Source organism: Schistocerca cancellata, chromosome 2, assembly GCF_023864275.1.
Source record: "Schistocerca cancellata isolate TAMUIC-IGC-003103 chromosome 2, iqSchCanc2.1, whole genome shotgun sequence".
In the NCBI taxonomy this organism is placed as follows: Eukaryota; Metazoa; Arthropoda; class Insecta; order Orthoptera; family Acrididae; genus Schistocerca; species Schistocerca cancellata.
Window position 1 is genome coordinate 209,928,087 of NC_064627.1, and position 103,747 is coordinate 210,031,833.

General features: G+C 42.1%; 1 protein-coding gene across 1 annotated transcript; it reads right to left on the reverse strand.

Annotated features, from left to right (window-relative positions):
- Positions 1–21,845: 21,845 nt before the first annotated feature.
- On the reverse strand, positions 21,846–99,267 carry LOC126152490 (dehydrogenase/reductase SDR family member 11-like). The gene is made up of 6 exons (XM_049916009.1): positions 99,136–99,267; positions 79,186–79,348; positions 67,218–67,347; positions 47,260–47,389; positions 36,283–36,435; positions 21,846–21,890 (listed from the first exon to the last, which is right to left on the reverse strand). Exons 1-6 carry the CDS (start codon positions 99,265–99,267, stop codon positions 21,846–21,848), a joined length of 753 nt encoding a protein of 250 aa, XP_049771966.1.
- Between the last annotated feature and the right edge of the window lie 4,480 nt (positions 99,268–103,747).

Genomic DNA, 103,747 nt, shown 5'->3' on the forward strand with positions numbered 1-103,747 from the left:
TCCGCACATCAGTAGCAGACAAATTGGGCGAGAATCGGAAATCTCAAAAACGTCGGTCTTGAGAATGCTACATCAACATCGATTGCACCCGTACCATATTTCTGTGCACCAGAAGTTGCATGGCGACGACTTTGAACGTCGTGTACAGTTCTGCCAATGGGCACAAGAGAAATCACGCGACGATGACATATTCTTTGCACGCCTTCTATTTAGCGACGAAGCGTCATTCACCAACAGCGGTAACGTAAACCGGCATAATATACACTATCGGACAACGGAAAATCCACGATGGCTGCGAGAAGTGGAACATCAGCGACCTTGGCGGGTTAATGTATGGTGCGGCACTATGGGAGGAAGGATAATTGGCCCCCATTTTATCGATGGCAATCTAAATGGTGCAATGTATGCTGATTTCCTACGTAATGTTCTACCGATGTTATTACAAGCTGTTTCACTGCATGACAGAATGGCGATGTTCTTCCAACATGATGGATGTCCGGCACATAGGTCGAGTGCGGTTGAAGTGATACTGAATAGCATATTTCTTGACAGGTGGATTGGTAGTCGAAGCACCATACCATGGCCCGCACGTTCACCGGATCTGACGTCCCCGGATTTCTTACTGTGGGGAAATTTGAAGGATATTTGCTATCGTGATCCACCGACAACGCCCTACATCATGCGTCAGCGCATTGTCAATGCATGTGCGAACATTACGGAAGGCGAACTACTCGCTGTTGAGAGGAATGTCGTTACACCTATTGCCAAATACATTGAGGTTGACGGACATAATTTTGAGCATTTATTCCATTAATGTGGTATTTACGAGTAATCACGCTGTAACAACATGCGTTCTCAGAAATGATAGGTTTTCAAAGGTACATGTATCACATTGGAACAACCGAAATAAAATGTTCAAACGTACCTACGTTCTGTATTTTAATTTAGAAAGCTACCTGTTACACAACTGTTCGTCTAAAATTGTGAGCCAGATGTTTGTGACTATTACAGCGCCATCTATCACAAAGCGAAAAAAATGGTCCAACTAAAACATTCATATTTCTTTACGTACTACACGAATATGTAATAAAAATGGGGGTTCCTATTTAAAAAAACGCAGTTGATACCCGCTTGACCTATGGCAGCGCCATCTAGCGGGGCAACCATAGCGCTGCCTGCTTTCCCCCTTCAAGCTGGAGAAGTTTCGTTCTTTTCAGTTTTCTCGTTGACGCTTATTTCGTGAGATATTTGACCCGGTCACGATCAATGGACCACCCTGTATAATACAGATACCCTCTAGAAACATTCTTCGATGATGACGTCAAGTGTGTGTTGGAACATAAAGTTCGTCTTCCCGGCTTCTGGTGATCAGTACAGCTCCGAGATGTAACCACAGGAGCAAAATAAGAAATATTATGTCGTATTTATGACTGGATTGAAGAATTCCTAGCAAGCAGCACTTCGTCCTTAACAGAGAGTATCAGTTCAATTGACTTCGGTATCATATATTGTTCGCTGTGAAAGGAAAAGACTACACCTGGAGAGGTGCTTATTCTTCTGTTGGCTCCTGTCTCAGTGCTCTGGAAGTTCTTCAACATACTGTGAAACTTCAAAATCGATGCATTTTTAAGACATAAATCCTCTGTTTGATTGCCTCCTAAGTGACGCGCTCTGTTGGAATATACTGCAGGGCCCAACATGTAAGAAATAAATACGACGAGACGGTACTGTTACTTGTGAATACGGAAAGAGACGAGAGCACAAAGAACTAAAGGCAGTCACAATCGTAGCGTGTGGCTCTTAATGGCCGTGAAGCACAAGAGAACGTCGAACAATTCTTAAGTAAGAAATAATGATGAAGACTGTGTTGATGTATGCAGCCCGTATCGAACAGTTGGACTCGGGCAAATAGCGGCGCGCACTCCGAAATATTGTGGCACCGGCCAGTACAGACTCACACAAGGCAGGCGAAAGCAGCTGGTTGCACCAGACCAAACGGCCCGCTGGAGCGCCTGGTAGGTCAGTTGCGAGTACTGGGTGTGTAGTGTAACTGTAAAAGGCTTACGGCAAGAGGCGTGACGCGGCAGTGGCAATGTGGCTGTGGCAGCAGTGTTGTTGCGGCCAGCGTCGGCGATCACGCGGCACGATGCTGCACGGTGTGGGGGCTGCCGGATTTGAATAAAGACGCTACACAGGACGGTGGCATGTGGCTGACAACCATACAGGCTGCATGAGTGAGTTATACATAGTTCTGACATCCAGTAGCGTTCTCCTCAAGTGCTGCTGTGTAACAATCAGTGGGCTTCCTATCTGTTTGAACTTATGGGGCGAAGACTTTGAATTTCTCTCCTTTTTAACCTTAGGAAAAGAGAATTTTGTGAACTTCTCCGTCATTTTAATCTTAGGAGATCTGAGATCTTGATTTTGTAACTTACTATAGGTGATCTGTGGGGGGTTAAATTGTTTAAACCGTAATATGAGAGTGATGAACCGGGGTTGTTGGTTGTTTACATCTACATCTACATCCATACTCCGCAAGCCACCTGACGGTGTGTGGCGGAGGGTACCTTGAGTACTTCTATCGGTTCTCCATTCTATTTCAGTCTCGTATTGTTCGTGGAAAGAACGATTGTCGGCATGCCTCTGTGTGGGCTCTAATCTCTCTTATTTAATCCTCATGGTCTCTTCGCCAGATATACGTAGGAGGGAGCAATAGACTGCTTGACTCTTCGGTGAGGGTATGTTCTCGAAACTTCAACAAAAGCCCGTACCGAGCTACTGAGCGTCTCTCCTGCAGAGTCTTCCACTGGAGTTTATCTAAAATCTCCTAACGCTTTCGCGATTACTAAATGAAAGTTTAGTGTCAGACGGATACTGTTTAAGCATAGGCCACTGGTATGCTCGAACAGCCTAGCATTTTCCGTAATCCAATGTGGCTGAGCGGGACGGTGGAATTTACGATTTTTTCCGTACGTGACCCTACACACAACGGTTTCCTAGGCATTCCTGGGTTGTAGAACTGTTAATGTCAAAATCAGATTTGCTTTTGTAGGCTGCGAATAGTGAATATGTAGCATGGTCAAATCCATATACAATGATTACCGACATAATGATAAACCAGGCTACAGAGATAATTTTTTAATATGGTACCGGCTATTTTCTGTACGTACCGTGTTAATGATCCCTCATTACATCAATGCAGTAATTTTACCAACACCTTGTTACAACGTGATGTTTCGGGGATCTTGCTATTATCAGCTTCTAATAATTTACTATAAGTGTACGTGTTGTTTCTTAAACCTCTCGACCTTCGGCGTTGTATCTTCGGAAGCTTCGCTACATAGTGAGCTGGCGGTAAGCAGGTGGCGAACAGAGTATATCCATGGGTGAGCTGTGCTGGGCTTCAAATAATCGTAGCGCAAATGTGCCTGAACCTTTTCTACGTCTGTACATTCATGAGCTTTAGTTGCGGCTATGAATGTTGTGTAAGGGTCACATGCATTTTTGCAAATACGGTTTAGTATTTGCTACTAAGATTTCGACAATCGCTGGGTCTTGGAAACAGATAAGACTAGAGAGAAGAAAGTAAGTGTTCACAGACATCGATAACGGAACGAAAGTTGTAGACGCGGCGAGGAAGTTTGGACTTGCACAATCAACGTTAGCTATGTCTGTTGGAAAATGAAAGGAAATTAAAGATAGATTTTAGGTCAAATATTTTGACCTGTCAATGTGGACAGTGCTTCACGTGGTGGTTTAATGAGGTGCATGCAGAGAACACAAATTAGTGGCCCGTTGATATGTCTAAAAGACTTAGATATCATTAAGTTGCGTGTGGATTCTAATTTTAAGGCAAGTAACGCATCGTTCCAAACATCTAAGGTGAGACATGAGATCACATTTAAAATGATGTCGTGAATAAGAATCGGTACCAGTATGTGATTCCAGAATGTTGGTAATACAAAGGCATATGCAAACATGTGGAAAAATACAGTAAAGGAGAAATGTACAGTGCAGATGAGACGGGGTTGTTTTACCAGCAACGCGTCACGGACACGTAAGTTGATACCACTGGCGATCGGACGGTCAACAGATATCTGATCTTAAAAAACGTATGAAGCGCAACAGTTATGTGTACATGCATTTTAATTTCCCTTCCTTCAGTTTATAAGTTGATACAGTACCGGCAGCTGTAATGTTATGCGTGTGGATGAGGACTACAAACAATACAGTACTCTACGAGACAAATTTTATATTTTTCCGTTATTGTAAACGTTATTTATCTTATTGCAGTCAACTGCAAGGCAAATCGAGAAACATGGATGACGACTGCTTTCATTAGTGACTGGCTGCTTTCGCCTGATAACGAGATGAGAGGAAAAATAAGAAAATTGGATTTCTGGTGGATAATATAGTACGCATATCCAAATGACAGCTTTTAAGAATGTAGAAACGGGCTACTTCCCTTCCCCCCCCCCCCCCCCCCTGTAGTTCGATCCTTGAGACACCAGACATGGGGATGGTTAAGATCTTCAAAATGAAATAACGTTCATTTCTAGTCCAAGGCGTGATCGCAGACATTGTAAGGAAAGTGTAAATCCCTAAAAGAATTAAAAATAAATACAAAAATAAATAATGAACATAATTTCCCAATATGAAGATGAAGAGATCTTGAGACGTATTCAGCAGTAACTGGTAAAACTACAGGTCTATCAGTAGTTTGAATACGTGACATGCATGATGAGGCGTTGGTGTTTGAAGCACTCAGTGATGAATCTATCATCGAAGAGGTAAACGGTAATTGTCCTGTTGACGATTCTGAAAATGACAGTGATGTGGTAAGTGAGAATCCTTATCCTGCGATGGAGCCAACACGTCCATGGGAAAGTATTTAGCAAGTATCATTTTCAACCCTTAGTGTTTCAGCGGGCAGATGATTGCCTTAGAGGAAATAAAGACAATATTTTCAAGAGAATTGTTAAGAAAAAGAAACTCAGGGTGTAAGTTAATTCTTCAGAACACAAAAGTAAGATACTGTACCAATAAATGGAGTGATCAGATTGTATTTCATTATTTTTTTTCATGTTATTTCTCATCAGAAAATTGTTACAGTTACTGTACATAACGACTCTTAAAGTGCAGTACTGTAGTTGTCTTTATTAACAATACTTCATAAAAACAAGAACCCTGTTATAACAGTATCTTTTATATGGTCTCATGAATACTGTTCTATCGAAGTTTGACTGCATACGATTTGCAGGATTCATTACGTTTGAAGACTGTTCAACGACGTTATGCAATAGAGGAAGTATATCACTTTGAAAATATTATTTTAGTCTTTGCATTCGTTCTACAGTTGTCTGTTTGCTGATACTGTTGAATATTTGCGCTAAAACTACGTTGATAACACGTTTCTGCGGTATATAATTGACTGAAATATACTCATTATTCGTTACAGATGCCTTACTGTTGTGTGTCGTTCTGTAAGAATGACAATGGAGAAAATAGTGCCACGGGTTACCACGGATTACTAATTGTTAATGACGTAAGAAACACGTGGTTACGAGTGATTTCTCGACAAAATTTCGCGCCAAATACACTATCAATTTAATCTGTCGTTTGTACCGAGGCAGACTATAAATCTGGTTCGACAAGAAATAATCTGAAAACAGGTAGCATTCCGAACTAAATTATCCTCTCCATTAAAAACCAGTAGCAGCAGTATCCAGGCGACAAACTGAAAATAATCTAGTGTGTTTTAAATACCTTCATGTATCAGTACAGACACGGACAAAACAGCAACTTCAGTACAGAAAAATTAGGATACTGAACCATCAACACCTCACAGTGATGGGGAAAACGACAAACTACTACTCAAAGAAGATATTATTGCACGTGGCCGTTATCGAAAACACGTGGTGATGTTACAGTACACAAGGGCAACATTGACTGAGGAAAACGCATCGCATGGTCAGTGGTATCAGGCCAGTTGTGTACACACTATCAACGCTCATAACGCGATGACTGACAATGAGCCGACCGAAGCGTCCTGACCAAAATGTACAATAACAATGTGGTTGACTAATACACCTAGATGCTTATATTGTCGACATACTACATGCAACGCGCGAAATACATGTCAGAATGTTAATAGTAATTGTTGACTAAAGTTTCTACCGGTATTAATATGGTCTAATACTTCGTTGTCGCCCGTAATTAGCCGAGCGGTCTGAGGCGCTGCAGTCATGGACTGTGCGGCTGGTCCCGGCGAAGATTCGAGTCCTCCCTCGCGCATGGGTGTGTGTGTGTGTGTGTGTGTGTGTGTGTGTTTGTCCTTAGGGTAATTTAGGTTAAGTAGCGTGTAAGCTTATGGACTGATGACCTTAGCAGATGAGTCCCATAGGAATTCACACACACACACACACACACACACAAACACACTTCGTTCTTATAAAGGTAAGATTTACATTTTCCCTAAACAAATCGCTTTTGAAATTGTAAATTTTTTTCCCAATACGCATCTTACTGTCAATCTTTAATCAGTGATCTACGTCGGAGGATGTGTCGTAATCGAAGAACTAAAGAAAATGTTCAATTCAACTTGCCAACTCATTATTTCAACATTTCGCATTAACATTCATTAATGGAACTGATATATTGTCCCGTGACATCACAGGAAGTAGGGAGTGTTATCTGCCAGTGGACTTCGTGGATTTGTTAAATACAGTATCGGATTTTGTGGGAAGCGCTCTTTCGTACTTATAAGCCTTTGGTGTAAGGAAGCTGTTGGAATTGTGTATTGCCTAAGGAGTACAAAAAGCGTCATGTTCTTGTTCGAACGGTGGGGAAAACCATTCAACACTTATTAGCGATCTTATGTGTAAATATCTCTTACCAGTTGTGCTTAAGCAGTCACCTGCCTCTGCTTCAAAAGCTTAAGAAAAACCGCAGTTTTTCATGTGCAAACTGCTGAATCGGAAGGTGCTGCGTTTTTAACATCTTAGAATCACCACTCAGTAGCATTTTGAGACAGCCGGGACTCAGCACTTTGCGGCAATATGCTGAACTACACATCCTGAGGAGCTCCAGTAACAACTGTCAAGGCTGGTAGAGCATACTAGGGGCAGTATGGAAATCTTCCCTTAGAAAAAAGTGACCAGTCATGTTACTTCAATTTGTCCTATCATCTGCATTCTGACGTCACAGAGATTGCTCCAATATCCCAGAGGGTTCTACACACAGGACAAAAGACCTTCGTCCACAGTGACATCAGCGGAAAATCCAGTGGCTATCTTGCAGTCTATATTTAATACAAGTGACCTACGTCCACCAATATGACAATGTACCAGTTTGGATTTTTGTATTTCCTGCCAATTTATACTTGGACAACGGCACTGCTTCCAACGTGACGTGACAGGATTGGTGGAAAACATCCACATTTTTTTTTAAATTTCCTCCTAATTTTGTAGCCTTTCCGTAAAAATTCATCTGTAAATGAAAATACTGAATATTCTTTTTTCGAAAATTTTCTCCTGGTGTAACGTGTGAGTTAGACATCGCATTCAACTGCTGAGCAACACTGACAGTTGGTTAGCCCTGCGTTGCACGTTTAATCAATATTGTGAAGCAAAACTTTAAACTTAGTGGAATCATGAATTTGAAATAGTGAAAACTAATCTAATTAAATGTCAAAATTAGCTAAATGTGTATTCAGCGCTAACTATTTAACTGAAACTCAATACTGAACTGCATTATGAAAGCTACTGAAACGAGGTGCAATTTCTGACTCTAAATGCCCACAAAATGATACCCTACTCAGAAGAAAATTAACTTTTTGAAATTACCTACGCAGTGCGATGTAAATTATCGTGTTGCTTAGCACAGAATCTGATAATTCTGACCATAAACTGTTTCCTGATAGGAACGTGAAGTGAAATCTTCCCGGAAAGAAAAGTAAATTACATCTTGCTCAGCAATCTATTTTACGTCTGAAGTACTGTTATTCTGGCAATCAAATTGAAATCAACAGATGGAAGAACAAAGGAACTACTCACCACAAAATTTGTTTTTGCTTGTGAGAAACAATCTATGGCGTCATGTACGGTAAGATGCAATGAACACACTACACAATATTCTAATGAATTTTATCCATAGTGGATGCTGTCGAACTCCGTGACTGTTCCTTTATAGGGTGTAGGAAAATATGCGCTACCAATCACCATAAAAGGTTATTTATTTGTCACACGACCGGTTTCGGGCTTGCGCCCATCCTCAGGTGTTTATACACTCATTTACATGTTTATACTGTTGGAGATCACTGTATAAATACAAAAAAAATTATTTGGTGGTGACTACACAGATACAAGTGGGACAATTGTAAGTGGTAAGGCAGCATTTGACGAAAATATATCTGTACTTACATAAAGATGAAGCACCATTATTACAGGTATGCTGTGGTGACAGTTTTGCCACTTAGTTACACGCTTATTGTCATTTTCAAGTCCATATTTCACTTTTACCAAGTATAGCTTCACGGTTCACTATTATGATGTGCACTCGTGAAATACACTGTGTTTGAATACAAACATGTGGGCTGTGCTCAAATAACTTAGATGTAGCAGACGTAAAGATGTTGCTTATACAGAAACTAGTAGGTTATGGTCAGAGAACTTATCCGCAGGAAGTGCAAGAATGTGGCTTAATGCCAAAACAGTGTGAGTGACAACGTAGGTTTACCACTTTGACACGCTGTACGAATTAAAGCAGCTGTCGCTGACAACGTCCACAGTCAGTGTCTGCAAACACTGCCCACTAACGCAGTTCACTAAAAGAGTGTCACTGTTGTGTAATGTAACTTCATATCATTTAGTTTTACACAACAGATTTCCTTCAAGGCAACTTGTTAGTAGAGGATAATTTTAATATCAAATTTACATGCAAATTTGTTAATTATATTGATCGATTAATTACCAAACCCACCACACCATACCCAACGCACCTCTACCCCCAGATAACACCATCGGTTTTCTGCGGCCAGCATATGGGTCCCAACACCCTCCCCCTTCCCCCTCTGCCATCATCACTATTGGTGGCAATTTCGAATTTCGAATTTTGACAGGACATTTAAAAAGTGGGGGAATTTAAAAACCCGTGGGAATTTCTTTGACCCAGGGCTGTGCTGACTTCCACCCTACCCCTCACTCGGGGAATGGCCAGAAATTCAAAATGCCGGTGCCTTCTGTGGGACTCGAACCCTGGTCCTGCTGGGTGGAAAGCCCAAGTGCACCCCCCATCACAGGGGAACTGTCTAGATGCAGGTGAGGAATGGCAGGTTGGTGTACTTTATTTACTTTGTGCGGAAAACTGAAGTAAATATCGGTCCTAATTACATAATTTATCACAAAGATTGGGACTAATTACGCATCTGTATACATAGTACTACACAAGGAGTGCCTAAAATCAAAATACAGATCAATAATTGATAATGTCATATAACTGGTGTTACCGCACCAGGGAAAAAAATTCACAATACCACTCAAAAGTAGTGGCGGACATATTCAGATTCCACATAGGATGACCCCTTTACCTACATAGTGGCAGGAAAAAGGCTGGAGTGGAAGCACTTTCCTTATTTTTGGTGAGTAATGTGCTCAACTGAGGAGATGTTGATGTTGAACAGAGAGGAGTTTAATAAGTGTATTACCTGAATGCATACCGCTGAGGACTGTCTATCACTGTTTGACGTTGGATTTCGCTACAGACGCCTCACGCTGCATTGCTCGACAGTCACCCTGCAGCCTTGGTGCTCGAAATTCAGGAAGGCTAATATACACTACCAAAACTGATGGAAAATGCTTCAATGTTCTATTTACACATCGAAATTGTTGTGAATAAAGCAGCACTCGTAAACATTCGGTCATATTGCAACACATGTGCTTTGAATTGAGAGGACTAGGAATGGTTTATGAAAGCAATCCGCGACACTCGGACAGACACAGAAATATAGAAAATAGACCATATGCACTGAATGTGTGGAATATGTGGTTGCATGCGGCTGGGTTCATTAAAGTACAGTGCTATACTATACTGTCCGACTAATGCACTGTTCTGTCTCATACATAAGAAAAATACTCGCGAAGGACTGTCTCCCTTCATTCAACAAGCATCTAGCACACAAGGTATCGGAACTGGGATGACATGTGCCATCATCGCGGACCTTTAAGAATGTAAAAGAGGTTTGATAGGCACATGTCGATGCTTTGTCGTTATTACTAGAGAATTCAGACAAATTTGTTACAAAATGTTAGTAATATATCTTGCATGGAAAATGTTACACTGTTTAGCAGTGCTTACCTGCCCTCAGAACCGTTTTGCAACGAGTACTTCGCTATTTGCACAGCTGTAGCATTGTCGAAAATAAAATACAAGTAATTGAAATCGAGACTTCGCGATTGGTAATATGCAAGCAGAGTCTCGAAGTGTATGTGCGTGAGGGTGTCAGCGGCGGACGGGGGCGGTTCGAATGCATAACTTGCTAACTGTTCGTCCAAAAGTAATGCTGCCGGGGAGACGAAATCTGCACATAGAGAGCAGGAAACTCTTATGGTCCAGGATGCTAAGTGTGATGGACACAATGTCAACGAACGAATAACTTATTACTAAGTTAAAAAAACTGAAATCTACAGTTTGTAGAGGTCCTGACAGGGTAGTGGGAAAGTATGAGAGCTGGAAGCTATAAATATAAACAAAAGTCGCGAAGCTCATCTGATAATCAATTGACCAGATACTTCTGAGAAAAACATTAGGGAAACAACAAAAATCAACTCTGTACAGATTTCAGGTTCCTGTTGCAGATAGAGTGGAAGTCAACTGAACATGTAGGACTGTTTCCAGCCTTTGAGTTTCCATCAAGTGAATCCCTACATGAGCCTGCAGACAAACTGATGTGTCTCAGCGGAACGTGGAATTGTTCCAAACTTCTAGCTTCCATTGTATGAACCTCATCTAGATACGAAGCAAGCTTTTCTATTCTTTCCATGGTCGTCCTAGGACGACCTATCCAAAACGCATGCATGTATATCATCGGGAAGAGGAGAATTCTTCGGACTTTTTAGAATAAGACCCCCAAATATCCTCGTATTAAACCAAACAACGCATGGGTATGTCAGCAATATGACCATATACGTATAAAAAACTATCGAAAAAATATGAAAAACGACATAAAATCGGTAAAAACCAAGGAAAACCTTATATAATTATGACAAACTGATGGGATAGGGGAAATACGTCAAAATGTGAAAAACTGCAGAAACCTTACAAAATTACGTAAATTGACTGTATACTTAACATCAAAGAAAAAATACCCTGAAATGGGGGAATTGATTTGGATTATGGGTACGCGATACATCAAGACCGACAAAAGTTTAAAAATTGTGCTCTGTTTGCATTCAGCTTTAATCTTCCCCCTCATGTAAACTACGTAGGTTTTCGTAACACATACTCCAAGAAAGGCAATATAAGCATTACACAGAAGCGCTATATTAAAGCAGGCGAAATATATGCGTCCCAATCTGGGACAGCAAGATGGCGTAATATTCTGGATCAGAAACAAAGTGCGAATGTTTGGTTTTTCTGTGTATAAAAGCAGCCGCATACCATCCAAGGAACGTGAGTACACGAATAGCTAAGTAACAGCTCAATACATACCAAATACCTGCTTTCCACAACACTACCACAGCCCCAAGTTCGCTAAGTAAAAAAGCAGCAACAGAAAAAATACCACAGAAAACACGTCGCAGACAGCGCCAATAATTGCTTAAAATATGCTGTAACATACAATTAAATAAGGTAGTATGAATGTATCAATAGAAAACTACATTTCAAAAGACGAACACCAAAAATGTAATAATGTTTTACTGTGTTTGTATAACCATGCTATTTTCTGCATGTTTTAAGTTAAAAAAACACTGATGATGGTATTATTTGTCGCCGAAACTAGTTTGGAATAACAAAGAAATAAAAGAATAACAAGGTGTTTTGCATCAAGGCGGACTCAATTTCTGATATTACTGTTAATCTGGGACAGTATTCTCACACGTGCAGTCGAATATAGATATTACCAAATTACGGTTGACTCTCTCAAGATATGTTATTCCATAAATATTAAGTAGATGAATCAGTATGTTCAATAGACTTAAACGATTACCTAGCGTGTTCTGCAGGAGAGTGGACTGATGCTTCATATACCTGTATTAATAGTGTGAGGAGGAAGCACTCTAGCGATGTGGTATTAGGACGAAATTGATATATTGTACATGAGAAAAAGTACATAACATCTGACCATGACTTCTGTGTGGAAGAGGAAGGCTACCAAGGCCATGGTGATGTTGCATCTCCTTTGGCTACTGATCGTGGTGTTACCTCCCTCGTAAGCAGTCGCTGTTTCTTGGTGTGCATCTTTGTGCAACAGGGCGTGAGTAGTAACTCTATGTATCAACTATCGAAAATATTCATGTAGTTTCTCCTGGCTCTATTTCCTAGTGAGGCGTGGCCACATTCGTCAAAATCGCTACCAGTACTAGTAAACACGGCTGTCATGGGAAATGTGATTGACAATACGTTTCCGACATGAAAAGACGTATAAAATCCTTCTGTTTCCTAAGAGACACAACAGCAGTTTCCCGTCTTCGTTCTACTTCGTTTTCAAGCAGTTCGGGTGGCGGGTGTTCACCGGCAATACCTTCGTAGTGAAGAACAGCTCTGTCAGTTCCTAGGACACCAAAATAGTGTAGAAGGAAGTAGTTTTGCGATCTTCAAGTTTTCGCATGAGTGTTTAGGGTAGAAACCTTGCAGCACGGTTGTATGTCAGACGTTGGACATGTATGTCCTGCGTTAGTGTGTTAAGAGCGTTGCATTCTACACGACGAATACTTTAGAAACCATATGGCTTTAACAATACAGCGTTTTTAGTTGCAGAACCGTGTAGCCTTTGGAGTGTGTGTATTTATGCTCTATGATCATTTTTCTGTTGCCGATACTTTCTTGGTACTGACTCCACACAGTGAAATACTATTATAAAATTGATGGCATAGTTCATTTACGTAAAATGTTTCAAACTCCATGTGTTTGGAGCTCCACCATGCATAAACCAAACGTTTTTTCCTAACCGCTTGTTATATCGCCACAAAACTTTCATATTTGTAATATCACAATTAAATATGAACAATTTTATTAGTGAAATAACTGTCGACACTGTCCGATGTATGCAGGAATCAAAGAGGCTACAATCTTGCACAAAAATATGAAAAATACTATCATATCTGATTTCTATATAATTTTGGTTGTTACCTAGAATTTTAATTATTCTGACTATTGTTCTTTGGACTACTGTTCTCTTTAATATTATCTTCAAACTACTAAAGTTCTATAGATATATTTTACTGTATCAGAAGACATAAAATATCTTATCTCGGCTGATTAATAGGTGAGACAGGAAACTGATTACTCTTATGCAGTTACATTCTTATAAATATTTAGAGAGTTCACGATATCTACGTTGACGTGCGTTTGGAGAGACGCTGGAAACATGGCGAACCACGCAATTCCTTGCAGATTCAATAACTCGCAGTTCAATAGCGTGAACTCTGCTTTACCAACATTTCGTAATTCAACATATTACGCAAACAACTAATTAGTTAACAGTACGTCACTTGAAAGCCAACAGTACAAACCAAAATCTCGTCCAAATAATATTTCAACTCAACATAAAACAATATAAAACTCCACAACAAATAAACTAGTATAATAGTGATCGCCAACAGACAGGACACGACGTGATTTTCATAGAAACACGATCATTATAACGTAATTAATTTTACAAATATTGTTTATACTGCTGTTATAAGGAACTAATATTGTATATCTTTCTCATGTATGATTGCTCTAGTGCTATTGACAGAGATTCGTACTTAACAGAAGGCCGGAAAGCAAAGAATTGTAACACCGCTCCACTACGCAGCAGTCTACTAAAAACAGGTGTACATTTACATGTCTATGCCTGCTGGCTTTTCTACTGGTTTTGTATTGAAGAAATAGGGGCGGGCAGGCACTTTCCGTATTGTAGAGTAGACTTAGTTAATACCAAAGTTTATTTGTGTTATCTACCTGTGCGACATTATCGCTAAGTAAGCGATGTTGAATTCTTTCTGGCATGCTGTTGCCTAACAGCCAAACACGTTATTGCAGCATAGTATTGTGGACGAACCAACTGCCATTAATTTAAGCAATATAAACTGTTTCACATACTCTGTGTAAGATATTCATAATTCTATGGTCGGAACAAGGCAGCAAGCTAAAATGGCAGAACAGAACGAACAAAATGTCCTGTAGGAGAATGTGCAAGAGATTGCTGATCCTATCACGTTTCTGTTAGCGAGTAATGAAGAAATGTCAGCAAAATTAGAAACAGGATTGAGGACAGAATTGTAGAACAGGCAAACAGTGCTACAAATAGAAATGCAGAATAGTCAAACAGCTGCAACGGCACCACCGTTTAGGATAGGGAAAGTTAGTTTTGTGCGATATTCTGAGCACAAGTTACAGCCAGGTGCAGGCCGCATTGCAGTATGTTACGCTGACCAGCAGTTAAGAAGTGGAATGGAGGCTACAGGGCCATAGAATTGCTGAGAAGAGTAAACGCAGTGGGTCGCATGGCTCAAGCTGTAGGCAGAAGGGGCCCACTGGAGCAACCGGGACGTGGTGCGTACGTGATGCGAAGTGACACGTTAGTGAAACAGGGGTGTGCAGCCGAGTATAAATATGTGTTGTTTTCCAATGAGATTGATTAAACTGTGGCAGCTCTCCTGGATGGTGGCGTGTGTCACACTGCCGAGCTACACGCAGCAACAGATGGGGCGACAGCATCCCAGTCCATGGTGGGTCGTTGGTTCGACCCTCTGAGGCATACGCGGGGTCCGCAGCTTGACAGCGGTGGGTCACTCTTCGGATCGTTACCACGGGCAGTCGTCTCAGCTCCCAACATTCGCTGGAGACTCTCGAGACGAGGACCACAGATTCGGACGCCGGGTCGCTGGCTGTCGTTACTGCCACGTTGCCAGCTACACTAGCTGAGGAAGAAGCAGCAGTGGGGCCAGCCTACGGCTCCCAGCAGAGCGGTGCAGAGACAACAAGGACAGTGGTCGCTGAGTCGGCTGCTGGCACAGCCATCCTGATGTAAGCGAAACTCTGCAGCCAGCGAACAAGGCCGGAACGACATGACGCTGCATTGCACAGGCAGCTGAGGTGCTACCCCAGCAATGCGGGGCTTGTGACACAGGCTGAAGTGAACAGGCAAATAAATCATTTGGAAAGTTATCGCTGAGTTTTAATACGGCACCTCCTGGCACCCATCCACCACATTTGGTGTCAATATGCCAGATTTGGCGTCCAATACCATAACACAGCGCTAAGAACTGAATTGCACAATAGTCATACAACGTTAAGATCTGAATTTCAAACGCAATTCAGAACAGTCAGGCTGAAATAAAAACCGAATTGCAGGCCACTAAAACTGCACTGCAGAATCACGTAGTATAGTCGCATACTGTATTTAACAGTTCTACTCGACAGATTCCTAATGCACAAACGTGTTTATCCAATGAATTTGGCCACTTCTGAGATCAAGGTAAGCATTTGCCAGGCGCATGTAATTCTTTAAAATTGAAATTTGGAATATTAGGTAACAGGCCAAGATGAGCTGTTGAATACCATTGCTGAGCTGTCACAAGCAGTAGATAATGTGACTTTGGGTCAGTGTGACATCATAAAGGCACAACTTACTCAATAAATGGAACAGTTTACAGACTTTTTTCCAGCAATGGTTAGGTGAGCAAGACACACAGCTGGCTAATATTGTTGAACCAAAGGTTGAGTCTGTGGTAAAAGACGTCATATCAGACAGAGATTTAGCCTATCAGGTATTTGTGATCAGAGGCTTTCCCGGCATATGTGTTGTCTCCATGGCTCTCAGGTGTTCAGTTAGATGCGATCGTTGAAGTACCACGATATTTCAGCGAATAACCTTACCGCCATCGTCAGGTGGTTCCATCACAAGCATCTGATGATGGAAGAAAGATTATTCGCCGAAATATCGTGGGACTTCAACTATCGCATCCGACTGGACATCTGAGAGTCCTCGAATCACTCAGGAATTTGCTGGAAATTTTCAAGAAGTTTTCAAGCAGGCCGGAGATGTAAGCAAGCAAGTAAATGATTTATGCATCACGTTTGCCAGGATAATTATTCAACTGGCTAGAGCAATGACTCTGTGAACGAAAGATCTAGTCCACACGTACCGCAGCAAGCTCTTAGATCCAAAGAACAGTTCCATACACAAACGTTACCACTGGCTGCTGTTGACTACCACACACTGACTGACTGATACCACTTGTCTGAGAAGGAGAGTGCCTTGGCGAAACACTGGATATCATATACTTGTCGCTTTGCAACATGGGTTTAGATGTGGAGGTAATTACCTTCAGACAGTTGTTTGGAGAAGTTCCTCATTGTTGCTGATTCATCCTATTTCAATATAGTGCGCGTTCCTCCACAATTTTTAACCAGTAAGATAACAGCACTTCTGTTTTTTATTTCTACAATCCTATGCATGTTGTAAACAGCACCTTCAAGGGATGGTCAACAACGGAACAGTGATCATGTACAAGACTTCACAATGAGGAAACAATGTTATTGGTCGCTTGAAAATAGAACACCGAGACCTCTGCTACCATGTCACAGTGGAAGATGAGATTAAATGTATAGGTCATCACCAGACAGCTATTTAGAAACGCTCCACAATTCCGCAAACTCTTCCAGTGTCCACATGTTGCGATGTCTCCCACATTTTTGTCAATAAGACTCGTCACCGCTATGTTTTATTTCAGCCATCCTGTGTGTTATGAGAGCAGCATAGTTTTCACCATGCTATGTCCAGCTTTCAGTGAGAGCCAGTGGACTCAAACGTGTTAATGTCGTTTTAGCATTGGACACATACCGTGCAGTCATGGTTGGAAAACAAAATGTATATTTGTATACAAAGCTTTAGTCACACACTGCTTAGATGTGTTATAGCTGAAAATCAATTTATAAAGTGCTTATGAAAAAATAACACAGGGACCCTCTCTTGGGACTGATAGTCTGTGAGATATGGTCTTTGTTCAGTACAGGCGACAGAACTATATACACATTTATGTGTGCAGGCGACTTCGGTCACTGGTCACCTGCTGTTATGGACTAGTACATGTATATGTAATATGCTAGATGTCAACACACAGACAATATTTGTTTACCGATATATTGATATATTGGCAGAGCGAGATGTGGTAAAACCTTATAGGGTGATAGTAGGTGGTTCTATTACAAGGAGTGGTATGACTGGTTAGAGTTTGAATGCATATAGGTCGTATTTTTTTTAACCTGCTCTGGATGTTAGAAAATAAGGATGAGGAGTGCTCCTTTATGGAATAAATGAAGTATAGATGCTGATCTGTATCTGTACTTCATACCTCTAACATGAATGTAATACGCTTGAACTTGACAATTTGTAATTTAAACACTCGGAATGCTCACAAACTACTTCGATTTCGCTCACAAAACTGACAGAAATCGACTGTCTAAATTCTTGCGTAATCATGACTTTTTATTGTTACCTTCAACGGTTTTGTGTTTCAAAATATATGTTACTGCCGGCCTGTGTTATTTCATACTTCATAACATCTGATTTTAAAGTACACACAACATGAATTATACCTCATTGTATAACCTAGTAGTGATGGTGTTTTTCCGACATGTGAGTGCATCTGTTGCAATTCCGAATGTTGATCTGTTGGGTGACAGTGGCTTTACAAAGGTCGCTACAGGCTACAATGTCAGATGACAGCACGTATATGGAATCTGTTTTCGATGTATCAGTGGAATGTTATATGTTTCTCTAATAGGTAATAGGTGGTTCTGTTACAAGGCATGTTCTCACGATTTGTTTCTACATTTCGTAAACGCCAGCATGAAACACCTTTGCACTGGTAAACAAGACCTGCTGTAGTAAACAAACCAGCAACATCTTCTTTAATTACATATTCTTGTTTCTGAACAAAAAATGATTGTGACATTTGAGCAGATAGCGTGAAGGAATCTATTCTGTAGTGTTATTTCACATGTCTTAAATGCTTGCAATACACATGTGCATGACAGTTTACTTACTGAGACTGATTTGAAGCCCACGGATGCTCCCAAATCATGTACTGTGAAGTTCAAATTCTGGATTTTTCTTCACTCCAATGAAAGTTTCGAAGTAATGAAGACATTTTGTAGTGATCAGTACTTTTTGCAGTAAATAGTTCAAATTTATTCCGATTTTACGCAAGATGGACATGTACAGGAGATGTGAGAACTAAAATCACATGTCAGATGTATCACTATAGAGCTTCGATCTGTGCAGTTTGATCATTTGTAACTGGAGACAGTACTATAGTCTTTTCTTCACTTCGTCAGACATCACAATATAATGGGTGGCAGGGAGAGAGATTGAATTGTATCCTGCATTCGAATGTAGGAGAATGACTATAATGATAGTCCAGTCATTATAAATGAATGTAAAGCCATCATCCACGACAGTTTATAATTTGAATGAAAGCTCTCAAACTACATCGATTTTGCTGATTAAACTAAAAGAATAGGGAAGGCACCATTTCCGTGGAAAGAATACTGTTTTTTATGGTCATCGCTATTGTGTTTTTTAATAAAAGCTTGCTTATAATAGCTAGATACAATTCTTACTATGAAGTGTTTCCTCTCTCATAACAGTGAGTGCTTGTGGGGGCAGCTGTAGTGAACTAAAATGTCAAACAGTGGTAGACACAGTCCTCAGCTGTACGCTTACAGGTAAAGCACTTATTAAACTCCTCTCTGTCCAATATCAACATCTCGTCAGTCGAACACATTTCACCTCCAATATAAAGATAGTACCTTCCACCCCAGCCTTTTTCCCGCCACCTTGTACATGAAGGGATTATCCTATGCAGAGTTCTAGTACGTCTGCCGCTAGTTGCGAGTGGTATTGTGAATTTTTTTCCAAGTAGGAAACATTGACATTGTCAACTATTGATCTGTATTGCTATTTTAGGCACTCCATGTGTAGCATTCTCGATATAGATATGTAATTAGGCCCTATATACACGATTAAATATGTAATTAGGACCGATATTTACTTCAGTCTCCCACCCAAAACAAATAAAGTACACTAACCTAATCTTCATCTCCTGCAAGTGGTTAGTTTTCCTGTGCTACATGCGCATTCAGGCTTTCTGCCCAGATAGACCAGGGTTTGACTCCCAGAAAAGGGCACTGATGTTTTGAATTTACCGCCAGTTCCCAGTTTTGGGGTGGAGTGTGCTGTCAGCACAGCCCTGGGACAAAGAAACTCCCACCATTTTTAAATTCCTATCATTTTTTGAATTCCCTGCCATAATTGGATATTCTCTCTGATAGGGCAGGTGGGGAGGGGGTCAGGTGGTGAGCAGTGGCGAAGGAGAGGGTGGGTGCCTATATACCGGCTGGGGAAATATATGATAGCATCAGGGATGGTGATGGGATGGGGTGGGCTGGGTGGTGTTATTAATTTGATCAATTTAATTAATTAGCAAATCAAGTTGATATCAAAATTGGGGCAGTGCCACCATTACCCCACTACTCATGTTTCCAGTCAAAAACTAGCTGTGTTTAGTTGTAAGGATTTATATTTTATGATTGGACTGCATCTAAAACGCCCTCATGTTGGACTCGACTAATCCATACTAGTGATAACTTCATATGAAATATATTTTGAACTATTATATTTATATATATGTTTGGTTTTTACGTTCTCTCTGCAGTGCATGGAAGTCGTTCAAGAGTTATAGATAATTAGTGGAACAGCGTGGATAAGTATCCAAATTATAACTGGTTTGGATTGTAATGATCTTGGTTAGGAAATATAAAGAAAGTCTTGAGAGTTTTTCTCTATGAAGCTTGCAACATGGCTGTTAAGTGGGACAGTCAATGTGTGTTACGTGATTTGTAACTACGTTCAGGCGAAGAAGAGCTGCATTGAGGCAACTCGCTGCAGATATTGCTTTAGGAAGAGCACAGATCTGTTTGTAAAGTGGGTCATTTAAAAGTGGAGGTGTTTCCCCCAATAAGGTCGACAAGCTGAAGAACTATATTTTCGGCCATGCTACTCCTGGTTTGAGGAATAAAAACTTTAAATGAATGTTAAGAGTGTGTAAATTGTTTATTCGGCAACTGACCTCTTAAAAAGCTTCTAATACATATTTGTCAATACATTAATTATTTCTTAATGTTTTACTTATATTCGACATAATGTTTCTGTCGAGTACACAGGACAATTTATGCATCTATAGATTTGTTAGACATCACCAAATTACATTTCGTTTGAACATGAAGTACCACATGAAAGGAGAAGTGGGAAACATTGTAAGAGCCTAATAACTCATTTTTCAGGAGGATAAAAAAAGAATCACTTTTTTGTACATAACTTATTTCTATTCTCTCTCTCCCTCCTTTTGTTGGAAGGAAATAACAACATTAAGTTCATTATAAAGTCCCTCGGTGCTGACTTCTGTTGCTTCAGTTATTGCGATCTTTCATAAGCAAACTCCCTGTGCTGTTGAGGTAGAAATGGCAACTTAGTCAGCCGCAACTGATAAACTTGACTGGTCTTTCACGTGAAGTACGGCATGGAATGGATCTGCCATGGTCTTTCTTCCTTTGAAATCAATGACATTTTTCTATTCCTCTATGTCAGAGTAAGAATTTTTAATATTGTTTCAGATTTATAAGTATGAAACACCTCGATGAGAGTGCATTTGGACATCCTACCGCCTGCAATGACAACAAAGTTTCAGCAACGTCATTATATTTAAAGAAGTCTGTTGTGTGCGTTTGAATCGAATGGAACGGCTTTTTAGCTTTAGCTGACGGAACTGCTGACGTAAGCACTGCTTCGCAAAAAGAGCAGGTACATTTCAGTAATGAATGTTTCCAAGATTTTTCCTTGATTTTTCACTTGGAACAAGTCTAGGGTCATGCAACAGAGTAGTAAGGAAACAACTGCATTGAAAACGCGTTTTTGAAGAACAAAGTGGACTTAGAACGTTGACCATTTCCACTCTACATATATTTTTTCTGTTAGATGATTTCTCTGACCTTGAATAGGCAAAAACTTTTCAATCCCATTCATTTACCTGAATTGTTTCGTAAGTGACCTCTCACAGACGTTTCATTTCGCCGATATTTCATTCCCTTCTTACTTTTTCATCTTGTATTGTGATACAGGAACCTTATGACGATCCGCTTCATAAAGGAGACTGGTGTTAATAAAGTTTTTTGATATACATCTGAGTAATTAACCCATGAGCTTCTGAAAATTCACAGGCCTGTTTTACTCAGACAGACTGCTTCTATTTTCCGTGATAAAGTGTGTGCGAAGTTTAGTTTGCACTGTGTACTTTTTTACTGTGTTACTGATGATACCATAGATGTAGTTTCTCGCTCGGGAGCTCTCCGAGGTTTTCTGACCATTGTTCTTGATGAAAGCTGAACGTTTAACAACAAGCTACGATCTTTAGGATTCCATTACCAAATACGACCCCGATAAACTATTTTCTTGGCTCTTTGCACAGGTGTTACGCACTTGGATTTTCTATTACGTTTTGTCTCTTATACTCGAGTATGGCGCCTGTAAGAGAACTCCTAGTTTCCTCCGTATATTTTATGAAGCACTTAAATTTTCATCAGCAAAATAAATCTCCTGTTGGACGAAGGATAATATCGTAGACCTGCAACAGAAAAAAGGTTAATTATTATTATTCGCAAATGTACAAGCAGACAGACAAGAAGACACACACGCAAACCATTGAGAAATGAAAGTGCACCAAAGGAATGATATAACACGACATTGTATTAGAATAATTTTGGGGTGCAATGTTAATCAAGTGCAACAGTTTGTCATTGAGTCCAGTCCCAAATAAATACTTTCTAAACTCTAGTAGGTATTTATTGCAGTGCATTTCGGATATTGTGATCCATCATCAGTAGCTTCCTGTTGCCTCAGCTTTAGCGCTCGGTTCAGTATTTCGTCAATCTACCCTGTGGCCTATCAGTAACGGTAAAAGTTAAAAACGTTGTATAAGTTTGCTTCTAATTTGGCAATGACCTAAGACTATTACAGCGTGGCAGGACGTGTGATGTCATGCCCGATGTCAAAAAGTTAGTATCGTTGCAGCAATATAGTACGCAATAATTCGTTCAATATAAGAGAGTAAAAAATACGCTCCTACCTTGGTTGCTACAACTGTACAGTGAACGAAAAATCTGCAGGCAGTATCAGTAAGTTTACGGTCATTTATAAAGTTTAATTTAGTTTCAATTTGTGGAGTTTACATCATCTTATGCAGGTGAGTAACTACATAAATATAGCAAACACAGCAACTATCAAATATGTCCGCCATAGGCAGTAAATAGTAAACAAACATATTTAAAATTCTTCATTACAAGAAAATACGTATTACTGTATGAGCACAGGTACCAAGGGGAAGGTCGTTGTAACCTTGGCCGAGAAGTCGCTTTTATCCTCTCGCGACAGTTCATTTAAAACACACTGGACAAAGAAGTTAGCCTCGCCCAGAAGACGCGGTGACGCCCATACCGAGTAACGCTTCCTACGGCCTTAATATCAGCCTCATTTACCCTGACATGGATGCGTTCACAGATTCATTTAGGAAGTGTATGACGAAAATGTATCCTACCCTGAGGCAAGCAGGCCCACAACCGTTGTAACGGGTACTCGATACCATAGGAACTCGCACTGAGACGAAGTTTACGACTGAGCTGGCCCCACACGTGTTCTATCCAGGACAGATCTAGCGATCTTGCTGGCCACAAGACTAACTCAGTATCCCCTAGACACTTCAAGGACACATGCCATGTGTGGAAGTGCAGTGTCGCATTAAAAATGTCATTACGATTCTGTTGCGTCAGAGGAAACCCTTCAGGGCGCGCGACGTCTCTTACGTATCGATCTGTTGTCATAGTTTCCTCGGTGTCTTGACTTCAATTCAAATCCAATGGCCTGTCACACCAAGAGGTCAGATGTAAAACTATTATGCCTCTCTGAATCGCTGAAAAAATGGGACCTCTCCCCAGGTGGCCGCCATATCAGCCGACGATGGTCGTCAGGGGTCGTCCAGAACTACGTTTTATCGCTCAGCACAGTGTGACGCCGTTCATCAGTAGCCCACCCTCTCTAGTCACGTTATCACTCCAGACACACCCTTCTGTGTCGTGTTGGTGACGTCATGCTACGCGGGGGATGGTGATTCCCTAGTCTACCTGCTGGTAGTCTCTGACCAGTGGCACTGGAATGGACAGAGTGTCCAGTACATTTCTTGAATGGTAGGCGCGGAAGTTATGAGGTAGTATGCACATAAGTTCATAGTTCAATGATCTTCCCTTTTCGCGGTCAGAAGTAGAGGACCGGAATCTTGATAATAAGTATGCTTGATCACACGTTCCCGCGCAGTCCAGCATAACGCCGAGTCGCATATCTGAATATTGCACAATTCGACCTAGCGGCCAAAAGGAGAAATTTCACACGGTGTCAAGTGCTGATAACGCTGTCTCAGTCGAGTACGTCGTATCTCTTTGTCCTTCATAGTGATCACTGAACATCTGAAGCTGCTCTAGCCCTTTGAAGCGCATGAGGACTGGTGATAACACTGATCATGGACTACACTAGTGCAATCCAGTGCCCATTCTACCGCTTAAAAAATTTGCAAGTCTGGTGATTTACTTACCTACAGATGAAGCGTACATGTACTAAGTTAAATTGAAATCCGTCCGTATATTCTTGGTGCTTCACATATTTTGTCAGGCATTATAAATGATTATGAAACAAAGGAAGAAAATGATAATGCCAGCGCAAAAGCGATCGACAAACTTGTGTGGTTTGGTCGTGAAAGTGATTCCTGATTATGTGCCACAAACATGTGAACATTGCGGGCATGTGAAAAACAGCTTTCAGAATAGGTTGGATATTACCACAACTGCGTTACTATAATTGACATAGTAGTACCCAGTCTCTCTATGTCGATTGTTTATATTGTGGTAAACCAATTCAGCATTTCTGCAAACGACAAAGCCACGCAGGGAGGAATAGATCTTACTATTACTTCAGGTTGGCGATTTAGGCTGCGGTCGTCAAACGAACTTTTCTGAGGTCTACCTAAGCGGTAGGGAACAGAATATAAAACAATGGCAGTAGCAGAGATGCTTCCTTTCATTATTCCAGCCCTGGCCGCTTGCAAAGTTAGCTTTACCTCCTTTGTATTAAAAGTGAGAAGATTTCGTAGAAAGAACTGCTATGAGACAATAAACTCTGGTGTGAAATGTCTTCATTCTTGAAGACTTATGACGGCTTATTACGGCATATGTGTATAACGTTCTACAAGAAAGGTTGCTAGGAGAAGCTAGTAAAACTCTCTCTTTAGACTGTTAATATCAACCTCCCAGTACTCTTACTGTGTGCCCAGCCACACACGATAGATTGTCAGTATCGTGGATATATAGAGTATCCCGACTAGATTTCTGAAAAGAAGAGTGAGTCTGGCTTCGGTACGTCAACCAAACGAAAGGTTGTACCGAGTGGAATACATAACCAGCTTTCGCTTTGATCGGACAGACAATTCTATATCGAGAATGAACACACCGAAGAGGACAACATATTCTGCTTTAAATAATGAGTTGGCGATTTATTGGGATATAAATATTCAACGAGTTGCTTTTTAGAATTTTTGATATGGCTTACTGTACCATTAATCAGTTATCGAGCAATTGGAGGCTCATTATCAGATGTAGGTGTTAACAGAAACATTATATCGTGGACCATGTGTATCTAGACGCTGTGGTGATGGTGCTGGCAAATATAGCGGAGATTCTGTAATCGGTAACGACACGTTGCTATGTTTGCTATGTTAGGGTACTTACAGTGCACTGCATGGTGATATCACTAGTAATTCCGTTCCCATAATGCACATAATCTTATATACACAGTACTTACTTATCTACACTTGGTTTTACACTTATTCACAGGAGGAAAACACTGGATGTAATTATAAAGAATTCGAAAATGACAAATGTCAGATTTTGCTACATCATGATCTTTCTCGCAGAATGCACTGCATTACCGAATAAATTTTAGCAAGTGCGGATAAAATATTTAAGCCAATCTTCCTAGCCGCAGGTGTGTTTCTAAACTGGCAATGTACATCTACTGTGTATTAAAGAGCTACACAAGAAGTACACAATGTGAAATACTTAGTACGTAATTAAAGTGCAAATAGGTTTCAGAATGCCATATTTATTATCTGACTAGGAGAATATAATCCATGCAAGAGGGTGAACTGTTTTGGTGCCGAGATATCACAGCTAATTCTGCATTGACTGACTTCGTTGGTTAAGGATTTTTTTGAGTTGCTTTTAGATTATGAATGCAAATCTCTCATTGTTCAAGGAGATCCACCTGTAATCCTTTGTGTGCAATGTGCAGAACACAAATTGTCATTGATATCACTAATAGAGTAATCATGATGGGCAATAGGTGACTTAAATCTGGACATATTTAAGTTTTCGAGTCGAATGGCATCCATATGTTCTTTGTAGTATGTTGTAAAAATTTTCCCCATTTGTCCTATAAAGTAACAAGAACAGGTTCATGTCAGTTTATATCTGCCAGGCTTTAGATCCCACTCTCCAGTGGATTATTATGAACAGTTTCATTATTTAGTTTACTGTCTGTTGAAGCGGTATTTTTTATTATGTGGTCTGAAAGGATTTGTATGCTTGTATGACACATTGCCAAGGAATTGAAGACTCGCCAATTTTGTCATTTATTTCTTGGCTTTTAGTTGTGATGGTAGTTGTTTCAGTTTACTTTGGATTTCTTAACTAGAGTGTTTATAAGGGAATTATCATATATTTGGGCCTATAATTTAAGTATGGCATTTATTGACATTCATGTGCTTTGCTGACGGTAATGCATATCACCCACTTAAAAGATAACGTGAATAAAGAAACTTTATGTTGGTTTAGGTGGCATGATGTACTGTTAATTGCAGTATTAGTGGTAGTGGATTTTCTATATATTTCGAAAGTAAGCTTGTTCTTGTGACTATGAATACTGCATACAGGCATATTAAGGAAATAAATTCCATCATTTAGCTGATGTTCAACTGTGACACTGATATATACGTGCATTTCATTTATGTGATCAACTAAGTTACTTAGTTCTTCTTTTGGACCATTCAAAAGCATTATTGTGTAATTCATATATCTATTATAATATACGATTTTGTCGTTAAATTGTGGATGAGTTAATAACTATTGTTCTACGTTATGCACAAATACGAGAGCAAACAAGTCTACGATGTTACTGTCTATTGCCAGACCAGTGTTTTCTGCATCATACTTACACTGAATAAAAAATTGTTATGTATTAATATTAATTCAAGCAACATCTTGAGTTCACAAATTTCTGTGCTGATTGACTTTTCTGTATTTGCTTAAATTCTCTCGTATTTCTGAGAGACTGTCTTTGAAAGGCATATTTTTGTAAGGGTTTATCATGTCATGGGAGGAAAATATGGCTGTCTCTAGAATTATTAGACCTTTAATGCTGCTGATTAACAAAAACATTGTTAACAGAAAAGCAATTCGCAAAGGTGTAATGTTTCTTCATTATATTATTAAGGTTTCTGGCCATTTTATGTTCTGGGTTGTATATGACATCTACATTTGGACATATAGGATAACCACTTTTGTGAATCTTAGGTTGAGACCTTAGCCTGGAAGTCTGTGGTTTCATAACAATGCAGTACTAGGCTTCATTAATGGATAGTAGAAAATTTCTATTTTAAGAAGTTTTTTCAGCTTATCTTAATTGAGCCATGGATTATGCTGTTATCCTCTCTCTCCGCGAGTGGCAGCAGTGGTGTGTATCGATATTCGCACCTTGTACTATCTTTGGCCTGGCGCTTATAGTTTCCAGTTGTGTTGTGTGCGACCGAATGGCCGGTTGGCGTGGAGCAGCGAGGAAATCTCCACAGTGCGTAGTTTGGCCGGGGCCACTGGCGGCGTCTAGGCACGGTCACAGTGAGTGGTCCTGTTCCCATTGCTAAGAGGTCTGTGGCCAACCGATCCTCGACACGAAAGTTGACTTCTGACTTAATCTACCAACAAGTCACGACTGTTCACATTGTGTCGTCTGCATTTCGTTATCGGCTGCTGGGACATTCCTGAGAGCAACAACGTTTGTTTCAAGTTGGCAAATTTTAGCTAACCTCCAGTGGAGTTTAACCGTAGTTGGTTAATTTGAATTAAAGTGCACCAGGAGAATCTTCTGCCTTGTGGCCGTTAAGGTTCCAGTTACCTGCCCTGGCTATTGACGTAAAACAGACAGTGTATTTTTCTCATTGTATTGTCACTGTCCATCATGATGTGTAGTTTGACAGCTCAATGTGCAATTGGTTGTGGGCGCCAATACTTTCTACATTGTTCCATTGAACTCACTGTTGTGTGCTGGTCAGTTGGAGTGAAAGTTGCCTTGCTGGTAGGTCCGTTGACTGTCTGTTGGTTGGGTTGTCGTCAGATCGAGAATGGTTGGGTCAACTGCCTGTCTCACCTAAGTGAACATTAGTGTTTGAATTACAGGCTGACCCTCGGAAACTTCTGATCGCTGTTGGGTATACTGCCTTTTCTTATTTGTTCTTGCTGTTTGTATTTGTATGGCTTCTAGCCGATTTTGAAATTAACGTTGTTTCGCCCTTAAGGCATAAGAATGTTTGGGCCTTCAGCCTAATTTAAAGAATTGTGTTAAGTTGGCCTTTTGCGTTTTAAAAATTTAATTTTGGTTTGAGTCTTAAGAGGTGGGCCTTCAGCTGATTTTGTTTTAAATTAAAGTTGTTTTGCTCATAAGGTGAGCGATAGTTTGGGCCTTCAGCCTAATTGAAATAACTGATTTAAGATAAGGCCTTCCGCCTTTTAAATTTCTGATTTTGGTTTGAGTTTTAAGTTATTGGCTTTCAGCCGATTTTAAATAAAGTGGTGTTGCCCTTAAGGCATGAGATTGTATGGCGTGATCAGCCAGTTATTAAGTTCCAAAAATTAATGCTGTGTTTTTTTGTTAATTTTCTTGGCTCTTATAATGTTTGGTCAAATAAATAAAGTTGTATGTTTGAGTGTAATTGACAGCCGCTTATTTTGTCCCCTTTCCACAATTTAAACTACCTGTCCTGTCCTGCAGGTTGAGCAGCGCGTCTCACTAATAATTTTGGAGTTCAGTACATACATACATTATCCTTGTTCCATAGATCATGAATACGTCATTTCATAATGATTTGGAGCATGTCACTTTAACATAAATTTTCTTTAGACAATTTTTTTTTTTTTACAGTTACTACTTCATATTGAAGAACTCCTCTATTGAGTAGAGGGAGTTGTGACTGAGAAATTCTTTTAATATGCTTTTAAATGTTAGTTGGCTATCTGTCAGACTTTTAATACTATTTGGCAAATGACCAAATATTTTTGAGAGGCGTTATTCACCCCTTTCTGTGCCAAAGTGAGATTTAATCTAGAATAGTGGATATCATCCTATCTCCTTGTGTTGTAGCTATGCACATCGCTGTTATTTTTGAATTGGGATGGATTATTAATGACAAATTTCGTAAGTGATATATGTATTGCGAAGGTACTGCGAATATCCTGAATTCCTTAAATAAATAGTTGCAAGGTGATCTTGGGTGGGCAAAAGCTATTATTCTGATTACACGCTTTTGTGCAATGAATAATATCCCTCTTAATTACGAATTGCCCCAAAATATGATGCGATATGAAAGCAATGAATGAAAATAGACATATTAGGCTAATTTACTGATATGTTTATCCCCAAAGTTTGCAATAACCCTAATAGCATAAGAAGCTGAACCTAACTGTTTCAGCAGATCATCGATGTGTTTCTTCCAATTCAATTTCTCATCAATGCACAGACCCAGAAATTTTGAGTATTCTACCTTAGCAACAGACTTCAGTTCATAGTCTATATTTACCAATGGTGTTATGCCATTTACTGTAGAGAATTGTATAAATGGTGTTTTCTCAAAATTTAGTGAGACTCCATTTGCAAAGAACCATTTAATGATTTTCTGAAAGACATTATTTGCAATCTCCTCAGCTGATTCTTGCTTGTTGTGTGTGATTTCTATACTTGTACCATCAGCAAAAAGAACTAACTTTGCATCTTCATGAATATAGAATGGCAAGTCGTTAATATATATTAAGAACAATAAAGGACCTGAGACTGAAACCTGTGGGACACCATTCTTGATACCTCCCCATATAGAGGACTCTGCTGGTTTTTGTAGACTATCTGTACTGTTAATTTAAACTTTCTGCATTCTTCCAGTTACGTATGTATTAACCAACTGGTGCACTGCCTCACTCATACCACAATACTTAAGCTTATCTGGAAGAATTTCATGGATCACACAATCAAAAGCCTTTGAGAAATCACAAAATATCGCAATGAGTGACGTTCAGTTATTCATTTCATTTAATATTTGGTCAGTGAAAGCATATATAGCTTTCTCTGTTGAAAAGCTTTTCTGAAAACCAAATTGACATTTTCTTAGTACTTCATTTTTACAAATATGTGATGCTCTTCTTGAATACACACTGAAGAAACTGCAAAAAGGTGAGAATTTAAGGAGACGGGACCTGGATAAACTAAAAGAACCAGAGGTTGTACATAGTTTCAGGGAGAGCATAAGGGAGTAATTGACAGGAATGGGGGAGAGAAATACCGTAGAAGAAGAATGGGTAGCTTTGAGGGAGGAAGTAGTGAAGGCAGCAAAGGATGAAGTAAGTAAAAAGACGAGGTCTAGTAGAAATCCTTGGGTAACAGAAGAAATATTGAATTTAATTGATGAAAGGAGAAAATATAAAAATGCAGTAAATGAAGCAGGCATAAAGGAATGCAAACGTCTCAAAAATGAGATCGACAGGAAGTGCAAAATGGCTAAGCAGGGATGGCTAGAGGACAAATGTAAGGATGTAGAGGCTTTTCTCACTAGGGGTAAGATAGATACTGCCTACAGGAAAATTAAAGGGACCTTTGGAGATACGAGAACCACTTGTGTGAACATCAAGAGCCCAGATGGAAACCCAGTTCTAAGCAAAGAAGGGAAAGCAGAAAGGTGGAAGGAGTATATAGAGGGTCTATACAAGGGCGATATACTTGAGGACAATATTATGTAAATGGGAGAGAATGTAGATGAAGATGAAATGGGAGATACGATAGTGCGTGAAGAGTTTGACAGAGCAATGAAAGACCTGAGTTGGAACAAGGCCTCCGGAGTAGACAACATTCTATTGGAACTACTGACGGCCTTGGGAGAGCCAGTCCTGACAAAACTCTACCATCTGGTGAGCAAGATGTATGAAACAGGCGAAATACCCTCAGACTTCAAGAAGAATATAATAATTCCAATCCCAAAGAAAGCAGGTGTTGACAGATGTGAAAATTACCGAACTATCAGTTTAATAAGTCACGGCTGCAAAATACTTACGCAAATTCTTTACAGACGAATGGAAAAACTAGTAGAAGCCGACCTTGGAGAAGATTAGTATCGATTCTGTAGAAATGTTTGAACACGTGAGGCAATACTGACCCTACGATTTATCTTAGAAAATAGTTTCTAGCATTTGTAGACTTCGAGAAAGTTTTTGACAATGTTGACTGGAATACTCTCTTTCAAATTCTGAAGGTGGCAGGGGTAAAACACAGGGTGCGAAAGGCTATTTACAATTTGTACAGAAACCAGATGGCAGTTATAAGAGTCGAGGGACATCAAAGGGAAGCAGTAGTTGGGAAGGGAGTGAGACAGGGTTGTAGCCTCTCCCCGATGTTATTCAATCTGTATATTGAGCAAGCAGTGAAGGAAACAAAAGAAAAATTCGGAGTAGGTATTAAAATCCATGGAGAAGAAACAAAAACTTTGAGGTTCGCCGATGACATCGTAATTCTGTCAGAGACAGCAAAGGACTTGGAAGAGCAGTTGAACGGAATGGATAGTGTCTTGAAAGGAGGATGTAAGATGAACATCAACAAAAGCAAAACGACGATAATGGAATGTAGTCGAATTAAGTCGAGTGATGCTGAGGGAATTAGATTACGAAATGAGACTTTTAAAGTAGTAAAGGAGTTCTGCTATTTGGGGAGCAAAATAACTGATGATGGTTGAAGTAGAGAGGATATCAAATGTAGACTGGCAATGGCAAGGAAAGCGTTTCCGAAGAAGAGAAATTTGTTAACATCGAGTATAGATTTAAGTGTGAGGAAGTCATTTCTGAAAGTATTTGTGTGGAGTGTAGCCATGTATAGAAGTGAAACATGGACTATAAATAGTTTGGACAAGAAGAGAATAGAAGCTTTCGAAATGTGGTGCTACAGAAGAATGCTGAAGATTAGATGGGTAGATCACATAGCTAATGAGGAAGTATTGAACAGGATTGGGGAGAAGATACGTTAGTGGCACAACTTGATCAGAAGAAGGGATCGGTTGGTAGGACATGTTCTAAGGCATCAAGGGATCACCAATTAAGTATTGAAGGCAGCGTGGAGGGTAAAAATCGTAGAGGGTGAGCAAGAGATGAATACTCTAAGCAGATTCAGAAGGATGTAGGTTGCAGTAGGTACTGGGAGATGAAGAAGCTTGCACAGGATAGAGTAGCATGGAGAGCTGCATCAGTCTCAGGACTGAAGACCACAACAACAACAACTCTTGAATACATTACTTTTTCAACAATTTTGGATAATGCTGTCAGAAATGATATTGGGTGGTAGCTGTTAGAAACAGATCTATCCCATTTTTTATGCAATGGTTTAACAATAGCATATTTCAGTCTATCTGGAAAAATTCCCTCTTTCAGTGAGCTACTACATATGTGGCTGAGAATCCTACTTATTTGTTGGCAACAAGCTTTTAGTACTCTGTTCGAAATGCCATCAATTCCATGTGACCTTCTACTTTTGAATGAATTTATTATTTTCCTGATATCATTAGGAGAGGTGGGGTGAATTTCAATTTTGATCAAATTGCGTAGGTACTGCCTCTTCCATGTACTGCCTTGTATTTTCTAATGAATAGCTGGAACCCATTTTCTCTACAACACTTAAAATGATTATTAAAAATATTTTCTACTTCTGACTTCTTGCTAACAAACTTTTCATTGTGTTTGATAGAAACACAGTCTTCCTGTGCTTTCAGTTGCCCCGTTTCCCTTTTCACAATATTCCAAATTCTTTTAATTGTGTTACCAGATGTGCTAATCGCAGACATAATGCACATACTTCTGGGCTTTTTAATAACTTTTCTCAATACTGTGCAGTAGTTTTTATAATGTTTCATTGATTCAGGATCATTACTCGTAGCTATAAGATACATTTCCCTTTTCTATTTACAAGATATTTTTATCCCTTTAGTAAGCTATGGTTTTCTACATGGTTTCTTACAATTATATTTCACTGTTTTCTTAGGGAAACTGTTTAAGCTCAATGATACTATTCAAAATATTCAAGAATTATGCTACTGTAGGGAATGGTACAAGATTAACTCAAAGAACATCCAAATTGGAAGAAGCAAAGACAACATAAGGTTAAATTGTCTAGGATGTGCTGATGACCTCACTCTCGTGTCCAACAGTATTCAGGAAACCGAACAACAAGTTATCTCAATACAGAAAATATCACAGAAAATTGATCTTGGAATATCCTTTGAACAAACAGACATCATGTTAACTGACCCACCACTCATAAACAAAATTTCCATAGGAAACCAAGAAATCAAAACTGTAGATAAATTGTAAATATCTGGGAGAAATCATAACATGTAACATCAATGAAAAATCAACATGGCATAATAAATTAAACAAGCTGACTAAAGCACAATATATCACGAAGAACACCTACAACAAAAAGAACCTGTCAGTAGCAAGAAAACTAATACACTACAAAACAGTCACTCAACCAGAAATAACATATGCAAGTGAAACCATATTCAAAACATCTAAGACTGCACAAACAGACAAAATACTCAAAATAGAGAGAAGAATCATCAGAACATGCATCAAGAAATCGTACCACAAAGTTGGACACTGGAGAGTAGCTACAAATGAAAAAGTCTACAAAGAAATAGAACCAGTAATGCGTAAAATCAGGAAGAAACGCATTTCATTTTTTGGACATATAATCGTAACACCAGAGAATAGGATCATCAGGAGAATAATAGAAAAATTGGGGAATGGTAAGTGCAGCATTAAGTGCATTACAGAAATCAGGGAAGGTATGGATGAGTACAGATTGCATTGAAAGACCTAAGAAGCTAAACTGACAAAATCAGAAAACTCACAGACAAAGAAACCAGATTGCAACAAGAATCAACAAATAGAAAATAGGAAGGGTGATTTCCAATGAAGAAAGAAGGATGAGATCCGGGAGAATGAAGAAGTACTGGACTGACAGAATATTGAAATATTCTTTCTATAAAGTTGGCTAGAGTAGTCCAATGAAGGCTATAAAATGTAAATAATAAATAAATAAATAATTGTAGTCTCTTTGATACATAATAATTTGTTGTGGCGCTGTTATCTACCCTTTTGAGAAGGACATCATACCTGTCCAGTTCCTTATTTATGCCTTTATTATCTGTTTACTTTGGATTAATACTGAAAATTTGTTTTTCTTAAGATTTTCTTTAATGATTTCATCTGATTTTTGAGCCACAGCGTTCTGTGGATTGTGGTTAAATTTTACTGTGGCACAGGGTATTTTGGTGATAATAATTAAATTCTTGATATAATCGAGTAAATCGTCTGGTTCTTTTCCCTAAGCTATAGCCTAGGGTGAGCCCTAGACAACTTATAATATTACTATTTGTTCAAGGACTGTAATTCAGGAAACCACGAAAAACCACGTTGTTATGTAATTAGATTACCAGTTGTAGGGCTGGTCACTTCAGTAATTTCTGTTTATGGTGAATTGTCAAAATTCTAACCATATGTCCCTAAGATAATGTTCTCTATGAACTTATAACCGTTTCTCAATGTCATCATCTGTTACAGAGATCCAGAGGTTCAAATTAACTGTACTCATTCATGTGAATTATGCATGTAATATCTGGACTGATGGGTAACTGTAGTTTCAACTGAAGTAGTGAACAAATGTCAAGGATTCTGGAGTCATTGCAATGTTTCTGAGGTCACTGGTCACTTGACACGTCTACTGGTTGTCTTGACCTGGAAAGTATTTGATGGTGCAACCTGACAGCCTATGCACCTTACAAAAAAGTATTTATCATACAAAATTTTTTGTACTTGTAAATCGAACAACACATGGTTTGGTACACGGTAAGTGTAGCGTAAAAATTTTGTGCATTTATATGTAAAGCAGTACAAAATTAACTTACTTTGGACAGGAGACGATTTTGTTTTATCCTTGCATTAAGTGTACTTAACTTTGTTTACATATGTAGAAGTATGCAAATATGTCATAGTGTATATGTATACTATCAATACTTTACTGAGCTACAGAATTCGTCTTATGTAAGAAGCGCATTCCACTGTAACACGAGAAAGAATGCAACTAGCTGAAAAATGCTCCTGTCGAAAGAGAGAGAGAGAGAGAGAGAGAGAGAGAGAGAGGGAGAGGTAGTGGGGGGAGGATGTGGCAGCAAAAAAGAATGAGATCGACGAAGATAATAAAAGTTGGAACCAAGTATAGAGGCGACAGTGGAAATGAAAAATAGAGATGAATGGGTCCATATATATATATATATATATATATATATATATATATATATATATATATATATATATATATATATATATATATATATGCTTGGGGGTGTGGAAGCTGCCCACACCCCCTCCTGATCGCGAAAGTTAACATGGAAAAAATTTGTCCACTCCACCAACGTTTTAAAGTTTCCAGATCTGGAGACTAATGCCCCACGAAAACCAACCCCAAGGACACATGTGAAGAGGAGACAGTGGGGGTTGAAGAGAAAGATAGCATATAGTAAGCGAGAAAGAAAGAGACTTTGACATGGGAGAGAAAAAGGGGGGAACAAATAAATGGCAGTCGTACAGAGAGAGTCTCTGAAAGCCAGAGAAGGAAACAGTCGTTAACAAGAGCGAGAGAAAGGCATGAAGAAAATGACAGTTGGAGAGAGACACATAGGAGAAGGTCAAATGGGAGAAGAACTAGACATTGGGAAGGAGGCATACATATGCAGCCAACAGCAGTGAGAGGGGGATGATGCGTGTGATGGCATCGGCACAGAGATCGCCTGAGTAAAAGGGGATAGTATGTTCTGCATTAAAATAGTGCTAACAGTTCAAATGCGAAAATTTTTGGTGAGGCATTCGCCATTAGGACTGAGGCAGTTGCTTACCAACTTCTCACGCAAAGTCTTTTAAAGAGGAACATAATCGCCTTCTCTGTGCCCAAAACAGTGGTGTTCTCCAGCTGGTGCACACATTCTGCGTTTAATAAGAAGTAGAAGTGTTTCCTATATGATCATTGGTAATGTCGTCGAGTAAAGTATTGTTTTCATACGTAAACACAAGAAAATTCTAATATCGTATTGCTCATATCCTTGTTATACCCTCCTTTATTTCTTTTCAATTACCTAAACTAAATTTGCTACTACTATTTCGTAGCAGCCACTTGTTTCCAACTACATCAATAACATCTGTGTCATACAAATTCTTTGTGCCCATTACTACACTGCCAATATTCTAAAGCCTACTATCGTACTTCAAGGAGACTATTCAGTTATTATTATTTCTATTATTATAATATAAATTTAACATTTCTGTAAAATGGGGTATGTACGTTTGTAACCACCAATGTTTTATTATTAACATTAAAATACATAATGAAACCATTATCACACTTCTAACACCTATTTTTTTAACGTGCAAAATCTGTGTGACATACTGGTTACCGGTGATAGAAACCATATCAGCAATTTTCCTAGGAGAAAGAATCTAATTAAATGAATATTTTATACACAGAAAAGACTATCTGCATCTTTTATGATAGTTATTTGTACGTACTTGAACACGTGGAGGTTGCGATAACATGTAGATAACTGCATCCGCCATGTCCTCAGATTCCATCATTGGCAGTCGCATATTTTCCAGCGCTTCTGTCGAATGCTTTTGCAAGGTATTGAATATTTCTGTTTTCACAAGTCCTGGTGATATTTGCTAAAACAAAAACATACGTTAATAAACATATTTCCGATTTTCCAACTTGTTTTATTTCCCCCTTGAAATCTATTATTTATATAAGGAACATTTACATAATTCTCGAACTTATTATCCTAGTTCAACTATTTTACATGTACGAGGTCTATTCGGCAAGTAAGGAACGATCAGTCACCAAATGGAAACAACAGTGAAAATAAAAAATGTTCTATTTGCAACAGATAGCTACATCTCTACATAGTCGGCGCTCCGAAGTAGACATCTGTCCTAGCGTTGTGCCAGCTCTACAATACCCTCGTCATGGAAGGCAGCCTGCTGTGCTTTCCGTAATTTGCTGTGCTGGACTGCAGCTCGTTGTCTGTGCCAAAATGTTGTCTTCATAACCGGCGGTTCGTCTGGGCCGAGATGAAAAACAGAGGGAGCAAGTCGAGGCTATATGATGAGTGATCAAACACTTGCCATCGAAAACGCTACAAGATCGTCCTCACCTCCCCTGAAGTGTGCGGAAGAGAATTGTCATGATGAAGGAAATGCGTGGCAGTTACTTTATGTGAAATTGCATTAAGTCAGGCGAAACCTCCAAACAGGCACCTACATATTGCGAGAGAGAATATTTTCTAGGCGTTTTGCACCATCACTGCGCCCTCAGAACTGAAATGATCGACTTGACGCTATATGCCGGCATACTAGGCACACTGTGCAACACATCTGAGACAAGTTTCATCGGATTTTCACTGTGGTTTCCATTTCGCGACTGATTGCTCCTTACTTTCTGAATAGCTTTCATACAATGAGCGATAAAGGTTTTATAGCTACGTTACAGGACTTGTACAGTCTACAAAATATGACATAGACTTGTTAGTAATTTTCACTGTTCAAATAATATGAAACTTATAAATCAAGAACAATTTGTATGACGTAATTCATTTAGTGTTCCCTAAACTTCTTACACAGGACGCCATCGATGATATGCAGTTTAATCCACTAACTGTCTTCATTTGGGTGATGGTGTCAGTCTTGAGAAGTTCTTGGATCAGTTTGATAAGTACAACGTGTAAATTCTTGATTGACCTTCCTCAGAGTCGCCTATGTTTGTCATATGAACACTACAGTTCAAGGCTGGTCTCACTCACTCACATTAAGAAGCAAACTATTTTTCTAACCGTACATAAGTGTTTTGAGACAGATGCTTCCCCCTAGTTGTGTAACGAATTTATAGAATGGCGTGTGGTCCTAGATAATGGAAAAACTTGTATACACATTACTCAGCCGGAAGTCATCCGAAATTCGTAGTTACTGGTTATGTAAAGTTACATGAAGCCTCTTTTTGCTAACTTTAGACACTTGAACTCTCATTGTCAGTTTCCCATTACGTTCTGTTACACTGAAGAGAAGGATCTTTGTTAGCTGTCCCTCAAACATTTTGAAAATTTGTACGTGTACCCTTTGGATAGCTGATCTGGCAAGAGAGAGAAATGGAAATAAGGGGACAGACCTTTATGCACTCGTGTAAACACACACACACACACACACACACACACACACACACACCACACACAGTGTCCCAGGAACACTCCAACCACCTTCGTGGGTGGGGGGGGGGGTTGGGTTGCTGAAAGTGCCTTCAAGAACAAAACGACGATAGGAACCTCTGTCCAGAAACAACAGCAGTAGCTGAATGCAGTAGTTTAAAAACTAAATCAGTATTTTTTAAAATCTTAATGTGGGTACAAAATTCAGGACAAAATCATATGTTTCCATCTATTAGCAAATTAAAATTCTTCTCTTCCGCTTTCTTTACTCTTCAAAATTATACTGCATAAGTTCAGAAAAATCTGTTTGAAATTGTGTCCGGAGACAATGAATCAAATCTGGAAGACCATCTAGTTGGACACAGTTCCTTCAGAGTCTAACACTTCTGTCAGTTCACGAATTTCTTTTACTTATCACCACTGAACCAGAGAACCACTAAGGAACACGTAAGAGCAAGATCTTCTCTCGTAAAATTGTCGCAGTTCCAATACATTAATTCTGTAATCATTTAGTACAAAATTTTGTTGTGTGATGAACAATGTACGCCCATGCTTCATTTCATGACTGCAAACCTTAGTATTTGCCATTCACAGATATTGCATGATTGTATCCTTGACCACTGCATTTATCCAGCTGTATTTTCATGTGAGATAAATAATTTTGTTATTTACTTTTTAATACTCTCAGCATCTTAGCCCCTTACCTCACAGAATTGTAAAAACGATTCCTTTATTTCAAACTCATTACTATTTGAGTTACTGAAATGTAGATGCAAACATCTTACGACACTAAATTTAAATGCCGCCCAACAGCGGTCAATCTTAACGCCTTTCGAATCGCGAGAGCTAGGGCACGCCGTGTCATTAAAGAGAGCAAAAAAATGGTCATGTCAGGAGTTCCTGGATTCCGTCGACCGTTCCACTTGTTCCACAAAAGTATGGGAAGCCATCCGGAGGATTACCGGTACACGCAGCCGTTTTCCGATTGCAGCAGTACTGAAATAGGGGTGCCTCCAAACGGCGCCCAGAGACATTGCTCGGACGCTGGCTGAGCATTTTGCGCAAACTACTGCCAATGCAAGCCAGGATCCCGCGTTTTGTCGCTACCGTGCAACTGTAGAGAGGGAAAAGTTGGACTTCAGGTCCAACGGTTCTGAGGCCTACAACTCCCCTTTCTAGATGTGAGAGCTCGAATGGGCACTGGCTGAGACTGCTGACACTGCACCCGGTCACGACCACATCCGGTATTGCATGCTTTGCCATTTGCCAACAGCGTCCCAGGAAGTCCTCCTCGACTGTTTTAATCTAATATGACAGACAGATAACTTCCCCAACTCGTGGAGGGAGGCAATTCTGGTCCTATGCTCAAACCAGGAAAGGATCGCCCGTCTCCAAGTAGTTATCGGAGCATCACCCTAACGAGCTGTGTAGGGAAGACCCTGGAACGGATGGTTAACCGTCGTCTGGTCTGGCTTTTGGAGACCAGGCAACTTCTTAGCCGCTCTCAGTGTGGATTCTGCAAATATCGGTCCACGGTCGGCAACCTGACTCTCGTAGGCTTTCCTCCGTCAACATCACTGTATCGGCATATTCTTTGGTATCAGTAAGGCATATGATATTACTTGGAAACACTGTATTGTTGCACAACGGCATGAATGGGGCTTTCGTGGGCACCTCCCCATTTTCATTTGGTCTTTCCTGTCTCAGCGCCTTTTTCCGACCACACCGTCTGATAGATTTGAGCAGGAGAATGGTGTCCCCTAGGGCAGTGTTTTAAGTGTTACCCTCTTTGCCATAGCCATCAACAGTAACGTCTACAGTGAGGAGTTCAGCGCAGTGCTCCTTATTTGTGGACGATTTTGCTGTTTTCTGTTCCTCTTACAGTGTTGCAACAGTGAGCCATCAGTTGCAACTAACAGTGCGGCGGTTAGAGGAGTGGTCTCCAAAAACGGGTTTTCAGTTTTCTGCCGATAAGTGTGTTTGTGTTCGTTTTAATCGTTCTCGTCGACCTTTTATTTTGCCTGCCTTGTATGTAGGGGATACTGTCCTACATTTTAGAGACAGTGCGGTATGTGGGCCTAATTTTTGACTCCAGGTTGTCATGGCTGCCACATCTACGAGACTTGAAAGCCAGAATCCTGAAGGCGCTGAACATCCTCAAGTGCCTCAGCCACAGGTCTTGGGGAGCGGACAGTGCGCGTCTCTTCCAATTTTATCGGGCTTTTGTGCGTTCACGGCTGGACTACGGGTGCACAGTGTATGGGTGAGCGAGGCATTGTTATTTGCGGATCCTTGACGGTGTCCAGCATCCAGGGATTCGACTGGCCACGGGTGCCTATAGGACCAGTCCCATACCCAGCCTCTGTGCTGAGGCCGGGGAACCGCCACATACCATCCGGTGGCAGCTCCTACTGGGGCGCCAGGCTTGTAAGTTTCTTGCAACTCCAACCTCGCCTACTCATGATATTGTTGCTCATCCGCCTCTGGACCGCCTGTTTTCCCGCCGCCCCAGGCTACGTTGTCGTTTGGGATCCGTGTGCAACGTCTGCTAGTGTCCCTTTGTGTGGAGTCTGTACGACCCCAAATCCAGGGTTTTAACCGCCTGCCACCCTGGTTACTGGAGAGGCCCCAATTTGATTTTAGATTTGGTGCGGTACAGAAAAGATAGCACTCCTGCTTCCGTGTTTAATCGGGTCTTTTGTGCCTTTTTATATGAGTACGACGACCATGTAGCTGTTTTTATGGATGGGTCTAAGCAGGGTGACCCGGTTGCTTTGTCGTCTTCCCGGATCGTGTCCTCAAGGTCATACTGCCTCCTGATTTACCATCTTTGATGCAGAATTATATGCCATCTTGTGAGTCCTGGAGCAGATGAGACTTTCTCCCAGTGTTAGATTTCTCGTCTGTTCAGATTCTTTGAGCGAACTTTACTCTCTCCAGCGTTTGCATCCAGCAGGTAAAGGAACTCCACACTATCCACGACGCCCTCCTCCAACTAGAGGGACTGGGGAAGCAGGTGTCTTTGTGCTGGGTACCAGGGCACGCGCCGGCCGCAGTGGCCGAGAGGTTCTAGGCGCTTCAGTCTGGAACTGCGCGACCACTACGGTCGCAGCTTCGAATCCTGCCTCGGGCATGGATGTGTGTGATGTCCTTAGGTTAGTTAGGTTTAAGTAGGTCTAAGTTCTAGGGGACTGATTACCTCAGATGTGCGCAGGGCCATTTGCACCATTTGAACCAGGGCACGCGGGAATTCTGGGGAATGAAAGGGCTGATCAAGCAGCCAAGGAGGCGTGTCGTGACCGTCAGGTCTTCCAGTGTGCTATCCCACTGCATGCCCTCACCTCGCTGTTGAGGTATAAAGTCCTGTGTCGATTGGAACATGAGTGGCTAGAAGTGACCGACAACAAGCTCCGTGTTATCAAGCCCAAAACTCGGCCGTGGTGTACTTCCTTACTCGTCTTCGCATCGGCCACAGCCCTATGACGCATGGATTTTTATTCCGGCGAGAGGACCCTCCGATGTGTGGTGCTTATGGCGTGCAGTTCACGGTGCACTACCTTTTATTGGACTGCATTTTATTTGCTGACCAGCGGACTGCAGCGGATTTGCCGGCGGATCCGCAGTCTATTTTATGCAATGCTCAAATAAATGTGGTTCGGGTTTTAAAGGTCTGTGAATTGTCCCACATTTTAACAAGATTTTGGGGAGGTATTTTTAATGTGTCAACGGGGTGGCTGGCTCACCTAAATTTTTTCGTAAATGGTCAACCAGTCTCATTTCCCTGTGATGTTCTTTTAGCTCCTTTGTGGTTTGTTTTCCCTGTTTTACTTTCTTAATTAGCTATCTTGCCTCCTCATTGGTTTTAATACATGTGAGAGTGCCTGTGCGATAGTCATTGTGTGGTCGTTTCGTGTGCATGCGTGTACGTCAGTTTTCATTCTTATCCACCTTTGTTTGTTTTAATCGATGTCATGGCGCTGATAACCTCGGCGTTGGTCGCTCATACGTTCCCAAACCACACACACACACACACACGACACTAAATTGGTCCTTTCTAGAAGTAGTAGCGCAAGGACAGAACGAGACAACCTTGAACCCAACCTAGAAATCATTATGGAAAATCACATGCAATTGTTCATGTCATATTTTACTGATGCCATCATCAGGATTTCCATATCTACGGTCATCTGAGGACTCACGACATCCTGCCATGTGCCAAGGTCGAGGATGGGAGAGCCTCCTCATCCCCACTGCAATTGTGCAGATTTTGCATTAAGGCCCCACACCCCGAGCACCCCCTGAACCCCTGAATTCGTGGGTGCGAATTTCACATGCTTGCCATATTTCGTTGATATCAGCACAGCTACGCACCCCCCACCCCCCCAGTAGTTCTACAGATTTTGCATGTAGCACCCCCCACCCTGCGCCCCAACACTACCGCGAACCATGTGCTTCCACTCTGCAGATATTTTTGCAATACTAACTCCAAATGTTCGTTTAAGGACTTACTAATTAGTCCTCACATTGGTAACTCTGATTTGAAGCTATATATCATGCGACATGAATACTGGAACGAGTAAATTGCATATTTCTCAATATACAATTAAAACCAACATTTGCTATAAAATATAAATGACGACGTAGCAATTCTTATTCACTAAAAATTCGTTTTGTACCATAAACACCTTCTCACAAGCTCTGAAAACGTAAATAGACGCAAGTCCACTTTCTCTTCCTTGCTCCTGTCACTATCAGATGGCTGCACTGGAAAATCAACATTTATCTATAAATAGTTAAACACCAACATTTGCTTTACCTTAAATACCATCCCACAAACCCAGAAAACGCGAAATAATAGCAAATCACGGTTTCTCCAGTCACCAGCAGATTACTGCACAGTCTATCTCTGTACCTCACATGTAGATGGCTCCAGTGCCAATCAAAACCCACAGCAGATCGTAACTTAATTATTTTATGAATCTAAAATGTGGCAGATATTCTAAAATGTCTGTAAAATGCGGCAGAAACAGCATCAGCAGCACAAAAAAGGCTAAGTTTGCATTGCTATTTAAGGTTAACACATGGAAATCGCTGTCTGATGTCACAAAATCGCAAGAAAAGTCGGCACTGTAAAAATTAGCTTCGGTTAACTTACACATGTACACATAGTCGTCAAAGTAGTTGCCAAATGCTGAAATATGTACCCCAATGCTAGAATTCAACAATTCAGATTTTAGATATTAGGCCATAAAATTCGTTGTCATATGACTACCCTAAGCAGGCTTATTACTGCAGAAAAATGTGTTAGCTAAGCACTCAAAGAGAGACGGAATCTAACTACTCACAATGTACCCTCAAAGTACATATTTTAACATTTTTGATTAGCTACAAGTCACCGATCTTGGAGAGACAGCGATAATGCATCGGGTTATATACTAGAAAAATATAAACGAAGACACTACTAAATTCTATGTAAATAACTGGCAATCATAGGGCTTTCTGAAAGCTTTATAGACCGTATTTGTTCGATATTATTGTCCGCAACTTCTAAAAACTACGCCTACAGCACTTTTCACGTTGTTAAATACTTACCGTGAGTATTCGATCTGAGCAGTTGCATTTCCGCAACATATGCCTTGCGAATATAGAAACCATTAATTCTCCAACACAAACACGAGCATAACATAATTGCCTTATTAGAAAAGGAAGAAAGAATAAGTTGTTTTTCATTACCAAAACTCTTACTTAGACAATAGAAGAATATATAAAAACGCAGCCGAAGGGTGTGTGCGCGTGTAAATTCCTAAGGGACCAAACTGCTGAGGTCGTCGGTCCCCAGACTCACACACTAGTTAAACTATTTTCAACTAACTTATGCTAAGAACACACACATACCCGTGCCAGACGGAGGGCTCAAACCTCCGCCGGGAGGGGCCACGTAACATGGCGCCTCAAATCTCGCGGTCACTCCACGCGGCAACCAAAGAAGGTAGCACTTGGATATGAGATAGTTCCAAAGACAACGTCAGAGTTGATACCTCGGAAAAAACTGTACACCATAATATACCGCGAGGTGCCTCACACTTTGCAAGCACAAATTAAATATTGCCGCATCTTAATTGACTGTGTAGTTCATTAAAGTATATGATTATCGTAATACAAACAAAATCACCAGGAAAATTTGATTTACTACTCGTTACTGAGATAAAGAGATATCATAATACACCTAATGCAAGGCTTTGTGTGTCTATTACCCATTGCTGTAAGGCCTCAACAAATGCCACACGTTTTGATCTGATGTTATTCTCTTTAACATACAGATATATAGATGTGGAAGCCGTCGTGTTCTATAAAAAAAAATGCGGATCACAACCGGAAATGATGTTAGAGATTCTACGAGACCATGAAACTGCCTCAGCTAGAATATACGCTTAATATCATGCCCTCAACCACTTATCCATATCAGGACTTCCCATACGCAAATTTTAAACAAAACAGCTGCAAATATTACGAGGTATGTCCCTCAACATTGGAGTATGGCAGCATGGCAGTGCCAGCGTGCAGAGACGAAGATATCAATGTCGTGGTACACCGAAAATAATGTGATTACAGTGTTCAAAAGTAGAATAGGATAGACGATTCGAAATCAGAAAATGTACTATGAATTTTAAAACGTTTTTGTCAGAGATTTGGTGATATACAGACACACATACAGTTTGCCAATTACGAAGCGGAAGCATAAAACGACCAAGAATAGAGATTTGGCAGGCAGGAGCAGAGGGGGAAAAGGCCATTAGAACACAGCAAAGTGGGATGAAAAATACGTGAATCTATGCTGTTCACAGTTAGATACGATTTGATGTCGAGTACAAAAAACGCATTTAGCCAGAGTTCATTAACTAAAAGTTGTTTGATCATTATCGTTCGACAAAGTATTTAGCTTTGAAGATGACTTGACAACTACTGTCAACAATATGTATCCTTTTTATTCTATGTAAGATATTCTGTATGTGACTGCAGAGAAGTACATTTGAACATCCAGGAAGTAACGCTCAAATGGTTCAAATGGCTCTAAGCACTACGGGACTTTACGACTGAGGACATCAGTACCCTAGACTTAGAACTATGTAAACCTAACTAACCTAAGTCATCACACAGATCCATGCCCGAGGGAGGACTCGATTCAAACCCGCGACCGTAGCAGCCGCGTGGTTCCGGACTGAAGGGCCTAGAACCGCTCGGTCACAGCGGTCGGCCTGAAATAACGTCTTTCTATGTGTACTAAAAAGTATACAACGCTCTGAACAGTAGGGTTCGAGTTAAGCCACACTTTGTTATCCTCAGACCTCCCCGGTAGTCACTGAAAACCGGTAATGGCGCTCTGCTTCACACTGAAAGCAGTGTCCTATTAAAAGGCTGACTGACAGTTAGTTAATGGACGCCATCGAGTTTCGAAGTACCTGAGAAACTTGAGGGGGAAGCTCAGTCGCCTTTCCAGTACAAACGTACGGACGTTCTGTTGAGCAGTTGCCCCCTAGGCGACTCTGCAATGCAAAAAACATATATCTGGAGGCATTCAGGAAAATCTGCCGTGTGAGCGTATAGGGAACTTGGTGCTGACAGTGACTGGTGCCTCGAGGTATGTCAGGCTGCCATGAGAACACCGTTAGAGGTCTTATCTCTATACTGCTCGCCGTGCAGGGATTCTTCAGAGTGGAATCTAAGTGTCTGGCAGCTTGTAACCAAGACTGTCATGGTGGAACTACCAGTTTTGACCAATCGTTCTGGTATAGTGGAAATTGAGTCCATCAATGACAGGATGCTACTATGAGAAATTCTGTGCCATGAAGAAGAGTATGGGGGGGGGGGGGGAAGGAGAAGAAAACTGAGTACATGCCTTCGAGGGGTTGGATTTGGTTCATTTGAGGACATTGTAAGTGATGAGGTGATACTCTTTCAGAGTGGGAATTCTGATTTGGCACTCATGGGTCATTGCAGTCTGTCTTGTGTTCAGTGTTCAGACTGAATGAGAATTGTTTTCATCTCAAGGTCATTTTGTGAATTAATCAGCTTCCATGTCGCATGATTTTTCGTTCAGAACAATGTTACAATTGTGTTATTGCTATCTTACCTACAACTGCAAAAATATAACTTGAAAGCAACCTTAGCAGTGAAATTATTGCAGATAAAAGAAATGACACGAGCACTGAGAGACAGCAAACGGCCGATGTGAATGGGAAAACAGCTCTTTGGCACCTATCGCGTGGCGGTTTTTACCTGCAGAACGATTAAGAGGGAAACAGCGGACAGGAAATGGGTTAAACTGTTCTGGGTGTCGCCTATAAAGCAGCGGGTACACAGAAATGTGAAGATAAAAGCCACCATCTGTCTGTCAACAGCCACACGCTACCATGCTATCTCAACTGCAGACTGGCGAATCATGTCAGGACACTTTTGATTTCCTGTATCACTGATTTCGTCATGGGAGATTAAATGATTAATTACCCGCTTCAAGTCTAATTGCTGAGCAGAGTCTACATCATACCAGTCCCGGAAATTCGTATTATTTGTGGAATACAAGCAAGGAATAAACAATTACTGTCACACGTTTTTATTGCCTGATCATTTTTACTACATATTAGCGCCCAACATGGGTCGTTTCATTTCATTTCTTGACAGTATTCATTCTTTCAGGTAGGTCAGTCAAGCAAGGTACCCCTAGAGAGCTTCTGTCAAGGTTGGATAGCAGGAGGCGATTGAAGGATGAAGCGAAGGCGTGAGGTAGTGGGATTGTGGAACAAAGGAGACGGGTTCTGTATACGTAACTCGGCCAGTAAGAGCTTTGCTGCGGAGGTCAATTTTCTGGCTGAGATCCTGAGATCGAAACTCTGAGCAATTTATCAGAGAGACAGTACGTTTTAGACGTCTGCTGCATGGTGGATGATTCGTCTGTGGAATTTTGTTAGTGGTGGTTTCTTTAATTAACCTCCTATTCCTATCACGAAGCCTGAATTCCTATGACGTGTTCTTTAACGTTGTCTTATCTGTAGAACCATATGCCGTCTTGACATAAATCAAATTTATAATCAGATTTTTCGTTTGTAATAACTATTATTTTTTAAACCATTTAGTTTCCTTTTCTGAAATTTCCATGCCCTTGCTTGAACAGTGTATTTACCTGCTTAGAAAATTCTGTATGATTGAAAAGTATATTTGCTTAACCACAACATCTACACCATCATTTCTGCTCAGAGTCTTTGAAATGTAGTAACGTAATGCATATGAAACTTACCCCACATCGTATCTTGCTATTCCTGGCAACCAAGTCTTTCCGCAGCCCTTCAAGCAGAGACTTGACAGCATGCTTGCTGGCAAAGTACATCGAGATCAATGGATCGAATGGCATAATGTGGCTAGATATACTGGAAATAAGAAAATGGAAAGAACTTTTAGATACAGATTATATACTGTGCAAGTCGGCAAGATTTAGACAACAAACATGAGTAATTACGACAATTCATGTTTCATTTCCTTAGAAGGCAGATGCTGGGCTATCGAAATATTAATCATTTATTGGTTGATACTGGGTAGCTTTATCTGACATTTCTATACACCACTTTCTGTAGACCACTATGAGTGTAATTTTGCGAATGTAGGACTTCACGGTCCCTGTGATCAACATAGAATAAATGCTGCAGGGAGGGCAATTTTACCGCTCTGAAAAGAGAACGCAGGACGTTTACCGCTTAATGGTGCCTCCCCGTCGTGAAGCCGGTGGAAAGACTTCTCGAGACGGACCTGTGGTTGCTTAGGAGTCGGGGACGAGATAATGCTGGAAGCGTGTGTTCGTAGTGATAGCATCTTACAAGGCCACGTGCAGGCTTTTTTAAAACGAGAAATGCAAATGGAATGCCTGCCGCATATGCGGGCTAGCGATCGCAAGAAGTTCCCATACGAGGTGCAAAGCCGTGTTCCTACCAAAAGACAAAAGATACGGAAACGGATTTGGTTGACTGCATGGTGGGTGGAGGTGGGGTCACAATTTGTTCTAGAAATTTCTACTGGGCTGAATATGAGCTGCAGGTGGTATTCCAGTTTTAAAGGGGACGGTCATTGGCTGCAACGAGAGTTCACGCTTATGACACGAGGTTTCCTCTAAAGTAGACTCTTCGCGGTGAGGGGACATTCTGTCTGGTGTTGGTAGGACACATTTGGCTAGACAGCGATTTTGAGAGCTCTCTGGCGGCTGTCAGTAGGACCCACTTCGCTAGATAGTGTTCTGAGACATTGCTAGCAAGGTGTCGGTAAGTCACACTGAGAGGTGGCATGAGCCCCCTCTCATATTTCTATCTTACGATTTTCCTCTCTAATTGCATGCAGTGAAAAGTCGCTATTCCTTCACACACGGACTTCCCACGCAGCGTCTCTCGTCACCCGGGTGGTCCGGTGACAGGTGGGCTCTGCTGATGTGGAAAGCGTTAAGCCGACGGGTGTGAGGAAGTCGAGTGAATGCTTTGCAGACGCCCGCCGACATTGTCAAAAGACATGCCCGGAGGGGTCTGAAGTAGCGGCTGGGCTACAGGTTCCGTTACTTCGCAGAAACTTAGCGAAAACACTTTCTGACGGGCTACCAGCGAGGCGTGGGAATGACTTGTGTACCCAGGCAGTTGTGGCGGGAAAATTCCCGCGCTTTCTGCAAAATTGTAACTGTGATTGGCTTGCTCAGGGCATAGCTCCGTGACGTAGCAAAATCAGCGCAGAAATTGGCGCCAAGAATCTCCATTGGTGGAATGGTAGTGCTCTGGCAATAGAGTGGAATTTTCCGCCGGTTTTCGAGTTGCTGATTGGAACGTTTAACCACGGCCACTGTCGTGGGGGCGGGAATGTTGTGTGTTCGGCCTGTACGGGTGCTCTAGGTAGTCGGCTCTCGCCTTTCGGTCGAGGACGTCGAAGCAACCAGCCATCGCCTCCGGTACGCCAGATCGTGTTCTGGCAGTTAAGAAGACAGTTTGGTAATGTATGTCCGCAGCACCGGCAGATAGGGATTTTCCTAGGTGATAATCAGAGCTCAGCAGAGCGCGCCTGTTCGTCTTTTTCTAACTTTGTTCTGTCTTGAGTAGCAGCAATTAATGTTGGGTTAGCTGTGTGTCTCTCTTAAGATTTGAGTGGCAAGGAATTGGCTCCACATACTACTTCGTCTTAAACCTCACAATCTAGTTTAGGGACAACTTCACCTTCATAGCGTTTGTTTGAGTATCCAATTTGAGCCAATTTGATGGATTGTAAATGTTTCATGTGTTTTTGTTTATTATTTTGTGTTTAGTCTTAATAAATCATATTGTTATTTTGGACAGAACTTTCATTCTTTTAATCGGTACAGCAACCCATCATTTCTCACTACATTAATGAAACCTTCCTTTATTTAACTTATTTATCAAATTAAATTATTGCAGGTGCCAAACTCTTTTCTACTCCACTAGCGGGGTTGCTTACAATCAGTTCGCGTATATTTTTTAATCCATGTGCAACAGCAAAAGTCGGAGTTAGAATAGGGGGGGGGGGCTTAGAGCATCATTTACATATGGAGATTCTAGAAGAATTTAGTGTTAAATACACTGCTTGCCCCGGCACCTCGCAACACTTTGCTGGACAGCGTTTTGTGACATTGCTGGATGATGTAAGATAACAGTCTCAGCATTAGGTTCGAAAGTGCTGATGTCGCTATTAGAAACGGCATCATTCGTCCACCTATGAGCAGAGATCAACCTGTGCTTCTTTGTGGTGACGGAAGCACTACGAAGTGCTTCTTTACTACAGCACACTTAAGACAAGTCTCTGCTCCTGGCTTATGAGCATGCGGAATTTTGATTCGTGTCCGGTATCATACGAAAGTAGCTTCTACCCCTGTAGTTTGCAGACGTCATTTGACGTCCTTTCTGTAGCGAGAACTTTCAGCTACGCAACGCACTTCGTCTGCACGACCAATGGCAGCAATGCCCAGATCACCGCTGCATAATTGCTCTTTAAGGCACTGATTCGTCGATATACGTGCCACGGGTCTTTGAGGGCATATGTGTTAAGCTTCATTTGCTTGACCGCAGAAGTGCCAAAGCTTTCTTGAATTCGACCTTAATCAGTATCAACCACTTAAATGTTTCCGTTGTGTAATGGGGTACGCGATTTAGAGTCACGTCATAAACGTTGCGCAAATCTCAAATTTATACTAATGACTAGGAGTTAACGTTCTATGTCAATACTGAAATTATAATGAAATCCAGACCTTGAGCTGCTTACAGGCGTTGATAAATATCAACGGTGACAGTTGAAAAATGTGTGGCCCGATCAAGATTCGAACCCGGGACCTCCAGCTTACAGGGCAGACGCTCATTTTGTTCTGTATTGTTTGTTGAATTTGCTCGGGGCGGACGGCAGATGACACCCGTTCCGGTTCTTCGTTGATCCGTTCACTCAGTTTTTTATTACAGAGGTTAGCTAACCCTCTGACCGAACACGCTGAGCTACCGTGCCGGTAACTGAGCCACTGAGGACACATAAAGTGCTGCGAGTGCAGGGATTTATCTCCGGCACGCTCCCCGTGAGTGGTCACTTTGCTTTGTTTCTTTGAGAGTGGTTTTCATAATAAAAGTATTATCAGTACCCAGCAGTTCTACCTTTCCTAGAAGTATTGATCTTGATCAAGTTAGAGTAGAGTATTGTCACGGGATACTAACCCCAGCGTAACTTCTGGCTGCAGATTGTCCATGCAGGGCTAATTTAAGTCACATTTTAGGCCCGAACAGGTAGTTGCGATCACGACATTGACAGCCATCACACATAAACACGCGCATTTAGAAGGGTAGTGCTGGAAACGAAATGACAGCACCTTTATCAGCACAGGTCTGTATCAATAATTATTTCCTATTCTTAAAATACATAAAGTTCAGTGTCATATTGAACGAGTTGCAGAATTCTTCCCTACTAACCATGGGAACGAAACGGAGTATTAAGTGTGAGGAGTGCTTTTGATAGATTCTCCACGCAGGAACTGTTACACCAGTTGTGCTGTAGATTGAGTTCTTCCGTGGACGTTTTAGTAGCCTAATCTTACGAAAGTTAGTTTCAACTCTGCAGCATGTTGTTAGTCACAACAGTGAGCAACTCAGTTTTTCGTACTACTGGGCAATGGGTTTCGCAATCGTCACGTCAGCACACAGATATAACAAAATGCATGGTGTTGTACATAGAGAAGGTAATGGAGTTCTGAAGGTTGAAATAATAACTCGCCTCCGTTTCTATAGTTCAACTAACACGAAAGATTGTGTTCCGTGTTTTGTCATGCTGAATGGGCCAATATAGGACAGCGAAGGTGCCCTGTATTAAACTCTTCTCTATGTATTGGACTTGATACCTTCTGTCATGACCGAGCGATGTGGCGCAGTAGTTAGCACACTGCACTCGCATTCGGGAGAACGACGGTCAAAACCCTCTTATGGTCATCCTGATTTAGGTTTTCCGTGATGTTCCTAAATCGCTTCAGGCAAATGCCGAGATGGTTCCTTTGAAAGTGCACAGTCGACTTCCTTTCCCATCCTTCTCTTATCCGATGGGACAGATGACGTCGCTGTTTCACCTCTTGCCACTAATCAAGCAACAATCAAGTTCCGTCATGCACTTCGCTACCGTCGTCGCTCAAGACAAACAATTTATAAAACAATTGAGAACATTGAATTCGCCACAACAGCTGGAGACAAGAAGAACCGCATACCAGTGAAGAGTGTTGCTGCTCAGGCACTTGTCGACGGACCTTGTGTTTTCTGTGGTTGTAGACTTAATTTTAGTATTGATCTTAATGACACATTTTCGCATGGTAATGGTTGGCTGACAGTAGCCATTGTACGTGGTGGTACAGGAGTACCTAGTGTTGGTGGACTTGAAAGCTTTGTAGATAAAGACATTATTGCCTACCGGATGACAACTTTCGAAGTGAATTTTAACGTCTCGTCGATATCAGGTTCACTAGGGACAGAACACTAGTTCAATTTAACTCGAATTATGTTCGGCAACCTGCGGTGACCTTGAAGGAATCATTGTCAGCTGATCATTAAATTAACCAATAAACCTCAGGAAATTTTCATGGGGATCGCTGAACGGGGGGTCTAAAATCCACAACTCTGGAACCTTTTCCACAACGCCGTCTCGCGCAATACGAATTTTCCCGTTTCGGAAGATGTATGAGAATTAGACATAATAGCAGGATGATATATTACTTTGCAGACGCTGTCATTTAAAAGGGAATGGAAGTGGTACCGTTTTAACGATTCCCTCATTCGGGAAAACCAAATATAATGCACCAAATGTTTTTTCTGGCAAACGTCTTATCTAGACTGTCGAGCCCAGCGTCAGCTTTGACGTTCGTTAATAAAACTAACCAAAAACAAGAGAGTGTGCATGTGACTAGAACTTTTGGTTAAAAAAAAAGTTTTCCGCAGTACACGCACAAATTCAAGAACTCCTAGCCATTCTCGAAACATGAAACGTTGACTGGAAATTGAGAACGAAAACGCCCAATAACAACAAAACACATTCGTAACGGATCTTTTCTAAATTGCGCAATTGTTAAACTTTCCATTAAGTGCAAAAAAAGCTGAAGTACAGAAAAGGTTGGCTATCGTAGAGCCGGCCGGTGTGCACGTGCGGTTCTAGGCGCTTCAGTTTGGAACCGCGTGACCGCTACGGTCGCAGGTTCGAATCCTGCCTCAGGCATGGATGTGTGTGATGTCGTTAGGTTAGTTAGGTTTAAGTAGTTCTAAGTTCTAGGGGACTGATGACCTCAGATGTTAAGTCCCGTAGTGCTCAGAGCCATTTGAACAATTATTATTAGTATTTTTTTTTTTGGCTATCGTAGACAGCATATCACACATTGTCTCACTCTCTCTCTCTCTCTCTCTCTCTCTCTCTCTCTCTCTCACTCACACACACACACACACACACACACACACACACACACACACGCGCGCGCGCACGCACGCACGCACACACCGACGACGCCGCAGCCGCCACCGCCACCACCGCTATCACTATGAACACCACAACCAACAGCAACAACAACAACACGAGCAGCAGATTAACAGTAATTATAAACTCGGGTGTCAATAGTTACGTGAAAATGAAGGCTATAAACATTAAAAATAAAACATCAGTTGCTAACTTTGAAGTATAATCTTAACGCAGTACACATTCTGTTCCTTATGTAAAATGATCCCCCCCCCCCCCCCTCATGAACCATGGACCTTGCCGTTGGTGGGGAGGCTTGAGTGCCTCAGCGATACAGATAGCCGTACCGTAGGTACAACCACAACGGAGGGGTATCTGTTGAGAGGCCAGACAAACGTGTGGTTCCTGAAGAGGGGCAGCAGCCTTTTCAGTAGTTGCAGGGGCAACAGTCTAGATGATTGACTGATCTGGCCTTGTAACAATAACCAAAACGGCCTTGCTGTGCTGGTACTGCGAACGGCTGAAAGCAAAGGGAAACTACAGCCGTAATTTTTCCCGAGGGCATGCAGCTTTCTTGTATGATTAAATGATGATGGCGTCCTCTTGGGTAAAATATTCCGGAGGTAAAATAGTCCCCCATTCGGATCTCCGGGCGGGGATTACTCAAGAGGATGTCGTTATCAGGAGAAAGAAAACTGGCGTTCTACGGATCGGAGCGTGGAATGTCAGATCCCTTAATCGGGCAGGTAGGTTAGAAAAATTAAAAAGGGAAATGGATAGGTTAAAGTTAGATATAGTGGGAATTAGTGAAGTTCGGTGGCAGGAGGAACAAGACTTCTGTTCAGCTGACTACAGGGTTATAAACACAAAATCAAATAGGGGTAATGCAGGAGTAGGTTTAATAATGAATAGGAAAATAGGAATGCGGGTAAGCTACTACAAACAGCACAGTGAACGCATTGTTGTGGCCAAGATAAATACGAAGCCCACACCTACTACAGTAGTACAAGTTTATATGCCAACTAGCTCTGCAGATGGTGAAAAAATTGAAGAAATGTATGATGAAATAAAAGAAATTTTTCAGATAGTGAAGGGAGACGAAAATTTAATAGTCAAGGGTGAATGGAATTCGAGTGTAGGATAAGGGAGAGAAGGAAACGTAGTAGGTGAATATGGATTGGGGCTAAGAAATGAAAGAGGAAGCCGCCTGGTAGAATTTTGCACAGAGCGCAACATAATCATAGCTAATACTTGGTTTAAGAATCATGAAAGAAGGTTGTATACATAGAAGAACCCTGGAGATACTAAACGGTATCAGATAGATTATATAATGGTAAGACAAAGATTTAGGAACCAGGTTTAAATTGTTAGACATTTCCAGGGGCAGATGTGGACTCTGACCACAATCTATTGGTTATGACCTGTAGATTAAAACTGAAGAAACTGCAAAAAGGTGGGAATTTAAGGAGATGGGACCTGGATAAACTGAAAGAACCAGAGGTTGTACAGGGTTTCAGGGAGAGCATAAGAGAACAATTGACAGGAATGGGGGAAAGAAATACAGTAGAAGAAGAATGGGTAGCTTTGAGGGATGAAGTAGTGAAGGCAGCTGAGAATCAAGTAGGTAAAAAGACGAGGGCTAGTAGAAATCCTTGGGTAACAGAAGATATATTGAGTTTAATTGATGAAAGGAGAAAATATAAAAATGCAGTAAATGAAACAGGCAAAAAGGAATACAAACGTCTCAAAAATGAGATCGACAGGAAGTGCAAAATGGCTAAGCAGGGATGGCTAGAGGACAAATGTAAGGATGTAGAGGCTTATCTCACTAGGGGTAAGATAGATACTGCGTACAGGAAAATTAAAGGGACCTTTGGAGATACGAGAACCACTTGTAAGGACATCAAGAGCTCAGATGGAAACCCAGTTCTAAGCAAAGAAGGGAAAGCAGAAAGGTGGAAGGAGTATATAGAGGGTCTATACAAGGGCGATATACTTGAGGACAATATTATGTAAATGGGAGAGAATGTAGATGAAGATGAAATGGGAGATACGATAGTGCGTGAAGAGTTTGACAGAGCACTGAAAGACCTGAGTCGGAACAAGGCCTCCGGAGTAGACAACATTCTATTGGAACTACTGACGACCTTGGGAGAGCCAGTCCTGACAAAACTCTACCATCTGGTGAGCAAGATGTATGAAACAGGCGAAATACCCTCAGACTTCAAGAAGAATATAATAATTCCAATCCCAAAGAAAGCAGGTATTGACAGATGTGAAAATTACCGAACAATCAGTTTAATAAGCCACAGCTGCAAAATACTAACACGAATTCTTTACAGACGAATGGAGAAACTAGTAGAAGCCGACCTCGGGGAAGATCAGTTTGGATTCCGTAGAAACACTGGAACACGTGAGGCAATACTGACCTTACGACTAATCTTAGATGAAAGATTAAGGAAAGGCAAACCTACGTTTCTAGCATTTGTAGACTTAGAGAAAGCTTTTGACAATTGGAATACTCTCTTTCAAATTCTAAAGGTGGCAGGGGTAAAATACAGGGAGCGAAAGGCTATTTACAATTTGTACAGAAACCAGTTGGCAGTTATAAGAGTCGAGGGGCATGAAAGGGAAGCAGTGGTTGGGAAGGGAGTGAGACAGGGTTGTAGCCTCTCCCCGATGTTATTCAATCTGTATATTGAGCAAGCAGTAAAGGAAACAAAAGAAAAGTTCGGAGTAGGTATTAAAATCCATGGAGAAGAAATAAAAACTTTTAGGTTCGCCGATGACATTGTAATTCTGTCAGAGACAGCAAAGGACTTGGAAGAGCAGTTCAACGGAATGGTCAGTGTCTTGAAAGGAGGGTATAAGATGAACATCAACAAAAGCAAAACGAGGATAATGGAATGTAGTCGAATTAAGTCGGTTGGTGCTGAGGGAATTAGATTAGGAAATGAGACACTTAAAGTAGTAAAGGAGTTTTGTTATTTGGGGAGCAAAATAACTGATGATGGTCGAAGTAGAGAGGATATAAAATGTAGACTGGCAATGGCAAGGAAAGCGTTTCTGAAGAAGAGAAATTTGTAAACATCGAGTATAGATTTAAGTGTCAGGAAGTCATTTCGGAAAGTATTTGTATGGAGTTTAGCCTTGTATGGAAGTGAAACATGGACGATAAATAGTTTGGACAAGAAGAGAATAGAAGCTTTCGAAATGTGGTGCTACAGAAGAATGCTGAAGATTAAGTGGGTAGATCACATAACTAATGAGGAAGTATTGAATAGGATTGGGGAGAAGAGAAGTTTGTGGAACAACTTGACCAGAAGAAGGAATCGGTTGGTAGGACATGTTCTGAGGCATCAAGGGATCACCAATTTAGTATTGGAGGGCAGCGTGGAGGGTAAAAATCGTAGAGGGAGGCCAAGAGATGAACACTCTAAGCAGATTCAGAAAGATGTAGGTTGCAGTAGGTACTGGGAGATGAAGAAGCTTGCACAGGATAGAGTAGCATGGAGAGCTGCATCAAACCAGTCTCAGGACTGAAGACCACAACAACAACAACATGTAAAATGAGGTGAAATGTGTTCTTTTGACAGCTGTAAATATGTACTAATACCTCGAGAAATTGGTATTCACAAATCGGAAATTAATTTACACACATCAAAAAATGTTTTGCATCACCTCGGTTACAAGAGTTCCGGAACCTGTAAAGAAAATTGGAATAGAGATCGACATAAAAATCATCTCTGCGCTTCTCATTGCTCACGAAAACCACACATTGCATGTTGTACCACCATACAGCGAGACCTCCAGATGTGGTGGTCTAGAATCCTGTACACACCGGTACCTCTTGCAGTGAAGCATGCCTGTATTCATCGTGGCATACTATCCACAAGTTCATCAAGGCACTGTCGCTCCAGATTGTCCCACTCATCAACGGCGATTCGGCGTAGATCCCTCAGAGCGGTTGGTGGATCACGTCGTCCATAAACAGCCCTTTTCAATCTACCCTAGGCATGTTCGATAGGGTTCATGCGCGGAGAACATGCTGGTCACTCCAGTTCAGCGATGTCGTTATCCTCAAAAAAGTCATTGAGAAGATGTGCACGATGGGGGCGCGAAATGTCACCCATGGAGACGAATTCTTTGTGAATATGCTACCGATATGGTGGCACTATCGGTCGGAAGATGGCATTCACGAATCGTACAGTCGTTGCGGCGCCCTCCATGACTACCAGCGGCGTACGTCGGCTCCGCATAATGCCGCCCCAAAACATCAGGGAACCTCTACCTGGCTGCACTCGCTGGACAGTGTGTCTAAGGCGTTCAGCCTGACAGGGTTGTCTCCAAACACGTCTCCGACGATTGTCTGGTTGAAGGCATAATCAACAGTCATCGGTGAAGAGAACTTGATGCCAATCCTGAGCTGTCAATTCGGTATGTTGTCAGGCCAATCTGTACCGCGCTGCATGGTTTCGCGGTTGCAAAGATAGACCTCCCCATAGACGACGGGAGTGAAGGTGCGCATCATGCAGCCTATTACGCACAATTTGAGTCGTAACACGACATTCTGTGGCTGCACGAAAAGCACTATCGAACATGGTGGCTCTGCTCTCACGGTTCCTCCGAGCCATAATCCGTAGGTAGCTGTCATCTACTGTAGTAGTAGCCCTTGGCCGGCCTGAGCGAGGCATGTCGTTGACAGTTCCTGTCTTTCTGTATCTCCCCCATGTGCGAAAATCATCGCTTTAGTTCACTCCAAGACGCCTGGACACTTCCCTTGTTGAGGGCCATTCTTCGCACAAAGTAACAATGCGGACCCACTCGAAACGCGCTATTGACCGTCTAGTCATGGTTGAACTACAGACAACACAAGCTGCGTACCTGCTTCCTGGTGGAATGACTGGAACTGATGGGCTGTCGGACCTCCTCCGTCTAATAGGCGCTGCTCATGGATGGTTGTTTATGTCTTTGGGCGGGTTTAGAGACATTTCTGAACAGTTAAGTGGACTATGTCTGTGACACAATATCCACAGTCAAGTTCTATCTTCAGGAATTCTGGGAACCGGGGTGATGCAAAACTTTTTTTACATATGTGTATTACCCTTCAACGGCAATGCTCAGTCATTTGATAGCCTGTATTTTTACTGTCCGAATTGTAAGGAAAGTAGTTAGTTTTCTGACAAAGAATGCTGAATGCGGTGTAATGTTAAGGCTAACAGGAAAAGTGTTTTTTTTTGCTTGTTTATTTGGCCTTTGAGTGTGTACTCAATTTAGCCAACGGCAACACATAGTGACAATGTACACATAATTGAATAAACAAACGCAGAAATGCATATTTACAAGAATAAAAAGCTTAACTGTTACAGTTTTGTACATACTGTTTTAAAAATTGTATTGAATTGAATTGGAAAATAATTAAAAGTGTCTTGGCTTACAATTCACACCAATTCTGAAATATCTTCATCAGCAAGACATATTTATAATTGACGTACACCATTAAAAAAATGGTTCAAATGGCTCTGAGCACTGTGGGACTTAACATCTGAGGTCATCAGTCCCCTAGAACTTAGAACTAATTAAACCTAACTAACCTAAGGACATCACACACATCCATGCCCGAGGCAGGATTCGAACCTGCGACCGTAGCGGTCGCGCGGTTCCAGACTGAAGCGCCTAGAACCGCTCGGCCACACCGGCCGGCTACACCATTAAAACCTACAGATTGTGACCAGTACTCTTGATGAAGTTAACGATCACTTTATATAGACGAACGTCTTTAGTTCACAAAAGAGAAGAAGCTGATTGAGGAAGATGGTAGCCCATACTCAGCAATGTCTTCAAAAAGACCAACCGTTCACGGTCAAATTTGGGGCACATAAATAAGATGTGGTTGACATCAGCTTCCGACCCAGGGTCACACTCACATGCTGGTGAACTGTAAACGTTGATCCGATGTATATGTTGTGGGAAAGAGGCATGATTGAAGCGGAGTCTTATGATGGTAGATATCGTGGATCGGTCCAGATGTGTCCTCATGAACCACGGCTGTGAAGGAATCCGAGGTTGAAGCACTGCGTAATAACCGCCTTTTGTCCTTTGAGAAACGTTCCACATTTTCTGCCATTGTTGTCTTGCGTGATCCTTGACTGCATGTAAGTAGTCTGTATAAGGAAGGTGCAGATCCAGGACGGTGCCTAACGTTGCCGCTTGTTTGGCTAATGCATCAACTTCGTCATTATAGAGGATACCAGAGTGGGAAGGTACCCACAACAAATGGATCAACCGGCCCGTGCGTGTGCTGCGAATATATTCAGATATCACTTCCAAGATATAACTGTTGGTCGTTTTGTTCCATCGACTGTACTGAATGTTTTTAAGAACGCTTTGCGAGTCAGATACTATCAATATCTTGGGGAAGGAAGTGCTAGAGACAAACTTAAGTGCTTCCAAAACTGCCACTGTCTCCGCCGTAAAAATAGAAGTGCTCGTAGGCAGTTTCAAGGTTTTGCGGATCTGGATCTGAGGGCAGAAAAAAGCGCATCCTGTACACTCTTCTTGCGGAATTTTGGAGCCATCAGTATATACACAGAGAAAACCCGGCCATTGTGCTTGAACGAGACGATTGAAGCCAACGTTGACATTAGTACTGTCCAGCCAGGTCGTACTTAAATAATGGACTGGGATCTGGGAGCAGAGCGTTTGAAGATCATATTCAAAAACAGGTAGATGCGCTGAACGCCATATAGAATGTATGACAGGCGACCAAGTGTCAAAGCTGGCACAAACGGCTGGCACTTTATTACTTCTGTGGGATGCAATCCGCAGTCGATAAATGCAGTCTCTACTTTGATAGACGGAACTGTCCATAATGGCCATGCCTTGAATGTAGAATTTGTCCGATAACATTTGGGGCCTAATGCTCAAGGGCATCTCCCCTGCTTCTATTAAAAGGGCATTGGTAGGCGTCGATCGCATGGCTCCAAGACAGGTACGAATGGCTCTATATGGAAGAGTATCTAATTTGGAGAGATGAATCTTTGACGCATTGTGGTAGAATTGACAGCCATAGTCTAATCGAGATCGAATTATCCCTCGGTACATGGTGAGTAAAACACTCTGGTGCGCTCCCCACCAGACACGAGTGAGTGATCTGATTACATTTAAACCTTCTTCACACTTGGTAACGGTGGATCAGATGTGGGGCGCCCAGCTTAACCGAGAGTCAAAAATCATCCCCAGAAATCGAACGTGAGATTTTATTTGGAAGGTGTACTTGCCACAGGTAATGTGATCTTCAGTGCGAACTGTCGTCGACTTGGAGAAGGGAACGACTGCTGATTTCTCAGCCGAGATCTACAGCCCATTGATAGAGAGCCACTCACCGATGTGTGCGATGATTTGGTTAATGCCGTTTTGGCCTGAAGATATGAAGCAGCAGTAGAATAAACACATATATCATCAGCATACTGTAGGATTTTTGTGGGGGGAGTAAGTATGCGTTCTAGGTCGTGCGTATATAGAGTATACAGGAGAGGACTTAAAATTGCACCTTGCCAGGAAAAGTGTTACGCGTGTTCATAATACTGTAAGAAAATATGTAAGAGTGTATTTACGACATCACGTTCCTCTGGTTTTTCAAACCAAGATTCGATTTTTATATGACGATAAATGTATTTCTAGGTCTGTAACTAGCTAGATATTCCAAGTATCCTGAAAATAAATAATTTTCAATATGTAGTATTTTCTGCTCTGAGAATTTGATGAACGTGCCGTCGCAAATAGTTATGACAGCTCACCACAAAAGAAAAGTAAAAAACAACGTACACGAGTACATGATTGCAACCTAGCAGCTAAAGTCAAATTAAGCGTAATGGAAACAGTAGATTTTAACCTGTTTGGCAGTACCAGGGTGGTTTAATATGTCTCGTAAGAAAGTAAGGAAAAACCTTTGCCAGGTAAACAACTCACCTTATTTCTCTACATTGTCTTCTTTGAGGGATACAAGATTTGTCCAGCGACCTTCCAGCTTTTTCATCCCATCAGAGAAAGGGCCTCTGTCAAACTCTGCAAAATATTCGTTGACTGCGAATATAATGTTTTCACTTAATGAAAATTTCTTCCCAGAAAGTCAAAGTTTCAAGTTAGGGAACAGGAAGCAGTAACCTGGGGGTGATGTCACTTGAAACTGATGAATGAAGTGGGTGATGAACCAGTTCAGAGCTCAATTCAGTCCATTGTTATCGCATATGTGTGGGATGGTACATTACACTGGTAAAAGTGCACTTTTTTGTACGCCGCAAGTTTTAAACGATCCAATAATAAAGCATAACAGTGTCCAGATATGGTTCTACCTTTTTCCTAGTGAGCTATGAGGATTATTATTTGAGAAACCCAAAAAACAGTAGCCATCACCTTACCAGCTGAAAAATAGTATTTTTGTGTGGTTACAGGGTTATAAAAAGGTATCATCAAAATAAAATGTTGATTAACAATCAGAACATCATTGTCTTAAGCTCTGATTTCAACATTTCTGAAGATTTATTTCACTACGATGGCCCGATGCTTGTTTTGCAGCAGCTCCGGAATGTAGTGTGTGTACCCAGAATGCAATCGTGTAAATGCGATAGTAACAAGATATAGTTCAGAAATAAAGGAATCAATCAGAAGCCAGAAATAGAAATCTTGCCAGTTGCGAAATTTAACAAATAATTTATATGGATATGGTGTCTGTTCTTTCGGACATGTCGGAAAGAACAGATACCATTCATGACCTGCAGCCGTCTAGAACGAAATTAGAATTATATATTAATACCCTCAGGCGCTGACGGGCGTTGATATATATCAACGGGGACAGGTGGAAATGTGTGCCCCGACCGGGACGCGAACCCCGGATCTCCTGCTTAAATAGCAGATATCTGAGCCACCGAGAGCACAGAGGATAATGCGATTGCAGGGACTATCTCGCGCACGCCTCCCGCGAGACCCACATTCTCACCTTAAGTGTCCACACACTACATTCGTAGTGTCCCTACCCAATACACTCATTACTCTCGGAAGACATTTTTACCAAGTCCCTTAAGAGTTCTGGTAATATGTGTGCAACCACACAGAAGAGGAAGGTCATGGCCGGTATTGACAGAACGATATATGGAGATCCCGGGTTCGAGTCCCGGTCAGGGCACACATTTTCACCTGTGCCTGTTGATATATATCAACGCCCGTTAGCAGCTAATTTCTTTCTAGATGGCTGCAGGTCATGAATGGTGTTTGTTCTTTCTAACATGTCCGAAAGAACAGACACCATATCCATATAAGTATATCGTTCTGGCAATACTGGCCATGCCATTCTTCTTCTGTGCAGATGCACTCATATTAATTTGGTAAGAATGTCTTCCACGAGTAATGAGTGTGTTCGGAAGGGACACTACGAAAGTAGTGTGCGGACATATAAGGTGAGAATGTGGGTCTCGCGGGAGGCGTGCGAGAGATAGTCAGTGCAGTCGCATTATACTCTCTGCTCTCGGTGGCTCAGATGGATAGAGCGTGTGCCATGTAAGCACGAGATCCCGGGTTTGAGTCCCGATCGGGACACACACTTTCACCTGTTCCCGTTGATACATATCAGCACCCGTCAGCAGCTGAAGGTATTAATATATAATTCTAATTTTAACAAATAATAGTTCATATTCTTGTTTATGACCAGAAAAGACGTCATTCTGCTAAACGGATGAGAGAATTAGATAACTGACATCATCAAGAAACAGAAAGAAAAGCAATACTGTCTCAACTTATTGTTATTTGTAACATCGTTGTTGGGATAAACTGATATAAATGCAGCAGGCACCAATATGGAGCAGTATGTTTATTTTTACTACTTGTTACAATCCAACTGCGCTGTCTAAAAACATTGTCGTCTCTAATATCTCATTCATGACCCTAAACAATGATGCAGCGCCCAAGAATATTTAGTTGGACTAGCATTTCGCCATCACCAGCCAGCCATCCACAATCACCACTTTTACGCCTTCGCCCCTCTGTATATATACTGATGAACCGAAACCTTATGACCACCAGCTTAATAGCTTGTTTGTCCGTCTTTGAAGCGAAATACATCACTGAATCCGTGCGTGAGAGATCCGAGAGTTTGTTGGTAGGTTTGTGGACGTATGTGGCATTCGTTGATTTGCGTAGGTGGTGATGGTACCCGATAGCGACCCAGGTGGTTTCAAAAGGATTTACATCAGGCGAATTTGGTCGCGAGACAAACTATAATGCTTCGGAAACCACTGCAGCAAAGTTCTGGCTCGGAGACACGGACAATTATACTCCTGAAAGATAACATTGCCGTCTGGAAAGACAAGCTTGTAGGGTGCAGGTGGCTCGCAGCTGTCAATCTCTTCGATTACTACCACATGTACCATGCAACCTCAGGAGACTGTCTCCCATAGTATAATACTGTTCCCGGATGGCTGCGTCCATAGCGCGCTACACGTTTCGAGCCGCCGCTAACCTTGATGACGATGTTTGTGGAGACGATCAGCGAAGTAATGTAGCAAAAATACGATTCACCCGAGAATACGACACGTTTTCTTTGACGGAATCCTGGCTGTACCGTGACTACTACGATCGTAATTGACGATGTAGTTGATACAACATGTCATTACGTAGGAGAGGTTTGCTGTGGAGCTCCATGTTTAATAATGTACGATGTGCGGTGTGCTCTGAAACACTTGTACAGGCATCAGCATAGTGCTCTTTCTGCAGAGATGGAACAGATCACCATCTTCCCTTCTTTACAGAGCAGACAAGCCACCAAACCCCGCGTGCTGTGAAGAGTCGTGGAGGTCCCACAATTTAGAGCCTAGTGGTAGTTTCACCGTCATTCTACCTCTCTCCGTAGATGCCCACGACAGTATCATGTTTCAGGGATACTCGTTCACAGGCTCTGCGTAATAATAGGCTGCCTTTTCATCAACTGCGACATAATCGCGTGTACAAACAGTGATCCAGTTCTGTAAAATGCTTTTTTATTCGTCTCTGATCACAAATGAATTCTTTAGACGATGACCGGTTTCAGTCTGTAATGACCATCTTCAGATCTAAAATATATAAATATATACATCTAGTGAGCAGTGTGTCTTTTAACATAAAACAGCAATATGTATCACAATATGCTGTTATACACCAGGGAAATGTACAGATAAAATATCGTATAACGTACCTTTTTTACACCATGTCCTAAAGTGATGCGGCCATAATGGCATCGTCAAAACATATAAATATAATCAGCATAGCATCGTTACAAGGATTTAAAATACGGTGTAGAATAGGCCACAACGTCCACATAGTGATTATTGCCAACTAGCTACTGAGGTGCACTAGCATCCAGAAATCTGTTTACCCACACCCCCCCTAGGTGTCGCTACTGTGGGCTTGCTTATATGTAGTCACCATTTATGCAAAAACATAATCTGATAAAAGCACATTATCTAAAATGCATGTAGCAGACTTACTAAAATTGATGACTATCACAGAAACCAATTGTGATACATTAAAAGATGAATGCAGTTAAAAAAAATTCAAATGGCTCTGAGCACTATGGGACTTAACAACTATGGTCATCAGTCCCCTAGAACTACTTAAACCTAACTAACCTAAGAACAGCACACAACACCCAGCCATCACGAGGCAGAGAAAATCCCTGACCCCGCCGGGAATCGAACCCGGGAACCCGGGTGTGGGAAGCAAGAACGCTACCGCACGAGCACGAGCTGCGGGCTGAATGCAGTTACCCATGTAAAATTATTAAAAGAAAATATATGAAGAGTATAGGTCCGACCCTTCATTTTGTTTTTATTTTATGGTGAATTTACGGTCAACAATTAATATAGCGTAATACATTGCCTGTGGCAACCTAAAAATCACTTATGGAAGATAAAATGTCTATATGACAGCTGAAAAAGAGACAGATCAATGAACAGCGCCCTCTGTTGGGTCGGCCGCTAGGATCTTACGTAGGCGCGCACCGATCTTAAGAACTTAACCAATAGAGGGCTTTACATACATCGTGACATGTCTCCCACAGAAAACTTTTAAACAACATATAAGCATTCAAAAAATAAAATTATATAGTTTGGCTATACATTCTATGAGTAGGTAGGAGGTAATCAGTTACAAGAGGAGAGCGACTACTGTGCGGAATCACCCCGTTGAAGATATGGGCTGCAAATGGGGAAATACATTGAGGTAAGTGTGTAAGAGGACCGAGCAGATGTAATTTCGATGTATTGCTCATGCGCTGCCTGCGATATGCAAGGCATAAGAGAATCGCTGACCAGAGAGCAGTGTTGACTGCAGTACGAACGGTGTAGCTGTAGCAGTAAGTTGTTGCTAGTCTGCAGTCTGCTCTGGTCTGGTCTGGTGTATCGTGTTGGGTGGCCGGTCGCGGTGCAGCAATGCCGGAGCCTGAGTATTATTGTATAAGGTAAAAAGCAGCCTCGCGCATATGTAGTAATGTTATCTCAAGTCCCATGTAAATGTTTTTAAAATCTCGTAATAATAATCTTTCTCATAAAAAGTAGCTTTTAACAACCATTCATTTCAATTTAAATAATTTACTAATTTCTCCCATCCATGATCATCCCGATTGTTGCAAAAGAAAAATCAGTTGCTTCCTTTCATAAATGACAAATCTGTCGGCCAGCATTGCACAGGGCTATGCGAGAAAACATTATTTTAAGAGCAGATGTATATGCGTTATCCGGCGACTTCATTGAGGTAACAATTTTTCTTTTTTTTATTCAGAATGATCTTTCAGGGCCATGACGCAGCACTGCTGACGTCCAAAATTTACCAGGTTAAGTTCACAGTCAATTATTGAAAAATTATAAGTGAGCTACAATTTAATTGAGAGGTTAGTTGCCGGCCGCGGTGGTCTCGCGGTTCTGGCGCTGCAGTCCGGAACCGCGGGACTGCTACGGTCGCAGGTTCGAATCCTGCCTCGGGCATGGGTGTGTGTGATGTCCTTACGTTAGTTAAGTTTAAGTAGTTCTAAGTTCTAGGGGACTTATGACCTAAGATGTTGAGTCCCATAGTGCTCAGAGCCATTTGAACCATTTTTTTTGAGAGGTTAGTTACATTGTATTATTACCAGGTTACTGAATTTATTTTTTTTGTTGGAACGTTACACTGAATGTGAACGACATAATTATAATTTTTTTACTGTTGAGAGATTTAGGAATTTTTGTTTTTGTTTTGAGCTTACTTTAAATGAGAAAAGAATTTTGTGGGTACATTAAATGGGAAAGAAATTTTGTGGGGAGGTTAAATATCAATGAATTTTCTGTTCTGAGGTTACACTAAATTAGAATCATATTCATATTATTTAACATATTTTGTGGGGAGGTTACAAGTGATTCTGGTTTTTGGTTTTTGCCAAAAATCACTTACCTCAATGTATTTCCCCATTTTCAGCCTATATCTTCAACGGGGTGATTCCCCATACGTGCCTGCTCCGCGTAAAGACTTTTGTTTGCGCTTCACGTGCCCGCAGCCCGCAACGCCACCGGACGGTATCCAATGTCGCGATGAGAAGTGGTCATAGTGTTTTGTCTGATCAGTCTCCGATTATGCTTCCAGAGCTATATAGGTGAAACTGTCATAACAAGATAGGTGTAAAAAACATAGATGCCGGTCTGTAGTTCACTAGAGGAATCCTAAGGCAGTGGGCCAACCACAGAGAAACGTAACTTACAAAGAGGTGCACCGGTTCCTGGGAACTGCCTGTCTGCCCAATACGACCCTTACCTGTTTCGTTAAATGAAAGACCAATAAAAAACTAAAAAGAGTGTCCCGTTTAGACATCAGTGAATTTAGTCAGCACGGCAAAGGAGAATTCTGAACCAGTCTTACTGTTGTACATTGCCACATATATTTAGTACGTGATGAAGAGGAGCACTGTAATCCGGGAAGAATCAAGAAACTTACTACTACCTCTCTAAGCTATCTCAAGAATTGATCTACACGTCAGAGCTATTGCAGGTTTGAGTGCATAATTCAAGCGTAGTTCGGTTCAGAGTCACCAGAGATAATGATTCTCACGCAGTGACTAAAGCCGACGTTTATCGGAAGCTCAGAAGCCTAATAAAGCATCTTCATTGCCACAAGCTATATGGCTGTATTTTGAAGAATACCTATATACAGTATCATAAGACGAAAAAGAAAAAGTATCGCTGTAAACGCTTTGAAGTGTACCTGCATATGTGGATGATGAAGCCGTCGTCGACTCCCCTGTCCAGCATGCCCTGGACGGCCTCCCTGGTGCAGATGGACAGCCCCAGTACGTTGACGTCCAGTATGCGCTTCCATTCGGCTGTCTGTCCAGCTGGGAACAGAGTATGCCACCACGATCAGTCAGCAACAAAGCGAAGGACGAGGACTGTATTAAAACCGTGTTAACTGACTCATCTTTCGAAATGGTTATACCATTAAAGTTACTGTCCATGAATGCAATGATGCTGCTCAGTACAGTCACCATTTTAAATGTAGTGACTGATCACAACCGTTGAAGCTTATTCCGTGATTGTCGTTTAAAGAAGTCTACTTCTTCACATACACTTCACTTCGCCAACATAATCAAATCGCGGACGTTCAAGGCTGTAGGATCTAACATGTAGAAGTTGGACTGCGCGATGGATAACTGATCTTGGTCCAGTCCAAGAAGGTGCCAGATTCTTTGCCAACGATTCTTATGGTTGACCATTATCAATATAAATTTTGATCGCTTTCGTGTGTAATCTCTTCCTTCTAATGACGTCTTCATGCTTGTGAAAGGTGAATGTATCTCTCGCTATTTATGAACAGCTGCGATACAGAAAATCGAGAACCATGTCCTTCTCATTTCAAAAATAGTCACAATGTGTTTTTCTCCCGCTGGATGATTTTAAAACTTGTTTAGCATTCGGAAGGAAATACGTCGCTGGTACCTGCACTTACATCATATATGTGGTGCATAGAAACAGTCTGAAAAACTTGCAAGGTAGGCTGAGTTGAGAAATAACTGATAAGACAAGGACTCGACACGATGCGCCGTTTCCGAAATAATAAGCATTGAAGTTAGCCAATCAGGCCGAGAGCGAGCAACATCTAGCAGCCCGCCAGATACAGTTTGTGTCAGTTGTTGTAGCATAGATGACAGCTTACGAGACTGCACAGCCTTTGGCTCGGGTTCGAACATTACCAACGTCCCATGTGAAATTATTGTGCCGCTCTCTTTTTCGGTATTAGGGAACCACTCGAAGAACACGTTTGGTGACACTGTCTCTAGCGCGCCTCTTGATTTGCGCTCTTGAGTAGCAACGCCCTGACTGGATAACTTCCATTTTACTTTACTCACACAAGGCGCAACGTACCCTGCAGCATTACCAACTATTCACACTGTTTCTGACCATACTGTACATCCACCGGCCACTGGATGGGTTGCAACGATGTCTTTATTGGTTTCCAACAGTTTCAAACCTCTCTTCACCAATTTCACACCTATAGGTTCAGACTTTCCAATACTACATATTTTCCTCCATTCCATGTATTGCTTCTGAAGTGAAGACTATGCTTTTAGAAAGCTCTCAGGTTTTTCAACCATTGTCTGCGTAAATAGACTCTTCCTCTCGCTGAGGATTTGTGTCAATGATTCTATTTTAAGGTCTCCCACTTTTTACACTATAAAACAATATGTAACATTATAATTCTTTTACTATCAAAATATTCAATTTTATCATTTTTCATTAATGTGATTTTCCATTTTCCTAATGTCAATAATTCTATTTTAAGGTCTACCACTTTTTACACTACAAAACAGTATGTAACATTATAATTCTCTTACTATCAAAAAATTTAACTTTATCATTTTTCATTAATGTGATTTTCCATTTCCCAGTTTCAATGTTGCATAAACGTTTTAATGGAATCATGATAAATCAGTTTGTAACTAGTGTATTATCAGAAACATGCCTAATAAATAAACGAACACGCAACAAATTTGCGAATTTAAACTACAAAGCACACAGGTAAAACAAAAAATCACTTCTAGTTAGAAGCTCGAAAAATAATTCACAGATGTAGACTTGTGTCGAACTGCTACGTTATAAAATGGTAAACAGAAACAATATAAATGAAAGATGTTCATAGCGGTGAACTGCTAGCACACAACCTGAACATCCAGGAGTTTTACTCGCCTTTGTCCACTGTCTGGTAGGTGAAAGTTCGTTCGCCTCACTATTTACAAACAGCGTCTGAAAATCAGGGAGATTGTACCAGACTTATTCTACCGAATGCAGCAGGGAATGATTTCATCGTGCAACGCTGGTAAAAAAGAATAAAATTTGGAGGGTAGAAGGCCAAGCTTTAGCTCGCACTCTAGAATCAATCCAACAAGTAAAACGGTATTAACCTGGTCTCTACTACCTCTCCATTTGCTTAGTTGTTTCCGACTCTCCGTAGACCGTGAACTAAAGCACGCCTACTTCTTCTGCCCTGCATCTTTTCTCCTGCAGACTTTCCAGGTTGGAATCTATCACTGCTGAGATGGCATCGATCTATGTCAGCCTTAGTCGCCCTCTTTTCCTTCTGCCTTCGATCTTGCCCAGCATTAACGTCTTTTCCAGCAAATCATGTTTTATCGTTATGTGCCCAAAGTGGGTCTGTTTCTGCTTCAGTGTAGTCGTCAAACGTGAGGTGTCTAGGAAACCTGTTTTCTCGGATCGCTAGACAGCATGCAAACAAATCGAAACTTCCTGGCAGATTAAAACTGTGTGCCGGACCGAGACTGGAACTCGGGACCTTTGCCTTTCGCGGGCAAGTGTTCTACCGACTGAGCTACCCAGGCACGACTCACGCCCCGTCCTCACAGCTTTAATTCCGCCAGTACCTCGTCTTCTACCTTCCAAACTTCACAGAAGCTCTCCTGCCAAGAAGTTTCATATTAGCGCACGCTCCGCTGTAGAGACAAAATTTCATTCTAGGTACAAACAAATCGTTTTAATGAGTTTCATTATAAAATGAAATTTAAAGATACTTAACTTTGATTACACAGATATGTCGCAAGCAAAGGGCAACACGCAAAATAAGCGGTGTCCTTTAGGATAGACGATCCTAAGTGTCTGCGTCCTCTTCACCTAGGGCTTGTTCTCTCGCGTTCTCGTCCTGGAGGGAGGTCCGCTCAGCGTGCGATTGGCTGTCTTCGTACAGCCTTCTTTGTTCTGTCCTTCCCGACTTACGTGCCGGCGCTTGGCTTTACGCCGTGACAATATCTCCAATGGAACAGTCTGGTTTTATTGCTGTATTCGTTCTCTTTGCAGTCCACGGAACTGTAAGAAGTTTCCTGCAATAGCACAATTCAGACGAGTCTATTCTACGCCGTTCAGCCTTTCTTACTGTCCAGGTCTTCATCCGTGCATCACAACTGGAATGACCATAGCCCTTACAATACGGATTTTTTCTTAAAGTAGCGTCTCTACTGATAAGAACACTGTTAGGATTGTACGTCAACTTCCCGCTAAGTGACATCGGTCTCTTGACTTGTTGGCAGCATTCATCATCACAGAAACGACCTACTTTCCTTCTCCTCCCGTATGCCATGAAGTGATAGGTGTAGTTGCATAGTTTTCGTTTTCTTTACGTTCACCCTCGACTAGCATTTCTACTTTCTTCTTTTACCCCCAGTAAAAGGATGTTCAACTTTTTCTCACCTTCTGCAATCAGTACGTGGTCATCTGCATACGTGAGGTTATTTATATTTATCTCAGCTATTTTAATTCCAGTTTCTTTTTCATCTAGCCCTGCATTCCTCATAATGTCCATTGTTGAGCCGAGTGACATTGATCCTTGGCCCACTGCGAGAGTGAATTCCGCCTGGTCGTATTGCTGGCACGTGACACTGTAAGTAGTGTGTGGAACTGGAGCAGAGACCAATGAAGAGTCATTGCAGCGAGGGTGGCAACGCCTGGGCACGAGATTCATCCCGGCCCTTAAAATGTTAACGGTAAGGGCCGGCAGATGGAATAAGCGCCATCTACTCCGCACGTAAGCGGCTACCACAATGACTGAAATCTTATTTAACACGGTAATTATTCTTCAACTTTCTCATTCTTTACTATGTCAAATTTTTTATTAAGATATTCCAGTAACAATAACTGCGAGAATGAACTTATTTTCAAAATTACGCTCAGGCAATGCATCGTATTTTGAGTATTTTGTAGTGTAGCAGTTCCTTTTATTATGCTAATGACTGAATTTAAAACAAAGTGCATCCCTTACGTATAGCAGAAATTACAAGTTTCTCTCGGATGAGCTGCCACTTTTAAGGACCAAACATAAAAACCCACTGACTTACGAATTAACCAGCACAAAAATCATTACTGGGTGCCTACATCATTACACGATTGTATGTGAAATATACGTATGAAGCACTCGAGTATGTAAAATAAGTGTATGTGCATGACTGTAATTTACTTCGTTACATGAAATTTCTTCTTTTCTACGTTATGAAATAACCTGAACTGTCAAACCGGATAATCTTATTGTCTCGTGGAAGTATCCGGAAGTCATATATACATTTTTTTGACAAATGAAACTAGCTGTCTCCATTTCTTTCTTCCTTCCGTATATTTCCATCTTTTTCTTGTCTGATCTCGAGCTGTGAACAGGAATCGGCATTCAGGGAGGGAGGGGGTGGGGAAGTGACCCGGTGATCTATGGTGCTGTCCAGTCGGCAGATTTTTGAGAGCGGCAAAATCGTAAGTTTTAATATGGCTCTACAAGGATGACTTAAACCATACAATGAAAGTCTTACACAAATAAATAAATTTGAGGGTAACATGGTAATACGAGTCATTCACAATACCTAGTGTCTCAGTGTAAATTATCTACGGAAACAAATAACTAATAAAGCGCTGAGCTGATCACCTTGGATGCGTCTTTTAAAATAGGAAATATTGCTAGTGCCAATGTTGCGTGCTTTGTTTCTCCCATGCCATTACAAAACATCTGAAATGTACCTATGTCACCTTGAAAGCCACTACAGAACAAAGAAATTTAAAAGAAAAAAAATAAAGATAAATGCCATTACATGATGACCAAACCGTTGCTACGTAACACCCATAGCACATAACACCCATAACAACTTCGCTGAGGAAAACACTTTGTAGTAAATAAATAAGGCATAAGTTACAAATGCTGTTCCCGTCACATACTATAGTCATTTGAAGAAAGACATCCTGATTAGGTGGTGTTTACACGGAAATGCTGGGTGGCATCGTCCCCCTATCTCTCCATCTTCTTTAGATTGCCATGTATACCATTTTCATTAATCTTCCTCTTACCACGGTGCTCAAAAGTAGTTTTCAAACAAAGCAGGAAAAAAATAATTTAAAATTTTGCTTCATTCCCTTTTTCTTTTCGGTGTTGAAGCCAGAAGCAACAGATAATGTTAATATGATACGCAAGAAACGTATCAAAAGTTGTTCTGGAGCTAAATTGCGTTGCACAGATTGTTTATCTAGTTTCGTCGTGTTTCCTACTGTTAGCGTTCAGACAACTTTATTTAAGATTTAACTCGAATTTTAATTACAGTAAATGAAAGTGCTATCGAAACTGCTTGTTTTGAATCATAAATTGAGGACGAGTATGTCGCAAAGCACGCCTTCTCGATATCCGACTATAGCCGTTTTTCCTTGATGTGCTACTAAATGGGCACTGATAATTTATACACCTTGCTTCAACAAGTAAAGCATTTATATACAAGCCGCTGTCCTATGACCTCCCATTTTGCATAGCTGAAGCGACAATGCAGTACTCAGCTCTTCTGGTTGCCACCTGTCTCGCGATGCAGTTGTCTACGGTACTACCTCTGCTTCCCCACGGCAGTTTGCACCGGTGTAGTCGCTCTGAGGAAATGGTTAGTTTATTCAAAAATTGCAGATTATGCTTCTGTTTCTGTTACTAAAACTTTCCGAGCATTAAAAATGTTATTCACTACAGGTGCGTACAATAACTGGCGGCAGATTTCTCAGATATTAGTCAGCTGCGGTAGGTCCTAAGTGCACTCAGAATAACACAATAAGTGGGGGGAGCTCTCCAGAAAATTGAAATCTGCCAAAAATATAGTTGCAGGAGTCCTGCAGATATTAGAGAAAATCCCACATCGGAAGACCGTAATAAACAACCTTAGAGCTACTGTTCACTTTCTTTTCCCTTTTTTTTTTTTTTTTTTTTTTTTTTTTTTGGGTAGAAAGAGTCTTCATTTAAGAGGAAAATCAAACAGTTTACTCACAGCTACGGAAGTTTCTTAAACTTGGTCGAATTATTTGGAAAACTTGATTCAGTTATGGACAAACATATAAGGAAAACAAAACCTGGTGAGGATAAGTCTTGTCATTATCTCGGGAAAGTCACACAAAGCGACACAATTCGCAATTTCCATTAAAAAACTAAAAACAAAATCTTGTATTGCTAAATATTATTACAGTATAGTTTTGGGCTGTACGTCAGATATTTCTAGTGCTAACCAAAGGATCATGATAGTGCGTGTCTGCTGATGACATTTGTGATATGAATACTGTTTTCTTGGCACAGTACCGGTATGGTATACATAATTTTGGAGCTTACAGAGGTACTCTTAGAACGTAAAGAAATGAAAATATCTCTGGCGGACGCGAAGTAGCAAGGCAATGATACCAGCTGTAATACGAAAGGCAAGAACATAGGAATGCAAACTCGAATGTTAGATAAATTCTCAAGCATTTCATGTTAACTGCAGTAGTCTTTCTCTAATTCTAATAGTGAATAATGCTGCAAACGCATCGGAATACTCAATTTCGTTGTTTTGTATGGTGAGAAAAATTTTTGGTTTCTTTTCTCCGTCCAAGCGACGATGAGCAGTCTTGAATGGTCACAGACGATGGGCGTTCAGTAGGTAATACAACATTTTTTTCTGAAAGCATGTCGCTTTTATTCAGGATTCCAATAAACCTTATTATTCCCCACTCTATTGGATACAAACCCCTATCTTTCAACATAATCTCCGTTCATTGCGACGGTCTCAAACCTTCTTACTGGGAAAGCCTGTATGCTGACATGGTGCCACTCTCTGGACAACGTCGGAACCGATGTCTTACTGCTTCAATAACTTCCCCATCATCAGCGTATGGTAGTCCGCCACCAGTAGCTGAGTGGTCAGCACGTCAGACTGTCAATCCTAAGGTTGCGGGTTCGACTCCCGGCTGGGTCGGAGATTTTCTCCGTTCAGGGACTGCGTGTTGTGTTGTCCTAACCATCATCATTTCATCCCCATCGACGCGCAAGTCGCCGAAGTGGCGTCAAATCGAAAGACTTGCACCAGGCGAACGGTCTACCCGACGGGAGGCCGTCGTCACACGACATTATTTAGCGTACCGCATCCCGCGGAATGCATCCTTCATTGGGCCAAAAAGACGTCGGAAAGGGCGAGGTCAGGGTTGTAAGGTGGATGAGGAAGAACAGTCCAATGAGGTTTTGTGAGTTTTCTCGGGTGCGCATACTTATGTAAGGCTCTGGGCTATCTTGTTTGTATATTTGTGGCGACGAACACACTGAAGTCGTTTCTTCAGTTTCCTGAAGGTAGCACAATGCAGTCTAGAGTTGATCGTAGCAAAATGATGGAGGACACCAAACAGAATAACCCCATCAAACTACCAGTCATGACTTCACCGGCTTAGGATGTGGCTTTGAACGTTCCCTTCGGAGGACAGGTAGTGTGACGTCACTCTATGGATTGATGTTTTCTTTCCGTTGCGAAGTAATGGACCCATGCTTCATCGCCTATCAGGATGTTCAAGAAATAATTCTCACGGTCAACCATATAACGCGCAAGCAGTTCCGCACAAATGACTCTTCGTTGCTCGTCACACGTTACAACATATGAAGAGTGAGAGCTAAGTGCGGCCGGCCGGAACGCGGGGATGGAAGATTTGCGCGACCTTGTTGCTTTGATGACAGATCCCTCGACCAGCGACTCATCAAACTTTGGTTAACTGCCAGATTTCCATAGACATTCTGAAAGCGGCTATGAATACCTGTGATACTCTGGTTTCCCTCCAAAAGAAACACAACAACAACTCTGTCCTTGGAACGCACCCCTCGCTACAGACGCCATTTTGTATTTACGTATAGCGTCGCCACCGACTGAAACTTCTTAAAACTACAAGGGCTGAAGCGGGAATATTCCACCGTGTCCCACATCAATTTCCACATCTTCTTAATCGCAACTGACTGAGAAAAAATGGTGTTGCATTACTTATTGAATGCCCCTCGCATCTGTCCTAACGTTGAGGCCACTGAGTACGGCAAGATGGGGAAGGCGATATGACGAAGACGTTCACCTTTACTATGAGAGGCCTACGAAGCACGGATTGAAATTAGGGAAGACGAAAATACGAACATAATGGCTGCAGGTGAGTCTGACAGTTTGGCAGTTTCGTGCCATTTGCAACTTCTACCAAAGTATACGATCTACCAGTGTTCAGCGCTGCAGTAACAGTCGTTCAGTGGGCAACGAACAGGTGTGCGTTCGTTTCTTTGTCTTTGTGGTGTGCTACGAATATGTACCACATGTGAAGATAAACGTCTACGTAAATAGTACTTTCACAAAAATTTTCTCTTCCTCGCATCGCGTGCATCACAGCAGGGAATCGGTAGGAAGTGCCGACCGTGCGCTTTGTAGGTAATACGAGAACTCTTCTCGCCTCTGCTCTCTGCAAATTACCCCCCCCCCCCCCCCATCCACCACCCGCGGCACACTGCAAGCTCCCTTTGCTCAGTCAACGAGGAAAAGTGAACAGGTTTTAGTTATACGCACTGTAAGTGACATAACTTAATTCTGGTTGAAATAATTAATTTTGGAGTTATAACTCAAAATGTATTACACTGTAAACATTTCAGTTCTGTTTCACGGACTAGTGCTCCATAGTTGAATCTGGTCTGAAATACGTATGCACATAAGAAAGACCTATGATTGACTGTGGCATGTGGAACGAAAACGTCAACGATGAGTGACATTGTGAAAAATGTTGTCTACGCCTGGAAATAGAGGGTGGGGCGCCTTGTCCCTTGTTCCTTGGCCACTGTTCCGCGCACGCCTCGATCATATATACAGGGTTACCACAAAGTCCCATTACCCCATATGTATTACGTTAATCAACTGTTATCTAATTGTTGTAGAAGCTGATATCTATCTAAATTATGACACATGAGTCCACTTACGCCGTGAAGGAACGGATCGCAATGGGCACGTGAGTTCACGAACGATCGTATACAGCAAAATCAATGAGAACTGTTCGGCTTGATTTCACTGAAATGCTTCATAAATCTCCCCCCACTAAAAACAAAAATTTCACGGTGGGAGAAAAAGCTCTTTTCAGCAGAATGTATAAAAGGTAAGATTTTGACTAAAGTTCAGTCTTGATCACTCATGTATGTTTTAATGATACAGGTAACCGGTTTCGGTTCTTTCTACAGAACCATCATCAGACCCATGGCTCCCTTAGGATGGTAGGCGGAGCTCTCCTCGCTGCTACGCAGTCAACTGATAGGTAAAGGGTAAGCCCCGCTGAGGACGACCAACAAAGTGACTGGAAACATTTGTGCAGGATGCAGCATCTGCCGAAGGTTCGCCAAAAGGAGTCGATGCGTTCGGATGTGGTCACTCGAATTGTATGTTCCGAACTCGACTTCGCAAAAGCATATAAAGTATAATTTCAAGCTAAAGGCATATAAACCTTCGTTTGCGAACAAACTGATTGACAACGACATGCAAAAGTCATGAAGCTTGAGTGGGCGAATGATTGATGTCTTTATAACTATTCCTTCAAGGGAAAAAGTGTTTTTTTTTAGAAAAATGGGCAATATATCGCAGTGCTAAGCCAGAAACAATTCTGGAGTAAGAAAACTCACATTTTTAGCCGAACGTAAACACAACCTACCATGAACTTAGCTGCAGTGTCAGGAAATCCACTTGGTAGTCCATATTTCTTCATGGGCGCTGTGAATTACATAGCATATCTCAACATGTAAGGTGACTGGTTATTCCACACTGCCAGATCGGGAACTGCTCGGTCGCATATGATTTCAGCAGGATGGGGCGCCAGTCCATTCCGCTTTCGCCGTTAAAGAATGACTCAATGAGGTATTTCTTCATAAATGGACACGATGTTGTTCTGTCCATTTGCTTGCAAATTTTGGAGTAGCCACTCCGAAGTCCTGATCTGTCGTCTTGCGACAATGCATTTTGGGGTGTTCATTAAACGGAAGGTTGTTGCCACTCGTTGTAAGACAGATGTACGTAAAGATTCTGTTCGAGGTGCATTTACTGCCATCATGCCATCAGTTCTGAGGAGAAATTCAGATCGTACATGCAGGAGAACCATACTCTTTTGTGAAAACTGTGGGGTATGCATACACTCTGGAATAAACAATTAAGAACAGTCACACATCTTCATAGTTGTCGTCTGTCATGTTCCCAGGTTAATGCAACCATATACAAAGATGTGGACAGGGAATGGAGGTTAATGGGACTTTGTGATCACTCACTGGTCGTCCAGATGCTCCATCTCCCAGAATTCTTGGCTGAAGGATGGTTCGGGAGTTCTTTGTTGATGAGAAAAATAAACATTTTTTACACGAATCATTAATAAAAAGTATTTTCCTTCATTTGCGAACTTCTACAGTGACGAAGCAACAATTTGGAATTAATATTTATCTTCACGTATACTTGAAAATAATAGTTGAGCGGGGAAAACCTCTGGAAATGTATCATGGGCTTGTACAATACATTGCAGGCAGAATTGCTTCTATATTGCCTTTTGAATGTAGACCTAAACACCTTTAAGTAATAAATCACTATGTTTTGCCTCATCAGTGTAAATAAAATACATGATGTTTGTTTAATGATTTTAGCAACTGATGGGGAGGAATCGAGGAAAGCAATACCTATCTGAGATCAGAGATAATAACAACTAAAATCAGTTTATTCTGGCTATAGTAACGCTATATTAATCGGTGTAGTCTCGCAGTCAAACCCCAGTCAGGTCATCACAATGGATCGCCGCTACTGTCGCTGTTAATCAACGGTCGTCAGTCTTCAGTATCTCGAAATGTATTAGCAATTTCGAATATGGACAACCATCATCTGTCTAATGGAAAGACAGTAAACTGTCGTTGTTACGGAACTATTGCAGATCAAAACAAAACAGACTAGCAGATCGGCATTATCTGAAGCTAAACCCGCAGATTCGCTTACTGTAATACGCTGGTATATCCCTTATACTGCACTACTATAGTTACTGTGAATGTCAGGCTGTGTTCCAATTCGATGTAGTTGCTGCTGATGCATATATAGGACTAAATAAAACTCTTCTCGTGTGTGCCTGTGTCTGTGTGTATGTGTGTGTGTGTCTGAGTGTGCGAGCGTGTGTGTGTGTGTGTGTGTGTGTGTGTGTGTGTGTGTGTGTGTGTGTGTGTATGTGTGTGTGTGTGTCAGTTGAGAAATTCCTCCTCTTTATTTTTCGTTCATATTCCGCGAGCTATGAACAACAGTTACGTGACCTATAGCTAGCCTCAACAGCTGGCTTATATCGCATCGTGTTTGCCGTTTCAACATGGCACTGCCTCATCTGCCCGCCTGTGAACAGCTAAGGCTGTTCGTTTGCTTTGGCTACGTGATCTATAGCTGGTCTTATGATACGACTTATCATCAAGCACTCTCCGTGCTATTTCATCATGGAACTGCCTCATCGGCCATAGACTACTGGTTTGCTTTCGCCATTTTCACAAGGCGGCGTATGATTACTTTTAATTGTTGTATCATCTGCCTCTTTTGTTCTTTCGAGCTTGACTGAGAATTTCATACTTAGTGAACTGAACGACGCTTCATCGAAAACTGTGTCAATATTTATTAGCAACTTTGCATCTTATGCTACACGCAGTTCTTACAACAACATATTGCACTAGACAAACAAGACATCCAACAGTGGCAAGAGAAGAACAGTAAGCGTACAAGAAGTCTTTTCATCACAGGCTATGCCCGTAATTTACCATCTGTCCATATAAACGTTAAATCTCTTTCCCGGTATTTTGCCGCATCATGAGTTGTAATGTTTATTACTTGAGTGGAGGTGAACTGTGGTTCACTTACTTGTTGGAAGGCTTTCTCCGCAAACTCCAGCGCTGTTGATAAGAACATCGACTCCTCCTAAATTCTCCTTTATCCACTTGAAGGCGCACAGAATACTCGCCTCACTGCTGACGTCACCTTGCAATGGATACAGCTTTCCCGGAGCGTCCTTCAGTTCTTGAGCCTGCAAGAAATAAACGTCAGATTTGTAGAATCTGCACGGGACATCAGGACAAAAATCTTTCTCATTACGGACGGCCGGTGTGGCCATGCGGTTCTAGGCGCTTCAGTCTGGAACCGCGTGACCGCTACGGTCGCAGGTTAGAATCCTGCCTCGGGCATGGAAGTGTGTGATGTCCTTAGGTTAGTTAGGTTTAAGTAGTTCTAAGTTCTAGGGGACTGATGACGACAGATGTTAAGTCCCATAGTGCTCGGAGCCATTTGAACCATTTATCTCATTACGAGAAAGATCAAGTTTGCCATTTAACTAACTTCCATTCTGCACATCGGAGTGTCGTAATTACATGAACAAAGAAGCTGTTGCCAGGAAAGGTAATAATATTTTTGTTTCTTTCCCGAGAACCGTGATATTTATGAGCACAGGTTGCCACTCTTAACTTGGTCGTGTATACAAAGAAACTTAACGTAGTCATCCAATGTTAAACTTTTAACACAAACTATTCGAATTAAAGCACCAAGCATGTAGAACCAAAAGCTTATATTTTCGGAATTCTTCAAAAACCGTAAATCAAATAAAAATGAGAAACCAAGAATTTTAAGAGCTTCTGCAGCTACATCTACATTCATACTCCGCAAGCCACCTGACGGTGTGTGGCGGAGGGTAACTTGAGTACCTCTATCGGGTCTCCCTTCTATTCCAGTCTCGTATTGTTCTTGGAAAGAAAGATTGTCGGTATGCCTCTGTGTGGGCTCTAATCTCTCTGATTTTATCCTCATGGTCTCTTCGCGAGATATACGTAGGAGGGAACAATATACTGCTTGACTCCTCGCTGAAGGTATGTTCTCGAAACTTCAACAAAAGCCCGTACCGAGCTACTGTGCGTCTCTCTTGCAGAGTCTTCCATTGGAGTTTATCTATCATCTCCTTAACGATTTCGCGATTAATAAATGATCCTGTAACGAAGCGCGCTGCTCTCCGTTGGATCTTCTCCATCTCTTCTGTCAACCCTATCTGGTACCGATCCCACACCCATGAGCAGTATCCAAGCAGTGGGCGAACAAGTGTACTTTAACCTACTTCCTTTGTTTTCGGATTGCATTTCCTTAGGAGTCTTCCAATTAATCTGGGTCTGGCATCTGCTTTACTGACGATTATTTTTATATGGTCATTCCATTTTAAATCACTCCTAATGTCTATTTCTAGATAATTTATTGAATTAACTGCTTCCAGTTGCTGACCTGCTATATTGTAGCTAAATGATAAAGGATCTTTCTTTCTACGTATTCGCAGCACATTACACTTGTCTACATTGAGATTCAATTGCCATTCCCTGCACCATGCGTCAATTCGTTGCAGATCCTCCTGCATTTCAGCACAATTTTCCATTGTTACAACCTCTAGATATACTACAGCATCATCCGCAAAAAGGCTCCGTGAACTTCCGATGTTATCCACAAGGTCATTTATATATATACAGGGTGTTTCAAAAATGACCGGTATATTTGAAACGGTACTAAAAAGTAAACGAGCAGCGATAGAAATACACCGTTTGTTGCAATATGCTTGGGACAACAGTACATTTTCAGGCAGACAAACTTTCGAAATTACAGTAGTTACAATTGTCAACAACAGATGGCGCTGCGGTCTGGGAAACTCTATAGTACGATATTTTCCACATATCCACCATGCGTAGCAATAATATGGCGTAGTCTCTGAATGAAATTACCCGAAACCTTTGACAACGTGTCTGGCGGAATGGCTTCACATGCAGATGAGATGTACTGCTTCAGCTGTTCAATTGTTTCTGGATTCTGGCGGTACACCTGGTCTTTCAAGTGTCCCCACAGAAAGAAGTCACAGGGGTTCATGTCTGGCGAATAGGGAGGCCAATCCACGCCGCCTCCTGTATGTTTCGGATAGCCCAAAGCAATCACACGATCATCGAAATATTCATTCAGGAAATTAAAGACGTCGGCCGTGCGATGTGGCCGGGCACCATCTTGCATAAACCACGAGGTGTTCGCAGTGTCGTCTAATGCAGTTTGTACCGCCACAAATTCACGAAGAATGTCCAGATGGCGTGATGCAGTAATCGTTTCGGATCTGAAAAATGGGCCAATTATTCCTTTGGAAGAAATGGCGGCCCATACCAGTACTTTTTGAGGATGCAGGGACGATGGGACTGCAACATGGGACTTTTCGGTTCCCCATATGCGCCAGTTCTGTTTATTGACGAAGCCGTCCAGGTAAAAATAAGCTTCGTCAGTAAACCAAATGCTGCCCACATGCATATCGCCGTCATCAATCCCGTGCACTACATCGTTAGCGAATGTCTCCCGTGCAGCAATGGTAGCTGCGCTGAGGGGTTGCCGCGTTTGAATTTTGTATGGATAGAGGTGTAAACTCTGGCGCATGAGACGATACGTGGACGTTGGCGTCATTTGGACCGCAGCTGCAACACGGCGAACGGAAACCCGAGGCCGCTGTTGGATCACCTGCTGCAGTAGCTGCGCGTTGCCCTCTGTGGTTGCCGTATGCGGTCGCCCTACCTTTCCAGCACGTTCATCCGTCACGTTCCCAGTCCGTTGAAATTTTTCATACAGATCCTTTATTGTATCGCTTTTCGGTCCTTTGGTTACATTAAACCTCCGTTGAAAACTTCGTCTTGTTGCAACAACACTGTGTTCTAGGCGGTGGAATTGCAACACCAGAAAAATCATCTGTTCTAAGGAATAAACCATGTTGTCCACAGCACACTTGCACGTTGTGAACAGCACACGCTTACAGCAGAAAGACGACGTACAGAATGGCGCACCCACAGACTGCGTTGTCTTCTATATCTTTCACATCACTTGCAGCGCCATCTGTTGTTGAAAATTGTAACTACTGTAATTTCGAAAGTTTGTCCGCCTGAAAATGTACTGTTGTCCCAAGCATATTGCAACAAACGGTGTATTTCTATCGCTGCTCGTTTAGTTTTTATTGCCGTTTCAAATATACCGGTCATTTTTTAAACACCCTGTATATATATATATATATATATATATATATATATATATATATATATATATATATATATATATATATATATTGTGAATGGCAACTGTCCTACGACACTGCCCTGCGGCACACCCGAAATCACTTTGCGTTCTGCTCCTTGTTGTGTCTTACGTAGTGCACAAGAACTATGCAACCATCTGAACAGTAATCACATTTCAGATAGGGTTTTCATTATGTCGGGAAACAAATACCATCTGTGTGTTGACTTTCACCATATGCGGTGACCCCATTAAATATGCGTATATTGGTACGCTGCAGAAGGCGATGAGTGATCGAAGTCGCTTCCACGGGCCTGCTTAAAGGTTTTTCACTTGCAGTGACAATCACTCACAAGGATAGGGTTCCTGTGTTGTTGTTTCATAAACAGTTTGATACATTGCTATTGCTGTAACATCAAAACAGTGTATGATTCCACCTGCATACACGGCCGTACATTTTGTTTTTCTACATGACTTCGAGGTCTGTTTCAGGTACTAATACGACATGAAAACGTTTCGATCCATTGGCTCTCACAGAAAGCTGGTCATCACATGGTGCTAACTGTAATACTCCCACAACACACAGAATGGCGGAAATAAAAGACAGAGGCGGTGTTTCTTACTGAAAAAAATGTGTAAGACTTCGCGACGTATGGAAACTGGAACAGTTTGCGGCATTGTGGAACATCCGAAGGTGATGACCTCTACATTTAATCTCATCTTCCACTGCAGATGTCTCGGTGTTCTGTTTGAAAGAGATCAAGGCCATTTATTCTTCACATTGCAGACATGTACACAATAGGTGCTAGGCATCCTCAGAAGGTGTTGCTCCCACCAAGTCTGTAAATTGTAATGAACAGCACACCAGTAGACGGATAGGATGGAAAAGAGATTGTCGATGTTGGATGATGCACTGTTATAAGCACCAAAGTTGATGGTGCGACGAATTTTAGCAATTTTACCAGTTTTCCAGTAATTTCAAAGCCAACCAATAACATGGCAGCATGCTTCCCAATTTCTGTATCATCAATAAAACACCGCTCCACTACTTTGCGAGTACCATATACTATTTTGAGAATGTAGAGACTGCAGTACGTCTATTCATGATTAGTATCCCGGCGGGGTCAGGGATTTTCTCTGCCTCGTGATGACTGGGTGTTGTGTGATGTCCTTAGGTTAGTTAGGTTTAAGTAGTTCTAAGTTCTAGGGGACTGATGACCATAGCTGTTAAGTCCCATAGTGCTCAGAGCCATTTGAACCATGATTAGTTCTCGGGCGTATATACTAAATTATACAAGACAGCGTCCTATACCAATGCAGTTAGATCATATACATATTTCTTTCTAGCACTCGCATCATAGTGCAGAATTTACGGTTATGAGTGCCCATCTTTCCGCACGTGGGTTGGAGTCACAGAGTGTTCTCACATTCGTAAGGTAAATTTGGAGAGTGACATACCCTCACACTGTCTTCAACCAACCTTTCCTGCAACACTATCGCCAATTTAATTTGCAACTGACTAGGAGGGTACTAAACCCACGACATACGGCATCCCGTGATGGAAGAGAGCGAGCTGAGTTTGTAACTGTTGTTCAGCGAAGACTGTTCCACACCAATCTTACTCGCGGCCTCTACCCAAGTGCACAAAATCTCTCCACGTGCGTGCATGTTGAGGAGGTTGGCACCCCTTATCGGCATATGGTAGATATGTGAGTGTTGTGGTGATATAACACACGGCTAAGAAGAAAAGTCTGGTTTATGCATGACAGAGCTCCAGACAGGCGAAGTTTGAAGCATTTTACGTAAATCACTTGTGCTACAAATCTGAGGTATTTTTTTAGTATCTGGAGTCAGTGGCAAGAAGGTATTGGCAAGAGAGAAATCATCGTAGAACATAAACACATGCACACCTAAGGCTACAGAGTTCGGCACTTAGATGCGCTATAATGTTACAACTATTTGATTTCTGAAATATTAGTCATGTGGAGTGCAAAGTACTTAATACTCTAACGCAGGACATATATGTCCAACATACATCTGTATGATATAGGTCGACCCCGAAAATTTTTTATTATACCGGCTATGATAACAAACTGTAGGGTGAAAGAATTAATTCCTTCTACACCAGAGAAAAACATGGTCTTTGTGATACATGCAAAATATTCAGAGGTCAATAGCGCCCAGTGCTCACATCTGATTACGGTTCGGAAATTATGCTATGCTCTCATCAGTCCAATAAAATTTTCGCTACCAATAGAAAACGCGTCTTATGGGAACCATACAAATTCATAGCAGCGGTGTTTAACGTGTGAAATTACACATCATGCTTCACTGATCTTGTAAACAGGCCAACTGTAAAGCAAAAGTACGTACAGAAGGTTTGCAGTACCACAGAAACCTCTTTCAGTGACTGAGGTAGAGATTTTGAAATAGTTTACGTAAATCATTTGTGCCGACAATTCTGAAGTATTTTTCCATTGTGTGGTATCCGTAGGAGAAGCTATCGGAAAGAGAGAAACGATCGTGAAACATAAACACATTCCAAAGGCTGCAATGTTCTGCACTTAAACAAGCACGATGACCTATTAGTCATGTGGAATACACTGTAAGAAATGTATTCCCAGCGTGTGACACACATGCTTGCTACAAGTTTCTCTCCTTACGATCATAAAACAACTACAATAAACACCTCCTTTGTAACACAAACACTACACAGTTCTCCGGAGGTTTACGACGCCTGCTGTTCAAGAAATTCAAGCCTAATTACGGTTCAGAAGCTATGAAATGTTCACAACAGTCTCAGCAGCTGAAAATGCTTACGAAGAAATAGCGACATCTTACAAGGAAATAAATACAATGATCAGTAGCCAGAGAATATGTAACAGTCTTATCGAAGTTTACCATCGCTCCTGGTAACTTTCCTCTCGCACACTGATGTCATGGTCCGATGTTAGGTTGTACTGCTCATGGGCGGGATACTATGGGCATTTCACCTTGAAACCACGTCTCTAGAATGTCTTCTATTTCCACTATTAAGGGGCGTATATGTACCATCAGGCCACTCTCTTCCAGAGCACGCAGTTTTATTGGTTTCAGTCGGTACACATTTCATGATATTTTTTCTCTAATTTTATGTATTCTCAGTCAGTTTCCGTGTTGTTTCTGTTTTCTTATTTTTGTCAGGTGTAATTTTAATAACACCCAATTTCATTTTTAGGTTACAACATCAAACCACATCTTAATTATTTCTGCTTCCAGTAATTTGACAAATACAGAGAACATATACTCTCGAATTCTAATACATATCAAATTATCTTCCTACAAAATACTTGTTTTATGGTTTCAACTATTAGCTCTGTTCCTTCCTTCAGTTCTTCTAGGCGATAGCATTCAGGGATTTTACCTTTTCCTATTACCTCCTACATGACTACGGCTAAAGCATTTCACATATATGTATATCGACTACTTTTCTGCTCCGCATTGTTGCGAAATTTCTGTACAGAAATTTAGTAATAGGGCGACCTTCGTTCTGACACACATTTGATATGCAAATTAATTAAATTATGACAGCTTATTGTTTTATGACTTGGACCTATTGATCTGCTAGGTGGTTTTTCATGTAACCTGTCCCCTCCCCCTCCCCGTATCCTATTTTTCTGTTAATTGATTTATGAGCCCTCAGGGTTGTTTTATGGCCCTCCTATCCTTCTGAGAAACCCCACATCTCTCCCCCTTCCCCTCCTCCTCCCCTGCCCCTCTGGTAACTCCCTCACCAATATAAATACAGAATTAATATCAAATTAATTAACTAATTAATTAAATTGAACAATTAATTAACCCCTCCTCCTCTGTGAAATCCTCCAGGCTCCTACCCTTCCCCACTCCCCATCATCTCCCCCACCTGGAATTGCCGGAAAAAGGACTCAGTTGATTGGCCATTTCTTATTTGAGGGGGAATTGATTGGGGTGTATGGGATATTGTTAAAATAATTTATGGTAGACAGGGGAATGTGTGGTATATAATTTATTTAAGAAATTTGTCTGGAAATTGACTGCAGTGCATGGAATACTGTTTACTTAAACAATTAGTGGGTGATAAGGCCATACGGAAAATTTAAAGAGCTGTGGCATTGTTTTGTTCCGATCATGTCGCTGACTGGCGGACTGGTCACTCTGCACAGTGCAGGTCACAACCTAGGGTCTGCTGCAGCTGTGGTATCACACTAATCTGCTGCAAACAAAGCATCAGGTAGTGGCATCCCTATCATATTTGATACCAGACTCACTTCCTGCCTCTCTCTCTCTCTCTCTCTCTCTCTCTCTCTCTCTCTCTCTCTCTCTCTCTCTCTCTCTCCCCCCCCCCTCTCTCTCTCAGACCAAGACGTCTTTCCCACCCCTCCTCCCTTCCATCCCCCTGTCCCCCTCCTCACTTATGCTTACCTGACGCTGGTTGTCGCTATATCCCTTTCTTCTCACATTTTCACTTCTATGGAAACCGGTGCCATATGGAGAAAGACAGTCAGAAGAACGAAGTAATTGATATGTGATAAACCCCCAGCTTTGGATGGTTTGGAAATACTCTCTCATTCTAATTGATTGACTAATTAATTAAATCGATACTCTTCGTGAGTAGTCAGTTTTTCCTTGCATGCTACTGGTGGGTACTAGGACTGGTATATTTAATGTGATTCGATCCCACAACTGCCCAGTTCCCAAACCCTTCTGGTTTTTTTCTGTTGCTTCCTATTGGTACGTACTGGCATGGTTGGGTCATTTGGTAGGAAGTCCATTACATTGAAGTTAGCTGGAAATTTTACATTTCAGCTCAGTTGCATGCTATGTCCCTAAACAATCTGTGGAGGGTTTGAAATGGTGTGCAGTACCACTATCAGAATCAATTAATCGAATAATGGGGAGTTGTGATTGGGTTTTTAAAGTACTATATAATCCCTAAAATGAGTCTCTCAGCTACAACAGGGTGAAGGAGGAGGAGAAAGTGTCTACCGCATGAGGGATAGTAACAACAACGAATACCACTCCCAACTTTGGGGCAAGACAGAGTCCACTGGACAAAACTTAGAAACAGTGAACATCACCCACTTAAACCATGTTTCTAGCCCCAAGTAGCAGTTGTCATTGTTAGATGCCAGAGGTCACTGAAACACTTATACATACAGTGTGCTCATGTGTGGATGTACACAAACAGTCCCCCAGGCCATAGAAATCTGCAGCACTAGATTTTGGGAGGGGGAGGGGGAATGCCAGCTGGTGTGGCAGAGCGGTTCTAGGCGCTTCAGTCGGGAACCACGCGACCATTACAGTCGCAGGTTCGAATCCTGCCTCGGGCATGGATGTGTGTGATGTCCTTAGGTTAGTTAGGTTTAAGTAGTTCTAAGTTCTAGTGGACTGATGACCTCAAGTGTTAAGTCCCTTAGTGCTAAGAGCCATTTGAACCATTTTTGGAGGGGGAATGGAAGAGCGGTGTGGAGGGGACATCTCGGCCTTTGTGTTTTTGGTACGTTACTTCACACAAACAGGAAGTAATCACTTCTGTCACAGTGTGAGAATGGGAGTCGGGGGGGGAGTCGGGGGGGGAGTCGGGGGGGGGAGTCGGGGGGGGGAGTCAGGGGGGAGTCGGGGGGGAGTCGGGGGGGAGTCGGGGGGAGTCGGGGGGGGGGAGTCGGGGGGGGAGTCGGGGGGGAGTCGGGGGGGGGTCGGGGGGGGGGGAGTCGGGGGGGAGTCGGGGGGGGAGTCGGGGGGGGGGGGGGGGGGAGTCGGGGGGGGAGTCGGGGGGGGGAGTCGGGGGGGGAATCGGGGGGGGGAATCGGGGGGGAGTCAGGGGGGGAGTCAGGGGGGGAGAGTCGGGGGGAGTCGAGTCGGGGGGGGGGGAGTCGGGGGGGAGTCGAGTCGGGGGGGGAGAGTCGGGGGGGAGAGTCGGGGGGGAGTCGGGGGGGGGGGGAGTCGAGTCGGGGGGGGAGTCGGGGGGGAGTCGGGGGGGCGGAGTCGGGGGGGAGTCGGGGGGGGGGGGAGTCGGGGGGAGTCGGGGGGGAGTCGGGGGGGAGTCGGGGGGGGAATCGGGGGGGAGTCGGGGGGAGAGTCGGGGGGGGGGTGTCGGGGGGGGAGAGTCGGGGGGAGAGTCGGGGGGGAGTCGGGGGGGAGTCGGGGGGGAGTCGGGGGGGGGGAGTCGGGGGGGAAGAGTCGGGGGGAAGAGTCGGGGGGGGAGTCGGGGGGGGGAGTCGGGGGGGGAGTCGGGGGTGGGAGTCGGGGGGGGAGTCGGGGGGGGGGAGTCGGGGGGGGAGTCGGGGGGGAGTCGGGGGGGGAGTCGGGGGGGAGTCGGGGGGGGAGTCGGGGGGGGAGTCGGGGGGGAGTCGGGGGGGAGTCGGGGAGTGAGGGAGGAAGTGAGTCTGGTGTCAGACTTGAAATGGATGCAGCTACCTGATGCTTTATTTTTGCAGGGTTAGCCTGGTCTGGCAGTCAGCAACACAATGGGTAGAGTTTTCTAAGATGTGTAGGTGGATCTGTGACAGTATATTTAAATGTGGTGAGTGTTTCAAGACAGTATTCCTTGCGTGATCGGAATAAAGAAGCGCTACATTTGTTTGATTGTTCCATACTGTCTTGTCACTTACAAATTGTTTAAATAAATGGTATTCTGCACACCGCAATAAATTCACAACCACTTCTTTAAATAAATAAATCTATCAACAAATATAGCCTTGTATTCCAAAAAATTTTCTAAGAAGCAATATTACACACATTGCCTTGTGTATCAGAAATTGTTTAGACAATATTCCATACAATGGAATCGATTTCCCACCAAATTCTCTAAATAAATAAATAAACTACATTCCATCTCATAAACAGCTAAAATAAATTATATTCCGCACATTGGCTTGTCTAACAGATGTCGTTGAAGCAATATTCCATACAACGCCATCAATATACCTTCAAATCAACTGAGCTTTCTTCCCTCCAGTTGACAGGTGGGTGAGGGGTGGAGAAGGGAGTGATGGAGGGGAAAGAGGGCTGGAATATTTACTATAGGGGGAGGCATAATTAATTGATCAATTTAATTAATTAGTCAATTAATATGATACCAATGGTGTGCTTGTATTGGCGAGGGGATTTCCCAGAGGGGTTGAGGAGGAGGAAAAGGTGTAGGAGTGAGGGGTGGGGATTTCTCAGAAGAACGAATTGTCCTCAGTGCGTCATAGATCAGCCCCAGGGTGTCACAAATCAGTTAACAGAACAACTGGTTAAGGGGATATGGAAGGGGAGGAGTTACACAAAAAACCACTTAGCAGAACATTAGGTTAACGTCATAAATCAATCAGCTGTTACAATTTTACTAATTTACACATCAATTTGATATCAAAAGTGCACCATAATGAAAGGTGCCCAACTACCGATGTAACCCTTAACATCACCTGTTCAATCGGTATTTACTACTTCTGGTGTCTCACGTGGGAGCAATCTCTTCCAACATGACTCTAAATTTTACACATGTTGATGCATTTGTTTCTTCACTAGTTAGTCCACTCCAATCTGCAGCACACAGATTTAATAGGGCGTAATTAACCTGTGGTCTAGGGGTAGCATTTTTTATTAGTAAACAAAACATCCTCAGTCCCAGGTTCAAATACCACCACTGCTTAAATTCTAATTAATAATCAGTATTGAAGGCCCATGACATCCGGCATAAGAAGTTACCCTCATTCTGCCAAAGGCTTTGTCAAGAGGAGAGAGGAGGGGACAGAGGTTCAGGGCACTCTCCTGTCCTTGGGGTGGGAAACTGCCCTGAAGGCGGAAGAATCTTCAATGATCAATCTTATTAGGATGCAAAAGGCAATGGAAACCACTGCACTAAAGACACATAATGTGTATCCACGGGACATGTCTCCTGTAATTGAAGAAAATGACATAATGATCCCTCCATTGGCTAAAGATTCCGGAATAGTCCCTCATTTGGATCTCCAGCAGGGGACTGTCAAGTGAAAGGTGGCCATGACAAAAAGACTGAATAATCAACGAAAGGATAAGTTCTCTGAGTCAGTGCATGCAATGTCACAATCTTGTACATGGTAGGGAAACTAGAAAATCTGAAAAGGGAAATGCAAAGGCTGAATCTAGATATAGTAGGGGCAAGTAAAGTGAAATGGAAAAAAGACGAAGATTTCTGGTCAGATGAGTATAGGGTAATATCAACAGCAGCATAAAAAAGGATAATTGGAGTAGGATTCTTTATAAACAGGAAGGTAGGGAATGTTACGGTAAACAGGACAGTGATAGTGTAGTTCTTATCAGAATCGACAGCAAACCAACAGCGCCAATGATAAATCAGTTATACATGCCAACTTTGCAAGCTGAAGATGAAGAAATAGAGAAAGTATATGAGGATATTGGAAGGGTAACATAGTATGTAAAGGGATATGGAAATCTAATAGTCATAGGGGACTGGAAAGCAACTGTATGGGAAGGAATAGAAGAAAAGTTGCAGGAGAATATGTGCTTGGGACAAGGAATGAGAGACGAGAAAGATTATTTGAGTTCCATAATAAACTTCAACTAATACTACCGAATACTCTGTTCAAGAATCACAAGACGAGGAGGTATACTTGGAAAAAGTCAGGTTATACGGAAAGATTTCAGTTAGATTACATCATGGTCAGACAGAGACACCCAAATCACATACTGGATCTAAGAGATACCCATGAGCATATATAGACTCAGATCACAATATAGACTCCTGGAAATTGAAATAAGAACACCGTGAATTCATTGTCCCAGGAAGGGGAAACTTCATTGACACATTCCTGGGGTCAGATACATCACATGATCACACTGACAGAACCACAGGCACATAGACACAGGCAACAGAGCATGCACAATGTCGGCACTAGTACAGTGTATATCCACCTTTCGCAGCAATGCAGGCTGCTATTCTCCCATGGAGACGATCGTAGAGATGCTGGATGTAGTCCTGTGGAACGGCTTGCCATGCCATTTCCACCTGGCGCCTCAGTTGGACCAGCGTTCGTGCTGGACGTGCAGACCGCGTGAGACGACGCTTCATCCAGTCCCAAACATGCTCAATGGGGGACAGATCCGGAGATCTTTCTGGCCAGGGTAGTTGACTTACACCTACTAGAGCACGTTGGGTGGCACGGAATACATGCGGACGTGCATTGTCCTGTTGGAACAGCAAGTTCCCTTGCCGGTCTAGGAATGGTAGAACGATGGGTTCGATGGCGGTTTGGATGTACCGTGCACTATTCAGTGTCCCCTCGACGATCACCAGTGGTGTACGGCCAGTGTAGGAGATCGCTCCCCACACCATGATGCCGGGTGTTGGCCCTGTGTGCCTCGGTCGTATGCAGTCCTGATTGTGACGCTCACCTGCACGGCGCCAAACACGCATACGACCATCATTGGCACCAAGGCAGAAGCGACTCTCATCGCTGAAGACGACACGTCTCCATTCGTCCCTCCATTCACGCCTGTCGCGACACCACTGGAGGCGGGCTGCACGATGTTGGGGCGTGAGCGGAAGACGGCCTAACGGTGTGCGGGACCGTAGCCCAGCTTCATGGAGACGGTTGCGAATGGTCCTCGCCGATACCCCAGGAGCAACAGTGTCCCTAATTTGCTGGGAAGTGGCGGTGCGGTCCCCTACGGCACTGCGTAGGATCCTACGGTCTTGGCGTGCATCCGTGCGTCGCTGCGGTCCGGTCCCAGGTCGACGGGCACGTGCACCTTCCGCCGACCACTGGCGACAACATCTTTGTACTGTGGAGACCTCACGCCCCACGTGTTGAGCAATTCGGCGGTACGTCCACCCGGCCTCCCGCATGCCCACTATACGCCCTCGCTCAGAGTCCGTCAACTGCACATACGGTTGACGTCCACGCTGTCGCGGCATGCTACCAGTGTTAAAGACTGCGATGGAGCTCCGTATGCCACGGCAAACTGGCTGACACTGACGGCGGCGGTGCACAAATGCTGCGCAGCTAGCGCCATTCGACGGCCAACACCACGGTTCCTGGTGTGTCCGCTGTGCCGTGCGTGTGATCATTGCTTGTACAGCCCTCTCGCAGTGTCCGGAGCAAGTATGGTGGGTCTGACACACCGGTGTCAATGTGTTCTTTTTTCCATTTCCAGGAGTGTAGAAGTGAGGAAGAGTAGGCTGAAGTTTAAGATACTTGAAGTTCTCTAAGGCTATAGATACAGCATTAAGGAATAGCTCAGTAGGCAGTACTGTTGAAAAGGAATGAACATCTCTAAAAAGGGCAATCATAGAAGTCAGAAACAAAAACATAGGTACAAAGAAGGTAACTGTGAAGAAACTAAGAGTAACAGAAGAAGCGCTTAAGTTGATCGATGAAAGGAAAAAGCACAAAAATATTCTGGATGACTCAGGAATACAGATATACAAATCGCTCAGAAATGAAATAAATAGGGTGTGCAGGGAAGCTAAGACGAAATGCAAAGAAATGGAAAACGAAATGACTGTTGAAAGGACAGACTCAGCATACAGGAAAGCCAAAACTACCATCGGTGACATCAAAAGCAAGGATCACATCATTAAGAGTGCAACATGAATTCCACTGTTAAAGGCAGAGGAGAAAGTGGATAGGTGGAAAGAATACATTTAAAGCCTCTATGAGGGGGAATATTAGTCTAATGTGGTACAAGAGGAAACAGGAGTTGATTTAGTAGAGATAGGTGATCCAATATTATTAAAGCCAGGTCAGCCAAGAGCACTAATGCGCTGCTTCCTGGACTCAGGTAGGCGCGCTGGCCCCAGATCGAATTCGCCTGGCGGTTACCAACTAAGGCTGGTGAGCTGGCCAGCCTGGATGTGGTTTTTAGCCGGTTTTCCACATCCCACTGGGTGAATACTGGTGTGCTCCCCACATCCTGCCTCCGTTACAGGACTCGCTGACATCTGAAAACGTTCGAAGTATTCCATCGATTGCGCTAGACGCCAACAGCTGCAGTACACCAATACATACACAATAAACGAAGACGACATATATAAGATTAGGTCTGGCTGTGAGTCGTGCATGGAAAGGAAAGCGGTTAACGTGACTACTCATGTAAAGCTGGAAGTTTGGATTCGAGTCGCATGCTGGCACAAATTTTCACTGTTATTCTTCTCTTATTCAGCTGATGGTTGTTTGTATTCACAACCTTGAATACATTCCATGTAAATGATAACGGCTGTAGTCGCCACAGTGCCTGACGTGCATGCATGTCCGAAGCAACATTGTTCTTGTTAACAACAGAGCACTGCTGTATCATAAAACTGGAAAAGATGTCAATCATGTAAATTGAGGCACACATTTCTTGTTACTATCAGTAGCTACAAACCTGTGCTGACACATCACATCTCTCGTCGGAAACAATAATCAAAAATTCTACTCTTTTTCTGTGCTCCCTCTGGTGGTATTTGCATTGACTGCAAGAATGGTGTACAATACCATAACTAGGAGAGGTATCAAAAGGGTGTAGCGGCAGCACTGAAATCTTTCCACTCTAGAATCTTCTACCACGTGAAGAGCATTAAAGCCAAATGTATAGCAAAGGCAAGTCCCAGGTGCTGACAAAAATGGGACATACAAAACTACTTGTCCTGATTCTGATAAATTTTATATTAGCCAATCAGGTAAAGATGTAGCAACTTGGCTGGTAGAGCATAAAAACAGCTGAAGATCGTTGAATGATGAGTCGACGTTACCTGAGCATGTACTGATAAGATCACAGCTGCCACTGAGAGTCCCATGGCACTTAGCAAAATAAGGCCACAAACTCAGTCTATTGGAAGGCCTGGAAATCAACAAGTATGTGGCCCACAATTCTGATTTAATATTCAATGACAGAACCCAGCTCAGTACTCTCCTCCTCTAAACATCTCTTAATTCTCTCAGTTTTCCGTTCCATCTCACGCTGCCTGGCCTTTTCTACTCGTCCAGTTTCCTGTATTTATTTCTATTTTATTGTGATTGTTTGTGTGCTTTATAAATTCTGTTGTTACAGTTTCCCAATTTATCTTTAACTGTTTCTGTCTCACTTTCCATATGTAATCCTCTTCAAGCTATTTTTTATTAGCCTTGTCAAGTAATAACGTTATTGGGACTGTTAATTTAATGTAAATTGTATACATGCAGACTAAAGTGACGAATGAAAATTTGTACTAAGGCCGGAATTCGAACCTGGGTTTCTATGCTTTTAGAGTTAAGAGCATATACCAAGCGGGCTAGGGAACGAATGGGAGTTTGGTAGAGGAGCGAGGCTTGCTAGGGTAGTCCTTGCAGCTGCGCAAACCACTATGCCAGGGTGGCGTAATTGTTATCACATCTACCTAGTGAGCATGAGAACTGCGTTTGAATCCCAGTCATGGTAGAAATTATCGTCCGTTACGTCTGTCTGCACATATACATCACAGATGTATGAGACTGGAAAAAAAAATTCTTTGGCACCATGGAGTTTCATTTCATTAATGTAAATTGTTACATAGGCAGTGATCTGGAGTTTAGTGTTAATGTTTTTCCTCGTTTTCTCCCTTTACATCTATTTACTGTTCAACCTTTTACCTTCTTAACTGCGTTACCACCGCACTGTGAAAAAAATAATCCTTTAAAACATACACAATATTGTGTTTTTCATGTGTTATTTTGTACTCCTAGGAAACAACGAGCATCAGTTACCGTAACAGGCCGCTGATTAGGGTGAATGTTCCATTTCTCAGTTTTCGTTTTTCTAAATGTTTTTCATATGAGTGACGACGATCGTTGGTTATTTCTTGCGGCTGCGAATTTCGCCGTGTTCATAACATCGTCGTTGTAGCAACACGATCAAGCCACATTCACAGTAACGGAAGGAGAGTTTATTAACAAAACACACGAACGACATCTACAGCTGAGACTTGCAAATAAAAACATTGAAGACGTCAATTACGCAACACGTAACATCACACTTAAAAGCTTTTTACTGTTGGTTCTCGCTGCTCACTACACAGCAAACCTCTTACCTTACAACCTTAACCAATCGCAACGCGCTACGGGTCAGTCTGTCACCACAACACACCTGGCCACCTACCAAGTGGATTAGGGACCGACAAGAACCACCCTGGTTTAATAACAAAATTCGGAAAATGCCGAGGAAGCAGCGAATGCTGCACTTGGTTCAAAAAGGGAAACGCAACTGACGCCAGGCAAAAGCAGAAATCCGTGTGTCTATAAGAAGACACAAGAAGCACACAACTTCCACCTCCATACAACAGCAGATCTTGACTAGACCTGGAGAAAACTGTGGCCGTACACAAAATCAATAACTGAGTAGAAGGCTTCTATCCAGCCGGCCACCGACCAGTCCAGTCTGGTGTGACAATAGAAGGCAGTAATAGGAAAAGTAGTTTTAAATTTCGCGGTTAAAAAGCAATTCACGCGAGAAGATAGTACAGACATCATCGTCCGACTGTCGCACAGACTCCCGTATAAAAAACAACGTAATAGCCATCTCTATTATACAGAAGCAACGGAAAAAGCTGAAAACGTATAAGGCGCCAGGTCCGTAAGGAATCCGTGTTCTGTGTTACGGAGAGTACTCTTTGCCACTGGTCCATTACTTAGGTTGTATAGCCTCTCGCCCAGAGCGAAGTCCCAAGTGAGTGGAAAAATGCGCAGGTGACTCCCGTGTACAAGAAGGGCAAAAGAACGGGTCCGAAACGCTACAGACCAATATCATTAAAGTAGCTTCGCTGGATAATTGATGAACATATTCTGAGTTCAAAAGAATGAATTAGTTTTGCACAGAAAAGTTTCTGTCCGCAAATCAGCAGAGATATAGAAAGCATCGCTCGTGCAAAATTCAGCTTGTCCTTTGCTCGTACGATAACCTGTGAATCATGGACGAAAGGCAACAGGCTAATTCTATTTTCCTAGCTTTACAGAATGCATTGCAGATTGTGACCTATTATGGACTTAACAAAGGTTCGAGAACATGGAATAGGTTCTCAGATATGTGACTGACTCGATGAGTTTTAAGTAATACTACCTAGTAGCCGGCCGAAGTGGCCGTGCGGTTAAAGGCGCTGCAGTCTGGAACCGCAAGACCGCTACGGTCGCAGGTTCGAATCCTGCCTCGGGCATGGATGTTTGTGATGTCCTTACGTTAGTTAGGTTTAACTAGTTCTAAGTTCTAGGGGACTAATGACCTCAGCAGTTGAGTCCCATAGTGCTCAGAGCCATTTGAACTACCTAGCAGGTTGCCTCAGAGAGATGTCATCGGGAGTACGCCAGGGACGAGTGACGGGACAGATCTTATTCTCTACATGTCGATAAACGATGTAACGCTTAGGGCGACTGTTTACTGACGACACTGTAGTGTAAGGAATAATATTTTCGTTTATGTGTTAGAGGCTACAGGATAAGTTGAAGATAATTTCAATTTGGTGTTATGAATGATACCTTGCTCAAAAAATGCCTGTTAATGTGGATGAGTAGGAACAACAACCCTGTAATATTCGGACACAGTATTAGGGTTGTGCTGCTTGACAATGGCCCGGCTATTATATAAGCTGTAACAGGTATATACACGGTACCTTAATATGTTCACAAAACATTTGGTTTTTTCATCTTTGTGTGGAACAGTCTTTCCACAGACACATAAGAAACTTCACGACCTGAAGCTTTCTGCATGGGTACACCGCACTACTAAGGGGACTACGCCTGTCAATATAAACTAACCGTTTTGCATCCAGACGTTCATACTTAACACCAGACCTGCTGTCCAGGAGAAATAAGGGCATTCACGATTTGCTCTTGGATCATATACTTGAAGGTGCTATCCAACCTTATAACGTATGATTTGTATTGACTATAATTTTTAGTGTGCAGTGACAAAATACTGATGTAATGTTCAGTGCGCCGTCCTCAGCCACCAGTAGAAATATCTGCACATCCACCCGTTATACTCACTATATCTACGTGTAGCGTTGCAAAATAATATGAAATGAAACGAGCATATGGTGTAGCGCAGTGTCGATTGAAATTTTTTGGGAGGATTCGAATGAAAAGTTAGCTCGTATGTGAAGGAGACCACGACCACAATTCTTGTGCGACCAATTATTGAATAGTGCTCCAGTATTTGGGATCCCAAGCATGTCCCATTAAAGAAAGATGTAGAAGCAACTCCGAGGCGGTCTACTTGATTTGTCACCATAGGTTCGAGCAACACGCCAGTATCACGGCGATGCTTCGTTAAAGTAAATGGGAATCCATCGACGGAAGACGATGTTCATTTCGGTAAACACTACTGAGAAAAGTGGAAGACAGCCATTTTTGGCTGACTTCCAAACGCTTCTGCTGCTGCCAACGTACGTTTAACGATGGGCCACGAAGGTAAGGAAAATTAGCGCTCGTACAGAGGCACGGAGACAGTCGTTTTCTCCTCTCTGCATTTGAGAGAGGAACACAAAATGGAAATACTGGTGATAGTACAAGGTACCATCCGTCATACACCGTACAGCGGTTTGCGGATAATGTATGTAGATGCAGAATTACACATTTAAAAAGAAAAAAGAGAGAGAGAGAGAAAGCTTCGACTCGAGACGGATTCGTTGGTTTCGCAGTCTCACAAACAAACTATCATCTACAAAATGTCATCTATCAATCAACCCTAGACCGCGAGCTACACTGTAGTTTGTCATCACAACCTAATATTATTTAATCTCTAACTAGAGAAGGGTTTCACAAATGTAAATGTATAAGCCACTCGCAACGTTACGGAAAGTTTTAGTTTCTTTGTTTGCCGACGTGACATCGCGCGTTTTGAATCTCTGTGAATATATCGACAAGTTCCAACGCTACTTTTTACAGTGTTACAGTCTTACAGTCGGGGTTTTTTAGCTGCAGGAGTTGTTAATACACTTTGGAAAAAACGACAGCTGTTTGTGGGAACGGTTCATCAAATGCCGACCACAGGTGTAGCGAACAGTCAATTGCCAGCCAGGGAGCCTCGTTAGCAGGAATACTCTCTCTTCCGTGCGCTGTAGTCGACTGACGTGTTTCGATGTTTGTTTAGGTGTAGCGTCCCAATACTACGGCGCAGTTGTCTGAAAATAAAAAATTAAACTTTTAACTCGAGGGAAGATTTGAACCAAGGACCTCTCGTCCCGCAGCTGCTCACGCTAACGACGGGACCACGGCGCTCCTGAGCTCAAATTATCCTTGATGTTGTCTATCTTGCACATGGACTACTGAGTTTGTATATTTTGCTTATTTTTTCATAGTTCCACACAACTTCTTCCTGTTTTCTATAAACACCAATCATCATCATCCTGTTTTCTCGATTGATCTCTGTTGTTTATCAACGCCTATCCACTGTGCCAACTTATAACTAAATCTGAGAGAGAGAGAGGGGGTGCGATGGGGAGGTTCCCTTGTAAGCTACCAAGTCAATCCAGTGAACGTAATTCCACCTTTTTCAGGTCTTATTTTAAGGTTTTCTATTCTCTATTGTAGTATTTGAGGATGGTCTTTGAAGACCGAAAACCAATTACGACTGTACCATAAAAAAGTAGAAAGAAACAATACCTTATCGGTCCACATCAACTGATTTTTCTTTAGCACTGAAAACCTTAGTACTTCTATTAAAGCTAGGTAAACAATGCTAGAAACATAAGCATTGGCGCAGTTTTTGAAAATGTACGGTTTCCAGTTGGTGCGCCGAGGCTGCTGGTTAATTAATTACCTTGATCATGTCGATCCTCTTGTCGAGGCCGACGACCTTGAGCCCCTTCTCGAGCAGCGCCCGTGCGGTGGCGGCGCCGATGCCGGAGTTGGCGCCCGTCACCAGGGCAACACGACCTGCGTACCGCTCCATCCTGACAGCAAGTGGCGCGGCGCAGCCCCTAACGCGGCGGATCTTTGCCTTCAGTGGGCAGGGTGCCCGCGTAGAGTCCGGCAGGGCAGCTCGTTATCGCCCAATCGCAGTCCATATTCCTCTCCGCCGGGGCGCAAACAGATCTGTTTGTCCGATGGACGCTTTCAGTGAAACGATGCGGACAGGTGCATTACTGTCCAGCAAGTTTCATCCTTAACGAGTAGCTTCTAAAACCTGGAAAAAGAACAAGTGCGCTTTTGGTTTTATTCACAACGACATTCGACCTGACCGCAACTATAAATAAATAAATAAATACGTATTTGTCCTAAACATAACGCGGGCGGAGCAAACTGGACTTTCGAAATGAAGGCACCATTCTACGAGGGGCGTTCAATGAGCAATGTAATACATTTTTTTCCTTTGTCAGTTTCGGTTCAAAACATCAAGAATTTGTTGAGGGTTATTGTAGAATATTCCCGCTTCACCTACTATAGTTCCACGAAGTTCCGATATGGGACGACGTTATACGTAGGGTTCAAAGTGTCATCTCTAACGGAGGTGCATTCCAAGGAGAGCGCTGTCGTTATGTTTCTTTTGGAGGAAAACCAGAGCTTCCAAGATATTCGTAAGCGCTTGCAGACCGTCTACAGAAGACTGGCAGTAAACAAAAGTACAAACCTGACCGAAGTCCCACCTGCTGGTTCGGTGCCAGTGGATGTGACTCATGCAGTGCTGAAACGAGCCGACATTCTCATTCGACGAATCACAGTCAAACACCTCGCTGCACAACTGAACATATCTGTTGTTAGTGTGGGCACCTTGTTGCCTTTCCTCATGGTGCAACGATCAACTCTGAAGTTTATTGCCGGCCAGGGTGGTCGAGCGGTTCTAGGCGCTACACTTTGGAACCGCGCGACCGCTACGGTTGCAGGTTCGAATCCTGCCTCGGGCATGGATGTGTGTGATGTCCTTATGTTAGTTAGGTTTAAGTAGTTCTAAGTTCTATGGGACTAATGACCTCAGAGGTTAGGTCCCATAGTGCTCAGAGCCATTTGAACCAATTTTTTGAAGTTTATTGTGCTGTCCTCTGGAAACTGAAGGAACGACTTCAAAGTTTTATTGCCACAAAAGTACAAACGACTTTCTCCTTGTCCATGACAACACGAAACGTCATACAAATCTGCGCACACAAGAGCAACTCACAAAACTTCACTAAACTCTTCTTCCTCATCCACTCTAAAGCATGGATCTCGCACTTTCCGAGTACCATCTGTTTGGTCGAATGAAGAATGCTCTCCGCAGGAAGCAGTAAGTGGATGATTGAGAGATGAATGATGCTGCAAAACGTTGGCTCCGATGTTGATCTGTAGGTGATACCATGCGGACACACAGACCCTCCCAGTAGGATCACGTAGGGCCCTTGCATTGGATGGAGATTATGGTGAGTAATAGGATTTTTTATCCAAAAGAGAGGGAAACAGCTTGATGTGCTGGAATGCTAAAGAAAACTAAACTGTCTTCAGAAATATGTGTTGCATTACATACTTAACGTTTCTCGTATTATTATCTCCTTTGAAACAGCTTTAGCCACTGGTCCATACAGCCAAGTACTAAATGTTAAACACGAAACAAATTTATGTACAGGGTGTCCCAGGAGGAATGCTCAGTTTTCAGGGATATGACAGGAACGACCATTTGAAGGGAAGAACTTTATATGAACAAACGCCCTATTCTGAATGGTTTCTGAGATAGAACTGTTTAATGTACAGTACTATTCTGCTTATGTGATAGTCAGTAAAATGTTGGGTTTACACGTGGACACTTATACAGCAGTTTGTGAACGTTACAACATGATCTTTACGGAGTATCAACTGATACGGAGCATCAGTTACGTATTTTAACAGACTGACGTTAAGCGTTATCGTACTCGTCACATTAAAAGTGTTGTACAGTTGACAATAAATTATAGGATATCTCAACGTCGGTTTCGTCATACATCTGCACTCTTCGGAGGACATGTTGAGTTGGTTGTCCGAATGCCTATCAACGTTCTCTAATGGGCGCAGCAGTGACCATGAAGCGACGAAGCAGTTCATCTCTCGTATTCACCCTTGGTTTGTACGCCTCACACCTCATCTAACCTCAAAAACAAAGATAAATCGCAATATCCCTGAATCTTGACCATTCATTCTTTTAAAAATAATCTCTTTATGGTTTTTGTCTTCCTCTGCTTCGTCTTCTTCTTCCTTATCGTTTCGTGTTCCTCTGTAGGTGGCACTATAAAAATATTTGGTGGTAAGTTCCTACGGGACCAAAGTGCTGAGATCATTGGTAGCTAGGCTTACACACTACTTAATCTAACCTAAACTAATTTACTCTAAGGACAACACACACACATTCCCGAGGGAGAAGTCGAACCTCCGACGTGGGGAGCAGCGCGAACTGTGGCAAGGCGCCCAAGACCGCGCGGGTACCCCGCTCGGCTCGGCACTATAATTCGGGTTTTGGCAGCGTTTGTGATTTCTGTCGCGTGCTCGTGACATTTATTTTAAATAGTGAATATTATAGTGCTTACGCTAGAAAAATAGTGGCACAGAGCATTTACAAACGTTTTTCTGATCTTAAATGCGCATATGATTTTCCGTCGTAAATGTAACTTACCCTTTGTTTCTACACCTCTAATAACCAAGAAGTGAACCTATGATATGAAAAGAATGCTTTCGTAATCTGTTTAAATCCTCTTTCACTGTAACTCCGAATTCAATGCTTGTTTTCTTATTGCTACAGATTCTCACTCGTTGCATTTTTAACTTTCAAATCATATGCACACCATTTTTATGTTCACGTTTGCAAAAAACTTAGCAACATTTTCTTTGTTAGCCCACTAATTTGTGGCTCCTCAAGGCCCGTGCAGCGAATGTTGCTTCGCATGCACCTCCGCAACAGGCGCCTGGATCATGCAACCATGCTGACAGCTGTTGATTGGAGACGGAGGCTGGAATTTGCACACCAAAACCGCAACTGAACGTCAGCAGAATGGCGACAGGCGGTCTTTTCATGTGAATCATGTTTTATGCTTCTTCGTACAAATGGTGGTTGGCCCTGCAACAATCGTCGGAAGTGTACAGGACGATGCGTCATAGTCTGGTGAATGTTTTCGTGGCATTCTTTGGGTAACATTATTTTCAAACCCCAAATGGAGCAACACAAGTATGCATCTATCCTCGGGGCCACGTCCACTCCTGCTTGCAGTTTGATTCTTCCTCGGAGCAACTGCGTCTACAGCAGGTAAATGCTGTATCCCCATGGTCACCAAACTCCCCGTATTTAAGCCAATCAAAATCTGTGGGACTGCTTCAATCGGGCTGTTCGCACTGTGTATATTCAACGGAAGAACATAGAGCAGCTGGTCACGGCACGGGAGTCGGCATGGCTCCACATCCTTGTCGATACCTTCCACAGAACCACTGACTCTCTGCCTGCACGTTTGCGCCACAAAAGGTGGTTATTCAGCTTTCTGAAAGGTGGTCACATAAATGTGAATGGATCGTCTATAGTCGTAAATATAAAGCCTATGCAAACTGTGTCATTCAGATTAGACTTTACCATAACATTATAAAATTAAAGGACAAGGTAATAAGTGTAAACATTAATTACTGTGAAAGATACCTTTTACAATAACTAATTTACAGATCTGACAGTTCAAAGAAATTAGAACTTCATGGAGTGAGAAGTAATGAATTTTTCCTTCGTGTAGTATTTTCGCCCCTTCTTTCTCTTTTCCCGAGCGAGGTAGCGCAGTGGTTAGCACACTGGACTCGCATTTTGGAGGATGCCGACTCAAACCCCTGTCCGGCCATCCAGATTTAGGTTTCCGTGCTCTTCCTAAATCTTTCCAGGCAAATGTCGGGATGGTTCCTTTGAAATGGTTCCTTCACCATTCTTAAGAGAATCCCAGCTTGTACTCTGTCTCTAATGACGTCGACGGGAAGTTAAACACAATCTTCCCAACTTCCCTTCGTTTTTTTTCTGTGTTTCACACACTCAAGTAAAAAATGCAGATGTCATCTTCAACTGTACTTTGAATTTGCCTTAACTGCAAGCCTTTTACACTTACCTCAGTACGGAAGGGATATAAGAGTGAGTGTTGTTGTACAGGAGTTGGACGAAAATAAAGAAACATCGCGCAAAATGCATGCTTTAACATAAATTCAGATCCTAGCTTAGGCTGCAAGTTGTGCCGCTCTATTTGACCACGGATGGGCACCTGTACAATGTCCGCAGTACGTGCAGAACGTTGCAAATGTCAGTCAGTGGTCAGAACAGTGTTCTATGTAGTTGTGAGGGCATTATGTCCTAGTGAAGTGCATGGCTGAAGCTATTTGCCACCTTGTTAACTGCGAACATTGCCTCACTGATTCAATGCTTCCTTCAAACGTAAGGGCAAAGAAGGACAGTAGTAACACAAGCTTTGTTGAAA

Bases quoted from the DNA above. Each gene is read 5' to 3' on its own strand.
- LOC126152490 (XM_049916009.1), bottom strand. From the start codon at position 99,267: ATGGAGCGGTACGCAGGTCGTGTTGCCCTGGTGACGGGCGCCAACTCC. The intron at 67,348-79,185 runs GTAAGTGAACCA...CTCTGTTCCCAG, and splicing joins CGGAGAAAGCCTTCCAACAA to CTGGACAGACAGCCGAATGG. The intron at 36,436-47,259 runs GTAAGTTTCATA...TTTTTGTTTTAG, and splicing joins ATAGCAAGATACGATGTGGG to CAAATATCACCAGGACTTGT.